General features: G+C 51.4%; 32 protein-coding genes across 32 annotated transcripts; 9 read left to right on the forward strand and 23 right to left on the reverse strand.

Annotated features, from left to right (window-relative positions):
* Nucleotides 1–2,794: 2,794 nt before the first annotated feature.
* On the reverse strand, nucleotides 2,795–6,012 carry J7T55_001674 (uncharacterized protein; the record flags this gene model as incomplete). The annotated part of the gene is made up of 6 exons (XM_053135676.1): nucleotides 2,795–3,321; nucleotides 3,376–3,486; nucleotides 3,648–3,703; nucleotides 4,280–4,529; nucleotides 4,635–4,836; nucleotides 4,918–6,012. The coding sequence occupies 6 exons, from the start codon at nucleotides 6,010–6,012 to the stop codon at nucleotides 2,795–2,797; spliced, it is 2,241 nt and encodes a 746-aa protein (XP_052986611.1).
* A 579-nt stretch (nucleotides 6,013–6,591) lies between these two features.
* Nucleotides 6,592–15,477, reverse strand: J7T55_001675 (bacterial alpha-l-rhamnosidase domain protein; the record flags this gene model as incomplete). The annotated part of the gene is made up of 10 exons (XM_053135677.1): nucleotides 6,592–6,693; nucleotides 6,776–6,960; nucleotides 7,073–7,863; nucleotides 7,954–8,717; nucleotides 8,780–9,067; nucleotides 10,216–10,919; nucleotides 10,974–11,957; nucleotides 12,481–13,800; nucleotides 14,337–14,653; nucleotides 14,714–15,477. 10 exons carry the CDS (start codon nucleotides 15,475–15,477, stop codon nucleotides 6,592–6,594), a joined length of 6,219 nt encoding a protein of 2,072 aa, XP_052986612.1.
* Nucleotides 15,478–18,161: 2,684 nt separating this feature from the next.
* Nucleotides 18,162–20,098, forward strand: J7T55_001676 (uncharacterized protein; the record flags this gene model as incomplete). The annotated part of the gene is made up of 2 exons (XM_053135678.1): nucleotides 18,162–18,556; nucleotides 18,616–20,098. 2 exons carry the CDS (start codon nucleotides 18,162–18,164, stop codon nucleotides 20,096–20,098), a joined length of 1,878 nt encoding a protein of 625 aa, XP_052986613.1.
* A 927-nt stretch (nucleotides 20,099–21,025) lies between these two features.
* J7T55_001677 (uncharacterized protein) lies at nucleotides 21,026–25,197 on the reverse strand (the record flags this gene model as incomplete). The annotated part of the gene is made up of 8 exons (XM_053135679.1): nucleotides 21,026–21,266; nucleotides 21,319–21,434; nucleotides 21,484–21,670; nucleotides 21,762–22,646; nucleotides 22,725–22,971; nucleotides 23,103–23,139; nucleotides 24,114–24,817; nucleotides 24,876–25,197. 8 exons carry the CDS (start codon nucleotides 25,195–25,197, stop codon nucleotides 21,026–21,028), a joined length of 2,739 nt encoding a protein of 912 aa, XP_052986614.1.
* Nucleotides 25,198–26,368: 1,171 nt separating this feature from the next.
* J7T55_001678 (uncharacterized protein) lies at nucleotides 26,369–28,181 on the forward strand (the record flags this gene model as incomplete). The annotated part of the gene is made up of 3 exons (XM_053135680.1): nucleotides 26,369–26,520; nucleotides 27,106–27,254; nucleotides 27,316–28,181. The coding sequence occupies 3 exons, from the start codon at nucleotides 26,369–26,371 to the stop codon at nucleotides 28,179–28,181; spliced, it is 1,167 nt and encodes a 388-aa protein (XP_052986615.1).
* Nucleotides 28,182–30,504: 2,323 nt separating this feature from the next.
* J7T55_001679 (FAD-linked oxidoreductase) lies at nucleotides 30,505–32,205 on the forward strand (the record flags this gene model as incomplete). The annotated part of the gene is made up of 5 exons (XM_053135681.1): nucleotides 30,505–30,525; nucleotides 30,589–30,662; nucleotides 30,735–31,039; nucleotides 31,144–31,340; nucleotides 31,405–32,205. The coding sequence occupies 5 exons, from the start codon at nucleotides 30,505–30,507 to the stop codon at nucleotides 32,203–32,205; spliced, it is 1,398 nt and encodes a 465-aa protein (XP_052986616.1).
* Nucleotides 32,206–33,197: 992 nt separating this feature from the next.
* On the forward strand, nucleotides 33,198–36,551 carry J7T55_001680 (uncharacterized protein; the record flags this gene model as incomplete). Its single annotated transcript, XM_053135682.1, has 1 exon — nucleotides 33,198–36,551. One exon carries the CDS (start codon nucleotides 33,198–33,200, stop codon nucleotides 36,549–36,551), a length of 3,354 nt encoding a protein of 1,117 aa, XP_052986617.1.
* A 1,033-nt stretch (nucleotides 36,552–37,584) lies between these two features.
* On the reverse strand, nucleotides 37,585–39,282 carry J7T55_001681 (proline permease; the record flags this gene model as incomplete). The annotated part of the gene is made up of 1 exon (XM_053135683.1): nucleotides 37,585–39,282. The coding sequence occupies one exon, from the start codon at nucleotides 39,280–39,282 to the stop codon at nucleotides 37,585–37,587; it is 1,698 nt and encodes a 565-aa protein (XP_052986618.1).
* Nucleotides 39,283–40,147: 865 nt separating this feature from the next.
* On the reverse strand, nucleotides 40,148–43,912 carry J7T55_001682 (uncharacterized protein; the record flags this gene model as incomplete). Its single annotated transcript, XM_053135684.1, has 6 exons — nucleotides 40,148–40,989; nucleotides 41,194–41,407; nucleotides 41,948–41,975; nucleotides 42,106–42,194; nucleotides 42,282–42,548; nucleotides 42,620–43,912. 6 exons carry the CDS (start codon nucleotides 43,910–43,912, stop codon nucleotides 40,148–40,150), a joined length of 2,733 nt encoding a protein of 910 aa, XP_052986619.1.
* Nucleotides 43,913–45,113: 1,201 nt separating this feature from the next.
* Nucleotides 45,114–47,270, reverse strand: J7T55_001683 (uncharacterized protein; the record flags this gene model as incomplete). The annotated part of the gene is made up of 8 exons (XM_053135685.1): nucleotides 45,114–45,627; nucleotides 45,768–45,911; nucleotides 45,999–46,039; nucleotides 46,169–46,209; nucleotides 46,315–46,373; nucleotides 46,424–46,494; nucleotides 46,641–46,879; nucleotides 47,249–47,270. 8 exons carry the CDS (start codon nucleotides 47,268–47,270, stop codon nucleotides 45,114–45,116), a joined length of 1,131 nt encoding a protein of 376 aa, XP_052986620.1.
* Nucleotides 47,271–48,452: 1,182 nt separating this feature from the next.
* Nucleotides 48,453–49,681, reverse strand: J7T55_001684 (uncharacterized protein; the record flags this gene model as incomplete). The annotated part of the gene is made up of 3 exons (XM_053135687.1): nucleotides 48,453–48,950; nucleotides 49,054–49,265; nucleotides 49,339–49,681. 3 exons carry the CDS (start codon nucleotides 49,679–49,681, stop codon nucleotides 48,453–48,455), a joined length of 1,053 nt encoding a protein of 350 aa, XP_052986621.1.
* Nucleotides 49,682–53,645: 3,964 nt separating this feature from the next.
* Nucleotides 53,646–56,175, forward strand: J7T55_001685 (phosphatidylinositol-specific phospholipase C; the record flags this gene model as incomplete). The annotated part of the gene is made up of 4 exons (XM_053135688.1): nucleotides 53,646–54,131; nucleotides 54,247–55,724; nucleotides 55,802–56,013; nucleotides 56,075–56,175. The coding sequence occupies 4 exons, from the start codon at nucleotides 53,646–53,648 to the stop codon at nucleotides 56,173–56,175; spliced, it is 2,277 nt and encodes a 758-aa protein (XP_052986622.1).
* A 460-nt stretch (nucleotides 56,176–56,635) lies between these two features.
* Nucleotides 56,636–58,623, reverse strand: J7T55_001686 (uncharacterized protein; the record flags this gene model as incomplete). The annotated part of the gene is made up of 2 exons (XM_053135689.1): nucleotides 56,636–57,924; nucleotides 57,981–58,623. The coding sequence occupies 2 exons, from the start codon at nucleotides 58,621–58,623 to the stop codon at nucleotides 56,636–56,638; spliced, it is 1,932 nt and encodes a 643-aa protein (XP_052986623.1).
* Nucleotides 58,624–63,220: 4,597 nt separating this feature from the next.
* J7T55_001687 (uncharacterized protein) lies at nucleotides 63,221–64,776 on the forward strand (the record flags this gene model as incomplete). Its single annotated transcript, XM_053135690.1, has 5 exons — nucleotides 63,221–63,334; nucleotides 63,406–63,958; nucleotides 64,019–64,141; nucleotides 64,230–64,260; nucleotides 64,350–64,776. 5 exons carry the CDS (start codon nucleotides 63,221–63,223, stop codon nucleotides 64,774–64,776), a joined length of 1,248 nt encoding a protein of 415 aa, XP_052986624.1.
* A 3,823-nt stretch (nucleotides 64,777–68,599) lies between these two features.
* Nucleotides 68,600–70,609, reverse strand: J7T55_001688 (uncharacterized protein; the record flags this gene model as incomplete). Its single annotated transcript, XM_053135691.1, has 2 exons — nucleotides 68,600–69,876; nucleotides 70,000–70,609. The coding sequence occupies 2 exons, from the start codon at nucleotides 70,607–70,609 to the stop codon at nucleotides 68,600–68,602; spliced, it is 1,887 nt and encodes a 628-aa protein (XP_052986625.1).
* Nucleotides 70,610–83,489: 12,880 nt separating this feature from the next.
* J7T55_001689 (uncharacterized protein) lies at nucleotides 83,490–84,004 on the reverse strand (the record flags this gene model as incomplete). The annotated part of the gene is made up of 2 exons (XM_053135692.1): nucleotides 83,490–83,806; nucleotides 83,917–84,004. The coding sequence occupies 2 exons, from the start codon at nucleotides 84,002–84,004 to the stop codon at nucleotides 83,490–83,492; spliced, it is 405 nt and encodes a 134-aa protein (XP_052986626.1).
* Nucleotides 84,005–86,868: 2,864 nt separating this feature from the next.
* On the reverse strand, nucleotides 86,869–88,217 carry J7T55_001690 (uncharacterized protein; the record flags this gene model as incomplete). Its single annotated transcript, XM_053135693.1, has 4 exons — nucleotides 86,869–87,200; nucleotides 87,261–87,479; nucleotides 87,560–88,097; nucleotides 88,164–88,217. 4 exons carry the CDS (start codon nucleotides 88,215–88,217, stop codon nucleotides 86,869–86,871), a joined length of 1,143 nt encoding a protein of 380 aa, XP_052986627.1.
* A 1,469-nt stretch (nucleotides 88,218–89,686) lies between these two features.
* On the forward strand, nucleotides 89,687–91,819 carry J7T55_001691 (uncharacterized protein; the record flags this gene model as incomplete). The annotated part of the gene is made up of 3 exons (XM_053135694.1): nucleotides 89,687–89,789; nucleotides 89,857–91,119; nucleotides 91,539–91,819. 3 exons carry the CDS (start codon nucleotides 89,687–89,689, stop codon nucleotides 91,817–91,819), a joined length of 1,647 nt encoding a protein of 548 aa, XP_052986628.1.
* A 357-nt stretch (nucleotides 91,820–92,176) lies between these two features.
* Nucleotides 92,177–93,796, reverse strand: J7T55_001692 (CFEM domain-containing protein; the record flags this gene model as incomplete). The annotated part of the gene is made up of 6 exons (XM_053135695.1): nucleotides 92,177–92,577; nucleotides 92,648–92,715; nucleotides 92,773–93,260; nucleotides 93,331–93,512; nucleotides 93,567–93,702; nucleotides 93,767–93,796. 6 exons carry the CDS (start codon nucleotides 93,794–93,796, stop codon nucleotides 92,177–92,179), a joined length of 1,305 nt encoding a protein of 434 aa, XP_052986629.1.
* Nucleotides 93,797–95,412: 1,616 nt separating this feature from the next.
* J7T55_001693 (high affinity glucose transporter) lies at nucleotides 95,413–97,173 on the reverse strand (the record flags this gene model as incomplete). The annotated part of the gene is made up of 3 exons (XM_053135696.1): nucleotides 95,413–96,185; nucleotides 96,247–96,797; nucleotides 96,881–97,173. The coding sequence occupies 3 exons, from the start codon at nucleotides 97,171–97,173 to the stop codon at nucleotides 95,413–95,415; spliced, it is 1,617 nt and encodes a 538-aa protein (XP_052986630.1).
* A 3,679-nt stretch (nucleotides 97,174–100,852) lies between these two features.
* On the reverse strand, nucleotides 100,853–104,934 carry J7T55_001694 (uncharacterized protein; the record flags this gene model as incomplete). Its single annotated transcript, XM_053135698.1, has 9 exons — nucleotides 100,853–100,861; nucleotides 100,923–101,002; nucleotides 101,139–101,693; nucleotides 102,298–102,767; nucleotides 102,876–103,267; nucleotides 103,340–103,447; nucleotides 103,523–103,816; nucleotides 104,326–104,508; nucleotides 104,797–104,934. 9 exons carry the CDS (start codon nucleotides 104,932–104,934, stop codon nucleotides 100,853–100,855), a joined length of 2,229 nt encoding a protein of 742 aa, XP_052986631.1.
* Nucleotides 104,935–108,059: 3,125 nt separating this feature from the next.
* Nucleotides 108,060–109,174, forward strand: J7T55_001695 (cytochrome c1 heme lyase; the record flags this gene model as incomplete). Its single annotated transcript, XM_053135699.1, has 2 exons — nucleotides 108,060–108,769; nucleotides 108,892–109,174. 2 exons carry the CDS (start codon nucleotides 108,060–108,062, stop codon nucleotides 109,172–109,174), a joined length of 993 nt encoding a protein of 330 aa, XP_052986632.1.
* Nucleotides 109,175–110,079: 905 nt separating this feature from the next.
* Nucleotides 110,080–111,494, reverse strand: J7T55_001696 (uncharacterized protein; the record flags this gene model as incomplete). The annotated part of the gene is made up of 2 exons (XM_053135700.1): nucleotides 110,080–111,327; nucleotides 111,414–111,494. 2 exons carry the CDS (start codon nucleotides 111,492–111,494, stop codon nucleotides 110,080–110,082), a joined length of 1,329 nt encoding a protein of 442 aa, XP_052986633.1.
* Nucleotides 111,495–112,468: 974 nt separating this feature from the next.
* J7T55_001697 (diphosphomevalonate decarboxylase) lies at nucleotides 112,469–113,782 on the reverse strand (the record flags this gene model as incomplete). Its single annotated transcript, XM_053135701.1, has 2 exons — nucleotides 112,469–113,588; nucleotides 113,721–113,782. The coding sequence occupies 2 exons, from the start codon at nucleotides 113,780–113,782 to the stop codon at nucleotides 112,469–112,471; spliced, it is 1,182 nt and encodes a 393-aa protein (XP_052986634.1).
* Nucleotides 113,783–114,572: 790 nt separating this feature from the next.
* Nucleotides 114,573–118,224, reverse strand: J7T55_001698 (uncharacterized protein; the record flags this gene model as incomplete). The annotated part of the gene is made up of 3 exons (XM_053135702.1): nucleotides 114,573–115,892; nucleotides 115,960–116,827; nucleotides 116,882–118,224. The coding sequence occupies 3 exons, from the start codon at nucleotides 118,222–118,224 to the stop codon at nucleotides 114,573–114,575; spliced, it is 3,531 nt and encodes a 1,176-aa protein (XP_052986635.1).
* Nucleotides 118,225–119,645: 1,421 nt separating this feature from the next.
* Nucleotides 119,646–121,751, reverse strand: J7T55_001699 (glycoside hydrolase family 5; the record flags this gene model as incomplete). Its single annotated transcript, XM_053135703.1, has 1 exon — nucleotides 119,646–121,751. The coding sequence occupies one exon, from the start codon at nucleotides 121,749–121,751 to the stop codon at nucleotides 119,646–119,648; it is 2,106 nt and encodes a 701-aa protein (XP_052986636.1).
* Nucleotides 121,752–122,626: 875 nt separating this feature from the next.
* J7T55_001700 (uncharacterized protein) lies at nucleotides 122,627–124,418 on the reverse strand (the record flags this gene model as incomplete). The annotated part of the gene is made up of 3 exons (XM_053135704.1): nucleotides 122,627–122,924; nucleotides 122,988–124,207; nucleotides 124,269–124,418. The coding sequence occupies 3 exons, from the start codon at nucleotides 124,416–124,418 to the stop codon at nucleotides 122,627–122,629; spliced, it is 1,668 nt and encodes a 555-aa protein (XP_052986637.1).
* A 3,699-nt stretch (nucleotides 124,419–128,117) lies between these two features.
* On the reverse strand, nucleotides 128,118–129,585 carry J7T55_001701 (uncharacterized protein; the record flags this gene model as incomplete). Its single annotated transcript, XM_053135705.1, has 5 exons — nucleotides 128,118–128,696; nucleotides 128,758–129,117; nucleotides 129,180–129,253; nucleotides 129,316–129,448; nucleotides 129,505–129,585. 5 exons carry the CDS (start codon nucleotides 129,583–129,585, stop codon nucleotides 128,118–128,120), a joined length of 1,227 nt encoding a protein of 408 aa, XP_052986638.1.
* Nucleotides 129,586–132,178: 2,593 nt separating this feature from the next.
* Nucleotides 132,179–132,887, reverse strand: J7T55_001702 (uncharacterized protein; the record flags this gene model as incomplete). The annotated part of the gene is made up of 3 exons (XM_053135706.1): nucleotides 132,179–132,390; nucleotides 132,598–132,616; nucleotides 132,828–132,887. 3 exons carry the CDS (start codon nucleotides 132,885–132,887, stop codon nucleotides 132,179–132,181), a joined length of 291 nt encoding a protein of 96 aa, XP_052986639.1.
* A 226-nt stretch (nucleotides 132,888–133,113) lies between these two features.
* On the forward strand, nucleotides 133,114–133,539 carry J7T55_001703 (uncharacterized protein; the record flags this gene model as incomplete). The annotated part of the gene is made up of 1 exon (XM_053135707.1): nucleotides 133,114–133,539. The coding sequence occupies one exon, from the start codon at nucleotides 133,114–133,116 to the stop codon at nucleotides 133,537–133,539; it is 426 nt and encodes a 141-aa protein (XP_052986640.1).
* A 279-nt stretch (nucleotides 133,540–133,818) lies between these two features.
* On the reverse strand, nucleotides 133,819–135,719 carry J7T55_001704 (glycerol kinase; the record flags this gene model as incomplete). The annotated part of the gene is made up of 4 exons (XM_053135709.1): nucleotides 133,819–134,049; nucleotides 134,116–134,626; nucleotides 134,793–135,440; nucleotides 135,499–135,719. 4 exons carry the CDS (start codon nucleotides 135,717–135,719, stop codon nucleotides 133,819–133,821), a joined length of 1,611 nt encoding a protein of 536 aa, XP_052986641.1.
* A 962-nt stretch (nucleotides 135,720–136,681) lies between these two features.
* Nucleotides 136,682–136,912, reverse strand: J7T55_001705 (uncharacterized protein; the record flags this gene model as incomplete). Its single annotated transcript, XM_053135710.1, has 1 exon — nucleotides 136,682–136,912. One exon carries the CDS (start codon nucleotides 136,910–136,912, stop codon nucleotides 136,682–136,684), a length of 231 nt encoding a protein of 76 aa, XP_052986642.1.
* Nucleotides 136,913–137,178: the final 266 nt, after the last annotated feature.

Genomic DNA, 137,178 nt, shown 5'->3' on the forward strand with positions numbered 1-137,178 from the left:
CTATAACTCTATACTCTAGTACTATAGGGCTAGCGTTATAGTTTCCCTCTGTTAGTCTCCTAAACTGCTAGAATAGGTACCTTAGCACTATCCTTTCTGTTAGTTCATAATACTTTAATACTATTTTTATTAAAAATAAGTATAATTATTAAGCTTTAAAACATTACTTAAGCCTATTTATAATTTAAAATAATATTAAAATATATACTTTTTATAAGCCTATTATTAAAAATTTAAAATAAATACTTAGTAAATATTATTATAAAAATTATTAAGCTACTTTATAGTATTACTAAAGCAAATATTTACTAATAAGCAATATACTATTACTACTACTATAATAAGTTAAATATAAAAATATCTATTTATAACCTATACCTTTTAATTTCTATCTATAATTAAAACTACTTTAGCATTATAACTATACAAATAAATAACACCCTTTTAATAATTACTCTTACCTTTTTAATATTAAAAAAAAAGAAAATTTAGAAAAAATAAATCTACTATAAACTAAAAACTAAACTTATAATTAACAACCCTTTTAACTTTAATAGCATAAAAATTACTATAAATCCTAATAAATCTATTAACCTTATTTAAAAGGGTTAAAATGCAAAAATTAATCTAATTAATATCAAATTTTTAAACTATACTTAAAAATACCTTAAACAATATACTTATAAAGCATATTTAGCATTTATATATTAATTAAAAGCAGCTTTTAACCTATTTATAGCTACTTAAATCTAAAATCCAAACAATACTATATATATCAAACTTAACCATTAGCTTTAATAGCAAGTACAAAACCTTAACTATAAACTACAATATATTTCTATTAACTTTACTTTAGCTAAACTTATAATTTTTATAAATAATTCCTTTATAAATAACTAAAACCTTAGCTCTCAAATTAACTTTATAATTACCTTAATTAATAAAAAAAAAAGCATTAACTCCATAAAATAAAAAATAACTAACAATATTTTATACTAATCTTCAACTAAGTATAAAAAAATTATACAAAATATACTTATTTTAAAAATTTACAGTATAATCAATAGCTTTAATATAAAAATTATACTTACTACAACTCTTTAGCAAATTACAGCTTACCTTAATACTCTTATAATACCACTAATAATCTATACAAACTCATACTTTCTCTATAAATATCTTATTAAATTAAAAACTATTAAAAAAAAGCAACTAATAATAAATATAATAGTACTTTAATAGTTATATAAGCAGTAAAAAATTTATAAACTGCGCTAAATCAATAATAATAATAACCTAGTAAATATATTTACCAAAATTAATTTAAATAAAGTATTTAAACAGCTTATAACTATTAACAAATTAACTATTAAAATTAAAGGCTATATAAACTAAAACTAATTAACTTAGTAAAAAAAAAAACTATTAAAAATAAAATTAATTTGCAATAATAAAGTATACTAAACTTAAATAGTAAAACTTTAGATTAGTTTTATTACCCTTAAACTAGCTTATATTAATTAACAATTTACACTTTTAAGCTATATTTCCTTAAATTTATCCTAAAAGTATACCTTATAACAAATTTTTATAATATAGCCTATACACTAAAAGTTTAAATAATAAAAATTACTACTATCCTATAAGCTAAATACTACCCAATATTTAATAAGCATTTCTAATTAAATTTTATAGTACTAACATTTATATATTAAAAATTAATTAGTTAATTAATTAATTTTATATTTTTATTACCTACTACTACTTACTAAATTTACTAAATTTATTAAATCTACTAATTATACTTTTTCTTTTTATTTTATTTTATCTTATTATTACTTAATATTTAAAATAAAGTTATATTAATATTATTAATTAAGCTAACTAATACTAGCCTAGCTTAAAGATTTATCCTTATTTATCTATTCTTTAAATAGTAAAATTATAAGTTTACAAACTATTTTAAAATAAAGTTGTTTATAAAGTAAAAGTAATTATTAAATATTAATTTAAAAAGCAATTTTAGTAATAAAAACACTATAGCAACTTTTATTTAAACTTAATAAACTTGCTTATCCTAAAAACCCCTAAATAAACTTAAAAAAATTAAATATTTAAATTATTTAAGCACTTAATTAAAGTATATAAATAATTACTTTAATTATTAAGGTTTTAAATTTAAATTATGCAAAAAATAGTTTTTAAAGGGGTTTTTAATACCTATAAATATATATATACACTTAATAAAAAACTACTAGTATATAAATTATAGCGTTAGCATTTATAGTAAACTAATTAATCCGTTAAGCCTATAACTATAAATAAGCCTTAAAGGAATATAGCTTTTAGCTGCTTCCTATAACTAAGCAAGCAACCCATACTTAAATAAACACTAATATCCCCAAACGCGCATCGTATTCAAATACGTGACCCAGCTAACAAAGATAGTATTCTTTACTATATAGCACACTCTGTTGTAAGAGGGATATTAAATCTCTATGTTCATTTCGAGTTTAACAACAATAAGATGTCGAGGGAAGGATATAAATGCAGAACACTCGTGGGCATTCAAATGGCGTAAGGATTTCATATGCGCCGAATGGGTGCCTGGTACTTGTGTGTGGGGCAGCCAGAACATTATATACAAGGTTAATATAAGCAGTTTAGAAAACAGATGAGAGTAGATTGTTTATTTTTCTTTTCCAAAGAGCGGGGTATACAGAGTATAAAATACTTCCACGTAAAAGGAAGACTATCTCTCCGTATATGTGTGCGCACTATCGCTGCCTCAGTATCAAAGTCTCTGTGAAGCTCTTTGTTGGTATTGTTCCATCAGTTCTGCTAATAATTGAGCGTCTTTCAATATATCAGCATCATCAGGGCGCGAACGTGCATTCACACGGTCCTTTATACCAGCCAATGCCTGAGAAGAGAAGGTGGCAACTTTGGCCGCAATGCGATCGACGTGCTTCGACAACTCAACAGGCTCCAATGCCTGATTGATCCAGCCAAGTCTCTCAGCCGTATCTGCGTCAACATCTTCTCCAGTGACCATATACTGAAGAGCGCGAGCCCGCCCAAGAAGCCGAACCAAATAGTCGATTCCGCCAGCTCCAGGCGCAATCCCTACCGTCACTTCTGGTTGTCCGAGTTTGGTCTTGTGTTTAGCTGCAAATCGCATGTCACAGTGAAGAATGAACTCGCTACCAATTCCTCGGGCGATACCGGCTATCTCGGCAATGAAAATTATAGGGGACTTGGAAATTTTGAAGAGTATGTTGTTGAATAGCTTCTCCTGCTGATCTTTGACTGAAGGGGCTTCTGCAAATTTCTCTCAGCGTGGTGAAAAAAAACAAGAAGCTTCTGGGAGCTTACCTGGACCAGTTGGTCTGAGGTCATAATGAGCAACGAAGTAGTCGGGATTCCCACTGGAAAATATGACAACCTTAACATCTTCGTTCCCTTCTAAAGTGTCAAGAACCTCGGCTAGGTCTTCTGTTAATTTCCAATCCCAAAGATTCAAAGCCCTATGATCAATAATAATTCGTAAAACACCCTTCTCGTTTGATAGAATCTTGATGGTATTGTAATGCGACTTAGAAGTGAGCTAGGAAATTGCGTATCTTGATCTTGATATGGGAACTTACCATTTTGTTGAATCCAGTAAACACTCATACTTCTGCACGGGTTTCGTGGTTTGAACCTGCAAGAGAGATTGTCAGCTTTCGTGGGTCAAGACGACAATAAATATCTCAAATCTGAAGTATAGCCAGCAAGGCGGGTTATATCAGCTGAGGGCCAATGATCTTACCTGCCGAAAAATTCATGGTTGATAATCGTACTCATCGCATTCTATTAATTCCCCGAAACGATCACATAAACTTCTACCCCACATCTCTTTAGCTTCTTTGCTGAACATGGACATGTTCCATGTGAAAGACTCTCGAGACAGATTTTGGGACATTTTGAGGGTGGAGAATATTAAACTCATACAACTGTCTAACATATCAAAGTTGCCGAGCTTGCCGAACATGGCGATCTAGAACTATTTCATCATCAGAATAGGTCAGGTCTACCTCGGTCTCCCAAACTTAAATCGACTAACCTCGGCCCGTTTACAATCTGTACGTTGGAATCAATGTATTAATAAGCTTTGATCGAGGTATTTATCCTTTTTTGTTGTGGTGGATGTGTGTGCCCCCATTCCTTCACTATATAGTTCTGTTTCTAATCAGACACACGTGGTCAATCTTCATTGCGCCGTTTGAAGTTGACACACCATACTCCTATTGCGCCCAATCCATAAACACCCGCCGAGACGAAAAATGGAAGCCCCACCGCATTACCGCCCAGTTCCACTCCGGCAGAGAATGTCAGCCCAAGCAGCGGCGCGGCAGCTAATACCGCAGTGCCTTCAAAGAGCGCCATGGTCGTGTATAACAGAGCGATGTGCCTCTCGGGGACGAGGGATGTCAGAAACGATCGCATTGCTGAGGCGTATCCGGCTCCAAACACATTGATAATCATGACTGCAGCAAGCATTGCACATGGGTTAGAAGTCTTGTTCTGATGAAGCTACATTGAGCAGAGAGCGACCAGAAGTGCAGCCATTTTGGCACGATGTGCTCACTCACATGTAATGAATAAGGGAGCAGTCGGCGCAAATGCCATGCCTAGGCACCCAGATCCCAAAAACAGCACAGATACCCTAGAGAGTTCCAGACTGGCTGCAGAGGCTTGCCAGCTCCTCGCCAGGAGAAAACGGTTTGCACTGGGGAGAAGGACCAGGAACAGCACTATTTGCGTGGCGGCTTGTATTGATATTAAGTAGCTGGTCTGCACTCGAGGGTTTGTTAAACACTATCAAGACTCTGTTTGAGAATTTGAGGTCCGAAGACCCGGGCGGACTCAACCTACCCTGCTGAGTGGCCACCCGAATTTGAATGACATGTACTGCAGAATGAGCTCCAACATCGGTCGACTGAGCTTCTGGACTGGGAGGACGAGGAGGCCGATGAATACAAGCCGGTTGGTGAGGATCGAACCTATGTCGTCACGAATGTAACGCATCAGATTAGCCAGGGGCTGCCGTATCTTGCCCTGTATCTCTGGTTCAGCTTCTTCTCCTCGTGAATCATGATGGCTGTCGTCTCCTTCTTTGGGCTTTTCTCTAATAAAGATCAGGGCAATGAAGCCAAGTGCTTTCACTGGTATGCCGACGAGGAAAGTCAGATGCGGCCCGATCGCATCCAGGAGTAGTACACCTATTGCCGGCGCGACCATCTCAGAGATGAGGATCACAACGTGGACGTAGAAGAAAGCTTGGGTCCTGCGAACAAGAGCATCAGTTTCGTAGATTTCATAGCCGATCTCTTTATCGCGGACGGCTGACCTGAACACCTCTGGGACAGTAGCAGCCACAATCGCCATTATCATCGGCCCGAAGAGCGTCGTCCCACCTCCGAGTAGCACAAAAGCCGGAGCAGCGTAGACGGCCTGTAAAGGGAACACTTCGTGGAAGTAGAGCACAACAAATGTCCAGGCGTCCCTTAGGATGAAGCCAACCAGACACGCACCGGCGACCAGCCTCCGCCCGCTGGCATCGGCGAGTATGCCGTACGGCACCGCAAACAACAGGCCCGGCAGGCCCTCGAGGAGGCCGAGGAACCCCCGCAGGCGGGCGAGCGGGCTCTGAATGTCTCTTAGCTTGCACAGGCGCTCCGGTACACTCCCGCCGGGCCCGATGACGCCCGGGTCCCTGGTCTGATAGTACTCTCGACAGAGACCCATCTCGAGCATCCGGATCCTCGGGCCTTCACCCATGAACATGGGGGCGTCGACTAGGAAGAGAAGCAGCAGGCAGGAGTAGAACGTCCGCCATTGTTGCACGTGCTGTCGGAATGCAGATATGCGACCCCTTCGTAGGGGCCAGCTGCCTCGGTCTGTGCCGGGAGGTGGCACGGAGAGGAGGGCCGACTCCTCTGTAGCTGTCAGCAATTCGTCCTGCTCCATTTGATATGGTGATTAACGAGACGTTTCTTCAGAAACTATCACGAAGCTTGCTTGTCATCAACGAGGGGTAGTAAACGAAACAGCAGTCGACGATGGCGGCGGTTCGTTGCAAGATGCAGGGTTCAATCTGTATTTACGAGCGGATTTCATGTATATACGCTTGGTGTTGCGGAGAAATCCAGCTTACCAGGATGAGCTGAACAATGACGATGGTCTGCAGTTGTGAGTGGTGCACCGAAGTGCCGGCCACTGGTCCCCGTTCTTAAAGGTGGTTAATCCAAAGCTTGTTGGATGCAACACTGAGCATTTTTGTCCAATGCTTAGCCGACAAGCAACTGCAAGGTGATGAAAATGATAAAGCAAGCATACTTAGGTACCTTATCTCCCTGCCTAGCCCGCTTTCTCCAATTTTCTGATGTTTTGAATTCACACAACATTGATCCAACATGGGAATCACTTGAATAACATGACAAAGATATCCCACATTTATAATTAAAGAATACTGATCACCAACTTTCTAACTTGACTATACAAAAGTGCGGCGTCTGGATGTAATCGTTCTTCTTGGCAGTGATGTTGTTACTCGTCCTCATCCTCATCTTCGTTCTCGTCATCATACCCACCGTCCTCATCTTCCGACGTCGTCGTCTCGTCATCTTCGGTATCGGACTGATGCTTTTCCTATGATACAAAAAAGGAAATTAGCAACAACACACATTCGTATTTTTAATACGTAGTTTGCCAGGTTGTGAAGAGTACTTACAATGCGTCGCCGCTTAGCCGGTCGTCGCGAACCGCCATCAGGGTTGTTCTGCAGCTCCGGCAAATCGTAGACTATGTCAGGGATGTGTTGATCCGCTGGACCTGTCACGATGCCGAACTCGTTGCACATGCCATATTGACCACTAGTCCCGTAGAATCCAATGATTTTCTGGTTGGGTCCTGGGACTGGTTCTCATGTGTTGGTTAACCTGGTCGTAAATGTGTGTTTGCACACGGCAGACTGCCGGCGAGAGATAATAGATAGAACCACAATTGTAATGTGCAGAAGTAGACTCACCAAGAGTTTCGACAGTCCCATCATAGCCTTTGTTTAGTGCGCCCATAGCTTTGCCATTGGAGAGCCACATTCTCAACCCTTGTAGACCACAGCTACTATTCTTCGTCACCGCGACTTTGACGACATCCACGCGCTTCGGAATCGCAATCTTCCGCGCCTGGTGACCACCCATTCCCGGATCGTTCCCGTTCTTGCCACGTGGGCCACAAGGGACACGCGTGCCGTCCTTGTAGTAGACCACCGCGCCATCAAGTGCACATCCGACCCTTAGGTCGATCTTGTGTGCGGGCACGAGCTCGTCTTGGCGACCGCGCTTCTTTAGCATTACGGCCCATGGCCAGTCTTCCTTCTGCGGCTCGCCGCTGCTGACGCTTTGCTTCTGCAGGCAGATGCTAGTCCCTGGTACACGAATCGACGACCTGCTGGAGAAGAGCCGAGACAGGTCGGTGGTCTGATGCGCGCCGTTCATGGCCAGCACTTCGACCTGCAGCGGCTTGAGCAGGTCAAAGCGGGACTCCAGCTCATCAAGTGTGTATTGAAGGGACGTCTGAGGAATGGCAAGAGTGGCGCTGGCTTCCATCTTGCCTTCGAGCAACACCTGCGCAATGCCAGCTTCGCAGGTAATGACTACGCGAGTGAATTCCTCATCGTCACGAATCTCGAAGCTAGGAGGCTTGTCGTCCCGTGACGAGTCTGAAGGCTGCCTGAAGTGCGGCAAGTTAACGAACCGAAGCATATCGCGGACATCCCACCGGCAGTCGTTCGCTGTAGACGGCGTGACAGGCTCAATACTGTCTGTCTTGGCGTGTGTGCAGTATGCGGTTTTCGCTAGAAAACATTTAGGCCAATCTTTGGAGTACCCCCTGGCCATTATACCTGACGTATGGGGCGCTGAGAATGCGTGGCCGACCTCGTGCAAGAACGCCCCCTGGCCCACAGCGTTGGCTTCCCACATAGACTCGCATTCGCCGTTGTCGTTGCCTACTCGGTCGCCGGGTGCGCGCTCGTCCAGTAGACAGTCGGGGACCTCCTCCATGAACCGTGGCCACGAATATGTCAAGTGACTGCCGAAAACCCCAAGGGAGAGACCATCAGGATTGTGTGCACCCAAAGCCGCATGAGCGAGAATCAATTTGCTCTCCGCATCGTAGTGCGAGTCTAAGATCAGGCCGGCTACGACCGGCCTTGCCTTGGAGGTAAATGGTCCTCCGTGTGCAAGCAGCGCTTCGCTGAAAATCTTGTGCAGATCGTCTCTGCGTCTTCCACTAGGATTCTGTTGGGCAATCTGCGCATCGCGGAGCTCCGCAACAGTCTTGTCTGCTCGGATCAAATGGACTTTGGCAGTGGATTGCATCGTTACATCGTGTGCGAAGGACTGACTTAAGCTATCGGCGGCCCATTCTTCCTCCAGACGGAAAGATCGTCGACCGAGACCGTTCTTGCGCAACTCTTCGGCTGTCAGGGCCTGCCACATATACGCCGTGACGCGGAACTTTGCTATGGCAGCTTCCAGGCTAGAATGAGCACTTGAGAGGCCGCTGTACTTGCTTGGTGGGCAATCAATCGCTAAGGGCGAGTCTTTGGCTACCATAATAGCCAGATGCAACGGTGGTGTCTGGAGCAGTGGTATATATTGCAAGCGAATCTTGTAGATTGTCAATGTCCCCATGCTTGGTTTGACGAAGGTTTTGGTTCGACCTAGCTTACAGTCTTTTTATGAGAGCCATCCTGCCCAGACGTGATGTCGATGATGTTTTGTCCTGGATTTAAGATGAGCAGCGCCTTGAACCAACCATAGCACATTGGCCATTGCTGCTCGGGAAACAGAACACAGCCTGCATCATCTTTGGTTTCGATGCGCACATAGGCACTGCGTTTCTGAGAGGTGGCTTCACATCGCCCTGTGACGAGAACACAGCGCTGGTAGATGATCTCGCCGTCCTGCAAATTGTCAAGGGCGAACATTGTCTCGGTGTTCAACAGAGTTGGTAAAGTCTGTGATGGGTGGTAATGTTCAGAGGACGATGGATGCTCAGCACTCCACTGCAGAAGTAAATTGAATCTGGCATAAGCAAACCTCGAGCTTTTATGCCGCTGGATCTACGCGTCTTTCTCGTGATTTTCACATTCGACTAGCTAGGCAACGTGGCTGCAGCCTGGGCGATGGTCGCTATCGACGGATAATGTACTAGCGCCTTAGTACCATGTAGGCTAGCTGCCTGCTGCCTGCGCTGATACTCGAGTGATGGCTGCTGAGCTAGCCGTTTTGGGCATGTTCAAATTGCTAACCGCCAGCTCCTGCAATCTCAAGGCAGCTATGGAGTTTCAGCACGTATACAGCAAGATCATGCAGATACACACAGAGCCGTGTTAAATGACCAATCGAATCCCACATCACATAGAGCTGTCAAACAAGAGGCTGTTGGATGTTGCACCGTGCGCAAATACAATCGACATAGGTCGTCTTCGTCCAATTTAAGCTTGTCGCGCTGCTATAGGCCGCTGGGTCATTTGCTTGGCTGCAAATGTTCTAGGCCAGTTGACCCAAACCCTCAGTCGATGCTCAGCATGACAACACAGTTCTGCTTTTGCTCGCTTCATCATGCGGATGCCAGTCTAGCTTCATCCAAATGGACGGGCACCACAGTAATTGTCATACAAGTACTCGTCTGGTTCAGTACCACGATGACGTTCCGAGGTATTTCCCCGTGTCGTAACCCTGTTGCACAGGATCTGCTGGATTTAAGTGTCCGTACCTGGCCTTTCCAAAGGGAACATCCGTGCCTGTCTTCAATCCGCGCTATATCACCAGTTGCATGTGCGCGATGTACTCTAATATGATGCCATTACTGAACATCATATGCCACGTGAGCTTCGAAGACCCAGTCCAAGGCACAGCTGGGGAGCAACGCAACAAATGTTTTGGAGCAGTCCCTCACGCAGCGGAGATAGTGCAATGTGTATTGAAATATAGTGGTTAAAATATTATTTGCCATCATTCAAACACGCTATTGATAATCATTTATATCGCAACCAGTCGCTTCTAGTACAAAACTCCCCACTTTATCAACAAAGGAACCAGCCCAATCTTGGCCATTCAGTCTCATTGTCTTGCATTTCCAGGGAAGAATGATTTCTCCTACCGTTGTCTCGGGTACTGATACGTTGGCAATGTAGTTCCCATCGGCCAGCCTCCAGCTCGCGTGGAATTGCCCAAAGGGGCTCCTAAAACCGCTCTGCGCCTCTTGCACCCCGCCACCCGGCTGCGGCGCGAACGTCCACCTATGCCAGCCAGAAAGCCCCAGGTCTGTGAGCTTCGTGGTAAGCGCGATCAGGGGCCCAGTAGACCAGCTGTGGCTCATGCTGGTGTACGCCGCGTCGTAGTTGTACCCGGACGCGCCTCGATAGTACAGACTGCCGTTGGCCGCCAGGCCCTCGGCGAGTGTGCTGCCCGTCATTTCCGGTGAGTCGAGCAAATGGCCCCAGAGGCGTCCTGCAAGCTCCAGGGCGCGGTCTGGTTCTCCCGCCGCAAAATGGCCCAGAAGTTCCACGCCCGAGATGAACGGGGAGATGGTGTCGGGCAGCTCCGGTGTCACTGGGCCAAAGCCGTTCCAGTTGGTTGTAAGGGCTTTGCTCAGTGCCTTGGCCTGCTTCGTGTCCCTTGTAAGATTGAAAAGGAGAGCCATGGCATTTCCGTCCTGAGGGTGGAGAGATGTTGTTGTGTTGTCGTTGTAGAGTGATGCATCAGGGTCCCAGAGATGTTTGTTGAACGCCTCCTTGATCCCTTCTGCAGCAAAGCTCCATGCCTGCGCCTTGTCTAACTTGTTCAAGGACTTGGCGAGTGACGCTACTGAAACAAGCGCATGGTAGTCAAGTGCATTTAGAGCACTGTTAAACCCACCTGTACCCTGTCGGCCCCAGTCGTTTGCCCCAACCTGCTTGTGTAGACCGATATCGCCGCTGATGCCGTTGAGGATGTATCCCACGGCGTTCGTGATGTTGTACCAATGCCTCTCCACCCACGATTCATCGGCGGTAAAGATGGCATATTGGTAGATAGCAACAAGGTTCCAGGCGTGGTAAGTGTCGCTCTCCTTGCCCGAGTTGAAGGACCGCGTCGATGGCCCCGCGTAAGGGAACCTGCCGGTTTCATTTTGGTAATAGAACATGGTCTCAAGCGAGTTGTTGAACGCTTCAAGACCGATGTCGCCGAGAGCCAGGAAGGCTGTTTGACCCGAGATGCCGTGGTCACCAGGCCACACCGCGCGATCTCGCTTTGCTCCGTCCATCAGGACGGGTCCGGCGACCCCAGTGCTGGAGTTATATGCCCAACCTGGCTGTATCTGCGGCAGAAATCGGCCCGTATCTACGGGCCCTATGTTAGTCTGCACTGTATAGGCCGCAGCATACCAGATCCTCGAGAGAAGGTCATGGCCGGGGGCGAAGAAGTAGCCAGAGTAGTCTCGCAGGTTGGCCTGTGACGGCGAGAAGCCAACTGCGCAGGTAATGTTTGATATAGTGACTGGTGCCTTTGCAACGATGGTCATGAATCGAAAACCCCCTCGAAACCTCTCCTGAGGCATCGTGTACAGCACCGCATCTCCGACGTCAACAGTCACGTTGAGTTCCCTGTCCCAGTCTTGTGAAGCTATAGAACCCGTCGCGTCGTCTGATATTGGCCCAACATGTGCAGGGGACTCTGCAAATGCAAGAGACAGCTGAGGGCCGCTGGACCCGTCCGTCAGCGTCTTGATATTTAAAGTTACAAGCCCACCAACTTCGACGCCGTAGTCCAGGGTGGCCTGCGCCCCCGTGTCAAGAAACAACACGTATCCTTCAGCATCGGACAATACCTCATGATACCCGAGCTGGACCGAAACGTTGACTGGGCGCACCGTACGCGAAGAGGGGCTCAGGATATAGGGCTCCCATGGTGTCGCCTGGGCCCAAGCATGTGATGTTACTAGAAGGCCACAAAGTGCTAACTCGAGTATAGAGAGGGCGGAATATAACATGATGAACGGTGTGATAATTCAGTCGCTAAAGCTTTACGGTTTCCTTTATCTTATAGGCAAGTAGATCATTTTATAACGTTGTTGTTTGTGTTGTATTTAGTTCGGGTACTATTATCCCGAGTTTATCTCCGCTCAGGCGGCCGAACTCGTTTTTAATATTTGTTAGATCTACAGGAAGTCTAATAATCTCCGAACTAGTGATCGAATGCATATTTATCATGATTCTGAAAAAGAAAAACAGAATGATTAGTCTTATTGTTTTAACTTTTTTCAATGAATTTCACCTAGTGTTTTAATTTTTGATTTTTATTCTTGTTGGATTCATTCAATACGATCATCTAACGACCTGTCCTGTAGCAAGTAGTTTGCTGATTCCTGGGAGGGGCAGCGTACAGCTTGGCGGCCGTTGCCACGCCACAAACCCCGTGCCGCGCCGGACCATCTCCTGCCTCATCTGCGTCGCCCTCCTCAGCATCGCCCCGTAGAATGGCACCTCGGGCAGTTCGGGCATCGGCGGCCAGTCGAACGCGCCGGGGGCCTGGTCCCAACGCATCTCCACCTGCTCCTTGTCCCCGAACCCCACAGCGGACCGACGCGTCATCCAATCGTCAAGGTGCCGTCTGTACTCGGCCACGGGGGCGTCGAGAACAACGTCCTCGTGTTTCTGCCACGCCGGCGCGGCACCGTCCTCGGGCGTATCGAGGACCATGGCGATGTTTAGTTCGTGAGGATAATTCTCGTCGCGCAGATGAGTGTCCCGGGTGATGATCTCGTAGAGGGTGAAGGCGGCAAACTTGACGTCGTTGCGCGCCGGGTCATAGCTCTGTCTTCTGTGGTCCTCGGTCTCCCAGCCCAGCCTGCTGGCGAGGTTGAAGTCAAATATGAGCAGGTCGTCCGTGAGGGGGTCAATGAGGAGGTTGTAGGGTGTAATATCACCATGGGCGATGCCAAGGGTAAGGTTGAGGTGGTCAACGGTCGAGGTGAGCTGCTCGAGATGCTTAAGCTTGAAGGGCCTCGAGACGTTGTCCAGAATGGTACCGCCTGGTACAAAGGGAGTTGTAAAGCCGACTACTTTGTCCTGGCCTTCAACTTGGTCGACAACGAGGCTGTCGAAGGGGATGATATTAGGGTGCTTCGGTATACGAAGAAGGCAGTTCGCCTCATCCCATATGATTCCCATGTTACCCTCGTTAATATAGTATTTGAAAGCGACTTGTTTCGGTGCCGTGCCAGCTGCGGGTATGTACTCGCACAGGTCCACCTGGACACCCATCCGATTGAGCTCTACAAGCCGCTCGCGCTTGATTTGCCGCACATGGGCCGGATAGTCTGACGGGGAGGGATAAAAAGGGATCATGGTGGGGTCCTCGTCCAGATCAGCTGCAGAGCTCAGCAGCTCGCCCTGCTCGCCTACCACGATCTGCATGACATTTGAAGGGATCTCGTCAATGTGCTCGGCAAGGGCATCGAAAAAGAACTCCTCATCCTCCTCCTGCCACGCCGTCGCGACAGCAATGTAACGTCGTTGGTCCCAGTCAATAATGATTTTCTCGGTGCCGACTCCATTATACAACCCATCGTAACCCGTCTTACTGAAGCGCTGATCTGGTGTGCAGTCGTCGAAATGGCCCATTGCGAATGCCGATTGAAGAACCCGCTCGGGGGTAAGATGTTCGGGAACGAGAACGATTCTGATGATGAGCAGTATTAAGGCTGCGGTGGTGATGATATTCTTGTAATTAAGGTAGAAGAGAAGACACGCAGATCAATAGAGTTGACAGAGTTCAAATATTTTTAGTGCTTCAATGCTCAAGTGCTGTATCGGGCGGTTAGGGGTGGGTCACAACAGATAACATGTCACCAGTCATCAGATCACGTGGCACTCGGTAATGGTGTAAGACGACCATGGTTTACATCAGGCAACCTCTTGAATCCTCACGTTACCTCCAATATAGAGACTGACATAGGATGTTTACAGAAGTTTACTAAAGTGGATGCGCATATCATTCATAAGTTTATATAAAGCCATTGTAATCCATAAATCGACTTTATCCTTGTAGCTTAGTCCAGCTTGATGATTCTACTCAGTGCTAAGAACAGCAAACAAACACTACGATATTCCAGATGTACATAGACGTGTTCAGAGAAATGGTTGTAAACGCCGAGCTGGTTTTAGCTCGTCTTTAATGGGTCACTTTCCTCCCCCTCACAAAGGGCGTCTCTCACAACCCTCAGTCTGTCCTGCGAACGAGCCTCTAAATTCATTTTAAAGTTCTTCGGCCTGACATTGAACTTGCTAGCATAATCATTCATGGCGGCGTTATCCCCTGGTGTCTTCGATATGCTACAAGCCCAGGTTACTCGGGCCACAAAGATGTTCAGGGATCGTTCGGCGATGTGCTGGCCTGGACAAATACGGCGACCGAAGCCATAAACGGACCAATTATGCATGTTTGGGTAAGTAGTCAGAGGTTCACGGTATGTGGTTGGAAATTCGGGGCTCAGCCAACGCTCAGGCCGGAAGGATTCCGGGTCTGGGTACATTTCTGGATCTCGATGTATAGCCCTACCACGTAAACGTATCGGTCAGCATGGCAACATTCTTGGCGGGAGCGTTTGGACCTACCATTGATTGGCGTGGACAACTGTACCAGCAGGGATAAAGACACCTTTGTATACATCATCTTTGACCAGCTGATGGGCTATACCGGCACCTACGGGCGGTCGCAATCGCAGGGTCTCCTTAATGAACGCTCGAACAGTAGGTAGTCTCGGCATATCATGGAATTCTGGGAGCCTGTTTTCTCCGACCACCCGGTCGACCTCGTCTTGAACAGCCTTGAGCCACTCCGGATAGACCACCAAGGCCCGCATGAGCCAAAGTAAAGCATCTGTGCTTGGGCCACTGCCAGCTTCAAACACGTTCCCCACGATGTACGCCCCTTGGTCCAAGGTCAAGCCAAATTCGTCATGCTTCTCGATGACGGTGCGCTCCCAGCATTGCGGCGCGTTACCCTTGTCCATCTGATGCTTGATGTCGTCGAGGAGCTCACGGAAGAGAGTCAACTCTGCTACATGAAATCGCTCGAGTTCCCGCTTGAAAGGGGCTAGAAACTTGGGAATCCACATCATCCAAGGGAAGATGTCCACGAGATAATTTCCTGTAGTCGCGACGCGCTGAAAGATGTGGACGGTAGTTGACACCCGATCCAGGTAAGTGTTTTCGCCATTTACGGACAGGGTCTTGGCGAAACCGAGCCGGAATAAGAGACCTGACGAGTATCTCTCAATCCACACCTCGTGCTCAGCCGGGGAGCGAATGAGGTCGCACAGCATTCGTGCGGACTCGAGGCACTGCACTGGTTCGTAGCTTGCTGCCGCAGATGGCATAGTCATGTGATGTATAAGTCGACGAGACTTGCGCCATGAATCTGATCACCCCTTTAGTTTGGTAAACCAAGTCCAAAGGCTGCGATGCTCACCACTGTACGGCATCATAACGGGCCGCATGTCTTTACTCAAAAGGAACACTGCCGGGGCTTGCAGCCGACTCGAATATAGGTTTCCCCTGTCTCGGAGAAGATCATTGGCGATCTTGTCGGTCGAGATGAACAAGTTTTCCTGCCCTGCCAGATCCACCCTAAATATAGGACCATAGATTCGTGCCCATTCTGTACACTTCAACCAGAAACAAAACTTAGGAAAACCCAGTAAGTTTCCCACAAGCGGCTTGCCTATTGGGCCTCTGATTCAGATCGACTGTTCTCTGGAAACACGACTCGAGGAGATATGAACATAACACATCCATTCCACGTCTGATAACATACCTGGGGGCCCTGGTGGTAATCTGATACCTTTGGGGGGCTTTGGCTTTCTGCTCAGGCGGCTTAGGAGTGATATGAGCAGGAAAAGCGCGGCAATGGGTAATACAAGTGAGGGCATGGTTTTTGTTTACACCAGTGCCTTGTCAATGATTTAAAGAAACAAAATATCATGAACTTGCAATGGATTCTAGCGACATTTATATATTCTCTTTTCTCTCCGGATAGCTGTTCGGAATCTCAAGTCATATGTGAATACACAATCCATCCAACGCCGATGAACACTCCCCGATGAACACTCCCCGATGAACGCTCGCCGGATACTTGCCGGACTCTCGCCGATGAACACGATACGTTGACAACTGTCATGAGAAGTTCTCTGAAGTGAAAGGTGTTTCCTGTTCAGGAGCATTCTGCGAGTTGAGAGCTTTCTGATTTAGGAAAGTTCTTTTCGGTCAACGGTCTGAGAGGAGATAAGTAAGAGAGACATTACCTATTCCGTCACCTCCACGGACTTGGAATCAGCGCTATGACCCTCAATCTTGTTTCGATCGCACGATTGGCTGAATTCTTGGCGACATCCTCTTAAAAACCGCCCTCACAGTCTTACTTATTCAGGAATGTTCTGCGAATCAGACGCTCTTACTCAATCAGGAAAGTTCTGCGAGTTGAAAGATCTTTCTCATCCAGGTAGATTATTTCAATTGAAATCCAGAATAGGGAGCTTTCGGCGCTGAGAATATGCTCGGCGCATGAAGTTCGGAAAGAAATTGCGTTACTTCATGTTGGTTCAGAGGATATAGACCGTACCCTGTCTAGAGCTAAGGAGTCCTGATCTTTGGCGCCGGTCTCCGATATCGTGTTGATCCGCCACAAGCCTCGAATAAAGACAGGATTTCGGTAACCGAGGGTCTGGCTTGAGTGCTGGTAGACTATGGCTACTGGTGGCCGATACACAGCGAGTCGGAATCGCGAGATGGGTTCTGTTGCCCTATTGGAGACCTGTATACAATACGAACAGGCTGGACAGTGATGCTTTTTAGATCCGTTTCCGCATTCTCCCTTGTCTTATTCTCACGTCATTCTCAAGCAGAGTTACTGTTCCGTTGCTTTTGTCTCGGCGCACTCCGCTCCTTTTTCTATCTATTGGAAATGACCATCACTACACTTCTCTCGTTAAAAAGAAGAGAGATAAAACACGCGTTCTAAGGTATGTGTGTAAAAAGATCCGTTCATTACTAATAGATGTTTTGCCTTGCACGAACGAATAGAAATAGGGGTTAAACCCTTTTGTACATTTTAAGTATTGTCAAATTCATAGAAAGCTAACCAATTTCTGATTAGAATTCTAGTCTCGAAGTCGCGTTCAAGTGAAATGCGCTAGACATTCGTTGTGAACATAAATCCGTCCTTGAGTAATATTACAAGGCCCGACCAAGTTACCTGGCGGAGCTAAATGGAAAAGGCAATGTTCCGCATGATTTACGGCTCTGGACGCAGACGTGATTCCAAGGCTGCTCTTGCAGACCATAGGAACTGTCATGATGAGCGCCTACACGCCCGATGAGAGTGTCATATGCTCAGGAGAGATAAACACTATGGGAAACTGCTAGAGTCGGCACGGAAGGGTGCTCATGCCAGATCTATATGCGTTAAGCTTGTTTGGGCGTCTGTCATCAGGCTTGGCTGTACATTCAACTAGGGCGCTGGTGTAAAGGGCGTCGGAGTACGGCGCGAGAGAAGCCGGGCTGCATCGATGACCCTGAGTGCATGTTCTGTCGAACGCTCTCTCTATTGCTCTAACAGGAGCAGAAGCGCATGCGGGGGCATGGTGCATATACGGGAGGTTTCGAGTGCGATAGGCCGGGCATGTATGCGGACATTTTAGATGTTGTTAAGAGCCTGTGATTCGAGTAAGGAGACGGGTGGGAACTTGGCAGTATTCTCGAATTAGGAGACGGCTGCAGGAAAGCCCAGTGACAGAGGCAGCGGACCAACCATTGAAAAATACGATTAGTACGGGCTTACGCGCCACGCGTCAGATTTCGCACACATCCTTAATCCAGTCTTAGTTAGCGCTTGGACTGCGCCTCTCGCAGCTGATGATGTGAATCCTCCCGCGCGATCAACTTCGGCTCCCTCAAACTCGCCCTCGCCCAAGTCCATACATCTAGCGTCACATTCCTGGCCTTTGGATGTCCGGGAAACTAGCGAGACTGATTTTCCTCCCTCATAGGAGTTAGGGTTATTACGATGACTACCTTCTCAGCTGCGGTACATGCGGCACAATGTCAAGCTATCCAACATCGTGCACTCTCGGCAACCTTGAAAATCGCTGAGAATGTGTCCCAGTGGAATGGCAGCGACTCCCCGTTCACTGAAGTCTCCATGAAGCTAAAGGAGCTAAGTGAAGCGGCATTCGAGCTGGGCAACAAGCTAGGCGAAGCTGGGCAGATTTCTGAGAGGCTCCACAACACACTCACCGATCGACTTGAGAAGTGTGCCTACGCCGAGACGATTGTGGAGAAAGAAACTGGTGCATTTGCGGCTCAACAGTTTCCAGTTGACGAAGTTTTGCTATCAAAGTATGAGCACTGGGCCGGCCTAGAGACCTCGGTAATGAAAGCTTTGGTAGAAGCTATCCAGATGTAAGAAGTGCACACAGAGAGAATGCTCTACTTTATTTTTCATCTCTAACGGGATACAGAAACACCGCAGATGGTCAAGACAAGCTTCTGTGTGGCCGTGGATATCGCGGACTGCTGGAGATGGCAGATGCTGCCTTCCGGGCAGTTATTTCAAGCGACACAGACCCTTTTGGATTGAATGATGAAGAGCCACCGGCTTATGATGAAAATCCACACGAACATGTTTCGGATGTCAAAGGACCAGAACCGCCTGCATCATCCACTGCAAGCCCTTCACCATCAAAGAATACCCGAGAGAGCAAGCTCTCGGAAGTATTCAGAGCTGTGACTGCTCCATTCCGTTATAAGCCCGAGCCTCTTGTCATGGCTCTCTGTGAAGCGTCCTCTAGAGGTGATATTGACACGGTCACGTCACTTATCTCATCTGGGGCGAACATCAACGGACGCAATGATGAGGGCAAGACACCGCTTGTTCAAGCCATCGAGAACCAACAGCCCAACGTGGTCACCAAGTTACTACAGCTCGGAGCGTCGAAAGATGTGAGCGACTCGGCAAAAAAGTTGCCCCCTCTTTTCTGGGCAGCCTCAGCTGGCGACATCCCTATGGCCAAGCTTTTGCTACAGTACGGATGCAGCCCGAACCATAAGAATATTTATGGATGGGCCTATTTCTTGGATATCGTCGATAAGGGTGACTTGGGTATGGTAAAGCTTCTGCTGGATCACGGGGCAGAGGTTAACGCGACTGATCAATATGGTCGGGTCGCATTTCAACACGCCTACTCGAGAAATAACCTCGCGATGCTCAAGCTGCTGCAATCCCGCGGTGGTTCTGTCAACGCGACAGACATAACCGGATGTCCCATTGTCATCCTTGCTTTGCAAGAAAACAAGGATGACATCTTTCATTTCCTACTTGAGCACGGTGCGAACGTCAACTCGACATCCAGCACTGGTACACCCTTGGTTATCGAAGCGTTCACAAGGCAACGTACCAATATCGTAAAGAAATTGCTCGAGCGAGGCGCCGATCCGAACGCAAAAGACCTCGTGGGAACCAGCATGCTTATGAACACCATCAAAGCTCAGACTTTCACCGCGAATGGTCGAGAGGAGTTGATTAAGCTTCTCCTTACCTATGGTGCTACTCCTAACGACTCCGATATGTGGGGCAAGTCAGCCGTTAGTCTCCTTATAGAAAGACAGCACACCAGTCTCCTACCTCTTCTCCTCGAAAAAGGCCTCGACCCGAATAAAGAGCTCGGGAACGGAGAGACCCTGCTCATACACGCAATTGATTGTGGCAACGCGGAGCTAATCAAGAAGCTCCTCCGCCACGGTGCATCCCCAAACGGCTCGAACAAAAAGGGATGCACGCCCTTGGTGCAAGCCGTACAAGCGAGAGACTTTGAAACGGTTAAGCTGCTTGTAGCATCCGGTGCAGACGTGAACGCGATGGGAGTTATCTCACCTCTAGACTTGGCACGCTTACTTAAAGTTAAAGAGACTGAGGACCTGCTGGTAAAGAGTGGTGCAAGATAGAATATCTACGCAATACTAAGTCGTGGCACAAGGGAACCATAAGTAGCGTTTACTATATCTTGATTTCTTTCATCTGCAGACATATTGCGAGCGGATACCTGCGCCTGCTGGAGCCATGAGGATCTACGGTTCCTACTCTCGCTGTGAAGGAAAGCGATTGCCAATCTTAATAGACTAGCATACCCTATACAGCTCCACACTCGCCTCGCCCAACATCGAAGCAGTGATTTCGGATAGACGTTTCTTTAAAAAAGAATTAAACAAAAGACAAAGACATACCAAACGTTTTTGATACGTCCAATCCTTCATTTCTACAAGGACAGAAATGCCCTTACATGCGGCCATTCAATATTATTCTGAATGTTTAGTCAAAGAAAATATCATTCACAAACAAAAGCAACAGTGTCATGATTGCTCCTCCCTTTCCGAATGCCTGGACTGTGTAACAAACTATAAAATCCCCTATCCTTGGGCTCTGATAGGCTTAAAAAGCAACTGCAGTAGTGGAAATTGATATTTGTAAGTATTTACGTGAGACTACTATCTGCACCAGCTCTTCGCAAGGTGCTTTCTCTTTAACTACTAAACACAGTCATGGAGCTCCTCAAATGCACCACTCTTCGCATCGAAGAATTCTTCGGTCCATCAGCCCGCAAACCCCTACGCCAACCTATGTCATCGTTGGGAAGCAGACGAATGTTCTTGCCAAGAAGTTATTAAGCCCCAAGCGATAGCCCAAAAAGCTGGAAGGGCTAAGATCCACTGGGCTTGCCGGGTTGCCCTCTCAAATTTCCAAGAAAGATACTACCACTATCTACACATGGACGATTAGCTATTCGAGAGACGATAAGTGAGACGCTATATTCTTTAGCGGAGCAGTGGAGTATGACTGTCAATGACCAGCCGTGCGAGAGACATGCTGCCAGTTCACGCAGTCTGTTTGATCCCTGCCTTCTCCTCCTCTGTGTTGGATGATATAGCGTAGGCATCCACATGAGTTATGGCGAAGTGTCGGGCAGGAACTTTATTCGAGAAGAGAAGATCCAATTCTTCATATGTACGGCCTTTTACCTCCGGGAGCCTGAAGTAGGACCAAACAAAAACACAGAATGCAGTAGATCCCCAGAAGAAGCCGGTTCGGCCTCGGAGGTTCCATTCGGTTGGGTTCCTAGATCATCGTCAACAAGCGGTTGCATTTGTAATGGCACTCAAATGCCTACATCATGTACGCCTGTAAGACTTGCGAGACGATGTTGGTCAGCTGGTATGCATTGCGCGCCAAAACCACCGATAGGGGACGAAGCCGGACGGAGGAAGTCTCGGAGATGATACTGTACTGTCGGCTCGTCAGCATCTGCAAAGGTTGCTACAGAACTGCCACCTACAGCAATAGGCCCAATTGTTAGGGAGTACACAAAGAGCCAGAAGACACATAAGCCCCCTGATGGCCAGAGACTTTTCTCGCCAGCTGATACATCAAGAATTCCGATGATGATGAGAACTGCACAAAGGACACCCATTCCTACGACGTAAATCGGTCGGCGTCCCCAGTGCGAGATAAGCCACCAAGATCTGCCGAACAAGAAGCCTCAGAATTAGTACAGCCCAGCTGAGTCCTCAAAGTTTTGTCGGAAAGAGATCGGCGTTGCTCTGGACGACTCACAGAACGGTTCCAATAAATGCCATCCCTTTCGCACCCAAGCTTAACTCAAACGCCTTGGCGGTATCCATGCCAGCTGTTGTGAAGAAGTAGGTAGGTGTATAGGCAAAGCTACTCCCGGACAGGATCTGACCCATGAATGCAACCATGACAACTTCGCTGCGGCGCAGGTCGATACCTTTGAAACAATCCACATAACTTGCGCCCTTCGTGACCTCGGACTCGATCTTGGTAGTATGCAGCATCATGGCCAGTTGCGCAGAGATTTGCTCCTCTGTTTTCTGTCCGCTTAGTCGACGGATCGACTTTCGCGCCTCATCTAAGCGGTCCTTTCGGACAAGAAACCATGGAGACTCAGGAGCCAGGTAAGCAACCAGCATCAATGGAGTAGGCCAAAGCCACTGGATCGCGAAGGGAATACGGTACGCCATCTCGCCTTCGATGTTGAGACACCCTCGCAGGACTCCTGCAGCGATGAGCTGGCCGATCACCCAGCAGAGATTGACGTACGTGGTCATGTAGCCACGCAAATTTGTAGGGCAGACCTCTGAGGCGTACGCTGGACTCAGTGTGGCAAACACACCCCATGAGAGACCGCACATGATCTGTCCGACGAGCAACACCTGCGGCCCAGTGGCAAAAAAGGTCAAGAAGATGAAGCAGTTAAGGAAGGCCATAGCGATGATCAATACCCATCGGTATCCGAACTTAGAAGCGAAATAGCCGTTGAGGAGACCTCCGAATATTCCGCCGACGGTGCTGCCCATGTTTAGCCCAGTTTGCCATGGGCCAGACACTTGCCAGCCGATATCACCGCCGTACCAATCCCCAAACTTTTTCTGGAACTCTGGGTACGCGAAGAAATTTCCCATGAGGATGGTGTCGTACCTTCGGCGGTAAATTGTCAGCGAGGAGTGCCCACCCGATATCCTGCCACGTGAGATCACGATATCGTGAGAGACTCACCCTTCCATAACGATCGACAAAGATATCAAGACCGACCAGAGCACTGCTGGGCGGTTTTGGCTGAAGGCCTGACTCAGAGTCTGCGCGTGTTCGTCATTTGTAGCTTGTTTGGCTTCGAAGACAGCGGTATTGCCGAGCTTTTCCTCCAACTCATGGTCGGCCGCCTTCTGTGTGCCGCTTACATACACGTTGCCTGTCATTCTGGCCTGCCACGTTATATCGAATGCTTTATTGCCGATTATGGATGCTAAATCGGGTGACGTCGAGACGGGAATACTCATATCAAACCTGATTGCGGGCATCACCCTGGGGCACCTAACTTCCGCGTCAGCAAGCTGGGGGAATATATATGTTTACATGCACTTTATATTTAGTCACGCCCAGTGTCCTCGCCCGTGTCCCGTCGGGTGTTAGACTAAACAAGAGGGGCACGAGAGGCACATATGATCATTCTTGATCAATCATTCTTTCTCAGTGTTGGGGAAGACCTGGGTAACGAGCGCTCCCCGCACTTCACTGTCTTGGTACCAGTCGTAACTGTCTTGGCCAGGAATCCTTTAGCCGGGGCTGAGACAATTTATCCGCCATTCAAAGATCTTTCTCTGGAGAACAAAAAATTCTACATTCCTGTTGGTAATTACCAATTCAGCATTTTTAACATGATGTGGTATCATGAAAATTTATACATCTCTAATTGCCCTATTGGAAAAGGTGCCACAGGACTTACGAAGAAGAGAAGCAATGTGAAGACCCACATCCTTGCTACATTCCCGCGAGATCAAAGTCTCTCAAACTTCAGAATTGATCCATAAGCTTCGTGGGTGGCTTATATAGATTAGCATGCGAGAATCCGCACCTGGGCACCAGAGCATTTCTGTTAATTTCAATGAACCTCGATTTCCCACGAACATTGTCTCAACTACGCTGCATCTCCATGCCTAATCTCGCAGTAGTCAATGCCCACATGCTGCCGTTATTCCACGAAAATGGTCAATTGCTCATCTGCCCGGCAGAAAACAAAGTTTCAATAAAAACAAGTGCTGTCATGAACATCTTCGAACTACTACCCAACTACACACATCAGGTGGCGTGTCATGAGGAGAGATTTTGTGATAACCACATTGAGCACATCGCCATTTGGGTGACTTGCTGAAGTAATAGGATCGATGGATTTGCACCAGGTGTTGAGTTTTAAATGTCAAAATTGGATCCTAAATTCGGACACGCCGGAAATGAGGCCGCGGTAATTGATTGCAAGAGATGTGGGAGAGAGTTCCCACATATTATGCATAGGGGCAACTCTTTGTGTAGTATGACAGGCACGCTCCAAACTGTGATTTGCTACTTAGACCTAATTTGAGTTTTCTGCCCTAACAAATGCTTATTAACCGGCGTCAACGGGTCCTTGCCCAAAATGGCGTGCATGACATTCCTTATCGCAAGTTCTTCGAAGCCGGCTCGGGTCTCGACGGCACCTCCAGCTGTATGACAAGTCAGACTGACATCTCTCATAGCTAGTAGGCGTGGATTGACGTAGGGCTCGTTGTTGTGCACATCCAAGCCTGCCGCAGTAAGATGACCTGATCCCAATGCATCTGCCAACGCCTCCTCATCCACCAAGTTACCACGGCCGACATTCACCAAACGTGAACCATCTTTCATCCTTGCGAGGCGCGCTGAATCTATGAGAGCTTTGCCACCCTCTGCACCCCCCGGGGCGGATATCACCACGCAGTCCGATACGGCCAGCAGCGCATCAAGATTATGATATCGCTTGGCGCCTACAGCTGCTTCCTGTTCCGCTGGCTTGGGGACAGGGTCGACATATGCAATTTTCATGTCAAAAGCCGCATACGCCTTCTGGGCTATTCGATACCCAATGTTACCGAACCCAACGATACCAAGCAAGTGTCCTTTTGGATTATGTGCCGTTTCGCTATTGTTTCTGTGTGCGTTCATGAACATCTCCGGGTCGCCGCTGCAACCCCCGATGTTCGACCACTGCATTTTGCGAAAAACCGAGATAATATGGTACAGAGCCATGTCAGCAACTGCCTCGGACGATGCTGTTGCTCCATTGCAATAGACAATGCCTGTAATATCATGTCAGGAATTCCGACGGACAATGTAAACCTCGATGTCGCTTCTTACCGGCTTCTGCCAGAACATCAACATCTACCCAATCATATCCAGCACCTGCTGATGCAAACAGTCTCACGGAGGCCGGTAGAAGAGGAATCAACTCGCTATCCCAACGATCCATTTCGCCGCCAGAATTCCAGAAGGGGCGAAGAATGGCTGAGAAATCGCCCCATCTTTTCTCTTTCAAAGCCTGCAGAAATGCCTCCCTTTGCCTCTCTTCAGTTGCCGGCCTGATGACTGTTGCTATCTGCTCCAACTCCTTGTATAAATCTGGGTTGTACCGGATGGGGTCTCCGAGATGGAGAACGATTGGCCGTACGCTGCTCGGCATCTTGAGCTCGGAAACGGCGGGTTGTTGTGTGTTCCCAAGCTGACTGGCTTTCGATTTTTGGCCCGTTCAAGCTGCAATAATGAACATCTTCTGGGTTATCTAGAAAGTCACCGAGCCAGGCGGTATAGCACTAAAATAATTATCGTCGGGACCAGCGACACCGGATCTACCAGAGTGGGGTGGACGTTGTTCGGCCTACCTACCTACGGGCTTGGTGTCATCGGAGACTTGTCCGATCCCCTCATTTTGATGTACACGACCAGGGTTTACCCGACGAGCAGAACGATTGTGCATCTCAGACGGACGAGCATTCAAGGTTGTTCCAATCCCGATCGGATGCAGAAATCCAGTTCTGTGACTGATCATCCCATAACGTGCGGCCGCGACGGGTGAAAGCTACTCCATTAAGCCAGGCTGGCATTCCTGGCAACTCTGGAAACCGAGACTTGTGGTATTGTTGCATGTGTGCTTGACAGGCCAACTCGTCGAAAACGTAACATTTTCCAATTTGTTTGTACCACGTATTGGAAGATGAGAGGAAGATCTCAGCATCCTTGACGTTCTATGCATTGGGTTCTGTCCGGTCCCATTCTCCAAAAGTACGACCCAATCAATATGAAATATAATGGTTTATTTACCTATAGACGGTTTACAGAGAGACCATTTGTATACAGGCCGTAGCTAACTATCCTATATAATACTGGTTAGCACTTATGGCGTATATATCGCTTCTTGCTGATGACTACTGTACAAGGAAGAAAGAGACTTGGTGAGCATCTCAAGGCGCAACTATGTGCCATCCAGGGCTGCCAGGACGACACTATTGTTCATTGCTGACCTTTAAGAACCAGGATGGGCGAACCGATCGGCTCGCCTGTTGCTTCTGATGAACCACGCACGCCACGCTCCAGGGACGACATAATCCCTGCTCGAATTACCCCGGACCCACAACCGCCACGACTCTCTCCGCATATTCGGCTGCGGGGGAGGGACGGAGCTGTGAAGGTCAACATTCTGTTGGGGCACTCAAGTCGGAAGGCACACCGAGGGGACTGGAGCTTGGTATAATATTTAGATCCAGTGCACACGTCCACGTCAACTTCGTCGGGTCAAATTGACGTAGTGCTTATCTCCTGCTTTCATGAGGCTGTTCTGGCTTTCTCTCACAAGAATGCCTGCATCTAGAGGAAACGATGCCCAGGCAAAGGACCTCCATGTCGAGATGCTTGAAGACCCAATCAAATCGAGTCAATCCGACTATGCCGATATCGAGGACCGAGGGTTGAAGGAGCGCCGATTAGTACGCAATATCGATATTCGAATGTCAGTTATAAATATTATATATGACAAAGTGCAAGTCCAACTGCTAACATTGAGATAGGATGCCCTTAATGATGATTCTCTATAAGTCTCGCCAGACTTTAACCTTGTGGATTTTCGCAGGTACTGACAATTTTGAGCACATGTTCTGAACTACTTGGACCGTAACAATGTGTGTGGCACTTCCCTTGATGTTCTCGAAGGGTTAGGAGCACTACTTACCATTGCCATCTTTTATTCAGATCGCAACAGCCAGATTAGGCAGTTTCGAAAAAGATCTTGGCTTGATCGGCACACAATATAACACGATAATTAGTGTGTTCTTCGTCGGCTACATTCTCACCCAAGTTCCGACAAACATGATCTTAAACAAGATGCGCCCAAGCATTTTTCTTCCAGCTGTCATGTGTTGTTGGGCTGTAGTTAGTGCCTCAACCGGCGCTGTTCAAAACTACACTGGCGCGGTCATCCTTCGATTTCTTCTTGGATTTGTTGAAGCCCCATTCTTCCGTAAGACATATTCATCATGAGACAACCGACACATATACATATTAACAGATGACCAGCTGGAGCGCTTTACCTCTTCAGTTCATGGTATACTAAGAAAGAACTGGCTGTGCGTATCTCAGTTCTATACGCCGCAGGCCAAATGGCTGGTGCATTTGGAGGGTTACTAGGCAGCGCTATAATGGGCGGCATGGACGGCAAGCTCGGCTTACGAGACTGGAGATGGCTCTGTGAGTTTCACTGTAAGGACAATTTGTTTCCGAAAGGTCAATAGTAACACAAATATTACAGTTATCATTGAAGGCGTCATCCCTATCCCGGTCGCCTTCTTCACATACCTCGTTCTTCCCGACTATCCCGCGACCACCAAGTGGCTCTGTGATGAAGAGAGGGAGCTCGCTACTCTGCGAATCACCGAAGAGGCAGTCGATGAAGATAACCGAAGCGAAGCAACAGCATGGCAGGGCCTCAAGATGACCTTCACTGATCCAGCGCTGTACATGATATGGCTCATGCAACTTGGCCTCAACACGGCGGCATCCTTCACCAACTTCTTCCCCACCATTGTTGCAACGCTTGGTTACAACCAGCACAACACTCTTCTCCTATCGGCTCCGCCGTATGTCTTTGCCGCCATCCTCGGCATCATCAACTCCTGGCATAGCGATAAACACCGTGAACGATGGCTCCATATTGTTTGGCCGCAAGTGTTTTGTAGTGTTGGTTTCATCATTTCCGCTACGACGCTCAACGTCGCTGCTCGTTACACAGCAACTTTCATGATGATGAGCGTTTATGGATCATTTGGCTGCATTCTTTCTTGGGTCTCAACAAGTCTTCCTCGACCGGCGACCAAGCGAGCCATATCATACGCTGTAATCAATGCTGGCTCCAACTTTGCTTCGATTTACGCCAGCTACTTTTACCCAAAATCCCACGGCCCGCAGTATTGGCAAGCCAACATTCTCAATGTGGCCTTCTCAGCCATGTGTATCCTTCTTGCCACAACTCTTCACTTCTATCTAAGGTGGCGCAACAGTCAGCTTCGCAAGGAAGGAGACGCGGACCTGCTGGCAGAAGCTACACGCGAGGGATCACGGACAAAGGCATTGGGCGAGCGATGGCAATGTCACCCTGCGTATCAATACACTCTTTAGAGTGTTTTACTTGCTGACGCTCGGAAGTATTGGATCTCTTGGTATGCCGCGACTGAAAAGGTTATGGCCCACATAAAAATAAGAGTTTATTGGTCTCCTTCCCAGGGCTCTCTTCTGTGAAATCCTTGGAAGTTGGCACTCGGCAATATATTACATTCTTCTAGAACCAAGCTAATCTTTTCATTATCAGTGACACCCATCAAGTGATCCGGAACCTCCCGCAGAATACTCCAAGTCATTCTTAATATACGTGCAATGAAGATTTTGATGTGTTAGGGAGGGTGTGCACTCGTGTGCCGTGTCAGGGAATGCAGAGTCTTGTCGTAACCCTTAGGAGAACATCCTGGTGACAGCTAGTCATTTACATTTCGCAAAAGTTCGAGAAGCTAAGCCTGATGCAGGGTATTTCTAAAGAAAACAAAGGCAAAGGAAAAAAACAGCCAGGCCATTAGCTTCTGCATTCGAGTGCTATTCCAGTTCTTGTACAACCTAGTAAAGTTGAGGGCGGTAGAATGTAACCATCTTTGCGAACAGCTGACTTCATCTTTTTTCTGCCATGACCAACTGCGTTCCAGTTTCCAGGATAAGACTTCCTGTATTACTCAAGTAGCCGAAATTAGACCCTCGCCATTGCGGTATCTCGTTCTTCATTGCAGAAGATCGAACACCAGCATGGATCACTGCCAAGAACGATAAAGGTAATGACAAGAGTAGAGGTATGATCAGGGGTATCTGGAAAACATTGATAGCTGTGCAAAATAGTAGGGGTCATACTTTTCTCTGCTTTTCGCTTTCCTAGCTTGCGCCAATCCTCTGGAAACTCCGAAAGCTTCTGGCTGAGGCCGAGTCGGCTTTCCGGGAATTCTTATTTTGTCGACGTGGAGCTTCAACAGCACCAGTGTGTATCTTGCAATGTTCATATATATCACACCTAATACCCATTTTGAGAAGCACTGGTTTTAAGAAAGAAACCGTCTAAAATGTCTATGAAACGACCTTCAATCCTGAATTACCAACTATCTAGTTCGGATACTAACAGTGTAGCCAAGAAGTCCTCGAGTACAGCGGAAGTCAGGCAGGGACGAGGCGGAGCATTCTTTGCCAAGTAGTTCGATTGCTTTGTTTCTTTGCCGCTTATTTTCAGGCAGAGACCCCCTAGACCCTCTAGTCTGCAGCACGATGCCTCCTTACTCATCACTGTGGTGTAAACTGCTATCGCAACGTCGACAATGTTTTTCCGTAGGTACGTACAGGTACATACTTGTACGTACCCTTTCAAGCAGCTGACCAGTCCACGCACGAGGATTTAGAACCGACCAATCCCCATATGGAGACTTGAGAATGCGGTAGGAGTAGTAGATTTGAGATCTGGAGACAGACTTGCCTCGCTTAATGGACATGTTGTGGCTTGTGATGATAGTCGCGGTTTTACTTGCTTGCCACATGCCTCTTGAAGTCGAGCCTCGGCTGGAGAGTGTGTTTGCCTCCCGTCACCGGATCGACCCTGCTACTAGTTAATCGGCGTCCGATGGCACGGGAGCTACTAAGGAGCAAGCTAGTAAGAGGAAGCATTAGTCCTGACATAGGAACCAATACACTGTGTGCTGCAGCCGCTTAATTCTCTTAATAGCAGTAATATAGACCCCGGCTCTGCAAGAGTACCTAGAATGTTAGGCCTGATCTCAGTTGTACAGAAAATATTCAAGTCTTGAAAATTAGGCAATAACAGTTTTAACAAGAAAACTACTCAGTTGAAAATTCGAGATATTTAATTAAAGATAATAAAGACAACTTATTCTATATTAATTTTTATATTCAACTGCAACTGATAAATGGTTAAATGTTGAACTATATCCCGCCTCAATCATAGTCTCGCGCGGACAATGCAGAGCACTCACCAGACGGAAGGAGAGAAAAGTAAGGTTTCCTCACTTGTATCCATTTTCGCCCAAGTTGTTGCGACCTTCCGGTTCCACCTGCATGCGTCCGGATAGGTATCTTAGATTCCGCTGAGGGTGGGGCAGTATTTGTCAACCTTGACTCGCAACCACTTGCGATCACCTAATGCAGGCTCCTCGCTGGCGAAAGTGCAGCAGGTTTTCGGGAATACTCGCTGCGCTATACGCAATGATCCCTGCTCAAGAGCAGGGGATAGTGTATCCTTCCAAAATGGGTAATCAAGTCGCGGAGATATTTCCCATGACATGCCAATGTGGGCTCATGAGCCGGAGGCTTGCCCTTGATAATTAAGACAGCAGAGTTCTCGTCGGCAGCGTGCCGAGGAAGAGACTTGATCTCGTCGTCTTCGCTTGCGCTTCTCATCATGTTCGAAAGGCTCTCCTTTGTGGGTGCTCTGCTGGCACTTTGGTCAAACAATGTGCTAGCTGATTCATTAACCTGTAGTCAGATACAATCTACTACCAATATCCTGTCACTCGTGAGTCCGCAGCTAGAGTACACTGAGGCACAAAATAACTACTGGTAAGACATTCGACCTGTGCTAGCCCAGCCTTTTCTCATTGAAAGAATAGCACATGTCCTGACAATCGATAGGTCTACAAGTTGCGGTGCTTTGAAGCCAGCATGCATCCTGGTTCCTTCCTCGATCGATGAGCTGTCGACCGTCGTCAAGGTCTTGAACAGCAATAATGAGACTTTTGCGATCAAATCTGGCGGCCATAATCCCAACAATGACTTCGCCAGCGTCGAAGGTGGGCCGCTCATCTTGATGAGTGGCTTCAAAGAAGTCACGTACGACCAGGCCAGCAACACTGTCAGAATCGGACCGGGACAGAGATGGGAGGACGTGATGGGCGCCCTCGATGGCACAGGTGTCACTGTTGTTGGTGGCCGTATTGGTGAGGTTGGTGTGGGTGGATTACTGCTAGGAGGTAATGGAGTTCGCCCCCACAGTTATGGCCCATCGTCATTTCTAGTTGTCAGCGCTAACGCAAAGTCTTAGGAGGTCTCAGCTTTCTCAGCACACAATACGGATGGGCGGTGAACAACATTCTTGAAGTGAACCTGGTGCTCCCAAATGGAACAATCACCACCGCCTCTAATACTTCGAACCCAGAAATCCTCGCCGCATTGAAAGGTGGAGGCAGCAATTTTGGTATCGTGGCGTCTTATGTTCTACAAGCGTATCCCATTGGACAGGTCAGCATATCCCTCTCTTATGATCTTATCCATGCTCCTGGATACTGACTGATCAAGCATGTAGGTATGGGGCGGGAATCTTATCTTCTCTGATGGTCAACACACGGATCACATATTGTCGGCGGTCCGTAACTTCACAGAGAACTACGACGATCCCAAGGCCGGAATCATTGTCACTTCTGAATTGACCCTGTCCAACCTGGCCAACATATGGGTTCTCTTCCTCTTTTACGATGGACCAGAGCCCCCGGCAGGCGTGTTCGACGAATTCCTCAATCTCAACGCGTCGATCAACTCATGCAAGACCAGGACATACGCCGACTTCCTGAGCGCCAATAATTGGGCTGTGCTACACGGCAGTGTGTATACGATCGCCACCGAGACGACGCCTCTGCCGCCTGCAGGCAGAGAGGATATGATGAAAACCTACTACGACCACTGGTACAACACATCTGCAGCCGCATCGAGCGTGACAGGCCTGATTGCTTCGATAGCCTTCCAGCCGATGCCCAAGTCGCTCACAGCCATTGCCAAGAATAAAGGTGGCGACCTCATGGCGTTGGACGATGCCGCTGATAGAATTATTTTCGAATTCGATTACTCATACTGGCTCCCTCTAGACAACGCCAAAGTCGACCAGACTATGGTGTCGTTATATTCGGGTATGAAGGACATCGTAGACGGATTCGTGGCGGATGGTTCCCTTCCTGATGTCTACCGGCCGCTGTTCATGAATGATGCCTATTTCAGGCAAGACTATTGGGGACGGCTGAACCCCTCGACGAAGGAATTTGCCGAGCGCATAAGGTCAAGTGTGGATCCTAACGGTCTGTTTCAGACCAGAACAGGAGGATTCAAAATGTAATGAATTATGGCCTGCCAAGAAACAATGAGCTCGAGAAAATGAACACTGTCCTCGAACCCAGCTTGATATCGTGCATGTTTCGAACTACATCAAATGAGCCCCCTTGCTCGCTCCTACGAACCCCTAAAAAAGTCTGAGACCACTTCAAGGCTGAATCTGACTGTTCTCATGGCAGCGTAAGAAGCTTCTGTCTACACGCACTATAACGCATCTTTGGGCTTCAGATATCCAGCAGACCAGGTCCCCTGGTCCTGTTGAAGCAGGCGCAACACCGAGTTCCTAAATGGGCAGCCCAGATCTAGATCACTGCTCTGAAAGCCGTGATGAAAAGAATGAAGAGGGCGATGGATGGTCAGGAATGATTTGCCATTTGCGGAGAAAAGTCTCACATTGATGCAATGCTGCCTGAGGTTGATAAAGGAGTGCACCACCTTGGACGGCGCACCAAAAATTGTGTGCGCCTCGCCCAGGGTTCATTAGTTCACAAAACCGCCAGGATAACTGACGGATGTGTTGTCCGCTGTGCTAATTAGATTCCCAATTTACAGTATGCGAATCCAAACTGCCAAAACGGCTACGGAGGTGCCGTCGATTAGGAGAATATGATTACTTGCACGTCACAACCTTTTTGGAAAGTTGACAATCCTGTAATATGTATCAAACAATGTTCTACTCCTAGTAACACAATTATGACACCACATGATAACCTCTAATACGTCTTCCGCTTAGTTTTAGTTCACCGCTCTTGGCTTGAATATGGAGAATCAACTTCGGAAAATCACCACGAAACACATCTCGATTCCAAATGTACAGCGATCCCGCACATGGTCCTCTGCATCTCAATGACCCCGCCTCTTCACATGTGCCGTATTCCAATTGGACGATTTTTGGGTAACTGGTCAGCATGGCGGGCTGTGCATGTTGTGGAACGTTCTCCGTTGAATATTCTGCGAGTTCAAGAGGATCATAGCCCCTAGAGTCACTCTCTCAACATGTTCCTAGACGATACCTCTTTTGGGCCCCCGTTCATGTTCTTAGAGATGGCGGGTCTCAACTTATCGGCGCTGACTGCTCGGAACGAAAATTCACTGGCAAATCTGAACTTCGACTTCTCCCTAGTAAAGCTAGAAGCTCCAACAGAGTTTCGAGGCCTGGGAAATTCGTTATCGCTTTGGCGCCGCACAGTCGCCGAAACCGGTGAAGCCCATCGAACAGCACGCAAACTGGGGGCATTATTTGAGCAGATCGCGACTATCCCCGACAGCCTCTATGCGGCATATGGACTTCGGGTTTCCGAGATTTCGGCTTCGGAAACCATCAATCCGCAGAACAGACACCGGTATGGTCTCTTTGAAGGCCATGTTGGAGCAGATGCTACGACGATCTGGGCGGCGGCTACTGCAGGCAAGTCAGCTATGGCTATCAACCTTTTGGCTTGCATGTTGGCGCGTTTATGGAGTGCATCCCAAGCAACTTCAATCTGGTCTGAGCTAGTGGAAAACCGGAAGAAACAAATCAACGCCGAATGTGACGGCAGCGAGTCCACCCATATTGCTCAGCTTCTCGCAGCTCAGCAAGAAGTCACGCGGAAAGAGTTGGCTGAATGGGACTCAAGTTCTCGAGCTTGGATCTCTCTTGCAGACAGAGTCAAGAAGACTGAGCATCAGGATTTAGAAGATATTCTTCAGAGCCTGAGCCTCCCTGTGGATACGAGTGTCGACACATATACTAGCGTCATACGGGCTTGGAACATCGCGATGTCAACTATAGACAGCTTGATTCGAGGCATGCCACATTCCGTAAACGGAGCAGTACTTGTCGCTATTTCTGCATGGCACATTTATCCTGACATCGACTTATTCGGCAATCACAACAAGTCATTTACCTTCAATGATTGTCTAGTCCAGCGAGGTGGTTGTTTGACTATTGGTCTCGAGGACCGATCACCTGCGAATACTTGCGGTGTTTACTGGTCCCTTTCTTTGGCTCGCCTGAGATATTATGGCGCCCCGATGGCCCTGACCGCCCGCTCCGTGGACGAGTCCAAGGTGATGTTTGAGGAATTCGCCTTGGTAATTTTTGGCACTCTTCTTAGGTCTTGGGCTGGTGATAGCTTCAACCCCAACTTCGAGATCCGCGAGGCAGCACAGCTCATTGTGATTATATGGGAAATGTTGGAAAACGCAGCACCAATTAGTGAAACGTGCCGGGAATTGATGCTTTTGCGGGGCAACTGGATGCACATATTGGTATCTGCAGCACGGACTTTAGCCGATGCGGACAGTAAAAGTTGGCAAAGAGCAAAGAGGTTGGTATTTTTGGGTATCCGAAGAGGCGTCAGCGCTCTTCCAGCAACCCAAGAAATGCCACCTTTCTTTGGGATGCTGGACCCTTCGACCTTAACATCAATGCTCAAGGAGTCGGATTCCGTGAGAATCAGATTCTTGAGAGGCTTGGCAAAGAGTAGGAAATTGAAAGGGGATGAAACAGTCATTGGCTACAGGAGCAGAGACACTGGGTTATTGGAATTTGCAACGGCTGTGGCCAGTGACAGACAAAGCATGAAGCGGAGTAATGACGGCAGCCACTCAATCTCAAGTGGTCATACTCGATGGATCAGAGGTCTGGAAACTTTGGAAAGAAGCGATGTTGTTTGCGACTGTGAATCTGAGTTCGAGGTTGAGGTCGAAACAACCGATAGAGATTCTGACGGTGAGCCTGTGGTGGATGATGACACTGGGAAGTCAAAAAAGAAACGGCTGAAAAAACGAGAAAAGAGAAAGGCGACGGAGCACAAAGATTGTGCCACGACCTGTCCGGTCTCAGTGCAGTACAAAAAGATTGCGCAGCAAATTGAACGGAGAAAGTCAATCGAGTCCAACGGCGAAGTGTGCTTGGAGTACGATCCGAAGGACATTCATTTGAAAGATCAGCTGCTATCCTGGTTCAATCCTCCGGCCGGTATCGATGGCGGTGGACTAATGGCGAACGACTACAACTCAACGAGCGGAAATTCTCCAGAGGTTGACAGGCACGCAACCCCAGAGCCATCTCAAGGATTAGATCGCAGCGTTGGTCAAGTCGACCTAGACTGGGAGCACACAATACTGGAGCTCGACCGGTGGACAGACCATAGAACTCGGCAATTTCGCTGCTTAGTCGGCAGAGTCGAAGAGGCTGCTCTGCTGGTTCGCCAGGAAGACTGTAATTATGACGATGTTACAGTGAAATGCGCGCAACTTCCTTTGCCTGAGGTCCAGAGCGTGGTACTCACAGGTGCCCTCGATGCTGATAAAGTGCTCAATCGCTTGCTCCAGCTTCTATCGAAACGTGGGCATGAGCAAAAAGAAAATCAGGCTGGACTTTCAAACTTCCTTCGGGCTTTCAAAATCCTTGGATCCGCCTCGCAGGTTTACAAGCTACTGCCCGGAGCACAGGTTGCGTTGCGGCTTCTGGAACGCGATCTTCCGAAAATGGGCTGGACGCGGAACCTGCCGTTCTTCGACGAGAAGACTGTAGCTGGTGTCTTTTCTTCATTCAAGTTCAATAGATCCCAAGCTCTTGCCTGCATAGCGACTTTCGAGACCGGCTCCTTGGATATCGAGGAAATGGAGTTACGAAATGTTTTCGCCGTTTCAGTCGGGAACTCCATCTACGCCCCATCCGCACTCTTCAACGACCCCTACGATGTCTGTGAAGACTTTGAGCTTATGAGAATTGTTGGAAACGTGGGAAAACCCGGTTTGACTATGATGATACCGCCATCCGACCCGCGAATATTGCAGCCGGAATATGAGAAATGGCAAGTCATCAATCATGAGCCATTTGACGCAACCTGTCAAGACCACTTCGGCAAGACGAGCTTGCACCTTTCATTCTCGGGATATCAGCAGCCTGTGGCAAGCACCGTAAAACACGGGGCGCAAGATATTGAAGCCCAATACCTTGAGACTCTGGTGTCGGTCTACGACGGCAAACGATGGGTAGCTGACCTTGACATCCTCGCTGCCTTAGACAACTCCCAGGTCGAGCGTTTCGGATTGCCCAATGTTTGCCACCACGATAAGGGGATCGCCATAAATCCAAAATGGATTTCCGTGGATTGCTGGGACGAACTCATCGACATGGTTCAGGAGGTCAACATCGTGAGGGCTCACGGGAACTTTTTGGCAAGGCTTGCTGCGGTCACTGTCGTCATCCAGATAGGGCACGCAAGATGCTTAGTGCTTCCCACTCACGCGGAATGCTACGAATGCGTCGAATCTATCCTCAACAGCGAGAACATACAATTGGGCGAGGAGGTGTCGTGCCCGGAAGGGAAAGACATCAAAATTCTAATCTGCTGATCGCTTACCAGTGCTCGTCAAAAGCAATTGCTCCTGAGACAGCGTCAACTACACAGACGGGTGTGAAACACAAGGGGCTCCACGCGCTGGCTGGACATCTGGCCAGAAGTGAATTTTCAAAGCCGCTTGGCTGAATTGTGATATGGAAACGAACAATCTGGTGAAGCTGAAATAATCCGAGTCAAGTGACGAGGTATTCACGTTCATTGATACTTACTTGCTTGCTGATATATTTCGTCCCTTTCAATATACTACACATGCATATGTGAACAACTCATGTAGGCAAAGGCTGGCTCGGAGTTTTAGATATCGAATATATTACTGTTTACTATCACAGTATAATTTGTTTCAGGCTGGATTGTTTCCACAAATATTAAGTAACTGACCTGAGCATTACAAAATGTATTTCATCTTCACCATCCTCGTTTGGTAATCTTCGTCGTCGGCAATCATACTGTAGGTGGTCTACATATAGCAAAAGCACGTTGGCCACACCCTAGCCTTGCTTTCCTATAGCATCAGTCTCTGTGCCTTGTAAGAGAGCTGAAAAGGGGAAACGGAAGTGGAAGGTTACCCCGGGAAGGTGAGACAGGGAAGACACCACAGCGGGGAAGGCCTTCCTATCCGATTCCTCTGCCCTTTGCTAGCGTACCTCGGTAATTTGATCTCTACTTAGAGGAATCCGGGGTCTGGGGATGCGGGGAAGGCTGCCACTTATTCAAAAGCGAACAGTTTCGCGTCTCAGGCGTAAGCTCAAGCAAGCCATAGACTACAATGTCATCATGCAGAATGCTTCTAGGTGACCAAAAATCATCATGAACGTGATTATAACGCGTTCTAGGAATTAGACAGAGTTGCTGCTTGAATGTGATCATCTGCAGCAAGGTTTGAACTCATGCCTGGATGCGTATCAAATCGAATGCGGTATTGCTCTTGATGCTCTGTGCGCAGGACAGTCGTAGAGTTCTATTCCATAAGAAAATGAAGATGCTTCATGTCGTATTCTTCTTATACACATACAAAAACAGATGCACTATCCCCATAGAACGGACAATTTCCGAACCCATCTTTTGCCATCCGTTGTGTTGTCCTGGTCTAGCTTCATCTCTTCCATCCTCGTCCACTCTGCACTATCACCCTCGACTTCCGCTACACCACTTCTCAAATCGATCGAATGAGCATCGTAGATCCAAGGTTCATTCCTTGCTGCAATCATCTTGTGGCCGAACCAGAGGATAAGGAAGATTGGGATGCCAAGGTATGTCGTCAAGAATCCGCTCGCGGTGAACTGCCCCGGGTAAAAGACCGTAAAGCCGTTGCAAAGGAGGAGGACAATGAAAATGGGTAGACAGATGTAAGCAGCATATGGCTGGAATCGTGAGCGGTACGGGACAGTGACTCCTTGAGTGAGACATCCTTTGCGAAACCGCAGAAAGATAACACAGCAGACAGCCCAAGAAGTAAAGCCGGCAGTGTTTGTAAGACTGATAAACCAGTTGAAGACCTCGCCAGCTTGGGAACTGCAGTTGAGATAGGCTAGGAATGCAAACAGACTGCTGGCAAGAACAGCATATATGGGCAATCCATTTTGCAGGCATCGAGTGAAAATCTTCGGTGCGTTCCCAGAGACTGCGAGGGAGTATAAAGAACGACTTGACATGTAAAGATAGGAATTGCCTGCAGACCAGGCACTGATGAGGATGCCCCCATTGATAATGGATGGTAAGGCCGTGATGCCAGCGTTTCTGATGGCGATAACCCATGGTGACGCATTCGCATCGCCAGTGCCGGATGTCAGAGTCGGGTCTTCCGAGTTGCATATGGCTCCAATAGCCAAAGCTCCCAAGGCATAGAAGACGACAAGTCGGTAGAAAAATCTTCGAGCTGCAGTTGGGAGGTTTTTGCGTGGATTGATCATTTCGCCGGAGGTATAAACAATCAACTCAGGTCCAAAGTAAAAGGAGAAGCCAGAGAAGACCCAGACGTAAAGAAAGGCTGTAAACTGTCCACCAGTACCCTCGACAATATAAGCCTTGACTGCACCGGGATCGTTCCAGTACTGGAAACCGAGACGATGGTGATCAGGCCCTCCGCCGACCATGAGGATAAATGCAAGAATAAGCAAGCCGATTATCATGATGACCTTGACTCCTGCGAACCAGAATTCTGTCTCGGCAAAGACACCGACAGGACAGAGATTGAGGGCGATGATGACAAACAGCATAACTGTGATCCAAACTGCTATGTGTATCGTGCTTGGCCAGAAGTTGATGACGATACTGGCAGCGGTGATCTCATAGGCGACTAGGATACCAAAGGAATAGAAGTACAGCCAGCCCAAGGCGAAACCGAGAGACGAAGAGACATATCGGTTGCAATAGTATGCCATTGAGGCTCCTGAGAGTGGTAGATAGGTCGCGACTTCCACGACCGCTGTGACGACGCCGTACACAAGTAGCGATGTGAGACAGTAACAAACGAATAGGAACGCAGGTCCACCGATTGCGAGAGCTTGTCCTGAGCCGACAAAGAGACCTGTCCCGATAGTGCCTCCAATAGCGATCATTTGAGCATGTCGAGATTTGATTTTTCGTCTTGTGCCGGCATGTTCATGCACAATAAACTGCTGACCAACGCCGCATGTCTCGACTTTGGTCAAGTCAGGTTCTTGTGCCTTGTTGTCGGCAGATTTCTCCTCATCTAGAACCATGTTTGAGTTGAAGGCAGCCATGTCGCGGCAAATGTGACAAAATGTTGCGACAAAATGGAATCTCTGAGCTGCAAAAATAAAAAGCAAAAGAGGAGTGATCAAAGTTTGTGAGAAACTTAGCTACATCAGTCAGGACATCAGACCACCACTTAAGTAAATCTACATCGGTGGTCACGGTATCAGGGGCCAATTTCGGAAGGACAGAGGACCACATTATCCCGAACGATTGGGAAGATTGTCACTGATCATTGGCACGGTCTTAAAGACAACGAGGGATGTAGTGTCCGAGAACCCAGGCCCAAGGTTGGCATTGATAAGACGGCAGCAAGCCCGATAGCCAAGCCGCCCCAATGTCACAAAGTTCAAGTAGACCCACCCCTACCGATAGCATTTAGCTGATCCTTAGCCAGAGTTTTAGGAAAGTGTTACCGATCTCCCCTGCACGGCCGGCGTGATGATGCAGGTGTATCTTATCAATTGCTAGATATACACTCCTAGACCTCTGAGGTCACACACTTTGAGCGTCCCACGTCTTTTGTATATCTCCCTCCCTTTTAGCGAGAAGCTGCTTGCGTGTACTATGCTCCACAATTCTACCATTATGAAAAACAAAAACAATATCAACGTGCCTGATAGTCGACAGTCGGTGGACCACGGCGATCGTCATTCCATTCTTTGAGAAGCGGCTTGATTGAGGGCCTCTTCGACAATTCTCTCGGGTTGAGTATCCAATGCGCTCGTAGCCTCATCAAAAAGGAGCCGCGGCCTGCTGATCAACGCCCAGCGATCGCGATCCGCTGGCGCTAGCTGCCAGAAAGCTGGGCTCCGTTGGTAGTTGTTCGGTCCACCAGGCAATCAAAGAAATTGAATAATACCCGATGCCTATTCATGGGTAGAGATATGGATCCCTTGGCCTTGCAGCATCTTTCTCAACGTCCTCTCTGGGAGTGCCCTGCCAACTGGGGAGATGTGATATTGTCCTCGTCATCACGCTCATACCCGATACCTTCGAATACTCCCGGTATATCTTTCCGGGACTGCTGCCCTCATCTACCTCTCCTCTGTAAACAATGGTTCCATGACTTCCGTTCTGTGCGGGAGTGACGACTCGGTACAGCGGCTGCGTCTCTACGACGTCGTTACTTGGCGGCGCATCCGTGTTGAGACGTCGTTTCCAGAAAGAGTAGAAGGCCTCAACGGCCTTGGTTATGTCCACTACTGTGAAAGCCATGAGGATGAATAGCACCGAGATGGCCAGGCCCCCACCGAAGATCCAAGTTGCCACATAGGCATCAGGCAGACTGTCGCCAAAACTGTCCATGCTTATACCGAAGTACGAGGCGATGAAGGACATGGGCATGAATATGATAGTCACGATGGTGAACACCATGACGGTTTGGCCCTCCTTTGCAGCAGTAAGAGCCTGCTCGCTGGAAAATCGGGCTTCTAGGGCGTTGGAGTGTTTCTGTTTCAGATCGAGGAGATCTGTTAGACTCTTGTAGAGTCTTTCGGACTGCTCATCCATGGCGTCAATGTCACGCTTATGAACTTTGAGCCGCCGCTCTTGGTCCAGCGTCCGCTTGCGAATGTCCGTGACAAAGCTCATGACCCTTTTATTAGAGCCGTAACGGTCATTGCTGAGCTCGTCAATCAGGCAGTTTCTGAAATCTCCAAGTGTAAATAGCTGCGAGTTCATGACCATAGTCAGGATGTTTAGCTCATCGCGGACTGCAATACTCGGAGTTAGTTATCAGAAGAGTCTAGAAACAAGCCAACATAGAGCATGAGAGCGTCGGGCCCACTCCTCATCCGTGCTCCGTTCGAGGTGTATTCCCATGAATGAAAAGGAAGCTCCAATCTGTGGAGAAGCAAACGACAATTTCGGAGTTGATGGGGTTTTGAGGTGGTGGTCATCTTTTCGATGCTACTTACTGTCCCTGACCTCCGTAAGTAGTGAGGTTTCTGCCCTGATGTCCAACAATGGATCGAAAGATTCATCTCCTTCCTTTGAGCGCTTGAGAATTTGATGCCGTCGCTTCGGACGCAGCCATTGACGAGATTGCGTGGATGCTTCTTCGAAATGGTGGAACAGCTGTGTCAGCTCCTCGGTCACGCGACCTACGGAACTCTCAAACATATCGAGAAACTGATAATTTTGATCATCAGATCGGTGTCGCGAAAACACTGCAACGATGCAAGTCGGTTAGTATTACAGTTCTACAGACACCTCAAAGGCAGCCAATAAACACAGCAAATGCTGCTTATTCAGGAATCACGGTGCGAGATATTCAAAAGGTGAAAAGTTCGAATACTTGCTTCCAGAACAGCGAGATGAAATCAAAATGGCCAGGTCATAGGCTGAGCGAATTGCTGGGCGGGTCTTAGCATTCATCTCTTCCATGATACCATCTAACACGTTCAGAGGGTCTCTTTGCTGATGCTCCCAACGTCCAGGGAAGCAGGTTACGACGAGATCTGGGAGCGTAAGTCTGTGTCCTATCAAGTTATGGGAGCATACAAACCTTTTCCTAATATGAACAACCAAAGTTGGTCGACCATAAAGATTTTCCGTTGTTGTCCTGCAAGACGTTAGGGTCCTTAGGTTCCTTGGTGCTAGGAGAGATGGATCACGGAAAAGTGTGAAGATGGCTATGACACGCAGCACTCTGCAAATAGATTTACTCACCTTGATTTTCACAATATCGATAAACCACCTGGTCCCTGTCTCTAGCGCTTGTATCCAAACCATGGTAGAAGAATTGGTCTAATGTTCTTCGCGGATGAATCTTTGTTTTGCCGCGTAAGTAAGCCTGAAGTAGCAACATATTGGGCGAGGAAGAGGACGATGATGCTTCATCGGCGACCCCAACAAGCTTCAATGCGTCAGTCATTTTCTGCCTCCCTTCATCGGTCTCGTAGTGAAGATATGGCATCTACGCATAGATTGGATTAGTAGTAGATTGGTATGGGAAACTCAAGGTACTTGCAAACAAAACTATCTTTCCATCTCCCCCGGGAACTCTTTGGGTGATGGTCATTTGCGATAAGTTGCTCTCACTGCGGCGGACTGGAGATGGGCGAATATCGAGCAGGTCAGGTTCAAGGCTGGGCTCTTCGCTAGGGTTCAAGGACGAGATGCGTTGGCAGTAAGGCCTCATGAAATTCGCATGTGGTAGAGGCCCACGGTGTTCTTGCTCGAAACATTTCGTTAAGGCCTTGTAACCTTCGAGATCCCGACAACCGGACTCTGTAAACCATTTGATCAAGAGTGTCTCGACCCACGCTATCTGTAGACCATGAATCAGTTTTCCAGTTGACAGAGTACTCGTTGGTTGAGACAGGAGGCACGGTATCGTACATTATTTGTAGGAAGGTGTATCCATTTAAAGTCGTTCTGGGCACCAGCGGTGCCCGTCCAAGTTGGAACTTTAGGTCTGCCGTTCTTTTGGTTCCATCCGTACAGAACGTCATAAACTGAATGCTTGAACTTCCGTTGTTTCTCGCCGAACTCCTTGAACTCGACCACGGTCGCTGTAAATGCTTTGCAAGCATCTTGGACGACACGAGGGAGCCTGTGGCTATTTCTTGACGGCGACAATAGCTCGATGAGCTCGTAGTGCCCTTGCTCGGCAGCACAAAGCCAAGGTGCTCGACCAAATCCATCCTTGATGCCTAGGTCAGCCTCCTCTTTGGATATCAGGACGTTTACCACGTCCTCGAATCCATTGAAGGCCGCCCAGTGCAGGGCCGTCATACCATTGGATAGCCTGGCATTGATAGAAGCTCCAGCGTCCAGTAATCGCTCAACCACACAGGTCAGTCCTTTCTGAGCGGCATTGTGGAGTGGTGTCCAGCCTCCGTCACTGACTGCGCACGCATTGGCCTGATACTGAAGCAGAAGACTCATGATATCTTCTATGTGCGTGGTGTTGGTACTGTCGACGGCTAGGTGAAGTGCTGTGCGGCCGCGATTGTTGGCCGCGGAGACATCTGCGCCAGTTTCGAGAAGCGTCCTGACCAGATCGTAATGGCCATTTGTGGCCGCCCATAGAAGAGGTGTTCGCCCAATTTTGTCCTTAAAATTCACATTAGAGCCATGACTTACGAGCAGCCGGACAACCTCGCTGGAGCCGGCAGCCCACGTGGAGGCGCTCGATTTGACGGCGGCTAACGCCAGCAAAGGAGTGCGTTCGTCTTTGTCCTGCGCATCCACAGCGGCGCCTCTGGTGAGGAGCAACTGAACAATATCTCCGTAACCCCTGACGCTTGCAACAAACAAGGACGTCTGCCCGTTACGATCGCGTGCTTCCAAATCCGGGCCCTGCGATAGGAGCTCGACGAGGACCGCTGTCTGGCCACTTTGCGCTGCGCGAAACAGCGCAGGAAACTCATCCTCGCTCTGCGCGTCGACTTCGGCACCTTTCCTCAGCAGAAGATCAATGATGTTGAGATTGTCGCGCGCCGAGGCTTTTTGGAGGGCTTTTCGCAGAGCAGCTTGGTCTTTGGACGAATTCCATGGCGTGCCCTCCTTCAAAACAGAACGAACTCTTTCTTCATTGCCCCTCGCTGAAGCAGCAAGGAGATCGCGGTGGAACTGTGACGTCTGCGTGCTGACAGTGCTGGCACTGCTGACTTGACTTGATTTGGTCATCGCGGTTGCGGCCGTCGGGTTTGGGTTGAGTATATTGAATAAACTTTAAACCAAGACGGACGAGAAAGTTAATTACTGCATTTTTGCTTGGGCGTATCCACCCCAGGAAGGACCCAAAAGAAAGGACAAAAAAACAATGGTCAATCCTCGCTGCATAAATGAGCAATGTGCAATCGTCTGGTAGCCCCACCAGGGTAGGGATTCAGGAGTAACTGTGGGTATGTTTCGAGCCGGGGTTGTGCACCACAAAATGGCAAGAAGCTTGCTCTTTGGCGATCACCAGCGGGCGCAGTTGGGCGAAGAGTGCAGTCTAGATCATACCCAGTATGTATTTCTTCCGTCTGGTCCATACATTCATGTTTCTTCAAATCCATCTCGACCGTCAAGATCCCCAGGAAATTTTGCAGCGACTCGCAACTTGACCTATCATTCAAGGATCCCAGTTAAGTAATCGAATGCTTCGCCAGATATCCAACCATTCCCAAGCAGCCCCCTTTTCATCCCTGACCCTGTCGCCGTAGATGCTTTCTCAATACCACCCAACATGTGATTTTCGACGTCCTCGCAGTAGACCGGCCCAAAAAATTAGCAAATTCCTACGCTTCCCAGCAAAAGTGAGTGACTTGCATGACTGAACAATTTGTTGATCTTTTGTCCAATTTTTTCCTTCCTTTAGGACCCCCTTGCTCTTCCAGTCCAAAAGACAAGGAGTTTGACTGAGTCTGGTTTTGCTCAGTCCAGGCTGTGGCGACAATAGATCCACAGCAACCACAATTGGTACTACAGCAAGGTCGAATGTGATACCTTGGGGCATGGGAGAAACAATCTTCTTTCGGGCACCTCGACATACTGCTTATTCATCGGGACCAGTCGTGATATGGGCAAAGCTAAGGAAGACCTCTTAAGTGGCAAATTGATTGACCACAAAGAAGGCTGCATGACCACCCTCAATACTCTATTGAACCAGTATAACGATTGCTCAACGGTGAAGAAAGCTCTTTGACGTCAGGTTTTGACTGTTTGATAATGTTGGATAGGATACTGCCCCCAGCGAGGACAAATCGTTGCTGCTGCCTGTCGCGAGTCTCGAGTCAGGCCCTTGCCACGCCCAATCCCCTCATCTAGCAGGTCAATCCGCACAGTCCGGTATGCATTCTGTATATCATTGCGGCCGATCAGTCCCTTTCTTTTCATCCCCCCACTATGATTCGACCCGATGAAATACGAGTTCAGAATCTAGAGTCTTGATGCTCATGAGCCGTTCGTTGACAATTTCGAAGATAAATCCATCACCAGCCCCAAGCAACCCAACTCCCATCCAGGCAAATGAATGGTCAAATAAGTTGCCGCCATCGCCTCCTTCTACGGCAGCACAGGGAGGGAGCGGGAGCTCACTAAAAACCATGCGATGTGCAGTCAGACTCGTTCCGTTAAACTTGTATAGGGATGCCAAGGATGTTGTGCCGGAATAAAGGCCAGTCGGGTGAAGACGCGCCCCCATGGAGTTCCCCAGAGCATCCTCGCCACTAGTATAGAATGACTTGATCCCAAGACCAGGTTGATCTTCATCCACGGTAAGGGTGATATTCGTCCCTTCTGATGAGTTGCTGACGAATGTACCCAAGAGATTGTCTTGAGCATTCTTTACCGCGGCGTACTCTGCAGCTCGCACAAATGTCTCGCCGAGTACATCACGCAACGGCCAACGGGCATCACTAGCAGTAAAACCGGCCACCAAGATTGAGCAGCCTAGCCCATGGTCAGGTGACAGAGCAATGACACTCGTATAGTCGACATTTCCGCCTGATTTGATATAGAGATCACACACGCGGGTGCGATTCGAGGCTGGATTGACGGGTTCATAAGGCGAGGGATCTCCCAAGGCGCACCGACAAGCTCCACAAGGATCCAGTTCCGCTGTGAGGCTTCATCCACTCTCGAGTGGTAATCGGAGACAGGAGCTCGGAATCGAGGATAGACAGCCCGGGGGCTCGGAGGTCTGCTAGACTAGTGTATACACCGCCGGTTCTGAAGGTATTTCGGACTGAGATGCAAGTCAATCAACAAGCGTTGAGATAGAACTTACCCTGCGTACAGTGGGATGTCGTAAGCCCACGAGCTGTTTGCCTGACTGGAACGATTGATCACGTTGGCGTCTCATTCGACCGGTGCCATCGTCGACGTGTGTCGCAGCCCCGAGGGATCAAACAAGATGTTTCGCAGAGCGTCTTCATAACTAGTTCCAGACAGGCGAACGAGTACTTGGCCCAAGACGACGAATCCGCCATCCGAGTATACTGCATTCCAAGAGGGTGAAATTACTGGGCGCTGCTGATCCCTCATATACTCCAGAAAGGCTGGAATGGACTGTTATTAACCAACGTCTAAGGAGTCGCAATTACCTTGTGGTGTCTGCTTGTCCTCGTCACCGCCTGTGTACTCAAAGAAGCCTAAAACATAACTGAGCGTGCGAAATTATGGGAAGTTTTGAACCTATCAAGTCAAGCATACCTCCTGTTCACCCGGAGCCGGCTTGTTGAGATATCAGTGTCCCAACCGAGATGGTCTTTCCAATTGATATTCTGTAGAGAATCATGGGACGAATTGCTTGCGAGCTCAGGCAAGTATCTCGTCACGGGGTGACTGAAAACCTCTATGCCTGCCCTGGCGATGATAGCGTACGCGGTGAAGAGTTTGGATACACTTCCGTTTCGCGAAACAGTCTGACGTCCAGCGTCCCTTCTGTCAGGGCATATTCCTGAACTTCGCCGACATGGTAGTAATTGTAGATAGATTCATTATTTGAGGCGGAGAAAACGTCGACCGCAAAAATCAGGTCTGTCCGGTTGAGGTCGCCGGACGAGAATAGGTCTTCAATGAGATCCGGGAACTTGAATTTCGCCTCATTAATATCCCCAACTTGGAACTGTTGAAATTTGAAATGAAGGATGGGCCAAGAAGAGGAACCTGATCCGAGGCAATAATGCGAAATGCCGAGCCACAAGTGAGACCCAGCAAGGGCCAGAATAGCATGAAATGTTGTATTGTGATAAAATTTGATTGTTTCTCTTGCTCCCACTGCTAGTAAGCTTCTTTGTAATCGTTAAAATAATCAGTGGGATTTCTCTATCTCTTATATGTCGGAAGTTGACTGCATTGCCACAAACGAACAGCGTTCCTTCAGAAGTTTGAAGATGTCATGTTTTCTTGTGTAAGCTTATAGTTCAGTGCCCATCATGGCTCATTCACTTGGCAAATCGACCATGGGAAATGCGATAGACAAAGAAATTCTCCAAGAGAGCATGATCTACATAGCAGCCGCTGCCAAGGTCATACGGCTGAACTTGATGGTGTACATTACGTAAGCGTGGCTGGCTGTGGGACAATGACTGACTCCACTTGATAATCATCTATCCTTATTACTGCCCATGGTCTTGAGACTATTATACGATTTCAACGTCAAAGCTTTTGTTTTTCTTCGCAGGGTATGGAACTTCAAAGGGGGCGGTCAGAATGTGCCCTCCACGTCCGAAATTCTCTGCCGCGCACTGAATGCGGCTGTGACTTGAAGGTTGTGTCCCTATCATTTTGTCACTGCAGAGACGTATGAAATCGCCTTTAATGACAGATACGGTAGGTTTCAAAGAATACTAAAGGGAAGCTCTCTCCATTTCCTCTTGCGTGAGTATTCAAAATGCCACAATATATCATCGCGGGGCAAGGACCGACGCTCTAGAACGAGCTGGCCCGAAAGGTCAATTTCATTGAGCCCTATACCACCCATGATCAGGGAAGCGCACTTTTCAGTAATACCGATTCTCATATTGTATTTCAGATCCTGAGTGAACCTGAAGCCTTCTGGACCCATAAATCATGGCTGAGCACGTGGGTGCATGCAGCCCCCAATCTGCCACGCAAGTGATCCAAGTACCGGGCTGCTTTCAAGCAGTGTTTTATGCCGATGATACCAGCAGCTAAGCGTTCGAGAGTGCCAAGACGCTCGATGACATGAAAGCAGCCGCGGCGGTGCACAACACTTCGGAATTTGTCGGTGGCCGGTGCCAGTTGACGACAGGACGGAACCCCTGGAGATAAGCGGTCACGTCGCCTCTTTTCTCCGCTTTCAGAAATCGAATCCCTGTTCCCTGGAAAGCTCTTCGGTAGAGGAATGCATCTTCACACTCGATTGTGGAAGGAACCTATTCGGTTTATTGCTGTTTTCGGCATGTTTTATAAGTGTCCTCGAATTTGACTACACTTCCCGGGTTTAGATCGTTTGCATGGCTCGGAGGGAAATCAAACCTAGATATTGCCAGACTAAATCTCCTCCTCTGTATATTGCGGTAGCACGATAAAACTTATGCGCTTAATCGAAATAGGCAAGAAAGCCACGTGTGAAACACAGACGGGACAGCAGTTTAAACGAGGATCCGTAGAAGGACTCATTCAAAATGCAACCCTAAACGCTCCGCTCTTTTCGACAATCTGCTTCCTACGCAACGTGACCTCTGTCTATGTCAACTCTCTCCTTGCTACTCCATTACTGAGGAGAATCCTGTCCCGGATTTGCTCTCTCGTAATGCAACAACTTGATAGCCTTGTACAGTCCGAACGCAGCCAGTGACCCGATACCTGGACCAACCCAATAGATCCAATGCTCGCTGGGAAATTCCGCTGCAACGACACATGGGCCCAGGCTTCGGGCAGGGTTCAAGCTCCCGCCAGTATAGTAAGCACCGCTCATCTCGGCAATAAACAGGGCCAGACCGATGCCCACTGGCGCCACAAATGTGGCACGGTGTTTCTCGGCAGCTAACATAAAGATAGTGAAAACCAGCTCGAATGTCAGGACTGCTTCAATGAAGACTCCTTGTGCAAGGGAAACTCCGTCCGTTAGGGAGGTGCTAACGTCGAGTGGAGTTGGAAATAGGAGCTCGCCCAGTCCCGCCGCCGCGATCCCGCCCAGCAGTTGGGCTATGAGGACGAATATACCGCGCACAGGCGAGATGGCCTGTATGAGTACGAGTGCAAGAGTGACCTACATAGGACAGACCAGATCGAGATGTCAGTTCTTGTCATTGGATGCATTTTCTCGCAACAGAAAGTAGATGCAGAACGGCGTCATTTAGAAAGATACTCACAGCAGGATTGAACAGGCCACCCGAGATGCGGTAGAAGACCCACACGTTGACCATAAGGGAGAATCCGAAACACAGAGCAATGTAAGTCTGGACTGAAATATTGAAGCCCGAAGAGCCATCACCTGCTGGTATTTTTGCAACTGCTGTTCCAGTGAACGCGAAGAATAGGAACATGGTAGTACCGACAAATTCGCCCAGCGCGGCAACCATGTCTATTCAGAAACATGTCAACCGTTAGCCAAATAATCACAGTGTAACAAAAGTAGTCATAGAGGGTCGACTGACGATTTTTCCAGTTCTTGGAGGCCTGTCCTCCTCTCTTAAAGAGGCCTCTGAAGCCAGAATCCTTCTCACCGCCATCCGCAGCTCTAAACTGCTGGGTGAAGGTGCGATGAAGCACGTTACTGATCGAGTGACCTATCCCGTGACCGTGAGACCCATTTTCAGGATTCAATGGCTTGTCAGAGGCTCCTGACCCAGGGATGTCGTCAGAACCTCGGGTGAAAGAAGGGGAAAGATTTCCAGGCTCGGGTCCTCGCTCAAGGTCAAAGAGACCGGGGCTCGGAAGACTGTAGGACAGTTTCTTTTTAATTCCGTACGACTGTTGCTGGGTCTCTTGGGAAGCCATTTCAATGTGATATCTGGATAGAAATATGGCCTTGCTTAATAGATTCGAGTATGTTTTTCTGGGAGTTTGAATTGATCGAATCTGGATGTGCTCCCAAGCGAAACACACGGCGCTTTTATATGAGGAGCTGGTCACCGACCTCGTGTCTTCAGATACTTGATTACCAGCAGCGGTGAGTGGAATTCACAAATTACGTCGTGGTCGCAGATCATAAGTTTCGTTTCGAAGGAGGATGTCATCAAGCATAACTACCATATACCCCTCGATCTTGATATAGTGACCTGCACTCATGCCCAATCGAGGAGACCGGGCTGGTAAATGCTTCTTGTACGCCAATTCAGATTGATTACTTCACATCAGCTCAACCAAACAAAGATAGAAGTGTATTCGATTCGTGTGGTCATGCATGTGAGCACTTGAGAGTGTTCGTGCTAGCCTAGTGGGGAGACGACCGCCCGGCTGCAAGCACTTCCATGCCACAAGCGCTGCCTTGGCGCAGAGATCGGAGTATCTTTCTTTGTCTCGTTCTTGGTGCTGGTCTCACGGCCCAACGCCCTCCACTTTTAGAGTTTCGCTCTTCGCGATCCGCCTGCATCTCATGGCTTCCAGGGCAAACACCGCTGGGCTGAACGGTGCCGAGCAATGGTCTATAATACAACGCTGCCTTTTTGGAATTAGCATTGATATCGCCGGCGTCACGACATGATGTAATTAGAACCGACGGTGGATAGTGCGAAGTCTCCTTTGCAGGATATTAATCCAATGTATGATGGTCACCGCGTGGCCACAACCGCACGAGTACGCGTACGTTCGGAAATAGGCTCTACTTTGCGTATGATCGACTTCAAAACAAATACTAGTCACCATGCTCAGAAGGACGCCCACCTCGCAATGTGATGCTTTTTTTCAGGATGCTCAACACTAGTCTATGTCAAAGATGAGAGTTGATCACACATGAGTTTCTCGTACAGAATGGCCTAATGCGGTGTGCCCAAATTGCCGTGACCCTGGCATCCTTGGAAAAGGCAATCCGCCTGCGCCTGACCATGAAATTCGGTGGCTTATCTAAACACCAATTGAGATGGGTGCCATCTACGTTTATAAAAGAGAAGCATCGTATAAGCGGCAAAGCTTGCTACCCAGGCACGCTCGAAGCTTGCTACAAAGTCCCTGTTTCTTAGAAATGTCGTGGGAATAGGGTTTGACAGCGGTGGCCGAGCGCGATGTCAATATAATTCTGGATGACGTTCGGCCAAGGCATAGTTATACGACCCTGGCTGGGTACACATCCGCAATAAGCAAGATACAGATCGTATACAGTAGGGTGGCTATACATCGGATCTTTGACAAGCGGAAGCTAGAGAGCAAATCATGCATCACATCCTTGCGAGGGGCCCGAGTACCTAGGTCAGTGTTTCACAACAAATCGCAACCCAATCTTCCTCACCATCTGCGAGCTCTACGCTGACATGGATGGCTGTTTGCGCCTAATCATCCCCCTTCGACCGATCCTTCTGCACATCGTCCATTGCCAATGAGTATCAACCAAAGATTCGGGATGTTAATCTCGATCTTGACGGCGGATCATGGCAAGTCCGCTCAGGGTAACATTAGCTGCACCTTGGCATCTCAAGTCGGGGAGGGCAGGCTGATTGAATTCATCCATATTTCAAGCCCTTCATGAAGTCCTCCTACAACAGCGGAATACTCGTCGAAGGTCGTCGGGAGAAAACGTGGTCGGGATTATCCGTCTGACGTCGACACGTCTTTTTTTGATCTGCCGCAAATCCCGCCCGCCATGCGTGTGTCAGAAACACGCCGCGCTTTGTGTAAGGCTGTCTCGGCTACCAGGTTTGCCAAAACCTTATTTGTAGGCCCAGCGCCCAAGGCTTCAAGACTCGCGGGTGACCTCGTTACGGAAAGCCGGTCTCGAAAGTTAGGCATTATCCAGCCATTGACGAGTATAGCCGAGAATTTGTGACGTGACAGGTAAACTAGTCACGATACCAACATCCAGCATAAGCATGGCCGGATCTCCCGAAAGTCGGCACATGCTCCACTCGGTATCGCTCCTGTTTGCTACACCATTCTCCGCTATTGAAGCACCTGAGATGCGAGTGAAAATGTTATTCCCTTTAGATCTTTGAAAATTCTGATGATGCCTTGGTGCAGAATACGCGTTCCCGAGCCCAATAGCCGGGGCCAGGCATGGTTTTGCAGTCGACCAGCAATCCCTAACATTCAGAAGCCCACAAGACGCCTTCGGACCGGCTTATGCGTGTTGGTTGTCAGGCTTCTCTAGATCGAGAGCCAAACGAGTAGCAGTCCAACCCACTGTCTGCGTTCCTCCCGGTGCTTGAGCTTGGCGGCAGATCATGGATGGGCTTCGCTGTTGTCCTTTGAGCAATCGACTTCAATCTCAACTCGGTAATTCGGAATGAAATGTGTAGCGAAAATTCGGTCAGAACCAGAAGCCCTTTTTGAAAAGTCGACGTTCACCGTGCAAGAGAATTCCATACAGTTCATCTCAAATTAATTTCCTAGTATGGAGGGGATCTCGATGTTCATTTTGCAGGTCATAGAAGCTTCTCCTTGCCCCTACAATTGTGTGCAACTTTTGAGGCTTCCCAGGGCAACGGTGTGAACTCGACAGGAGCCGCTCCATCGTCTCCTCAGCCCTATCTCCAAGCGACAAATGCACGGTTCGTTTTCGATAAAGAGCTGGGGTTTGTCACTTTCACAACACTCTTTTTTAAAATTAAATTTCCTGATTGCGTGGGTGATATGTTGTGCGAGAGAGTGGAGGTGCTACTGAACAGATGTGCATTCCTGGATATTTCAGTAATTACCGAACACGTACGCTCAACTTAATTCGCGTGTCGTGGCACTGGTCGACGATTCATTCACTTCCGTTTTCGCTCTACGCTGTGAAGACTACTATCACAAATACTTTCCAGTACATAATTCAATGGGTGGATATTGCTATAAAGTCTTATGTTGACAAAGCTTTGTTCCTACTTCGAATCCCGGAAGCAATTCGCGGACCTGGCACACTCTGAAAGAAACGCAAGTGGGAAATTGGAACCTTGGTAACAACTAGGGTTAGGGTCAAAAAAAAATCCGGTAGCAATACAGGCACTTCATTGCCCAGCCAGCCTATATACACAAACGTTGTGCTCCAATCGCCAGTTGGAGGCTAGTGATGCGGGTTCGAACGACAGAACGACAGTGAGACAGTCGAAGCATCATTATGGTGATGACAAATGCAGGGCCGATCCTACGCTGGATCATTCGAATGCATGTGTTGGTTCCAAGCCCCATCCTGCGCTCTGCAAGTGTGCGGCGTAGCACATAGTCTAAACTACTAATTGGCCCGCGGCCCCCACGCCCAACCATGAAATTGTTCTAGGCTGCCAGGACAAACTTCAGCTGTGGCGCCGCCAAGTCCCGCCGATGGATGCATTCTCACTAACAACTAGACCAACTGCCTCAAGCCTGCTAGCTCTCTGGCATCCCTCCCCCTTAGAACATTGAATATCACGCTTATCTCCCTCCTCGGCAATGTTCCTCCCCGCATCCTCATTCATGACTTATTGCTCGTAGACGGTGAGGCGATAATACTGCTTTGGGATTCATCAGCGGGCTGTCCTCCACAAAATCTCACCAACGTGTCCTGAGGATCTGCGGTGCAACCGACCGATGAGGCTCAGCTGAAAATCCCCCCCTGTCCAAGCCTCAACACCTGGGGTTGTTAGCGCTTACTTGACGTGCAGCCTGCCGACATGACCAATTTGTTTCTGTGACGTCGAGTCTGCTGCTTCGAAGAAGTCTGCCTTCATTTATTCTTCTCTCCTACCTCAATCTGCTTCATGCATCTTTTGCGCGACATTCTGAGACGCATCGCTGCCTCCCGAGGTCAGAATAGAGGGACAAAAGGCCAACAACCCCTCCGCGAGCAAAGACAATGGGGATAATGCCTCCACCATCGGGCGTCGCCACGCCAGCCTGTACTGAGGGCAAACGCCATCACCGTGGACGCTCTTATGGAAGACATCTCAGCCGTCCAGATGCGGCGGATCGCAGATCCACGTCGTCTCGTGGCAGCAGTAGAAGTAATACGTCCGCCCCAGGCGCAACCAAGCCTCCTTCCCTGGAGCCCAGTATTCGAAGAGCGCTCAGCAGACTCTATGACCACTTGAAGGGAACGGAGAAGACTCTTTCTGCAGCAGATCTTGAGTTCTTCCTGCGAGAGATGCAAAACGACCGCGACAAACCCTATTTAAAGAACGTACGTTCTGGGACCACGTATTCCTTCCCGGAATTCTGCGACTTCTGGTATGAACACGCCAGCCACTCGAAAGGCCCCATCGAGAAATTGGACCTCGATAAACCCATGTCGAATTACTACATCAACAGCAGCCATAATACTTACATTGGCGACGGGGATCAGGTCAGCGGGCCGGTATCAACGGAACAATATCGAAAGGCGAGTTGCACTCTCACGAAGATTCTGCAAAGCTGGGGTTCATATGGGATGAGCTTAGCTAACGCATGGGGAAACACAGGTCATCAAGCGAGGATGCAGATGCGTAGAGATTGACGTCTGGAACTCTCCGCACCTCAACGAGACTCCTCGTAGCCCCCGGGCCCTTCGACAACAAAGAGGCCCAATTGGACAACATTGGTCGTTGGATTCACTGCTGTCGTGGATGAAAATGCGATTCCAGAACGGAGCTGGGGCTGACAGAAGGCAGTCCTTCAAGAAGCCGTTGGTGAGAGTCCGGGCGCTTTCGGATGCGGATTGGGACGAGAAGCTCGAGCACGAACCACGGGTGTGCCACTGTCTCCCGACTCCCATAGCGGGAGATCTCAGTGCGCGCACTGGTTTACCTTTCAGACTCGTGTGCAGGGCGATCAAGGCTGTGGCATTCGAACAGACCGACCTGCCACTCATCATCAGCTTGGAAAATCACACGACTGGTTCACAACAAGAGGAAATGGTGAAGATCATGAAGGATGAATGGCAAGGGCTCCTCCTGGAAGACTCTCTCCCAGGTTGCGATCCTGAGACGCAACAACCTAATGTCAGGGACCTGAGAGGGAAAATACTCATCAAAGGGAGGAAGAAAGCGCAGAAGAACGTCACCGCCAAGTCCAACCTGAAGTGTGAGGTCAAGTCAATACGAAGCGAGGCGTACAGCTCTATATCCTCAAAATTCAGCACAACGAAGGCGCACGAATACTACCACACGACATCACAGACTACCTCACCTCCGAAGAAGCAGAAGGTAAAGGGTGAAAAGATCCTCGACGCGCTTGACAAGCTGGCCATATACACGTTCAGCCCGGGTCCCTTCAAGTCTTTCAACTCAAGAGACGCCGATAAGCCAGCCCACATCTTCAGCTTCGGCGAGGAAAAGTTGAAGGCACTCCATAGGACCAAACACAAGGACATCTTCCAGCACAACAAGAAATACCTAGCAAGAACGTTCCCAGAGAGCCTCTCGGCTTTTCTCTCGACCAATCCCAACCTCCCAACTTTGTTCTGGCGAAAAGGTGTCCAGATGGTCGCGCTCAACTGGCAGTACTGGGACACAGCGATGCATCTCAACGACGCCATGTTCGAAGATAGTAATGGCTGGGTCCTCAAGCCCCGAGAATATCAGTCCGACTCTGCAGCAACTTGCCAGGCCCAAGTCAAAGAAAAGAAGAAGATTTCCTTGTGCATCACCATCCTGGGAGGACAGCACATCCCGACCCCTCGAGTTCTCGACGCCGAGGAGTCAAATGAGAAAGCTAGCACCGATGACTCTGATGTGAGGGCGATCCCTGTGGTGGACGACAACGATTTCCGGCCCAAAGTCAAATGCTACCTACACGTTGAGAGTCACAGGGAGAGAAACCCCATGAAGAAGATGAGCGAGGAAGAAATCTGCAAGGAGACCAAGTCCGCCGAGACCAGAAATCCCACATGGCCGGAACATGAATCGAAGTTGGAATTCCCGACAGTGAGCCACGTAGTCGAGAAGTTGAGCTTCGTAAGGTACGTGGACATCCCTAGCAGCGCACCTCTTGACCAACCCCCCGCCCAAGGCAGCAGATACTAATCCTCGACTGTAGGTTCCGGGTCGAACACTGTGGCCTCATCAGAGATCAGCGCACCGCATGGGCATGCATCCGCCTCGACAGGCTGCAAGAGGGGTACAGGCTCATCAATCTCAAGGATCCCGGTGGTGGCTCAACCGACGGTATGCTTCTGGTGAATGTCCAGAAGACCATTCATCATGAGCCCCCCAGACCGCTGTCGTTCAGGGCTAAGACCTGGAATGCCTGTAAGAAAGGGGGTGAGGAGGTAACGCGTTTGGGCTCGCGATGGCCGTGCTTTGGTAACAGTGGGATGTGATTGGAAGATTAGTGCATCCTCAGGCACGATACCCCGAATCTCAGAATTTTCACGGCGTGAAACGGTGGATGTGTCGACAGACAGGGCATGATTTAAATAGCGAGCGTTTGTCAAATGATACATTGTGGTTTCTGGCGCACCAGACTTGGCTACAGAGGAAAATGGTTGCAACCACACCTCTGCGCGTGGATTTGATGCTTATAGCCAGAGATATCAACTACCACTTCCAAGAACGCTTTGTGTGGAATGGGGACCAACGGAGCAAAAGCCGCCGTGCCCTACGACTTTCTCGCATTGGTGGACAGGTCCAGCTACTAAGCTTCGTAAATCTCACTCTTCAGATATCAACCTCTTGATTTTGCTTTTGTATTGGTCTGTCGTGAACGCAGTATTAAGGTTTGATACACCCCTTATGAAACATGGAAGGTCTAACTCTATATGATATTAAGTTTTTCAGTTTCTATGATTCTATTCTATGTGTCTTGGCGCTCCGCAAAGCATCCAACATATCATACAGTGAAAAGTTCAACGTCCCACTTTGGTTCAAGTAATCACTTGCCCCCAGCCATGGCTTCAGCCATCCTAGTTGCCTCCTGCGCGAACCTAGTCTTGCTCCTGATGATATGTCCCCATTTGTAGAAGCACAAGAGACAAGGGACGAAAACAACTGACATGAACCCCGGAACTGACGAGGCCCAGTGGATGCCTAGTGAGTTGTACATGCTACTCGTAAACAAGGGGAACACCGCAGCTGCCACGGATCTGCAGACGGTTGATGCAGCCAACGCGCTAGCCGCATATCCCAAGTAGGTATCGACGATGTAGTTGGTCAAGGACATGTAAAGAAGGACCATTCCGAAGCCTGTGAAAACACCCGCGCTGACTGAGATGAGCCAGAATGTGGAGGGATCATTCGTCCAGGCAAACCAGAACAGGCCGATGGGCAGTGCAATGGAGCCCAGCATCGCTGGTGGAAGACGATCCTCAGGAGATGCTCTTCCGTTGTTCCTAGCGAGGATCTTGGCGTAACGTTGCTGGTCGAACAGGGCGGCGTAGAAGAGCGCAATGACAATGCCCAGCGCGACAGCCAAGAATGGCAGAGAAGCGACACCCTGGCGCCATCCGCGAACTTGTTGGAACACGATGGGGTAGGCCGCGAACAAAAGAAACATGGTTGCTTGGACCACGGAGAGAAATATGCTGAGCAGCATGACGATGGGTTCGAAAATAAGAAGGAGCCAAGGCCGGAGAGCGCCAACCTTGAGCTGGGTCATGACGGTCTTCTGCTCGCCGACACCGTCGACTAGATGCGGCTTATCAAGAATGGCCTCCATTTTTGCAGCCCGAAGACGAAGCAGAGTGGGGGCATATGTTTCGGGGAAGGTGAATGTCATGGCGATCCATGTGGGTGCGGCAAGAGCAGCGATAAATATGGCCAACGAGCGCCAGCCGAAAGCGGCGTCGAGGAAACCGCAGAAGATGGGGCCGAGCATTTGGCCCATGAGACCGGCTAATGTGAAGAGGGCGAGGACAAATCCACGCTCGTCTGCTCGGAACATGTCGGCAATGACGGCAGGGGCAACCGCCTGGGTGAAGGACCCAGCGATACCTCCGAGGAATCGAGCGCCGATGAGCAGTGGGGCTGAGTTTAGCAGTCCAATGACGCCCGAGAGGACAACAAAGGCAGCATACGTCCAGATATAAAGTCCCTTTCGACCGTAAACCTCGCTCATAGGGGAGAGGGCGAGGGCACCGATAGCGAAGCCGAGAACAAAGGCTGATGTGAGCAAGAGGGCGACGGTATCATTGACGTCAAAGTCGGTCTTGATATCCCGGGTTCCTGTGAGTGTTGGTCAGCTCCATGCCGATATGGGCAGACAAACCACGAATACTAACCTTGGGAAAACCCAGACGAGGCAATCGAGACAGTCCACACAGCGATAGCCAGGATCATAGCGTTAAGCCACTTCTTGCCCTTGGAAAAGTTCAACGGGTTGGCTGGATCATTTTCTGTCCATGAGACCAGATAAGGCTCATCGACCGTTCCCTCACCAGGGAAGTCGTACATCAACACCTCCTTTGTGACGAGCCCACCTGCTTTGTCGGCCTGTTGGAGTTGCTCATCGGTGAGGGGCTCTCTCGGTATCTTGTAGGCAAACTTTTCGGGGTCGATCGATTCGTGGTACCAGCTCCTATCACTTCCCCCCGAAGCACGGCTGACGAACGACTTTCTCTTCTCCACAGCAAAGTTCCCTTCCCAAATCGGTGCGGAATCCTCCTCGTAGTCCCTCAGCACGCTTTGCATCCATGTTGCCCGGTTGCCGTATCTGGACTTTCGGTTCTGTAATTGCCCTGTCCACTGGTCGGGAGCCCGTTGGCTCTGAGGAAGGAGGCCATCGCCAACATAAAGACTCATCCGTGAGGCCAATGCCTCGGCATCAAAGGTACTGGTCCACCGTTGAGTATTTCGAAATTGCCCGGGCCAGGCGGCTTCATCTTGGTGCTGCTGCTGCGGCTGTTGGAATGGAGACGGCCACATTGTGACTCTGTTGGCACGCCTTTCCGGCATACGAGATTGTCTGCGAGCATCTCGGGCCGCGGAGGCGGGATGGAGAGACATGCTGGTGGTTTATCTTCCTTGCAGTCTTCGAGTATGACGAATGGATTGTGTTGAAGGGTAAAGGAAGGGGCTCCGGCTGATACCAGGCGTAGGGGTAGGCAAGAACGAGCCGGGTATCTACGTCCAGACACGCATGTGTGAGAGAAAGGCGTGCAGATGCAGTATGGAAAAGTCAATAAAGTTCAATACTGATGAACGGCTATGCCAGCATAAAGAGAAGAAGTTTAGAAAACGCGACGAGTCAACGCCAAAGAATCATACAGAAGAAAGAAGCATACAACATGCAAGACTCAGGTCAATGAGACGTGACGAAGTTTTGCAGACGCCAGCCTCATCATCATTACATTGCCACAGAGATTCGTGGCTCTTAAGGGGGGGCCATCGGATGCGCAGTACGGGTCTGGCCGCGCGGGTGGGTTTCCTGGCCAGTGACGCGCATCAGAGATATTACTGTGATGGAGACCAAATCCACAAGCAGTGGGGCTCTCGGCCAAGAGCACTGTTTCTAAATTCCTCCCAGTCATCTGAAGGAGGCCTGTCAGGCGTCCCGGCGTCCTGCCACTCGGGACTTGTGTGCAGGGTGCTCCACTTCTGGAGCCGTTGATATACCGGGCGAGGACTAGCATCATTCCCGCCTTCTGCCCAGGCCGTCCGAAGGGGACAACCGCGATGTTAGTGGAGATGCAGAGGGTCCCGTGTGGGTACTGTAGATCACCGCAGCACGAGAGATGTGTTGTGATTGGCTGTGTCTCCGGTAAACCTGCCATGAATACGTAGACATTTGAGACAGCCGGACCCGCTTAGCTAACATGAGGCTCAGTCAAGCAAGGTTTAGTCAAGGTTCTGTCACTGCACAGCACAGATCACCGGTTGGGATTTAGGTATAAAGGGGGGATCGGCAGCATGGTCCGGGGAGATTCAGCGGCTGACTCGAAACCAGGATCGCTCTATTCGGGGCTGATAATGCCTGTCGTCCGACATTTGGTTCTATACTGGATGTCCCAAAGGCGAATATACCGCCGGTGCAGCTGGCGTCATCAGATAAAGGACGAACGGTGAGGTGGCAAGTTCGTCTCTTGACGATGCTTTGACATTCTCGAAAGCCTATTAGTGCATGCTGCGGAAACGGACGGTTCGAACCTTAAAGCTCGCCGACAGACTATTCCCCTATTAGCAGAAACTTTCGAACCTCAAGATGAGGCTCTTCATGATCAGCCCTATGCTAATTTCTAGATCGGTCGCCTAAAAGCCCACGAGGATTTCTAGCCCCGGCGATGTGGGTAGAAAATTTAATTGACACAAGCATGGATCGACGAAACGCCCAGCTCTGGCAACAGGGGACCAAAAGCATAAAAATTGGAAATAGCCGACACAGCGGTTCTCGGGCTGTCATTCGTCAACCCGTATCGTGTGTGGGCCGCGGGCTGAGTGCTTGCGTACGCGCATGCAATCGTGGCAGCAGCTCGTCAGCACAACAGCACACCCCGGTGGATCTACTTCAGGATGGCCCCTGATATTGAGTGGGGCTGGGGGCAGTGGCTGTTCCGAACAGCAGGGCGCGAACATGATAAAGAGGGCTTCACCCCTAATCTATAAATTTCCTTGGCTTTCACTTGTCCGATGTTTGTTCAATTGTTTCTTGCACCTGCTGGCCCCAAAATTCGGCCTCGCAAAGCAACAAATTTCGAAACACGAGCATGGTCAGAAGAGGGCCACTGGGAGAAATTTGTTCCTGGACGCGTGTGCGGCGGTTGCTGGCGCCCCTTCCGCTCGAACCCCCTTTTAGCGACTGAAACATCGGTAGCCAAGCTCTCAGGCGTTCTAGTTCGTGGCCAGGCCGATGTTGTCCACACAAGCGGCAACATCACCAGGTATCCAATCAGAGGCAAGTGGAGATGCCGAAGGTGTTAGAGATTCAGTCTCTGCTATCGAGAAACTTGTTAGCCCAGAACCAGGAAAAGAAACAACAAATTATGCCAAGTCTGTGATCACTATGGGCAAGACTCCAACACCATTTCTCAGGCGGCCAGCCGATCTTGATCATTATGGATTGTTTGAATTAAATGAACATCGAGACATCAGATTCTGCGTGCTCGCTTCAAATTCTACGGCTGGTTGGGAATCCTGATCAACGATCCCATGTGATTCGCGTGTCCGAGGCCCTAACAGCTCCGCCAGCTCGCGAACCTGTTTTCTGAGTCACCATGTCATGCCTAAAGACAAGCAACGATTGGGGTGATTCTTTGATCATAGCTCATAGACATTACTGACAAGTCCGCCGAGTATTTGGTCCTATCCAGCTCCTACACGCGGTCGTATGCTACTGGTTTTGGCATCAGAAAGCATTTGGTTACGCATCCGTTGTGGCTTACGTTTCCAATTATACCATGCCGCGATGTGAACCAAAAATACCAACAATTCACTGTTGATGAGAATGCATTTGCTTTGCCTATCCGCCTTGTCCTTCTGGAAAAGGCCGTATCGCTGGAGGACGGTCTGGTGACAGAAGGCAGCACTCTCTGCTCCAGACCCTATTCAACACCCTAATAAATGAAGTCGCTTTCGGATAATCGATTGTCATATGACATGCATGCTAGGTCAAGATAGACTTTGGTGCCAACGACCGCGGAAAGGAATTAGTGTATCGTTTCCCGCCTGTGTCATCTCCTAGCATGTTTTTTCCCGTCCCAAAAGTCTACCCGTCTCTACAAAAGTGAGCACAAAACCAGCGACCTTTTACCCCACGGAAATATCTTGAGTAATATTCCCTGTTCTGAAAGCCATCTAACGTCTCTTGGAGTTTCCACATGTGCATCTCCACGCCTCGCCTCGGCTTGATGGTGAATGCTGCGATCTCATCTAGGTGAGGTAGAACCCTGCCTTAAAATAGCAATGCAGGACATTGTAAAGTTCCCTAGTGGTGTCCTACAAATGCAACATGGAAACGAATTGACGAGATGCAGCGCTGGAGCTAGCTTCTTCTCAGGTCATCTGACGTAGTTCTTTGTAGAGGAGACTTCGCGAGACACAGCCGCTATTGGTTTGACCCATCCCACATAGGGATAGACCACCTGGACACGTATAGTATGACAAGCCCTCCGCCGTTGCATGTTCTGCACTTTGCTAAAGCAGGAATGCAAAGCGCTTGCTCCCGTGCGCGAGCCGCTGCTCCGCTCCCGAGGCCAGCGCCATTAGGGCAGAAAACGTGGCCTGTCGTCGCACCATGGAACGGCTTCCGCAGACCATGTTCATTTAGAGTCATTCAGGTTGGCTAGAATTGTCAGACTTCATTTATTTCACTCTTCTCATTGGCCTTTGGATCATCTAGATGTGCTCTGTGGTCTGCTCGGTCTGAGTAACGCGGCTACACCTTGACTTCGACTAAACACCTCGCGGGTGATACTGCCAAACCAAAGTTTTCATGTGACCAGAGCTGTGTGACCAGGCTTTCGGGAGGGTGTTGATTGATTCCTGCTCCAGAAATTATTCTGTGTCACTCCTGAGGTTGAAGTCGCCTATAGAGAACGCTCACTCGATTACCGCCCCGTCTTCATTATTCACGTGTCTTTCGGCATTTCAGTACCGAGAGAGGTAGACGCAGACCAATTGGGAAGGCTCTGCGGTCTTTCGTTAACACGCTGAGCCCAGTTAGGAATGGATCGGCTGCGGCATAAGTGCCTTCTGTCAATCATTCACTCGTTTCACGCTGTCTTTTTTGAATACCTCTTGGTTCCATCGCAATATCTCATGCAACCTCCACAAAGTTTCCGACATTGATCCAGACAGCTGGCTGCGTTTGTCCATATGCAGAAGCCGTTCAGGGAACTTTTGAGTCAAAAATGGTGCCTAGTCATAGTAGGTAGTGTCTAGGATTTCTCATTTGCGCCGGATATTCCACTCCCGTAAATCATAACGATGACTTGGGCTACGTTTGACAAGTTTTACTTGGTCGATACCATCGAAATTTGAGTGTTTGACGAGATTTAATCTCCGATCGATTCATGTCTCAGCAAAATGGTAGTAGCTTTCTCGGACAAATGTTTTCTATGTACGAGTACGCGTTTAGTTTCACTGTCGACACTTCCCACTGAGGTTCTGAAACTTGTGGTTCAAAATGGGATCGTAAACGAGGGTCACTTCCAAAGACTAGCTCACTACGCAAGATGTGATGAAGAGGATACCTTGATTGTCGAAGACTACTCAAATCTCAATAGGCAAAGCTACGGAGCACTTGAGTTAGTATACCTCTCAGCGTTCCGCGTCCTACCTCAGAAACTGCTTCTTCACTTTGCTTTGCCTTGCCTCGACATCCACAACGTTCATCTACACAAGATTTCAGTCGACACTTGTTTTGCCCTTCCATATGGCGTCTCTTGTAAAGTCTGTGTGAATGACTACGGCGCTCTCTTACCTCATCCTTGTCGCACCCTCTTCATGACAATCTCAGGGCCCTGATTGGGGTAGAACTTTCAACAACATGGACGTTGCGAAAGATTCTGACCTAAGTCTCATCACAATGCTATCTTGTCTCGTCGGATCTTCGCTCGGGTTTCTCTTGATACGAGTCCCCTGTCAGGTGCTGAAGCGACACGACTTGTGGTGGAATGATCTTATTCTAGTCGCATCGTGGGTTGGTCTTGACCTATTGCTTCTCAGAATCTAGGGGAGAGCAAAGGCCATTTCTAATACTCACGTGGACAGGTTCTACTCCTAGCCAATTTCATATCGGTCAAGTTGGCCCTTGACATTATTTCCGGTGCCGCCGAGATCGACTTTCCCGATCAGACCCGGCTTGAATTTCTCGGAGGCTTAGCGAGGCTGTGCGCCGAGGTCGCCACCGCCCTCTCTAAAACATCTTACGGCCTGGCGCTTTTGCGCCTGATGAGTGTCCAAAAAGATGTGTCTCCACATCGCAAGCTCCGGTGGCTCATTTGGTTCCTTCTGGTCAGTGTGAACATCATATTATGGCCTGCAGCCCTGGTTCCGTTCATTAGATGCCGCCTTGGGCTATTATCTACCACGCCGGAAAGATGCTGGGGTTCAGAGTTAGATGTCGCCTTCGGTGTTGGCGGAAGTGGATACTCTGGTGCGTCTGACGTGGTGCTGGCTCTTCTACCACTTGAGACCATCTTGGGCAAATTACGGGGTCTGAAGAGGTTCGGCGTGCTATTCGCTATGAGTCTGGGGTTTGTTGCTGCAGCGGCGGCGTTTACCCAGTGCAGTCAGATCCCGAACATCGACGACACATTGCCTTGTGAGCTTTCTTTCTCTGCTTCCATCCTGAAGTGATAAGATTCTGACGTAACAGAACTAGTTACCGGGCCTGTCTCTGTCCTTTCCAACTTCGTGGAGTCGACATCGACCATCATAATGGCGGCGTCATTGCCGATACTGAGAGCGTATCCTCGCATTGGCGACGGAACAAGGATCAGCCATAGTAGGCAAACATCAAGAAGAGCGTCAACGCCTTTCTGGCATGACCGAGGGAGGCCGGAAGATATGATGACGAGACAGGAAGTTCCCAGGCGAGGACCCGCCACCGCGAATGATTTGGCTGTAAGACCAATGGCATCAACCACTCACTGTCATGGACATACATCGCCACATGAGCTGTCAGCCATGTCTCATGATGATCATAATGACAGTATTGCGGAAAAGTCCTTGGGTTCTGAGGGATTACCGCGCTCGCAAACGAGAGATTCGAAAATGAGTCCATTTGGCCGCACCTGGAGCACTATATCATCCGCACTGCGCGATCTCGAGCCGATCTGGGCCCGTAGACAGAAAGAGGCCGCAACACTACAGTGGTCCCGACCTTATACGCCGAGTGTTTACAGTACTCAAACAGTGGATAATGGTAGCACCACCAGCTTAGCCATGGGATGGGACAGCAACCATATTGTCAGCCGCCTGAGTGATATTGTGGAGGAGTCATGGAAGGGCAGGAGTATACTCAAAACACCAGAACCAGCGGTCGTAATTCAACCCACACCGAGCAATGTTGCCCCTTACAGGGCCCCTTACAGGGGAGACAAAAGTGACTGGGATATCGAGAAAGGCTCCATGATTTAAAGAGTCGTAATTAGGTTCACTACACTGACGTACATACTAAAACTATTCATCTACATATATATGCATGGGCGGTCTAAATGGAAAAGTTGGGTATACCATGTAAACTGTCGTTTGAAAGGGAATTCTCTTTTTCAACAAGTGAATCCGCGGGGTACACGCCGCAGAAGGCTTCCAATATATACGTCTCTCCGCAGCCACTGTGGCTCAAATAATGAAGCCCCCGCCCCCCTTTCCGGTGGCCTAACTTACAATACTGAGCAGCGCCCCACAAACGCAAAGCGAGACATAGCCTTGGTTTCCATGTACCAGAATCCAATTACTAGGGAATCCAGACGTTTCACGGTTACTTAAGTATATATGGACAAAGACAGATAAGACCTGAGCAAATACGACATCGGGTATTCAGGAGGTTATCAAGTCAAATGCTTGTCTCAAAATAGAATTTTCCGCAGGGAATATATCTATGTATGGGATAACAACGAGTTGTGACAAGATCGCCTAGAACATGATAGAGAAGAAGAAGAAACAAAGAGAGGGGGGGGGGGACAGTACCCGAGGGCAGTAGGTCCGAGACGTAGACAAACCATTAACGCCTGGCAAGGAGACCCGAGCAGAATCAAGATGGCCATGGAGGCAGTCCAGAGACGACTGCATCGGGCATGTGATGCGAAGTCCCAGATCTTGACAGTGCCGATCGATAGATGCAATAACCCACAAACAACACGCAACACTTGTGATTGGCACCGGAATATGGCGGGTTCAACCTACAGTTGGACGACATGCCGCCATTCCTCTGGTGCATGGCCTCATGTGAAGGACTCGTCAGGCGGCGATGTCGTGTCAGACTCAATGGCAATGCACCCCAGCGTTGAAGCACGCTTCTTCACCAACAAGCACAGTGCCCGGTCCGTTCGACCTGGGACAGTCCGAACCATCAGCCAAAGCGCCGCCGCCGCGTCTTGTCTCTCTGGCTTCTCCGCTCCCGGTACAAGCTGCCGGCGCCCGTGGCGTCCAGAACAACGGCACCGTGCATTCCGGCCTTACCAACACACACCCTCACCCGTGGTCTGCTACGTGGGATTGTCCGCCTCGGACTGCTCCTTTCCCAGACGGTGTGCGCGTGTGCGGTGCCAGAGTGCGGTTCCCTGTCTGTTCCACTCGTCCCTTCGGGCTTGCACAGAAACCACAACCCAGCGGCAAGACGCAGCGACGATCAGGCTTCGGGGGAGACGTTTACCATTAAGCGAGACACATGCTGGTCCCACCGTGGAGCAGGGCGAACCACCGGAACGACGTCCGGGGGAAGACAGATACGCACACATGGGCGCCGCCACCCGGCTCTACGGCGAGTTGGTCTATTTTTGAAGTCTTGATAAGATTCTCCATGATCGTGAGTGCGGGGTTTCGCAGGCGAAAGTGTAGTGGAAGAAGAGGGAGGGGGTGGGAGTCGAGGATTGGGACTACGGTGAGACCGCCACAGCGGCCGGCTGCAGGACAGCCTCGTCACCGCCATTACCAGCCTGGGAAATTCGGATTGGGCACTCGACCACTGACTGACTTATGTTGCAGTCTCGTGGGTTGCAACCAGCTAGAAATATTGAGTGGGGGCATGGCCGCAGTGGTGTAGGCGTTGGGTTGTTTCCAGTGATGTGCGCCATGGCAGATGCCACATTATCCCAATCCATGAATGACGGTATCTAGGTATTGCTGCGGTTTCCTGTGTCAGATGATAGGACACAGTGGAACGTCGAGGATGTACCTACCATCTTTTCCAGTCCGTCAGACATGTCCAAGGGTGACCAGAAGACAGCTACCACGACTCCAGGAAACATACCGCGGACGACCATGAAAGTGCAGCACATACACAGCACAAAACATGCCGTCACACTTCAGACTTCGATCATCATATGCTGTTTCTCCCGGATTTGAAACTGACATATTGTACACTTTCACTCACAAGCCCACTGCCCTAGGGACGACACATGCAGAGTAAACACTGCCCCCATTTAAACGTGCAAAATGCAGCCAAAGGCCAGCTCGGGCACGTCTGCGCCCACTGCACCACCCACCATCTGAGACAAGAGGCTAGTTCAATCAGACCAGCACTATATGGTAGCCAGTCCTTGTCTGCCGGCACCCGGCGACCACCACCGCCGCCGCTGCCACCACCCAATGTAGATCTATCAATCTTGCTGGAAAAAGTCATACATGGGGCCGTCGAGCCCTGGAAGGCCGCAGCAAGCAGGCGGTGCCGAACGCCCAAAACGCCACACCCCCCACGCCCCAGAGGGCCCCCAGAAGACCACGTCCAGCGCACGCCACGTGTTTCAACAACAGACATGGCACCGCGTTCGGGTCGGTCCTCTGCATCTATCTTCCTTTTTATGCCTTGCTGCCAGTCGCCCGCCACAGTAGAGAGAGAGGAGCTTGTTCCACTTGGTCTCGTCTCTTCCTGCCTCCGTCCGCTTCTACCAAGCCCCTTCACTCCATTATTGGGTGATTTTGATTTAATTGGCTGATTGGTTGACTGACTGACCGCCTGCCTAGTCAATGTAGCGCTTCTCAGTCTACAATGGTAGGAGACCAGAATGACCGGCGGCGGTGACCACCGCCAAAGCTCTCCAGTGCCATGGGCGGAAAGCCACAGCCATGGCTTCTGCCCACGAGGACATGCGCACTCACATGCTTGTTGGTTGGTGAATTTGATTCGATCTTCAATCTCAGGTTTCACGCCTACTCAAGGACGTCCTGAACAGCCAGCACTCGTGATAAATGTCTCTTACTGGATCATAGATACATTATGATATGTACATGGCAAGCACTTCTGTGTGGTCGCCTCCACGAGCGCCTTGGGTCAGCATCGTCACCCGTCCTCGGGTATGCTCCACCGCCTCAGGAACTCTTTTCCCAACCCCTTCTTCCAACTCGCTGCCACTCATTACATGCTCTCCCCTTGTGTAACTTTTTTTGTGTGTGCCCGCCACATTGTCTATCCCTAGGACCAACTTGTACTCCGCGCCAAAAATCAAGGAATTGGTACGCACATGCGATGTACAACGCGGGAATCTGCCTTTGTCCCGTGCTCCGTGACCCTCAGTATATAGAGATCGGGAGACGCTCACGCGATCCCGATATGGTTTGACATGCTTGAAAAGGGAAAGAAAAAAAAAGGAAATGTCGTGGGAACGAATGTCTCTTTTTGCTGCCTCTGCCCAGCGCCACAAGGCGCCAGGTTCTGTTGTCAGCTCAGGCCCGGCCCGAGTCCGTCTGTATCTGTTGAAACCAGACCGCCACTTGTTCAAGCCCCTTGGGCACACCCCAGAAATTGCTGGACAATAGCTTGTCCCCCTTCGCGCTGGGCCATCTGTGTGCGGGTGCTTTGGCGAAGGCTTCCCTTAATGACCCATGCCAGGAATAGAACCATTTCACATTAGTGGAACGGCCATGTTGGTGGAAAGTTCTACCCAAGAGCAGGAAGAACCTCTCCATATTGAACAATAAATATTGAAATTCTAGAAAATAAACATTCATGGATTAGGCGCGAGTACGAGCCTGGTCAGATCGCTTGGCCAGCGTTTAGGAGTGCGTGAGCCGAGAAGAGCCCGGTAGATGTGAGGCCGATCTGAGACGCAGGCAGGCGAGGAGTTTGTAAATCCGACGTGATGTCGATAGATCAGGCGCGGTAGTCGACACGAGATACGGTGATGAAAGTAGAAAGTCGGATGTAGAAACCGAGGTTGCGCTGTGATGATGCTAGGTCGTGTCGGTCATAAAAAGTCGTCAAAGCGGCCCTGAGCCGTCAAGCAGGGCAGGGAGGGAAGTTTCACTTCCTCAGTCCGACCTTGCCTGCGAGGTTCTTCCAGAACTTCCTCGCGCCATTCTCTGCCTCTGAGCCCGGATCACGCACCATGACAGCGTCCCGCACCATAGGACCAACAATGTCCTCGTCTCCCAGATCAGGGAACTTGCCTTCGGCATCCAGCATCTTTGGGATGGCCGTAGGAGTGTCGTCCTGTAGGCGGTCCCACCGCAGTTGGGCTTCGAAGCCGGGGTTTAGGGCGGCGACACGATCAAGCAGGGCGTCGTGCGCCTGCTTCCATTCCCGCTCAGTCTCCGCCCACTTCGCTTCGGTGAGAGCGTAGGCCTTGGAAGTTGTGCCGTAATGTTCGCCAGTGCGCACAATGTGCTTGGTGTAGTTAATTCTGGCCAGGTCCCAGTCGGCGCGTAGGGTGCGTAGAGTGTCAAAGTCGGCGGCTTGGGGATTGTAGGGCCTGGGCAGGATGGTGTAGTTGGCATGCCCAAGGCGGTCGGACCAGGCGTCGTGTTGTTCCAATAGGTGCGGGATCGTGCAAACCACGTCACTCGTGGCAACAACTGGTGAGGACAGACTGGTCAAGAGGGGAGGTCGAAAAGAAGAGAAGGATGGCTTTGTGCTCAGCGGTGGAGTCGCATAAACGACTGGCGAGTTCAGCTCCGAGCCTAACTGAGGAGCGATGGTGGGCGACTGGAGAGGAGATGGCGCCTGAGATTGTGTCTGAGACGAGATAATTGAGGGGACCTCAGTCATCAGGGGCGGCAACAGAGGAGTGGTCGCAAGCGCCCGCTCTCTCTCTATGCTCTGTCGCACAGCACTCGCCCTCTCGATGTCGATGCTGGCAACTCTAGGGATTGGTATGCTCTCAGTGCTTTCGAATTCGTAGAAGGACAGGGCAGGCGTGGGCGGCAAAGGGGGCTCGTTAGACCGGTCGTTAAATCTCCGGCTGGGTGCCGACAGGGAGGACGACCGGCTCGTCGAGGTGGCGCGGGACAAGGCAGGAGGCAGGTCGAGAGACGGCTCGGATGCAGCCGTGAAAGCCCTGTGCCTTCGCTTTGTCGATCTCCAGCGATTCAGGGTCGGGAAGCGCGTACCCAGTCGCATTGTGAGACCGGCAAGGGGCGAGTCGGCGCCATTGCGCTTTGTGGGGTGGAGCGTGGGATCTTGGTCGCCGTCGCTCAAGAATCCCATATCATATTCGAAACAGCCCAGATCATTGTCGACGGGGCGAGTCCAGTCGGCGCTGTGGACCATGTCGGAGTTTTGGTGGATGCATGGCGAGTCACCTGTGTGAAATCGAAGGTCAGCCAAAAGAGCATGCAGTTGAAGGGGGTTTGGGGGAGATGGGAGGCCCTTCGAATCCTCTCGTCTCCCTCCCCCCATAAAAAGAGTGGTAGGGCCAGACGTACACAAACAGTCGTAGAGACTGCTCATCTGGTCGTCGGTCAACATGGTCATTGCAGAGTGGCGGTCCTCGTCCAGGTCGCCGTCGCTGTCGCCGTCGCGCTCGAGCGGCTCTTCTTGCACGTCTGGCAGCAGTCTCTTGTTGGCACTAGCGCTTGTGTTGTTGTTGTTGTTGTTGTTGTTGTTGGCATTGTGTGGGGGCTGGGCCGGTGACACTGGGCTGTCGGAGCAGGTCGAGGAAGTAGCTGCTTGAAGGTCGAGGGACGAGGTGGAGCTGGCGTATCGCAGGTGGCTACCACCGTGGTGGGAAAAGGTAGGAGTGAGGGGGGAGGTGAGGTCGGAAGCTGACGAGTTGGAGTTTGGATTGTAGTAAACGAAGGACTGGTCGCGAGTCTCGCTGGGCAGAGCAATTGGGTGTTGGTGTGGTTGCAAAGAAGAAGGCAATGTGTGCTGCTGCTGATCATTGTGCTGATCACTTTGTTCGGACTGGCCAGGGGGGTTGTTGTTGTTATTCCCGTGGAGCTGCTGATCGGTATCCTGGTATGATTGCTTCAGCCAGGCCCCTCCATCGGCCGGCAGCGACAGGTCTGCTGGTCGTGATCTTGCAGTAGACATTATGTTATGGGGTGGGTTTTCGCTGTGTCCGTAGGATAAAAGTTTGTTGCTGTCCTTGGTATGGTCTGGTGTCGGTCGGTAGTCGTGTTGTTTCTCTTGACGAGTTCGATTGGCGTCCCCAGCCTTTTGCTTCCTCCTCTGGCGCGGCAAACAAACACAGCTGTGTCTCTCTCTTTTCCTCTCTCGCTCGCTTGTGCGCGCGCGCACTCCAACTAGAAAGATGTTTTCAGAAGACACACACTCTCTCTCAAACACACACGCTCTCTCGCTCTCTCTGGACACTCAAATGCTGCAGACGGGTTGGATCATCAGGAGAACTGTAGGTGGGAGAAAGAATGGGGTGAAAGCTCTAGACAATGATAGGGTTATGTCGCGTGGTATTTCTTGTCCTGCCGGGGGGTGGTGGGTGGTGGGGGGGGCGAGCTCGAAAGTTCTGGGGTGTGATTTTTTGGGTTGGCGGGAAAAGGTGGTCGAGCTCAGGGATCGGGGATCACAGAGTTTCTTGGGTACGTACCGGCCCAATGACCGTTGGCTGGTGGGGTCAGTGCGGTGGATGAGAAAGAAGAACGAACTGTGTGTAAGACGGAAGAGCGAGGGCCTGGACAGGGCCTGCAGGCTTTGCAGGCTTGCCACAGAACAGGCCTGGCCTGGGTGGTGGTGGTGGTGCTGGGTACATAGTGGTGCCGGGTGTGTGGTGGAAACAGGAAACGGCCCAACCTTGGAAAAGCTTTACGGTATTAGTGCTAGGGTGGCAGTGGCTGCATACGGTACGTAGAGGACTGCTGTTCCCAGGTACTCGCCGTATGTACATAACCACCCTTCCCTAAACGGTAGCAGCTAGGCCCGAAAGGGCGCAGGAGGCCGATGCACGGATGGTGCTGCGGAAGAGACCTCCCAGGTGCCAGGGTCTATGAAAGGAACAACCTGGACCACTCCACTGGTCTCTGCTGCTTGCTGCTGCTACTGCTGCTGCTACTGCTACTGCCACTGCTGGGTGTTTGTGAGGTGGCTGTGTATGACTCTGTTGTGAGCTGCGAGATTCCATTCAACTCAGCTTACTTCGTGCAGCTCACAGTACACAGTTCGGAACAGCCTTTTTTTTTCTCTATAAATCTGCGAGGAAAAGGAGCATGAGTGATGATCATCATCATCATCATCATCCTGCTGCTGTGGCCCTGGACGGACTGGCGATACTGACATGACAGGACAGGATGGACAGAAAGCGCGAGAGGGCAGGGGAAGCAAGTCTCCGGTTCCAATTTTGGGTGAGCAAAGTACATACATGCATGCATACTGTACATACATACATAGACCTGACTACCGAGGGCGTGCATATACCACAGTACCTATGTAGCGCTGATCACTCGCCTACTCCTTCCGTCATTCTTTCTCTCAACGCCGGCATATGCTGTGTGCAGTGAAGTGGTTGGTTTACGGGCTACAATCTAGTCTAATCTACCTGGGTGCGCAGGAAAATAGCACAAAAATAAAATAGCTGACAGCGTGCTGCGTTGGAGAAACCAAGGTCAAGGCCCAGCTTTGGGCTTGCTGGAGGGGGAGAGAGGGATTGGGGGGGGGGGGGTTTGGTTGGTTGTGCATGTGCAGGAGAAAACACCCAGGCGCGATGCTATGCGATGCGATGCTGCAAGGGATCGTGACGCCGGCAGACAGTCGATTGGAGACTCGGATGTCACACGGAGTGCCGCCTAAACGCTGTCTCCCTCGCCGTCACCCACGGTCCAATCGACCTGACGTCGCAGCCCTGCTTCCCTTCTTGTCCATGGGAGTCCACAGGAGCACCGCTAAAGCAGTGGGGCGCGCGCAGGACATCTTTTTGCGAGTTCCCGATTTGTGTTGTGGATGCCAACTACTGTATTGTATGTACCTGCTGTACCTAGGTACCATACCCTGGATCGTCCATCGCAGTCTTCGCCCAACCTGCCCGAGAAAAGCCTCCGTGCATTGCCCAGGCGTGCTGAGAGCCAGGCTGGCCAGGCTGGCTGGCTTGGACCAAGGAAGTGGCCAGCAATGGCACAGGACGCCATCAACGTGGCCTCATAGTTGCCTGATAGACGGACTGATGACTGACTGGACTGGCTGGTCTGTCATGCGTGCCCACTGGCTTCGGTACAAAGCTGGGAATTTATTTGGTCGATATTTTGTGTGCATGCTTCTATCCCACCATGGCTACATGTGCGGGGCCAATGGACAAACTGCAACCATCCCATCCCCAGCAATAATTGTCAATTCTGCACAGCTTCATGCGCTTTCACGGCTGTGTTGGGGAAGAATTGATGTCGGAGGTGAGTGCCGTCATGTGGTGATGCCTCTCAAGTACACGGGTCCGTAGCACTGACGGCAGGCAGCTTTGGAAAGCACGACAATGCAGCGATGCGCTGGACCAAGAGTGCCCAACGCGAAATGGGGATCGCGTTGCCAATCAATCTTGCGAAGCTTATATCCCCTCCCCTTGTTCCTGCCACGTGAAGCGTCTGGATCGACGTGTGACTGTGGGTAGGCATAACTTTAGGCAGAGGTATCATACGTGTAATCAGACTCTACTAGATATTGCAGGACGGCCCAGTGCATATAATCTCTACTTGTGTGCTTTTTCTTTGAAGTTATTTATGGTGTCTCGCACCGCTTTTGCTCCAGATCAAGGGATGGATAGTAGTAGGCAGAGGCCGAGAGCGTCCCTCCAGCGCACCAAAGACGTTGAATCGAGCACATAGGATGATGAGCACAGGATGGGGCGGGCAACAGGATCAGAGGTGGCTGGGACTGCTGACGGGGTGGGTGTTGGGGAAGCAACTGCATGCGTGCAAATGTAACGAGTGGGGTGGTGCCGGCGCGGTGCGGTGCGGTGCGGCAGGATTGAGCCCGACGACGTGGTGCGGGCGGGAGGACGAACTGGATGGGTTCCATCTGGCCGTGTTGGTTGGGTGGCTTGCCTTTGGGTCTGGCCTGGCAGCCCTGGCTGGCGTCTGGCCGGTCAGAGAGGCTAGCCAACCTTGACAGCGACATCGTCGGACCGCCAAGCAGCCAAGCCATGTCTTGCCCCGAAAGAGTGACGCTGATGCGGCTTACAAACCTGGCTGCGGGCCAGGGGATTCGCCCAAGAGGCAGACAGGTCGGGCGAGCGAACTCTACACGTACCATACAGTACAGTAGAGCTGTGATGGTGTGGTGTGCAGCTGGGGCTGGTCTCTCCCTCTGGCTCTTTTCCTTTTTCTTTTTTATTTCTCTTTCTTTCTTCCTTCACTCCCGCAGTAGAGTTTGCAGTAGTCGGTCCGGAGGTGGCTAACATCAAGCCTCTCTCAGACTGAAGCGAACCAATGGCAAGATGGGAATCGGACTGAGCCCAGGCAGGAAGGAAGGAAAAAGAAAAGCCGCCTGCGCGCTGATATGACGGCGCCTCTGCCATCGTCATTGCTGCGCTCTGGTCCAGTGGATCGTCGTCGAGGAAAATGCCGCTACCGCTGCAACACCCTCAACCGCTACCGCTACCGCTACCGCTACCGCTACCCGCAGCGTTGCGCGAACGAGCGAGGGCCGAGGCGTCTCGCCGCTGGGCGGGCCGCGGGGCCCAGGCCGGCGGCCCACGTTGTTTCCGCGCGCTTTGAACGTTGGGGGAGAGAGCTAAAGAGACTTCCGGGTGTGCAGCTGTTCTTTCATGAAACGGCCGTTCCCCTCGTAGATGCAGATCGAAGTCTTGCGGCTCGTTATAGTGCCTGATTGCGTGCTAGCTAGAGCGCTGCCATCCCCAGTATTTTGGTCTGTTGGGGCTTTTCCAAGCGATCTTAATAGCCGACGGCTGGAACAAGCCAACCTGGCCGGCAAAGGCAACGAAGAGATTCGTGCAAACTTGCTCGTTGCTTCTTCCTTCTTCGCAAGCACCTCGCTTGGGCTAGTGTGTAGACAGGCTGACAGGCAGAGCGATGACGAAGGATGATATCTGGAGAGTGGGCCGAGCCATGATCCTGTCCTGGCTGACAGGCTTCAAGGCGCAGTGAGCAGGGAGCAGGGGGGAGAGGGCTGGGCAAGCCTTGCAAGCGAGCAAGCCTGGCGTCCTGGCGATTTGGTGGTGGCATGGGTCAATGGGCTCGGTGGGCCGGTGGGAACCTCTTCCTCGTCGTCTTCAGCCCTGGACCTGGGGGCCTGGGCCTGGACCTTCTCCCCTTTCTTGCTCCCTGGCACGCCTGGCTGGCCCTGGAAACCCTGCAGATTGCCACGAGAGACAGAATTGGCTTTCTCGAAACCTCTGCAGCGAATTGACTCGGGCTGCCGGAATGTCAATGGGCCTGCACACATGTGGGGCTCAAAGTGGGTTGTGTGCGGTGCAAAAAGCGAGCCTGCGCCGCCGCACTGCCCGTCGGCCTCGGGTCTGGCAGTCTGCCAACAAGCCGTTGCGTTGAGCAAGAACAGAACCTGATTAGGCCATGTCAGGTCAGGCTTGGTCAGTTTGACAGCGCGGGGTGAGGGATTAACACAACGTCGGCGTTCCACAGAGGCACCAAATGCCCACAGTAAGTAAAGCGCAGTGCTGTGCGCAGTGGGGCGGCGTCCGGTCAGCCAGTGTGAAGGTTCGTGTGAACCCGCTCCGATTGAGTTTCTAATGCCAGTCGGATGGCGCAGGTACTGCATTGTTTCCCCCCATGTTGCTTACACACTGCACGATGATAGCCTTTTCTGACATCCAGGTACGTGTACAGCAGAGCTGGTAGACCAGATGCTGCAAGGTGCACGGGAACAGCCACAGGGCACAGGAGCCAGAGAGGTGATGCTTCCTGGGTGGTGCTTGTTCTAACTGGATGGCCGGACAAAGCAACACGAGCCCCGTCAACGAGAACGAGGATGACTGCTGCAGCCCCACAGACCAAAGACCAGAGTGCCTCCTCCCCATGGAGTATCTGAGTCTTCGGCCTCGGGCGCTCAGTCGTCGGGGAGATTAGAAATTGCTCGTCAGGGTGTTCAGGGTGCCCAGGGTTTCGACAAAAAGTGAAAAAGTCATCAGCGTCGTCATAGCAGACCCAACAGGTGTGGGTGACAGGCCATCTCAGAGGAGGAGAAATGTGAAGACTTTTTCTCGGTTTCTTTTCTCGTGTTTCAACCAGAAAAGGAAAAGAAGAAGTTGGTGGGTGGTGGGGGGGAGGAAGGCAGAAGGAGAGGAGACATGACGAGAATGACATCAACGAGCGAGATGCCGGCTGTTCTGGAATTGTCTGGTCTGGTCTGATCTGATCTGCTCCGATCTGATCTGTCTGATCTGTGTGCCTCTTTTTTTCGCCTCTCTATTCATCCAAGGAGCAGTGCTGTGCTGTGCTGTGCTGTGGGTGTCCGGGAAAAAGAAGAAGCACAGTAAGAACTGTAGCTACTGTACGTATCCTCGAGCTAACTGTTAGCCAGATTCGGAAGGCTCACCCCCCGTGTGAGCTTGGGCCGTGCTGGTCTTGGTGCCTGGGCCCACGGTGGTGCGTGCAGGTGGTGCAGATGGTGCAGGTGCAAGGTGCAGAGTGCAGGCAGGGTATTGTGATCCGTTTGATCCTGTTGGTCTGCACCCATGAACCCGCTGCCCCACCTTCACACATTTTGGGACAGGATTTTGGGAAAGAACATCTGGAAAGGGCAAGCATCCAGAACGGGTTAGGCCCCCTGCAAACTGCAAGAGGAAGAAGCTCAAGCTCAAGCTCGAGGACGTGCATACTGTGCTGTGCTGTGCTGTGCTGTGCTGTGCTTCCCTGTGCTCTGCTCTGCTCTTCTCTTCTGGCTGTGTAAACATGTACCTTTTCGCACCTCGGTAGGGGTCCACTTGTGGTAGTCTATGTGGTTTGTGGTGGACTTCGTGGGATGTGGTACAGCATCGTTAGTCACGGTCCTGCGAACCTACTGCCGTCGCACAGCGCTCGTACGTCGTCATCTTTACATGTACTTGGCCGGTCCGTCTGTTTCTGCGACAGCACCAAAGTCTTGGTCTGGCAGGTCTGAACGTGGCCCCTGTTCATCCGAGCCCGTGGCTTCACCGAGCAGATGGTCGGTCCATCAAAGTTGGTGTTGGTAGGGTGGGTACATGTACATGACTTCTTGTCCACCACACACGGCAACACTTTTGAGTCTGATGTGCGCACGCACGGATGTGAGAAGAACAGAAACACTGTTTGTACGTGTACATCACAGCACCTCGGTAGGGTGTTTTGTTTCGTTTCGCCTCCACGCACTGACTGAGTGACTGACTGACTGAGGACTGACTGATCCATCCTCTCATTAGCCCCGGCCTCCATCGCAGCTCACCAAAGCCTACATTTCTAGACTGGACTTAAGTCAAAAAGTCCGTCTCCGTCCGTGTAGTGACGACGTCGCAGAGCTGGCACGTACTGATCCCACAATCCCACCCCCCAAGGACGGCACATGAAACAGACGGTTCGCCCAGCCTTCACAGCCTATGCTGTCTAGAGTCTGACTGTCTGACTGTCTGACTGTGTATAGTCCATTCCCCTGGTCACACAGCAGCTGCTGCAAGCTGCAGCAGTAGCTGCTGTAGCTGCTGTAGCTCGGCCAGCTTTCACTCGAGAGCTGCACTTCCCACTTCCCACTCCCCACTCCCCACTCCCAATGATTCCAATGATTAGACTCGGCGGACATTGGGCGGGGCTGGGCTGGGCTGGACTTGACAATCGGGATGTGGTGACAGCATGCGAACGCAACACATGAGAGCACACATTTTGATATGTCTTTGGCGAGGGACAGGGGCGCCGGGGAAGCATTGTGTTTGTGCCTCAACACCTCCATTGCGACCAGTCACCAAAATCTTACTGTACCCGCCACGCCCAGCATGCCTGTCTCCAATCTTGACTTCTCACCAATCAATCTGGCTGTTCTTCGATATTGGACCACAACCTCAACACCATACCATCCCCTCGTCATCCCCGTCCCGCTCCCGCTCCCGCCCCTGCTGCTCCGGCCCGCCTGTCGTATTCCATCTGCTCGGTTTTCCCCTCGCTTCTAGGGGTCCAGGTCGGGCACACACGACCACACAGGCGAGGCGACATGCAGATACACGGCAGCCAGGGCGGAAAGAACAGGGCAGATAGGTAGAGTCCGAGCTGCCGCCACACGACCCGGAACGATCACGACACCCCCTACAGATTACGTGTCTTGAATCGTTACCACTTTGGATCAATGTCTTGAACCGAGTCCCTGCTGACACATGTCACCACGCCGCCAATCCCAGCCATTTGTTACTTCGGGCGAATCCACCCTTGCGAGAAGAAGCCCATCCCGCCAACCAGCCGTGTCCAAGTTGCGGCTGCACGTCCTCGGTCTGTTTAGCCGGAATCCACGAGCCCAGACGCCCCTCGGTCTCATGTGGCAGCATCGTCGTTCGTGCCTCTCGACGGCCTGCGGACACGCGCAGACTTCTCAGCCTCCCCCTTCGCAACACGGACGTCCAAGCCCACAGTGGCATTCTGCGTACGTGCAACAGTTCTTCCGTGGCTCGAGTCTTTTCAGTGACTGAGCCGTCATGGCGGACTGCATAGAGTTCCCGACCTCCGAGCCATTGGCTTTGTGCGCCTTAAAACCTTGATCTGAACCAAATTCTCCCCAGCGACTAGACTGACTCGACTGCGTGGATTCAGAGAGGCAGAGGTGATCCGAACGAGAGGTCGGTCATTCTGCTGCGGTACACTGCATTAGAAGGCGCCTGGACTCCACAGGAAAACAATCGCTATTGACGAACAAGCGTTCGCCTTGCAGCAAACTCTGGCCACTCACACCTACCTAGGTCCCTACACGTACATGCTGAGTGAAGCTCGGGCAGTCAAAGCTTCCTCCAAGGTGGCGAAAGGCATTCGAGCATCTCCATCTGCCTGCTCTCGATTTCCAGCAGGAGATGCCAACGCCTATCCCACGCATATCCCACGCAAAAGGCTGCTGCGCCGCAAGCTTCCGCCCGTGGGGAACACCAGTGCCATTCCTAGATCCAACGTCATAAGATCGCCTCGATATCATACACATCATCACGTCAGCTCTCCCTTTCTCATCTTCATCAAGGGTGAGGCTTACTCTTCTCACGGAATGCTACCCTCCAAATTCATGCGTCTTACTGTGTATGTTGACGCCCTCTGTAAGCAGCGCTCGCCCACCTATGGGCGTTCATTGCAAAGGACGTGTCGCCCCTTGCATTAGCCCCCTTTGGTTATTCTTGGCCTTGCGTTATGGAGGGTCGTCAAGACCGACTATTTGATGCCGACGACATCGGGCATATACTTGGATGGCACATACCGGGGTTGTGAACATGACACGGGTTTCCCAGCCGAGGCCAACACAGCCTGCAACAAGTGTGTGCACCCCGTCTTGCCTGTGCTCCCTGCCCTCGATCTATCCTGTACCTTTGGGTCTTGCCAATGGCGGCACCTGCGTTGCACTCAACCTTTTCTTTCACTCGATGACACCGGAAGTTGCATCGTCAACGTGGATCGATCGGTCCAGTGGCTGGCAAGAACACAGTGACGCGGGCGAGTAAACTGTCGACTCGCAGGATGGATTCCAAATGTGGTGATTTCCTCGTTCTACGCACCGATATGCGCGTCGGACTGCTGACCCAACACGCCAGTCGCCAAAGTAACTGTCGCCCAATGCTCGTCACTCGAGCATCTTGCCCAAGATGGAGGTCACGTGCAACGTCGTGGCTACTCTCTTCCAGGACTGGACTTCACACTGTGTCAACTGGTTCCCGGCAACAACGGCAGAGATAGGCTGCTACCTGGACCTTTGCCTTCATTGCCGTGCATTATTGCTGCCTCTTACCTTGACTACTGACCTAGCGGCAGTGGTGCAAGGTTCATCAGCAGGATTTTTTGTGGCCCAAGACAAGATCTCAACGGTCGATGGAGAAGAGGCCTTGCATGCAGCATCCATGACAGGTCGCAGTAGTTCCGGTTTACTAATGGAATCATGGACTCAATACGGCAAGTCCTGGGCATCAGGTTGCGCCGTTGAGGCTTATTGCCATCCCTGTGATCGTCCACTTACTACTGGCTCAAACTCCACTTTTATTATTATTATCATCGTCGCCACTTTTCTCTAGTGGACCAAGAGAAAACATTCTTAGAGCTCATGCAGCATGCAAAAGAGCTGCAGCAGCAGTTACACTGAAGGATGGATGTCCGAAGGGGGGAATCCTCTTGACGCAAGCCTCGTGCTGTGTGACATGTCATCAACCCAATTTCCGATCTGATGCGTTCCTCCAGCTGATGTTCCGCGCGCGCATCAGGACTTCCAAGTCTCGATATTGATGCCACGCGAGACTTCAGCTGTAGCTCATTTCTGTTGGGGGGGTTCTTGACGTGCGAGTTGCACATGTTGGGGTCCTGCTTGGGTTTGCCGGACTTTGCCAAAGTTTTCCCTCTGTCATGAACACCATTTTTCAGGCTGCTTGCATGTGAAGAATGAAGTACATCCGTTTTGGGAAGTAGAAGGTCTGATAGCCATCAAGGGCACGCTCCTGGATGGTTAGCAAGTCGATAGCGCTTCATCTTGCCCCGTAGCATTCTCGCCGGGCGACTAACTTGGAAGTGGCCAATGCACTGGCGACGTTCGTCGATGTGCATGTGAAGTGGGCTGCTCTGGTTAGCCAGACTTGCATGAATTCGTATTGTTGGAGGCCAGGGAGAGGGCGTGCCAGGTTGTCTGTCTTATGGACTGCTGGACAAGGGGGAAAACAAGAATGGGCAGTTCTCGTATCCAGCGGTTAAGGAATGGCCTGCTGGAAGTCCCAGAGGACCAAATTCCCATTGTAGAGGCTCACACTGTCTGAAACTTGATTCGAAAGGATAGCACTGCTAATATTTTTTGGTTTTATGGCGTCACAGATCAGTATAAGATCATGAACTATACGCAGTCATCATACGTGATTTGAATCTTATGTGACGGTAAAGTGATTGTTACGGAGGTGGTAAAGCTATTAGTTCAATCCAAGAAGTATGATCTCAGCCGACATTGCGCCATTGCGGACTTTGATACTCAAATTCTCATAGGGTGCGAATTTCAGCCATCCAGTACTGCTGAGCCTCGAGGGTGGAAAATCCTCAGGAGACTTTGCTTCAGCTCGATCGAAAGTGGGATACTTGCTGAGAGGCATCAAGAACTGATATCAGTCGCTTACAGCTGAACGGAACTGACTGTGTACGTCTCGCCAATGTTGTTGACTGCTTCAATTTGGCCACTGGTGCTAAAAGTGACCGAAGAAGCAGGCCTGGCCTCTCGTGATGCCGAAAAGCACAAGGGTTCTCCGTGATCTTCGAGTTAGCCACAACATATATTTGCCGTTATCCAAATTTGAACCGGGCCCATTTATCATGTGAAGTCGGTCCGACAAATTTGGTGTGAAATTCATCTACTCTATCATTTGCTGAACCGTTTAATAACGGCGGCAATACCTTTAAGCTGCAAAACACAGCCTTCGAGGAAGCCGCCTGTGAAGCTCGCGAAGACCTCCCCATTGCCCACCGCTTATTTCAGTTGTCAGGCCGCAACCTTCCGGACACTCTTAGATCTCGCGAGGGTTTGCCAACGAATATCCACTATACTCACGGTGAGCAAAACCTCACGGCCATATGTTGACCGAGGCAAACATTTACGCTGTAGGCAGGAATGTAAGTAAAAGGTTCGATTAAAGGGGAGACTGATCCTGAGAATCTGTTCTCACTCAGGTTGGGGAAAATTCACGACCTCGTATCGTGTATGTTACAGCACAGTCATGTTGCTAACCATGGCGTCGTTGCAATAATTCAGACGACTACTTAAGCTTTATGGTGGTCGATCAAGTCTCGCGCCTTATAGTCCCCTGATCATCTTCAATTCCTATACCATACGCATTGGCGTGATCGCAAAATCCCGCCCCCATCCCCATTCCCCTTTGTCATTTGGTACTGCCTGCTTGGGACTCCAATGGAAAGGTCGAACAGATGAACTATTGTCCGCGTGCTCGTTGTGTTGTGTATGTGGAGTTCAGGTTGTCGAAATCAAAAGTGTCTCATGTCTAATAACAATCTGGACAAGGACTGGGGCGTGAATGTGATCCTGACAGTGTTCGCGTTTTCGGGATTACAAGCAATACACGCGTGCTCTGGTCAAGAATTATTTGGCACTCGTGTTCATCACAACCACTTTCCAGTGCTAAAGGATAGGAGATGAGAAATTCAAAGGGCTGGAAAATAAGAGACAAGTATATGGGCCAGCGAGGCTCCTCAACTGACATGAGGCCTCTGACGGTATCTACCTCATCTCCTGCAGTCGGACTGCTCAGTTTCAGTACCTGTCTTGCAGGGGCCGTATTATCTCGTCGGGATCTGTCAGAGATGGGCTTTGCGGAAATGCGAGAAATCTCAAAACTGAATTTACAGGCCATCCATGAGTCAGTTGACACGGAGAAATGTGTTTTAACGGAAGGCTTCTTTCCAGCGGCCCTGCGGAACAAGCTTCTTCAACATTCAGCCTCTTTACTTGTCCTCGTGCCACTGTCTCCGCCGGCCACAGCACCGGCAGGGCGAGTTCCATCATGCCGTCTTCAGTCTTTTGGTCTGGACGGAGTTTCAGAAGCTGCACGTACCTAGTCTACTCCCCACGCCTGGGTCATAGCCGCCACCTTGCGAAGTCTCGGCGACCGAAGGAGAATCCATTCCCGAGCGGAAGAACTCACGCTGCCTCCAACATCCTGTTCATGCGCCCAGCGACTATATTCTTATGTGGTAGGCTGTATCGACGTCCAGCGAGGCGAAACCCAACGTCATAGACGTTCGTGATTTCAGCTGTCGCTTTTCTTTACAGTGCAGTGTCTCAGATTGACTGTAGCAAGCCAAAATCGCCCTGGTTGGGGCACACAGGTGACGGCCCACGTTGACCGGACTCAGAAACGACATTCACAAATTCGCCTTTCATAGTAGAAGACCCCTCTAGCCATCGGGTGTGATCATGACTGCTAGAGTGAAAGAGTAAACGGTCCAGCCTCAGCCATGTGCCCTGTAATGAATCGTTCTTGCTGTCTGTTTAATCGAAGCTGCCTGATATTGCAGAAAATGTCTGAGCATACCAATTGGCATGTACATACACACTGCCGGTTTGCGTTTAGATTTCATGTGGAGATAAAATCACTTCTCAATCAAAGGTTCTGTTCCTCTCAGGCCAACCTATTAATGTACACATCCGGATTCAATGGACTAAACATGACGAGTGCGAGGGGAGGGTGAGTGTTGATCGGACAAGTCGTCCTGGAAGCCACCTGCAAATCACGAGGACAGAGGCAACCGGGAGACTGGTGGGAGAGCCGGAAGACCTGGCCCATACCCTTGCAGAACGTAGAATGGCCACAGTACAAGAAATCACGTCAAGAACAGATGGAATGTAAATGTATAACCCCGAGTAAGCGGGGAGCAGCATGATATTCAGGCCTCGATCCTCGCAGTGGCGCAGCTAGCTATCCTTACAAACCGCGATCCTGTTTTCTCGACAATTTGTAGAGGGCTACAGAATGGGGCGCCAAATGAGCAAAGCCGGACCCTCAACGCCATGTGAAGAGACCCCAGAACATGGAGTCGAGCAATGCCCCTCCAGGGCCAAGCCACCGGGGCGGTGGGCCTTTCGACGCGACCACTGCAAGCCCAAGGCGACGGGAGTTGCCTCGTGGCCTCCTAGCACTGTTTGACCTGGCTTCCCCATCTGTCCACGGAGGTACGGACAAGTCTTGTCGGATCCATTTCCAGGCCGACGCCGCGTCCTCGTACACACCGCCAACACCTTCACTGCGTAGGGATAGTCATGCTGCTTTCCAAAGGGCCCGTACTTGTGACTCCAACAACCTCACAACTGCCGTCACGGCCATGTCTCAAGCGAATGCGGAGGCGCCGCCGCTCTCGATGGCCTCAATCTCCTCGGCGCTCCAGGAGGTCCTGTGGAAGCGGGAGGGGAGCTCGTCGCGGTCGAAGAAGAAGCCCTGAGGGGGGTTGATGGAGGGCAGTGCTGAGCCGGAGGCGCCCCCGATGCCGCCCTCGCTGGTGCGAGCCCAGGTCTTCTGGAGCGGGCCGTACTGCTGGGAGCGCTGGCGGTACTCGGAGAAGGAGTGGTGGGAGCTGGCTGAGAAGTCGGAGGGGAGGGACTGGCTGGGGCTGGCTGGGTGAGGCCTTGGGCTGTGGTCAACAGCAGCTGTGGAGGAGCGAGGTCAGATCAGTTTCGAGGTCTGAAAAAATGGATTCCGAGGAAGCTCGTGGCGTCCGGACCGAAGGGAAGAGGGTGGGCATGAGAGAGCGACGTACAGGGAATGGAGCGCTTTCCAATGAACTTGATGGAGGGGACACGCTCAGCGTGGGCAGCCGCCTGTCGGAGAGCTCGGGTCGCAAACATGTTGATTGTGTTTGTGTGTTTGTTTGGTATGTAAATGAAAAGTTGGCCTGTAAGGTAGTGGTTCTGTGCTGTTGAACCTGGCTGAGAGACGTTTGCGAAGGAGGTGGGCGGCTTAACTGTCTTGTCAAGATTGCGGTCGCGTCGGAGAATTATAAATCACACAAAGTGTTTTTGCAAGACCAATGTGAATGGGAGTTTTCGGTATTGCTGCAGAAGGAAGTGACGGACGGAGAAAGACCAAGAGGCTGGCTGCTGGATGGAATAGGGCGACGAGAGTGAAGTAGGGTGGGAGGTGGGAATGGGAGGAAGAAAAATGTCGAGATGGAGCGAGGTCTTGTTTGAAGGAGGTCGGCGGGCGCCAGGCGGGGGCTACAAGCGCGGGCATACGGGCACGGACATACAAGCACAAGCACAAGCACAAGCAGCCAGTACCAAGTAGGCAGGAACCGGCGGGCGATTTTCGGATTTTGGAATTTGGGGAAACAACGGACGAATTTGATTGAGCGAGAGAGCGATTGCGATTTCGGTGGGGCGACTGGACACCTGGGCAGCCAAGCAGTGCAGTGAGTGGGCTGGCAGCAGTGGGAGTGGGCAGGTGGGCTAGGGTGTTTATCTGCAGGTGGGTTAGTTAGCAGCACTGCCTGTGACTTTCCAAGGTTGGCTGTTTCTTTCACAAGCTTAGGCCAAGCCCTGACCATGAGCATGAGCATGAGCATGAGCCTGCAGCTTAACTTTTTTTTTTCTTTCTCACTGTGGAATTTGCCCACATGCCCACCCGGGCCACTGGGAGCAGGCACCGAGCGATGAACGGACCTTCCCTGCCACCCGCACACGCACACGCACACACACACTGCCTTCCTCCTTCCTCCACTGCCTTACTGCCGCATGCGGCTGCTGCATTGGGTCACACACACTAAACACAAACACACACATGTGCACCTGCCCCCAAAGTCAAAGTCCGAATCTCGGGGAAAGAGCCCCTGCAGTCCCTGCCTGTCCCTGCCAGTCCCAGGCAAAACCACGCCATTCCCTCCACACATCGTCCCATCCTTTTTCCCATACTTTCCCCATCCCGTCCAGGCCCCGTCCAAACCGAGGTAGATCAGTACGTACTCGTAGACACATTCAGATTACTTTACATTACTCTGCACCCAAAGACAGCACAGACACAGATGAAGAAATCGGGGGAAATCTAGGCTACTGTAACCCAAGCTGCAGTACAGTACCCAACCCAGTGGGCAGATCTGGAATGCCCCGCGCTTATCCCCGCCTCTCTGTGGGCCCACTGCAACCTGCTCCAGCCCGATAACGAACCCTTCCCTTAGCCTTTTAGACCTTTGTATTACTGTACTGTTTGCGCTCGACGTATCACATCATCGCAATATGTGTGTCTCTGTCTCTCTTCCTCCCCGACCAAGCCCGACAGCCCCCAACATCTAAGAAACTCCGGCGTGTCCTCCAAATAATCAGATCTCACCACTGTCGGACATTCATTCCTGTCCTCTCTCAACCGTGCCCCGAGTCCGGACTCCTGTCGACCATCCACCACGTATACGACGTACACCATCAACATCACCGCCACCACCACCACCTCCTCCTCAAGTGACACAACTTTTTGCCGTCCCAATGCACATGAGAACTGCTTACCATCATCTCGAACCTTACCATGCCAAGTCTCCCCACAATGGGTCGACGCGACTGCTTTTGCCCTTAGGGACGAGTCGCACAAACTTTACGCCTCCCCACCTTTTTGCAGTCCACGACAAATTACTCCAGTATACGGTTAACCTAGCTGCCTGTCACATGCTGACCTCCGCTTCTCCAGTACTTCCGGACTATCGTATCGGGTAAGCAGCAGCCGCAGCAGCAGCCGCAGCCTCTTGCTTGCTCGCCTTGTGTGAATTGTCTACAGTATCCATCTTGAGATCATCAACTTCAATGACATCGACCACTGCCAAATTCGAAAGTAATGTGCCCTACCTATGTGACACACGACACGTCCCAACGCGCCCTTGCCGGCTCCTCGGTCTTCTTTCGGCCTCGGCATCCATGCATGCTGCTGCTGCGACCCCAGACTTTCAATCCATGCACATGTGTAAAGGGCACATTCACGTGTACAATGACCCGAATTCGATACCGAAACTTTCCCAGCATCCGCCCGATTGGATGGCTCCCCCATGTCTGCTGCCCTACAGCCGCGCCTTACAGAACGCCCGAAGCTCATCTCAGCCGAGGGTACTCGAGGTGCAGGCACAGAATCTGTTACCACTCAACCTTTCTCTTCTTCACTTACCAATCCATCCGTTGAGTCAATTATCAACACAATAACCAAACAATTATCAGGGGATGACTCAAACGAGTGCAATCCCTACATTTCAACGGTGTATGTACTAAATTCAAGATTGCAGTAGATTTGGGGCGTGCATCCTCATCTAGATCTGGTGAGGTATTGGCAACTATGCAGACTTGCCGAAACTGGGGACAGCCTAATGAACCATTTGATCTACATATTGCTCAGATTATGTGGTCGACCGTACTTGATAAAACACTGTGTAAAAGGCATAGAAATACTGATGGAGAATTCAATAAGCAAATGGACATATTACAGAGCATGTACTGGTAAGGTGCCCTTTTGCTTGTATATATAGTCGAGACCTTTTGTGTTGTTGCATCGGCACTTCCTTTGGTGACGTATAATTTGCCTGGATGTAGGCGCCTCATTCTCTGTCAGCATTGAGTTCCTCAAGCATCAAAGTTTGAAATCTAATTCTATCTTCTTCCCTCAACCGTACCAGGGCCCCTTCCCCTCTTCCCAAATAAATGACTAATGTCCGACGAAGAATTTTGGCTTCGATGAACGAAGGTCAGGCCTGGAATTCATTGCTCAATTCTTTCGAGACCCTCTGGCTGGAAGACACCCCGGTGTCTCTCGAAAAATCAACACTCAATCTTCCCGAAGGCGGCTTGGGCAACCGGAATGTGCGCAAGAGAGACAGGCTTGAGTCGTCCCAGTGGCCCTCCCAGGTGCGGCATGTGTCCAGGATCGAGTCGTGGAGCCTGCGCATCCTCTCCATCAGGCCTTGTCTCCTGCGCTCTTCCGACTCTTGCCGCTTGCGCCCTGCATCTCTTGCCTCAGACTGCTGCTCATTGTGAACGAAGAGTGTTCGGAACGAGACGATGCAGGCGATGATGTAGGCTACGTAGTGTCAGCAACCATGACTTGATCGACCTTTTCCGGTAAAAGTCCTCAACTTACCAACAGTGAACTCGACGAGGAACCAGAAAGTTATCCAAGTGATGTTCACTTGGTTCTCCCCACTTTCGTTAATAGATTTATAGACGCCACCGAAAATACTGCCACGAACGATTGTAACGGCGATTGTAAACCCAACCATACCGAATACTGCTGAAAGAAGGAGTTTCTTCCGTAAAGTGATCTTGACTTTCCAGAGAATGTAGATGGGGAAAGCGAGAACTGAATTGCAGCATCGATGGGTCAGCACATGTATTCTGCTCAACGAGATTATACGAGTTGGCAACCTAGGAACGACTCACTGGTGACATCGGACACAATGTCAAGAACCGCGGTCATGACGACACGAACGTACGTCTCTCGAATGACAGAGAATGTAGAGCACTGCACGAAGACGGTCTCGAGACTGCCGAACATGCACGGGTATTGGAATAGCCCCAAGCAACCTGCACCACAGCCAATACTGAAGATAAAGACAATCCACCACACGACCCGGTATACGGCAATCTGGTTGCCAAGTCGATAAAAGAACAAGAGAAAGTTGAGTTTGATGAGCCAAATTCCAATCACACTCAGTACCGATAGGACTCCGAATGCCTTGAGGGCATGCAATCCGCTCGTAAAGAAGTTGGGCCCAATTGGCGCGCCATGCTCAGCAGCAGTCACCTCATATATGTTGGCTAAGAACAGTTGGCCCATGATAGCTAAGCCCAAATGGCATGCTAGGGCCAAGAGCATAAGCCAGTCCTCAACGAGGAGACGGTGGAAACAAACGTAACGAACATACGTACGGCCCGCGAAAGCAAGTAGACAGAGGGCAAAGAACAACCACTGGATGACCTACGATGAAGAACATTTAGCTATATACGACCCTCCGATAATTTGAAGTTCAGCGAATTGACTTACATGATATGCTTTCAGGGACACAAAATCAGACCCCGTATCGGTCATGGCAATCATGGCGGCAGGATGTAAGATCTGAAATGGAATTTGGAAAAGTGTATGGCCTCCCTAAAATTGCTTGCCGGTCACTGAATGCTTGTATTCTTGGGGGCTTGGTCGCTACTTCAAGATCTGGCCAGGACATTGGTTTTATGTTCGGCTTCAGCTCGTGGACAACCTATTCGTTGAAAATCTTGCAGCGATTTTGGGGCAACAATAGTAACAGTGAATCCACACTTCCGCTGCGATAGCCCCACGATATGGCTGGCGCAAGTTGCTCAGTACTCATTGGTGATGATGAACCAACAGACCTGACCACTAGCCAAATGGATCCTCCCAACCGTCCACCTTGAAGTGGACATGAGATAAAAATATCTCAAATGGCCATCATTGTGGAGTCCCAGTACAAAATACTGGAGAAACACTGATCAGGCTGCAGTTCCCTGCCCAAGGACTCGGAATCAGCTGGATAGTCTGGATGCATATTCTTTTACCTTCCCAGCTTCTGCCCAGCCTCACTAGCTCTATGTTTCCATGTTTCCCTGGTCTTCTGCCAGTTGACTGGTCCCGCAGGACCTCTCCATAGTAACACAGCCCAGGATAGCTTCTTCCTGGTTCTAGTACCACCATGGCATCGACACTCGTCCGAGTATCGGTCATCATTCTGGTGAACTATGCTTTCCTCTGTGCACTCCTACACCTCACTCAAAATGCGAGCGAACCTCTGCCGTGTTGACCTCGATGCCATTCATAGGGCCAGCTGTTGGGATGGCAAGACACAAGTCTCGGTTCCACTCTCGCCTGAGGGACAAGCTTGGCCTCCCGATCTACAACCCCCGCCTTCCAGGGGCCCGGATGTATGTTTCGAAGGTCCTGCTTCCAATCGCGAGTAGAAAGAAAGCCTGGGCGAGACTACGTAGGCGACAGCGCAAATGAGGCCAAAAAAGTAAAAGAAAAAGGAGGGAAACAATCAGAGCTTAATTCTACGAAGCCTCGTTTTGGGCACACTGGCTGGCTCTTGTCTAGACTTGAGACAGCCTTGAGAACGCTACCAGCGCTGGACTTGTCTGTCATGCGTCACTTTCGTCCAAAAAAAAAATATGCGCTGAGAGACGCAAATCAAGGAGCAAAGAAACAAGTAATTGTGCATGTTTGTATGGTAAATTCTTGCTGGTGCTTGCTTTGATTTAAACAAGCCATTACATTGCAGGCCAGCCCCTTCTGTTCGGCCCCCCCCCCCGCCCGACCCACCTCAGCCCAGGGTTAGGTTTCCACTGATGCTGAACGCGTCTGACGCGCTTGTTAAACTGTAGGTAATTAGTGCGAAGCCTAGGGACATCGACTTGGCCCTTCCGACATTCAATGCTCCTTGTCCATTGATGTACCTAAGGCGAAAATGCTTCATCCACGTCAACCTTGTCAACAGAAGATTGTCTAATAGCATTGGCCACGGTCAACTCTCCTTAGCTTCGTGGGACGTCTGCACAATGTCCTCCTCCAAGCGACAACGTCCTACCGCGGCCGACGATGACAACGATCCCTCCATCTCACCACCCCCTGTCAAGCGCAAGGTCCAGAGCACTGTCACCAGTAGGCACACCAGGCCTCTAGAGGCATGCTGCTGGCCATCAAACTTCTGACTGACATCACGAGCCAGACGGTGCCGTTGCGAACTTCTTCAAGCCCACATCCCAGAAGAAAGACCAGCCCCGAGTCGCCTGGTCAGAGCGCGCCCCAGACGATGATTCGCCTGCTACACTGCTTGTCGGACGGTACGAGGGCGGTGGCATCGCAGACGAGCCATCGAACAACAAGAGGAGAAAAGTCGCTGCGTTCGACCTCGACTCCACACTGATCACTTCGGCTTCTGGCAAGAAGTTTGGCAGCGACCCTTCGGACTGGAAGTGGTGGGACAGCACAGTCCCAGCCAAGCTGCGGAGTATCTACCAGGATGGATACCGCGTCGTCATTTTCTCTAACCAGAATGGCCTCTCCTTGCACCGAGAGCCTGGTGCAAAAGGCCCCGACAACACGAAACGAGTCGCCCCGTTCAAGCAGAAGATCAGCGCAGTCCTAGCCCAGCTCGACATCCCCACCTCTATATACGCCGCGACGGGCAGGGACATCTATCGCAAGCCCAGGATAGGCATGTGGAAGGAGCTCTGCGAGGACTATCACTTGGAAGATATCGACAAGGACGAAAGCATCTTTGTCGGCGACGCTGGCGGACGCGTCGCTGTGCCGGCCTCCGGAGGAAAGAAGGCCATATCAAAGGACTTCAGCTGTTCCGACCGCAACTTCGCCCACAATGCGGGTATCAAGTACCAAACACCCGAGGAATTCTTCCTCAATGAGCAGCCTCGGGAGTTTTCGAGAGATTTCGACGTCTCATCGTACACATTCCCGAGCCATGACGACCAAGTAGAAGATGTAGTTTTCGAGAAAAAGAACGACAAGGACATCGTGCTGTTCTGCGGACCACCAGGAGCGGGCAAGAGCACCTTCTACTGGAGGTACTTGAAGCCTCTGGGATACGAAAGGGTCAACCAGGACATCCTGAAGAGCAAAGACAAGTGCTTCAAGGCTGCCAAGGAGCAACTTGAGAAGGGAGAGTCGATCACGGTCGACAATACGAACCCAGACCCCGAGGTACGAAGTCAATGGATCGATCTCGCCAGACAGGCAGGTGTACCAATCCGATGTGTATGGTTCAAGACACCGCTGAGCCTGGCTGAGCACAATGATGCCGTCAGGGCCTTGAATAAGGACATGAACCCAGAAGCGAGGACTGCTCTACCTAAGCTCGCATTCAACGGATTCGCCAGTCGATTTAAAAAGCCGAGCATCAAGGAGGGCTTCCAGGACGTTGTCGAGGTCGACTTCAAGTTCCGCGGAACCAAGGAGGAGTTTGCGATTTGGGGTAGGTACTGGCATTAGGCTGTGCTGTCGCGTATTCTTTTGAACAAGTATGTCTGCCCTTTGGAAGACCTCGTAGCGTCATGGTCAGTCAGACGCAGTTGCACTGTCATAGCCATACCAAGCGCTGTCTGCCAAGACATTCGCGCCAGAGACGGGAGCTGGCTCTAACGAGATGGCACTCGGCAATCAACTCGGAACCTGGCCACAAAAGGTGATTGAGTAAGAACTCACAGTGAGCAAGACCGAGGTGGCCACAATGTCTAACGTGTCACTGCCACGTATGATCGATCCATTTGAACGGTGAAAGCGTTGACTGTTGCCCTACCTTCTCTTATTTAGCTTCGACTTGAACTCGACCTCATCTGGCGGAGAATCGGTAAAACCCCTGATCTGCAGCATTATTGAGTGCCTGCTTGATAGCAAGCGTCCTGAGACGTTCACAATACCTGCCACCATGTGCTATCGACCTTACGACCGCTACCTTTGCGGCCACCGAGTTTACCGGCCCTGGGCCATACGCTGCCGCGACAGGCCCTGTCCCAACAGTGACAGCTGGCCGAAGCGTCAAGACTGGTATTTACAGATACTCTGCAAAGAGTGTGGCCGGCGGAGACTTCATAAAGCAGCTAGACAGGCTCAATAAAGATGACCATCTTGATACTCAAACCCAACGTGCCAAGAAACGCAGATCAACTTGGTGACAATCAGCTGTGCATGTGTGTTCGCTCTTGTTTCTATGATTCTTCTTTTCCTTCCCGAAGAAAGGTCGGAGGGGTGGAGAAGGGAGTGGCTCAGGCAACGCTCAAGTATGGGTGTTCTGACTTGAGATCCAGATTTGCTTCGGCCGTAATTGGAACCCGACTGGAGATATGCAGACCGGGTCCACGTGTGGAGTTTATGGGGGCTTCCAAGGGTGCAGAGTACAGAGGTGCGTCTTGACTTATTTCAATAGCCACTACTTTCATGTACCAAGCCTTTTTAATCGTCAACACCTAAGCTCCTTGACCGGAGTAGACTACGACCAAGCAATTACCCGTCAAACTTCATCCCACGCTAAGCTATTGCGGATGGTCCTCGTCATCCCTTTTCCGATCGCCCTCCAATGTCATGATGATCAACTCCAGTTGAGAGTCCTGGTCTTCTCCTGTAGATTCCGACGAGGATGGCAGACGAGCGCAGTTGGGCGGCAGCTTAACCGAGCATCGCTGGCCACCATCTAAACTCATGCCCGGGCCACTTCCCGATTTGGCCCGGAGAGGCTCAATGCCGTCGTTCTCGCCGCTCTGGCTGAGGCGAATGCAGTTGCCTGACCGGCTGAGGCTTTTGCTGGCCTTGGAATTTGTTGTGTGGAGGACGCTGACATATCTGGCCACGAAGAGGCGAGCCCCTGGCAGGCATGCTACCATGACGCCGACAGTTATCTCTATGTATGACCATGTGACGGTCGCGAAGAATCCTCCTGTGCTCGGGAATCAGCTTATCGACCAGCAATAATATTGATTGCAATTTATAGATAGGGTCATTCTTACTCGTGGGATTCTTTGTATTTGCGAAGCTGACCAAGGTTTGTATGCGTATGATGCTCGTCAATGTCAAGCTGAGCCAAAAGTCAGTCGACTCACGTCAAGAGTGTTCACGTATGGATCGTACTCACAAGATTCCAATTCCAAACATCAAAATTACCCCCAGCTTCTTCTTCAGCTTCATTTGTAGAGACCATATCTGAGTCGCAGGCAGGTAAAGCATCCAGAAATCCAAGGCGATGTTCAGTGCCGAATGGGCCCACGCGAGGGCGTTAATGTTGAAGCAGTGGCCGCTGTGCTCGCCGTCCCACGACTCCCAGAAGTAGCTTATAGGCTGGCACTGGAAAAAGTCTGCCATGATGAAGCTTCCGACCATAAGAAAGTTGAAGGCTTGCGTAGCCCACACGATGCGGCGGAACTTCGGCTCCGGGAAGAGCCGTAGGTACAGGAACAAGATCGACGTCTTGATCAGTCCGAGGGTCAGGGTGTAAAGCACCTCAAAGACAAAGAAGACCTTGAGGAATTCCGAGATCCGCCAGGGCTCAAGGGTCCAAAGGTCCCTGCCCAGGCCGTAGCGTTCTTCGAGGATGCTTCCGGCCAGCCAGCCGGCAGCAAGGAGCTACGAATGAGTGTGATTGTCAGAGCTTGTCTTCACTGCGTTTACTTGGTAGATCACTGAGTATACGAACCCCCGATATCACAATTGTCGTATCGTCGTGGCCCCAAGGAGCTAACCGCATGGCCCTAGATGCTAACCTCATAGCGAAGAAGAACAGTCCTAGGAGAAACAGCACATATCGTAGAACATTGATAGTGACGGTTTGATTTCGGACAGGGAGGCCGCAGGTGGTCGCAGTGATGTTTTTGATAGCTGAGATAAACTGTCAGTCAGTCTAGGATGCCTTTACCATCAGCGTGTACTCACTTAGTGACTCTCTGATGGTGCAGTTGCCTGCCACACAAGACTCTACGACATTATTGAATCCTTTGTCCAGGCAAAGGCACGTCTCGTTGGTCGACGAGCAGGCTGACTGTGAGAGGGAGGCGACGAGGCATTCAAGCTATGGGACTACTGGTCAGCACGCGAAATAATGCCTTAAATCGTTGACGACACGACGAACTTACACCACAGCTCGGCATGCTAGTGTAATCCATCTACACTGATCTAGTGCCCGAGTGGCACTCGCGTGGTCCGGATACAGAGTTTGTTCGCGGTCCAAGTTCTCAGCTTTCCCACGTGGGAAGTCCTGGTGCGGACAAGCTGTGATATGGTCTTTGGTCATTCGGAATAGAAAGTTCATAGTAGAAGATCGACCCGAAAGCCTGGGACCTGGCTAGGGAAAATATGACATATTAGTGGATTCTGGGCATCGCAAAAGCCGTACGGTCGTGACTGTGAACAAGGCATCTAATCAAAGCACATTGATTCTGTTAGTATGTGATATCAGGGAGAAACCTTGGATTGAATAAAGTTCCCTGGATAGGACGTGCGCCTCAAGAAAGCCACGAACATCACGCCCCACAATCCTGTAGATCTTGCCTAAGCTCATCAATTAGAGTTCCCGCTTAGACACTGGACTCTCGACAATGTGATATAACGCAAGGCTTTACAAACAACATAGTGGAGGGAGCGGGGTCAGTTTGCAGGAAAGACCGGTTTCCACAGCCGGCAGTGTAACAGATTGTAATCCGATGCCTCGTGCGCACAGAGTCAGACCCCTCTGCCCCCAAAATTGAGCCTGCCCACAGCGGAGGAAAGCTCCACAAAATAGATAAATATCTACGTTTAAGGTTCACAAGCCAGATCAGCCGTCGCGTTCCCCGTGGCCCGGGCACACGGCTAGTCGTACGGATGAACTTTCTCGCATGACAACGCTGACGAGCCTCTGTGTGCCTTCGCTGATTTCTGCTCAAATATGCCTGTGCCATCCGTCCATTCCGTCTCACGATTCCATCTCGACTATTGTCCAAATACCGAGCGATTTACATACGTAAATATCATTGAGGTCATTCAAGCTTAATTGCCATCGGTGAATGTTGGAAATTCGCCATTGATGTTCGTATTCGAGATTCAGAACGCGGATGTATAAGGAGAAGTATTGAGATAATCCTGATGAATTCGCGCTCTACTTCAAATTCTGGATCACACGATTTTCAAGACATCCTCATTTCATGCTATCCACGCTTCAGCTTTCCGCGTGCTTCCACATATATTGTATGAAAGCTGGTACAATCTAGACACCCCGTGTCTGAAACATTTGAACAGTAGCACGTACTTTTGTTACCCTGTGTGATGCCGTTCAAAAAAGCTCTGGGCAGCTCAACGAAGGAGATTTATAATCAGAAATGGTAGGTATTTGGGTATAAGCTAAGTCAAGTATGGAGTAGTGGTCGTAACATACCCACTGTCGTTCGTTGCGTCTTTCTCTATCCTCCCTCTCCCATCTCCCAACCTCCTTCCTCATACCTCATAGCACATAGCACTACTTGTATCCAAGAGGACAGGCAGGCGTATCCAACATCATTATCCAATCGTAATGCTGACCCAGTCAGACCATTGTCCACTCACTCTCTTATCCAAGTTCCTCCCTCCAAGGTCTAGTAGCGTCGACCTTCAACTCTTCGGCATCAAGATCAACGTCCTCCCATTCATCACTCGTGCCCCCCTCCTCTTCCATGCCAGAGTGGCCAAGGAGATCGTCTCCGATGGGACTCACGGTCAGGGGCACATCAACAAACTTGTCGCTCCATACGCCCCATGAATTAGACCTCTAGTCCTTGTGCTCAACAACATCTCTCTGCGCCTCGTCGTCATGCACTGCCATTGACCTGATCTTCTCCTCGTCTCCTAACTCATTCCTCTCCTTCAGGACAGTCTCGTGGCGCACATTGTGAGTCTTCCATGCCGGCGTGCCGATGTAGCGGATGGCACCGGGCTTGGTGTCATCAAAGATGTCGTCGACCTCCTCGAGCGCCTTGTTGGCCGTCTCGGGGAAGAAGAAGAAGACATGCCAGAACATGGCGAAACAGAACACTGCGAACAGCACATATGTCCTCCATGTGATGTTCTTGAACGAAGGCGGCACAAAGTACGCCAGCGCAAAGTTGAACGCCCAGTTGCCGCTGGTCGTCAGAGCCACGGCCTTACCTCGCAGGCGGAGCGGGAACAACTCCGGAGGGTACGTCCACGACACAGGGCCCCACGTGGGAGCGTACGACGCGACGAACAGGTACGTGCTCGCGATAACGGCCTTGGCTGCTGGACCTGAGATGGCCATTGACTCGGCGTCGGATGGGAACTCGCCTGGGCGCGCAGGCCGCGAGTACACGGCAAAGAGACCAGCATTGACACACAGCCAGAGGCACATGAAGAAAGCTCCGATGAGCAGGGGCTTGCGTCGGCCCCAGTGGTCGAGCCAGATGAGCGCCGGGATGGTCATGCAGACGTTGATCACATAGTTGATTCCCGACGACAACAGGTTGCCGTTTCCGATGCCAGCCATGGCGAAGATATACGTAATGTAATACATCATCACGTTCATTCCTGTGTTAACGGGCCCGTTAATATCTTGTACAGGCATGTGGATGACTTCAAGACAACTTACCAGTGAGTTGTGACCAGATCTGCATGAACAGGCCAATGATTGTCCGGTTAAGCATCTTGGGCTTGAACAGCTCGATGTAACTCACGTCACTGTTGGCACGCTCGAATTCGACCACCTCCCGGATCTCCGCCAGCTCGCGTGACACGAAGGGGCTGTTGGGGTCACCGTGGCCATGCACAAGCGTCAACACCTCGTGAGTCTCCTCCCAGCGGTCCTTCTTGGCAAGCCAACGTGGGGACTCGGGCAGGAAGAACAGCGCAATGCCCAGGAGGATAGCCGGAATCATCTGCAGGCCCCAGGGAAGCCGGAAAGAAGCGTCGCCCTTGATGTAGGAACAGCCATAGCAGATGAAATACATAATCAGGATGCCCCATGTGATGGCCCATTGTTGCAGCGAGACGACACGACCACGCTTGGATGGTGGCGCGATCTCGGAGATGTAGACGGGTACCTGAGCAGAACAGATTCCGACACAGAAACCGTTGACAATACGACCGACGATCAACATGGGAATGTTGACAGCGGCGCAGCTGAGGATAGAGCCAATTACCCTAAATTGGTCAAGGTGTCAGTTGGTGGTCAGGAAACAGTGGCAATCAAATTCCAAGGGTCAGTTGCATTTGGGCTCTCTTACCAGATAGCGCAACCAATCTGGATCGAGGTCTTTCGTCCAAGACTGTCCGAGAGGAAACCAGAAAAAAGAGCACCCAGCCAGGAGCCACCGGGCATAGCAGCCGTGATGCCTCCTTGCACGTCAGATGAAGGGCCTCGGCATTTGCCGTCCTCGTCAAAGCCGAGGGTGTTGAACTTGCAAAGGTAGGGGTCGGTAGAGATAATGGCGCTCATGGATGAAATGTCGAAACCGAAGAGACCACCGCCCACGACGGCGGTGGCCGCAATGAAGTAGATGTTGCCGACCTTGTACATGTTGTCCTATGCCGGTGTCGCACAGGGGCGACGAGATAGTTTCGGTGTGGTCTTCTTTATGTGGATTTTTGGACCGCTGAGCGGTGCAGTGTCTCGGAGGGAATGTTTGGTATTCCTCTCGAGAGTAGGTAAGTGTTGACGACCGCTTGCAATGCTGCAACAGGGTCGAAGGCCTGAATCAGGGATAAGGGAAGCAATGGACATCCGCTGGGATGGTCAGAGGAGGGTGAACTGGGTGGTTCTTGCCTTTTATACCCACGTGCACTGTACCGAAGACAGCCTCGTGTCGATCTGCATGCACATTACATGGGAAGGAAACCTTGACCGGACCAACCCAGGCACAACCCATGCTCCTTCATACATGCGAGGTGGGCTTGAGCCGCGCCGTTGTAGCTCCGCACAGTCTGATAATGTTACAGGGGGGGCAATGAATTGGGTAGGATTACCAAGGGCGCGGGCGAAACGCAGATGGGGGGTGACGTTGTATCCAGGCGAAGGAACGAGGTCACCACATGTCGAGTGTCCCCATCGCTGAGCCAGTAAAGATGGGAAGACAGACAGGTGGATAATCCATGTCATGTACGTGCAGAAACATGGAGAAAGCGGGTTGGCTGAAGCCCTGGAAGGGCCGACTGGGCTGTCTGAGGAAGAGACAGTGACCACAGAGGCATGGAAGAATGTTGTTTCTTGTCAGGGAACCAAGGCAAAAGAAGTCTGTTCGGCCGAGGTCAAGCGGGTGGATCGATGTGCCAGGGTTCCCGGTTGCCGGCTGCTCATCATGTCGAGCCCCCTGTGTAACGTGCCGCGGTACATCACTGGTGATGTTTCCTTCGGACACCGTAGGAAGTGCCTGGAAAATTGGTTGGAGCTGAAAAGAGCTGCCCCCGTGGCTCCTCGCTCCTCCTGTCTGTATAGCCGGCCTTGTTGGAGCTGGGTTTTTGCCCCAGCAGCCCATTGGACAGGCGACAATACGAAGACAGCCCATGTCGTACGCCCAAGAACAACGTTCGATGCCTAGAAAGCTTCACCGCACCCACACCTGACGGAAACCCGTGGGCCAAGCCGGGCTGGCGTTGCTTGACAGGCTTGGGGGCCGGGCGACATGCGACATGCGACATGCGACAGCAGAAGCACCAATCTAGCGTGCCGGGGGTGTCGGGCACTGTCTTTTGAGGAGCGCGAGGAAGAGAATCCTTCCGTCTAAACCCCCAGCGACTCAACAGCTGGGCCTTGCTAGTCGAGCCACACCGTTGGTCATCATGGACCAATGGGCAGGGGAAGGAGTGGGCGCTTTGATTGCCATCTGTCCCACGGGGCCTTCAGAACTTGCAGGAACCTAAAAGGTGTACCAGATACACAAGAGAAAGGAATAAACAAGACCTGTTTAGATACCATCTGAGCTACAATGTACAGATTATCCCACAAGATGCAGGAACATCCACAGGAGGTGAAATGGGAGTCATCCCATACAAGGCTATCCCGCTGGAGGGTACCCTACGGGAGGTTATCCCACAGGAGGATATTCCATAGGAGGTTATCCCATAGGAGGTTATCCCATAGGCATGCGTAAACAGTACTGATTTCGTCACGCATGAACTCCGGGTTGCGAGCGAGCTGTACGGCATGGTAGGCCGCGCCGCGACGGACCAGGGCGACAGCTACCGCACGGCGGCATCCATCGGGACCGAGCCATCCGCTAGACGTGGTCGACAGTTGTTTGTTCCTTTGAGGCGAAGCTTATGGCCGTGCCCTGTCACAAGATGCGCCTGGACGCAGAAGATAGCACGGGTAGGGACATGAATAACGTGTCGTTGAAGCCATGCACATGCCTGACACGTTCCCCATGGAGAGAGAAAACTGGAATCCGGAGATGGTGGGTTGTGGTATGACTGTAAGCATGCGTGTCTGGGGTCCTGGAGTCTCTCGAAATGAATGGACACTCGAGACTGGAGCATGTGGGTAGTCTCATCTCCATAAAACCGCCAGAATGCGGCCGATTGGGCAGCACTCGGGATGCTACCGACGATCATGACCGATTCTGGCTTCCAGTGGTAGGTGATCTTGGGGAGAAAAACGGAGAGACCAGATTCCTGGAGACCTGGAGCAAACTCCATCTCGTCAAGTCTACCTTGAGATTCTCGAACTTTTAGGACAGAGCTGCAGCACTCCTCGACCTTCGACCTGGTCGCCAGGCCGGCATCTCGAGGACATGAGTACCCAGTTACATGCATAGACATCGTCAGTGGCGTGACGGGAGCCATGGGCCTCCTCGGGAATTAGTGCCAAGCCGGCCAGTACCCTGGACGCTACTCACAAGTTCAACGATCGATGAAAAAGGCTACCCGCGGATCACAGGCGCTGGGCCAGGGGATGCTATCCGTTTGATTTTTGGAGCCCGGCCCGAATCCACTGTCAAACCTTGTTTGCCTGGTATAGAATAGAGGCGCACTGAAGACCGTGCAGCCCCATACTGTACCTTAACAACGCGGACACGGCTTTATTCCAGCAATGAGAGGCTTCCTCTTCAATCCTGGTTTGCCTCGGTTGGTGTTGTCCCGGGCGGCCGGATCTATCTTCACGAACAGCTTCACACCTCGTCTTGCCGTACCTTGATATGGCTCGTGCTCAGCACAACAATCACCCCAGGGCTCGCGAGCCAGCCTGCTGTCGGACGGAGCCGGTACTTCTCTAATGACCGGCTTGCCGCGCTACCGAGGAAATGGTGTCGCCGTACAGTTCGTTCCTGTGCCTGATTATGCATTGACCACGCGCAGACCCGGACAGCCAGAAAGAGTATTGTCAACTCACGCTTCTGGATGCAATATCTGATGCCACAGACGATTCCTGGCTGGCCTATTCCTACGGCTATCAATGACATCCTCACACCACCCACTGGCCTAGATTGTATACAATATGGAGACTAGTTAGTCATGTCATTTCAGCATCAAGCCAGCTGACGATCCAACACACCAATCAATCCTACGGGCCGATAAAGTCACAACGATCTCTTGACCTGCTACAGCTCACCACGCCAACATGTTCCCGTGATACACCACCCAACCAGTCAGAATCTCAATTTTACTTGCCGGGCTTATGTCCAAAGGACCAACAGCCACAAAGTCTGTCAGCATGCAGCAACGTTCAGCCCAGCCTAGAACAGGTTTTTGACGAGGTCTGAGACGTCTGGTTCGGACCACGGTGGGCTTTGGCCGTGCCCGTGTTATCCAGGTTGGTGTTCCTTCAGGGCTGCGAGGATACCCCTTTCCGGCAGCCAGAAGGCTCGCTTCCCATTCGCACTCACTCTGCAGCATCCATGCCAACATGCATGGCACGAATAAGAGAAAACCTTACCCTGACCTGCAGCCCAACGATCCTGGGGCCCCGCGATCGTCTCCCGACTCCCCGCAAACTTCCATGCCGTTATCCGCGCTGGTTGCTATTTCGGTCAGTGTCGTTGGTGACATCGGCAGAGAGGTGCTTCGCGGACCGACAGGCGATTCAAACTGCACAGTAAGCACTACTTACCCGCGCAGATTAGCTCCGCAAATATTCGGCATGCATGAGACCGGGTCTGGTAGATCGTAGACGAAGGGAAGATTGTCCAGGGCCAGTTGATCGCTTTCTCAAGATATTTTTCTATGCTTACCTACTAGTAGAGCATACAAGTCGTGAAGATGTTTCAGCTGTTCTATGAAGTCGTAAGCATCCCAGGTCAAACAAGAGCTATCAGATCTCGATCTCTTCCTTACGATATTGCTAGCTACGTAAGGCGTCTCAGCGCATGCCTCGCCAATGTTACGTGACTTCTCGCTCCTGCTAGGCAATGAAGCTGCCGGTGTAATCATAGCAACGTCCGTCATACGAATCTTACTTCTCACGTGTCTTGAAGCAAACAAGTAGCAAAAATTGATTAGATCCATGGAGCCCGTTCACGTGATTTGCACGGCCTAGCACACATCTAGGACCACAACAGCTGGTGATATGCACGTTGATTATAGCCTGTACTTCTAGCCTCATGGTATTAGTTAGCGTGGCCAGCGCGGCCTTGGAGGCACTGTAGATGCTCTGAAACGGGAAGTGGAAAGTCACTGTCCCCGAGGTGTGGTTGGCGACTATAGCCCCATTCGTGGACGCCAACAGCAGTGGCATAAATGCCTGCGCGACAGCAAGTGGTGCCCAGAAGTTCAGATCGAAAATTTGCTTGCCGGTCGTGATGTCGGCATCGACGGCGGGCATCATGTAGTTGGCGCCCGCGTTATAAATCAGGATGTCGAGCGAGTCCACCGGGAGCTGCGAGACGCACGCGGCGATGGACGGCGCCGACACTACATCGAGGGGGAGAGTGGTGACGCCCTTGTGGGCGAGCTGTGCCATCTTGGCTGGGTCGTGACTGGTTGCAAACATGCGTAGTCCGGCTTCATGGAAGGCTACGGTACCGCGAGGGCTGCGCCCATGCTGTCGTCCGACCAGCCGGTGATGAGCACGGATTTCTGGGGTGGCGTAGACATTTTCGAGTTCCACTGTGATGCTGTCCTACGATCGGAGATTTCAAGAGAATGGCTAGGCGCCCTGTGTCGTGGGGATTGCTCGCTTACGTGTGCTTTTTATTGCACAAGTCGCATACTTCCAACAGGTTGGGGGCCGGCTGCATGACAGGCATCCATGGTGACCCAAGTGGAAAGGTTGAACACCAACACGAGTTGGTCACTGCCTAAGCGAATGACAAGCCTGGGCACGTTCCTAACCCAAAATATAAGCTCGGGTCTGGACTCGTTAGGGCTTGCCACAGGTCATTCCAGCACGATCCTGGCTGAGCTATGGAAGTCGAAAGGAGCAAGTAAAGACAAGGTGGAAACTCGTACGAAATACCTACACTGCGCTTGTTTGGCCAAAAAGTCACAACTATTATATTCACTTTGAATAGCTCTTCCGAGGCACGCACGAATTCAAGTATTCACTCTACTGAGGGTTGAGGCTGCAAAGCACGACAGATCTATGCTAGTACAACTCTCATAAACCTCTCTGGCCCATCACAAAATTCATAAACAGAGGTTGTCTGCACTATACCCAACCCCCAAACTACCTTCTTCCAACAAATTCAATGTTTCACACGTAAAAGCTAACCCATCCGTTCGCTGGCAACATCTACCCTCATGTCCCTCTTGATAGAATTTTGCGGGATGTTGCCGTTCAAATCATGACCTGGGTACCGATCCGCCTCAGCATGTGACGTGACAGACAAGAGGTCAAACGTGTCGTTTTCAGTTATCTCCCACGCACCACGAGGTTTCTTATGTGCAGCGCTACGCCAGGGTCTCTCGGTCCTGTCACTGCCGCCCACCAACTCTTGAGTCTTGCGTCTGCTCCCGTTGGAGCCCAGGACCCCGATTCTACTGAGGAAACTTCGTATACCTGAATCATCCGCGAATAAAGTGCGTAACAACTTGGGGATTGGGGGTATACCGATGATCAGGAACCCGGCCGTGATCTCCCCTAGGGCGAAGCAACCCATAATGGGAACATAGTATGTGGCATCATCTGATTTCAGGATCTTGGTACACCAGATCATTCGACAGAGTCCCATGACAATGGCGCTACAGTGAGGTCAGCTTAACTTGGACATTCGTTCGTAGACCGCATATCTCTTGGCAAAATCGACCTTCACCACGAGGCACCTAGAAACCAAGGGAGGGGCAACTCACCCAATTCCAACCAGGAACAATATTGCCACGCTAGCTTTCTTAGCCCTCGTCATATTCAGCCTCCAGATGATTAATTGCGGAACGGCCAGTACAGCGAGGTCGGAGACAAGATTGAGCACAGATGAAACTACATTCAAAATCTTTACGTCGATGGGGCAGTAACCCCCTTGATAGAAGACGTCCCAAATTTTCCGTTGAGGCGTGCAGCGAAATGCCCACAGGAAGGTCGCACAAACGCAATAGATCACGTTTGCAGCCACTAGGATATGAATTGTCCAGAACATAGCGTCGCGGTTCCTCAAAGGATTGAAGAGGTGTAGCCAGTCGATCAGGATAGCCACCTTTAGCAGCACAAGGATAAGGCCATATAAGATCGAGTTCGTATTGACACGCTACCGAGTTCAGTAAGCAAGTGTTGTTTTGGAGCACCACGCAGGAGTTGGACTATAATATAAGCCGCTGACCCAATTGAAGTTGTTCATATCCCTTAGTCTTATGTTCCATTGATGAGCAAAGGTACCAGGGAACATTGCCACCTCATAGCACAAATAGACAAATCCACAGAAGGTTCCCTAGAAGACGGTATATCAGCTTCTGATATAGACATTATAGTTATCCATATAGTATGGAAGGAAGTGTTTACTGACCAGTGCACAAATGAGCAATGCTTCTTCAATACCAAACGATCGAGGCTTCATCATCAGACGTGACCAGACTCTCAACGAGGTCGAAAGTAACACAAGAGTACTGCAAATAATAATAGCGGCATATCCCATGGCGTGCTGGCCTCCATAGTTGTCAAAATTAGGAACTACCCCAGGAGGGGGCACCATTGCTGGGTAATCACCATGGGGGTCCATGACAAATTCCGAAAGCGGGAGTGAAACAGAATGCGAAATGCATATGGGCGCCTTGATGGCGGTGGTGGAGGAACGCAACACCTGCTGACGCAATGAAGAAAGACAAGATGGGATGGGGCGATGGAATGAATAACACAACGATCGGCGCCTGGAAGCAAAGAGTTACATCATCCATAAACATGGGGGATCAGCCCATCACCCCTCATCAGCCGTTGCACAACAAATGCTAATTCAAGACGTGCGTCCAGGTGAACTTCAGGCAATATTAATTGTAAGGACGAAAAAGACCGAGAGAGCCTCTCATGTGTGTCTGATTTACCCGCAGCCCTCAAAGCGCCCCGGAGGACTTCGCAAGCGTGCTGCCGCTGTCTGCCAAGTGTAGCACGTGCTTACGCCCCCATTGATGCACCTGGGACGAGGCAACGTCGGCCTACGCAGCTCTTTCTGTACAGTACTCCGCAGTCCAACGGGGGGTGCTGATCCTCGCCTGCCGTGTGACGGCTCCTGCCACCATGACAGCTTCTTCGGCCCCCGTGTTCGAACGACATTATTTGCAAATCTGCAGGCTGTGCCCTCAGGTTGCAGCGTACGTTGCCGTGCATCGGGAAGCACTGGAATGGCTTGAGACTATGAGGCGGCCCGCATCTCGACCTGCATCCATGAGTCCGGCTCTCATCGGACGTGGAGCTTTCATTTGGGCCAGGACCCTTCGGCCTCTGCGCACTTCCATTCTGCCCGGCGATGGGCATGTTGTACTCGCTATCTGCTGCAGCCTTATCCCACCACAGGCTTTAGCCAAGCTGTATTTTCAATTAAGGGTGTGCGAGCCGGTGACCTGGGCGTGCTCCAGGGCATGATTACTGGCTGATTCCACGAGTCTGGAAAAGCCGTCAGTACCTAGGCGTGGTCGCTGTACGCACCGCCGCAGGCAACATCTTGGTGCCTATTCAGAGCGCTACTAGTACCTTCATCCACTATCATATGTTGCTCTGAGTTGTCTGGGTCCTCACTATGGCTCCGTGGTGTCTAGTATGGGCTACTACGTCCCCCCGGAAACGTACGCTTATGAGTTCTTGCTGTGTGTTGGGGTCAGACTTGTCTATCTGCATTGGTACACGGATATCCAGGCAAGCACGCGTTACGGATGTGGGCAGCAGAGGTCCCGAGGTCTGGCAGTGAGCACGCTGGTGGTACTCCATCTTGTGGGCGGGCTGACAGAACTGTCTATCAGTTGCACCCCCTTTGCATCCGTACCCCAAAAGCCATAACGGCGCCGTTCCCGTCGGTGGAACCAATGGCCGTCGTGGGTGTGAAAGCCAGACGGTCGGGCTAATTCCTACTGGTGACTTCAACTGGGCGAGGTTGATGCGTATCAGAGGGCGTTCTGAGCTAGAACTTCAAATTGAGACTAGTAGAACTGTCCGGAAGAAGAAGGTCTAACTTAACCTAAATGAACTTTTTGCTAATATCAAGGCTATTCGGAGCCCTCATGACCAATTCGCAGAAGGATTAGATATGCTTATTACAAATTTTTATACCAAGGAGATCCGAGCAACCTGGTGAATACCGACTGGCTTTCACGAGTCCATGTCGTGGGGTTTACATCCTGTGTTGAAAACGGACCAGGATCGAAAGCTGCAATTTGAGTCTAGAGCAATACCAAGCTGCTCGGTCGCAAATATGTACAGCTTTAAGAGACCTCAAAGCTAGGTAGCTACTCAGTGCCTAAGTGTCATAGGATTTAAACGGGATGGGCGTGCCGAGCAGGAGACATGGACGAGCACAAGTGTCTTGATAAAAGATACAAAGACTCGTCCTGTGGGTTTGTTCCGCTGAAGAGTTTGCCGATTGAATTACAAAAGAATGCATGGAATTTTTGGGCGCGGTTTTAGGAAGTAGTCAGGTGTGATGCGCAAAATCCGAAGTACCTACCAGACAAATACAAGGACTGATTCTTGGGACTGCCTGGCATGGTTACAATTTTTGGACAACCTCTCACTGCATTCTCCGTTTCGTTGTTCATACCCTTTTGCGCAAACTAATGAGAATTCCGCAGAACAAGGGATACTATGCCATGTTCCGAGTTCGTCTCACATGATTTCGTGCAGATAGTATGTCTGAAGTTGTGGGTATCTGAGACATACTCAAGCCTGCAAGGCAATTGCTACACCAGCTTAGCATGAGTTACGTTCTGATTCCGATAGTTGAAGCAGAAGTTTAGAGTAAATCTCAAAGCGAAGAGTCAAAGCTTCACGGCATAGTGAGTGTTAGTCGAGTTTCTCCTGCGAACGAGGTGACTCATTGTGCGTACCTCAAGGCTCTTTACTGTGATGCTCAACCTTTTGGGTGGCCAATTGCACATCTGTTGGGTCACATGGTGACCCAACAGCATCGGCTTGCTTGGTGCTTCAAAGTAGTGAAATGATGCTTGACAGCAATTTGCATAGGCATACATCGGTGGAAGCACCTCCTACATTCGTCGCACCGCGTTAACGCAGCCCAAGGGTGACGAATCGTATGTACCGAATGTCATTCAATCAAACATGAATTCTTCCGAAAATTTGATGCAGGCCTCCAGCAACGTTCATAGGCTGGCTGCTCAGCTATATTGGACAACTCTGTAGGGTATTAATAGACAGAGATGTAGATCGTCCTGATACTTGAAACTAGTTGCGCAACGCCCATCATGGAGTTCTTCGCGCCTTTACAGCTTGCTTGCTCCCGAAATACCGCAATCACGTTCCTTGGGTTTGAATTGACTGGTTTCCTAGGATATATTGGGGGTTCGACATGATGCTCTCTGGCGTGTAAGTCGTGAGCCATCAGCTCCAAAGAAAGCTGTCTTGGCTGCAGGTCGAGGACGCCATCATGATAGTGCGAATAATGTCCTTGAATGAAGACATGCGTACACTTTCGCCCTCCAATCTTGAGCGCGACACGCATGGGTGAGTTTTCGGTGAGTATGATGTGAAAGCATGTGGGGTTATATGAATGCGTCGTCTGAGAGCTGTGATGCAGTCGATGAGGATCTCAGACATGAGAAGTGACCAATACCTTTTCACGACACTTGGGCATGGGTGACGTCGCAGCTCGCACACAGGAGCATAGGATGCACCTGCATGTAGACACTACGCCGTGATACCAGGGCACCGGTGGTCAGGACGTCGACAGTGTGTTTGATTAACGCAGCGTGAATAACTTTAGACCACCTGCACATCACTGCAGATGTGGTGGTCCAACTTCTCCGTGGGCAACTCGGTGTAGCTGGCCCAACGGAAAGAGACAAATTGAAAAGAAGCTTAATGTGCTGTGTTGCTCCCAACACTTCAAACCTACATATATCAACCTCCCACTTCCCGATTCACAGTTGTCACGTACTCGATTTAGACAAAACGTCCAGGTGCCTCAGCTGCGTGCACATGAATGGCCATCCGAGCCGCGAGTCACGAATCACAAGTCACCTTGCATGCAGGAGCGTGTGTTCTCATCTCGGTGGGCGATCAGGACTCTGCTGGGCATGACTGCCCCTGCAGTGGTCTGTATGTCAGAGCGTACGTGGCCGAGTAAAAAAACAACACAAGGTCTCGGGGATGCGAGGGTATGCGAGAAGATGTGTACGGTCTATGACGGGCTCGGCTGGTGCAACTCAATGCTTGTCTTGTTCGGGCCTGTTGAGTGGCTGACGGTCAGCATCTCGATGTGGCATTGTGGGACAACCCAAAAACCATGAGCAGAAGCTGGCAGCAGGAAGAAGAGGAGAGAAGGGAATATCAATGGCATGTCACCCAGTCTTGGGCCGTCCATAACACAAAACATATTGATCCTCGCTTGAGCAACCAACCAAGAGAGAAAACAGCTCAAGCCACACTCTCGTCCGTCCAGAAAGTCGACACTGCAGACAGGGCAGATCATCTACGAAACAAACACATAAACACCCAAGGAACTCGACTGTTTCAGTATGCTTCCAACCCCTCGGGCCGCACCTAAATTTAGCGGGCGAGGCAGGCCACCAGCTGCCTCGCGCTCATCCAGTCTGCCCACTGCCGCAGCGGGCCCAGGCGACCGGGTCTGGTGGCTGCTGGCCCAAGCTCAAGATTTTCAGGTCCCGCTAGCCAGCAACGCCCAGGCTCAGACCCAGACTGTGACCCGCCCGGCCGGCAGCAAAATCAGGCCCAAGACAGCTGATCTTGTCTCGCCTTCGTCTGGAAGCAAATAATCCTAGGCTCGATTTAGCCTGATAATTATTACAACTTTCCCTCCCTCACTCCCTCTCTCTCTCTCTCCTGACTGAACAGACCACCATGGCACCGACATCGACTTCATAATGCTGCAGCAAGATCTCCTAGACACCCTGTTCTTGAATCGAAAGGCTCTGGCGGACGTTGGAGGGACGGAGACTGGGGCAGCAACGAGCGCCACAGAGGGAGGCAACAACGCGGCGGTGGTGACGGCGACGACAGCTCTCACGATGAACAAGGACATTGGCGGCCCAGACGCCACCGGCGGGGAAAAGTGCCCCGTCGACCACCGGAGTAGAGAGGCTTGGATGGCACAGGCGAAAGCTGCACAGAAGGCACAGGAGATCCAGGACACACAGACACAACCTCAGACATCACCGACCTCGAAACCTACGAGTTCGACATGGCAGTGGCCACGGATACCATTCCTCTCCTCTAAGACATCATCAACAGACCAACAACTACCATCATCACCACAACAACCACATCAGCAACAGCCACAACGGCCAGGCGGCCCCCTCGGCACCGACCGCGTCGTCTCCACGATCCCGCGCTCCCACTCGGCCGGCGCCACAAGCAGCGCGTGCCCCGTGAACCACGAGACGGAGACGGGCGCCGACGCCAAGACGGGCAACTGGGTGTACCCGAGCGAGAAGATGTTCTTCGACGCCATGAAGCGCAAGGGCCACGACACGCGCGCCCAGGACATGAAGACGGTCGTGCCCATCCACAACGCCGTCAACGAGCGGGCCTGGAAGGAGATCCGCGAGTGGGAGCGGCCCTATGCGTCCTCCACGTACGTTTTTCTTTTTCTTTTTCTTCTTCTTTTCCCTCGCCCTGCTGTCTGTAGGATCAGCTACAAAGCAAGATGTGATTGTGTGTGTGTGTGTGCTGACTCTTCATGTTGAAAAATCTTAGTTGCCCCCAAGGACCCATGCTCTACTCCTTCACCGGCCTCAGCACGACAATGTCCCCCAAGGCCCGCCTCAACACCCTCCTCGGCTACACCGCCCCCTTCGACAGGCACGACTGGGTCGTCGACCGCTGCGGCACAAAGGTCGAGTACGTCATCGACTTCTACGCCGGCCGGCCTGATGCCGCGAGGGCCGGGGGCAAGCCGAGTTTCTACCTGGACGTGAGGCCGAAACTCAATACCTGGGAGGGCATCAAGATGAGGGCCAGTAGGGCCGTTGGGTTGTAGTGAAGGGTTTGAGACCCTAGAGCCCGAGGAGGGTGTTTGGTGAGACGGGCGGTGCAAGCAGAGTGCTGCGCTGGGCTTGAAGGGCGCTACTTTGTCTGCTCTGTCGAAATGCGCACGTCTTCTGCAGCATCGCAGGCAAGGCCTTATGTACGACTTGGCTATACGAGAACCACGACCAATATTGGACGGCGTCCGAGGTTTCAGCGGCTGCGATTGACCAAGACTGACATGGCACTTGGAGTGTATAATGAACAGACACTGGGGTATCAACGGTTTGTTTCGTGTATTCTCAAATCATCGTGTAGGTCCGAAGATGTCAGGCATCATGTACCTCTTCAACTAAATCTGTAAGGGGGAAAATCATATCTCCGCTTTGCTATAAGCAAACATCTAACAAGGCTATGCTTCTGCCATTGCTCGATCCCTAAGTCCCTTACCATTTTCTATGTCCTGCCGCCAACGCCTTGCAAGTTTGACACCACCCAAAAAGTCATGACGACAGTCAAGACATCAGCCAACTAGGCCAGAAAAGATACATCAGTCGTGTTTCGCCTGCCGTGAAGGTGGTCGGTGGATGAGCGGGCCATGATCCTTTTCGCTCGATATTGGTGGCACTGTGTTCATCGCACATCAGCAAGCTGCTCCTGACTGGTTAGGTGAGGTTCCGTGCAAGGGGAGAAGGGAAATGCGATTGCGAAACCCCGATTGCGAATGGCTTTATGCCTTGTGTTGCCTTTTGGCATCCACGTTCTGTTTGGCCGCACTTGTCGCCTAGAAACTTCCATGTCCCTGACCGTTGGGCAAACCAAATCCGCCTGCCGGCTTCCTGGCACAGTAGTCGAATGAGGCAAAATGAGGAGAAAGGGGAGCCGAAACACGAAAGCCAAAGGAAAGTCGAACGTATCCTACGTGCCCTTGAGACTCTTCTCGCTGCCACCGACCCTGACCCGTACGGGCGTCTTGGTCTCGACTGCCGCATTCTCCACCTCCCAGCCCTTGTCCCTCAGCGCGTTGAGCAACGCCAGCTTGGTCTCACGGTCCACTACACCCGAGCCGACCAGGTGGTCGTCAGGAACCTCATTCTCGTAATGGCCCATGCCGCCGAGCCCGTCCTTGAAGATGGCTGTGTCAAAGTAGTAGGCGTGCGCAACAGCGTCGAACCATGCCAACAGCGGGTCGTTGTCCGATCTCTTCCCTTCTTTGATGGCAATCCGGATGGTGAAGCTCGGCCCCCACTGCCAGATGCCCATGAAGTAGTCCTCGGTGTCGAAGACATATCTGTGATATCCCCACGGCCTGAAGTTCATGACATCTCCGTACCCGCCAAAGTCAGCCGTTCCCTTGTACTCAGCCGCCCTAGAGGTAATGTTGCCGTGGCTATTGAAGATGATGGACTCGCGCTTCGCAACCTCGGTGGGAGACAGCACGGTCTTCGTCTCGAGAAACTCGCGGAAGACGATGGTGGCGCGCTGACGGTTCAGGGTGCGCATCTTGACGCAGCGCACACCGCAGTAGTTGGTGATGAGGTGAATGCCCACCAGTACCACCATCCAACACCACACGGCTGTCTTGTCCTCGACCAGCTTGACGAGTAGAGTGCCCGCCAACATCCCCATAAGGCTGACGACGGTTTCCTGGCTCTGCTCCTTCGCATTGAGTTCGGCGAGGTTCCCATTTGTTGCGAAATGGGCGCTGAGGGTGGCTTTGGATGCGCCAGCAGCGACACCACACAATGATCGCAAAACGGAGGCGGTGACCATGACGGAGACCTTGGGCAGGAGAGGCAAGGCCGGTAGCAGGAGGTCGAGGAACTGACTGCAGTCGTTGAAGATATCAGCGAGAAAGCGGTAGTATTTGCACTCGGGCTCGATGGCCTGGCCCATGCGATGGGCAAACAGAATGGTGGCGAGACGGGAGAAGGTATCCTGGATGATCTGCAGGAGGAGGGCGGTGGTGGGCGTCTGGCTTGAGCTTCCCACGCCCAGGCCCTCGAGGATGGCGCGGTTGGCGAGGAGGTTCGTTATGGAGGAGGAGAAGGCTTGCAGTGAATCGAATGTTTGGTAGGCAAGGTAGTCATCGGTTACGGTATGGGGGAAGCCGGCGGGAAGGAAGGCATAGAGGATAGCCTTGGGGAGAGGAGTATGCGTTTTCTCCTACGTCCAGTCAGCCAGCGGTCAATATGCTGCAGAGATAGAGTGATGTAGAGCATGGCGACAGCTTTGAGACAGCTGTAACGTACCACCTTGAGGCCATCTTTCTCGTTGCCAGTATATGTCGCGAGGACATCGCCCGACTCGTCGATGTCGCAGATCTTGCTCATCTTGGCCAGCACATGGAGGATGGAAGGGGAGACGAGACAAGACACAGGAGGCTGACGGGAGGCTGACAGGAGCCAAGTTGCTCTTTGCTCGCCGAGGGAAAAGTTTTCTGGAGGGAAAGGACAGACTGGAGGTAGGATGGGTGGGCGGAAGGATGGACGCAGTCGGAAGAGGTTTACCCAAATGAAGGAGAGTCAGGGTACAGTAATTAATGGAGATTGGGGATCCAAGGACGAATTAAGCTTTCGTCATCCTCTTGAACAGATCGATAGTACGGGAGACTCGGAGCTTCAGAGCAAAGAGACACAGGTGCCAACCACGACAGCTGTAGACTGTGAGATACAAGGAGGACCTTGGGACTATTTGCATTCCAGGAATTGGACAGTCAGAATGATCACAGGTGGTTGCGACCAGCAACTGTTTACTTGCTGCGGGTGCATGAAGGGACCAGCAGTGACGTCGGCACAACAGGGTGAGAGCTGCGATAAGGTGCTGAGAAACGGCTGATAAGCCCCAATCCCCGGGCTGGAGAGATCAGCTTAAGGGATCAACAGCGCTACTCAGGTACCCAGGTACTGTAGCTTGTGGGGGAGCTTGGGCCCTCCAGGCCATGAGGACCCTGAACCTAGAGAGCAAGATAGAGAGGGTCTGAGATGATTTGTCACAACGCGAGACCAGACCAGAGCTTGGCAGATGTCCTGGGCAATGGCTTTTACAAGAGGCAGATAGATGCTTCGGAAAGGGACATGTGCCCATCAAGCACGAGAACCAAGGGTTCATGGCTGTTGCTGTAGGTATTAGGTATTTGATCTATCATGACAGATATGGCTTTTCACAAAACTCCAACAGTCCAAATTTTGAATAATGCGCCAGAAAACCGAAGGCGTCTCCTCCCACTTCCTTTTCTCTCTCTTGCTGTTCTGGTTATTTGGTCCAGGACGTGTCTCGGTCATTCCTCGTCGGCCCTTGCCCTTGCCTATCGCTTGACAGGCTCACCGGTCTCCGAAACCAGGTGCTCGTCCGTCTTGATGGGTCCTTCGCCAACGCCAGTCATGATAACCCTGGACACGCCCGTCTTGATTGCAGCGGCTACAGGCTCCTCGAGGGCCACCCCCGCAGTCTTCAGCCCGGCAGCGCCCTCCTTCCAGCCGCCGACCTCTGGCAGCAGCCCGTGGAAGGTGCTGACGACGGCAGCTTCGTCCTTCTCCAGGTAGTAGACGACGCAGTTGGGACCCGCGTCGAATGTGTAGGCTGCCACGGTGCGCCCGGCGGCCTCGTTGATCTTCTCGACCGCCCTGACAGCGGCACGGGACACGTCGTTCATGTAGAAGATGGGCGGGTACGTGTCGGCGCAGCTCGCGTGGAACGAGTTGCTGTCGCGCATCGTCACCTCGCCAAACAGCTCAAAGTCCCTGTCCTTGATGGCCTTCTCCATGAGATCCATGTTCTTGGGCACGACCGTGGCGATGCGCTGGGCGAAGAGCCCGGAGGTGGCGACCGTCTGCTGCATGCCGGAGCTGGAGCTGACTCCCTTCTTGGCCGCGGACACGACCAGGATCAGGGCGCGCATGTCGGGCCAGTGCGACGCCTCGGCGACCAGGTCGGCCCTGGAGTCGGTGCCGTCCTCCTTGGACCCCATGCGCCACGCGACATAGCCGCCGAACAGGGAGCGGCAGGCGGACCCGGAGCCCTGGCGCGCAATCAGGGACAGCTCGGACGGGCTCTCGGGCAGCTCGTACAGGTTGGCAACGGCCCTGACGAGGGCAGCGAAGCCAGCGGCCGACGAGGCCAGGCCGGCAGCGGTGGGGAAGTTGTTCTCGCTGACAAGCTTCAGGGGCAGCGGGCTGAGCTTGGGCAGCGAGGAGTCGGCATCTTCGAGGGCCTTGCGGCGGGCCCTGAGCTCACGGAAGCATGCCTGGGTTCGGGCGCCCGAGATGTCGGAGGGCTCGCCGTTGAGGAGGAGGGAATCGGGGCCGGATTGGTCGGAGGGGCTGCAGGAGGCGGTGGTCAGGGTGCGCAGGTCGGCCTGCGAGAGGGTGACGGAGAGGGACGAGTTGGTCGGGAGATTGAGCTTGGGGTCACGCTTTCCCCAGTACCTACAGCCCGGACAATTAGACGTGAGGTTAGCAAAAGCTCAGAGCGGGAGGGTAGAGAGCAGAGTGGGGGGAACGGGTGTGAGGTGGAGGGGGGAGGAGGTGAGGAGCAGGAAGATGGAGTCGCAGACTGACTTGACGACGGCGATGTTGACGGGAGCAGTGGTGCTGGCCCGGTAGACCTTGTTGTCGGCCATCTTGATTATGAACACAGTTGTTTGCCTTCCCTTAAGAGCCGTGGGCAGGAGGTGATGGGAGCAGGTAGCGGTCAACGCAGCTATCTATTATATCTCCAGCCGCCCATCGTCTTCCTGGTTGGCCATGGTGGGGCAGCATTGAAATTGGACCCTGCCACGCCTGCCCACGCCTGCCACGCCTGTGCTGCTGCCCCGCATTGCATTGGAAGTTATCTGTGAAGAAAGACTAGGCCTAGTTTGTCTTACTCGGTACCGCCTTCACCTACACGAATATGTACCTCGGGTACCTTTCTCATATACAGCTCCATCCACATCAATTCGCCCAGCCTCAAACCGGTCTCCGACCTCTCTCATTTCATCTAATTAACCAAACCTGTCTCTAGAGAGCATTTCTTTGCGAGAGAAGTCCAGATGAAAGTATCTGTCTCTTTTTACTGAAGACGATGCAGTGCTCACTGATATCCGAGCTCTTGGCAGACCAGGCCATTCTCTACTCAATCCCAGCAGATTATGAATGAAGCAATCCCGAGGAGAGCACGCCCGGACTCCGATGGGCCCAGAGAAGTCCGAGACAGTAAGCTTTCACTCCAACGTATAGGAGCACTTGTAGTGGGACAGCTACAGCTCCAGCAATGAGCTTGAGGGCCAATAACTGGACCAACAGAGGTACCAGTACACACGCACGAATACTCTGTGCAACATGGCATGACAGCTTCGAGAAGTGTCTGCGCTGTGGATGATTGCATTATCACTCATGGTATTGGGTCAGATCTGCCTCCGTATATTCTACCTAAACCTTGAGAGATGTTTCAAACTGCCCCACGGGAACTTCCCAATTCGACCTCGTCACAAGCCACTTCGTGATGGCCTCAATCTCTTCGCCGATCTTTCGCAGCCCATCCAGTTCGAACCCATCGCCACGGACCTGCACAATAACAGTCTGATTCTCGGGGCCTCCCAGCCCACAGTTCAGGCTGAGCCCCAGGTGCGGTCTGACCACCGCACTCAACACCTCGTGGTGGTGATGCGGGTTCGTGCCCCCGATGGCCCCCTGGAGGCCGGGGACCCAGTTGTAGACCTGCGCCCCAATCACCTCCGGCACCAGCTTCTCGCCATTGCTGAGGCCGGCCATGATCTCCCTCAGCGGTGCGGCCGCGTACTTGGTCAGGAGCGTCTGCTCGCCCTGCACCCTCTTGAAGAACTGCAGCACCGTCTCCCCGCTCGATCTGTTGACCTCGATCAGGTTGATGACGTTCTGGTACGTCGGCCCGCTCACGTCCGTCGCCTCGAACAGCTTCGGGCTCAGGTCTTCCATCGCCTTGGGGATGAAGGGGAAGTACGTCCGCGCCGCCTCGTGGTTGGTGAAGAGCGCGTGCGAGTGTCCCGTCCGATAGACGTTCATCAGCGCCACCGCGCTCTTGACTACCGCCTGTGCTGTGATGTCCGGGAACTCTTTACGAAGGGCGTGAATATCGGGAGTATCGAACAAGAACTGGATGCAGTCGTCACCCTCCACCAGTGCGGCATTGTACTTGTCGCGCGGTGTTATGAGGGTGGATGGGAACAGGGCGCCAGCCTCAGCGTGTTGTGGCAGTGAGGATAGACGCCTGAGATGCCACTTTGTCGCAGCACGAGCCTCGACGCCAGATCGCAGGTTGTAGTAAGAGTCTGCCCATGGCTTGTAATCCACGTGAGGGTGGAGCTTTGACAATATGTCCTCGGTCGAAACTGCACCTGAGGCGATGGCTCCGAGCGCCCGGTCCATGTCCTCCGACGTGATTTGGCCCATGGACGCGTCGATGACACAGTGGTGGACAGACGTTACCATTGCAGCAGAGCCAGTTTCCTTGATGTCGAACAGCATGGTGCGGTAGACTGGGCCGGGGAGTGTGGCATAGTCTGGGTGGGGGTGGTGCAACGAGACCTGCCTCAGGTCTTCGAGGGTGTCGAGAGAGCCGCCATCTTCTACAACGAAGTCAAAGAACTTTGGACTTCGCTTCACAATCACGTGGAGGGCGTCATTCGAATTGAGCTTATCAGAGTCCCAAACGAGAAAAGATGCGAGTATCCGGTTATTCATCACGACGGCTTCAAAAGCTCGACGGATTTGCTGGAGGCACTGTCAGTGCCGACTTGCGCATTGGAGATGGATAAGAATCGGGTGTGCATAGACTTACCTCTTTGTTGAGCTTCTGGCTTGGGTTTATAGCGAAGTTGAAATTCCAACTGTCATACAGCTTCGTCTGCGACATAATCGTGCCGAAGTCGTAGGCAGGGATGATGTCCTCGACGTCTTCCCAGCCCAAACCTAAGCTGGAAATCGTCTTGACCACAAGCTCCTTCGTTGGCTCCAGGAGCTCAGGGTCTTCGAGCAGATGGGCCATATCCTCCACCTCTGGTGTGCCCTGGCGAGTTGGTCTCTTGACGGCTACCTCCTGAGCCCCGTTTGCTTGGCCAGCTCCCATACTCTGCAGCAACTTAATCTGGCCCTCGATGGTCCCTGCCTCTGCCATGGCAGACAGCGACAGAGCCTTGCCGGTCGTGCGCTTGATCCTGTCTCTCACGCGCATCACCGTGATACTATCGGCAAATTCGCCAACGGGAGCGTCGAGCCGGATCCTCGAAGGCTCCAGGCCAACGGCTTTCGCCCAGATTAATCTCAGTTCCTCGGTGAGGCTAGCTTCATTCCTTATGGTGCTGTCCACGATTGCCTCGCTCTTGGAAAGGTGTTTCTTGACCAATGCGGCGAGTTTCGCCTTTTGGATTTTGCCAGAGGTCGTTCGTGGATAGTCCTCCAAGTTGAGTGCCTTGACGGAGATGACGTCTTCCGGGACATAGAGGGTTCCCATGTGTTGCACGATCTCGGACTGGATCAGCTCACGAATCTCTGGGTCAGCGGGCCCTTTGATAACGCAGACGGGCACCTCGCCGGCGATCTCGTCCTTTACGCCGACTATCTGCGGGACGAGTGCGCTCAGCCTCGGGTTCTTGCCCAGAATGCCCTCAATGGCTACAGGTGAGATATTCTCACCCCCACGGATGATCCTACCGAAAGTCTGTTAGTATATGCAAAAGTGCTGAAGAATTTCTTTGACCCACATCTCTTTATATCTCCCCGTGATGAATGTCCGGCCCTGTTCATCCATTCGACCAGCATCACCTGTTTTGTACCAGAGTTTTCCGTCCTTCTCATACCAATTCTCCTTGCCTACACCGCCAATATAAGGCCCGTCGATGCTAGGTCCGCAGCCAGCGAGCTCTCCGATAGTGTTTCGCGGAAGTGTCTCGCCCGTCTCAGGGTCGACTATCCGCGCGCCGAAGCCTGGCATTGGCCAACCAACCGACACCTCGTCCCCGTCTACGATCTTGCTGAAGTCGTTCGTACATTTGCTGGATAACAACACGCCTTCGGTGCAACCGAAGATGTTTTCTGCGCCGCCACCGCCAAGTTCTTGCGTGACGAGGCTCAGTGTTTCTGGAGTCAGGGTAGAGCCTCCAAAGCTGACATTCTTCAGGTCAGATAGTGGTCTGTCGGGATACTTTGCTGCCTTGACAGATGTCAATGCGTGTAGCATTGTCGGGACCATTATTACATGCGTGATTCTTTCGTTGTAAAGCGTCTCCAGCATAGTCTCGGGATTAAAGGCGGCCCCAGGGAATACAACTCCGCCGCCCAAGCTTAGTGAGTTGGTGAGGGTGATAAAACCTATGGCGTGGTTATTGGGAAGACTGCAACAGCTGCGTTCGCCCGGTAACATGGCCCCGTCGAGCATGTTCCGGCCCACAAATGCCAAACCCCAGGTCGAATGCGTGCGGAAGATGCCCTTGGGCAGGGATGTCGTGCCGGAGGTGAAGAGAACTGACCCGCCGCCGTCCGGGGTCGAAGGAGTCAGGGCGCCGTCCTCAGCACCCTGGACGGTCTGGTCCATGAAGCTCTGGAAGGTAGTCCAGTCTGCATATCTATTGGCGCCAAAGACGATCTTGTGTGGAGGCTCAGGGAAGAGCTTGGACTCGTCTACTTGGTAAGCCAAGTGTTCGTCTCCCGCGATGACGACCGGCTTCTCCCCGTTGCAGACGCTCAGGGCTGTCTTGACCATGTGTCTGACTTCTTCCTCATTCGTCAGGTTGCGAGGACTGATCGGGATGATAACGCAGCCGAGCTTGATTGCAGCGTAGCATGCCAGCACGTAATCGGCGCTGTTGTGACAAAAGGTCACCAACGGCGTGCCTGGCTTCACGCCTAGTGGCTTCCATGCCCTGACGAGTCGATCAATCCCCCGGCTGAGACTCCTGAAGGACCACCGGAGGTAAGGGTGCTCACGAAATGCATCGTGGTCCAGCGGCAGATTAGGGATGCCGAAGAGTCCTGGTTGTTGATGGACGCAAGCAATAGCAAGGGCGTCAGGAGTCGAGGAGACGAAGGACTGAAAGTCCCTCCACATGCACGGGGGTTCTTCTACTTGTGGCAGGGGAGGCCCATATTCCTCGCTCAGTGCCACCACGCTACCCATGACTGGCAGATCCTAGTATTCTTGTAGATGAGTGCCGCAAGCAAAGGGACAAGATTCAGAACCGGAACACAAGCACGAAGGTGACAAATCAAGTCCAAGCAATGTATGATGTGGAGTGCAAGAGTTTCATAGACTCGAGGTGCATTTTGAATATTCGCCAGACGCCCATCACGTTTATGTATGTTGGCTCGCACGCCAACACCATTTCGGAAGATCGGATCAACCAACACGACCGACGACGTATTGAGGGGTAGGGGTAGGTATATGTCAGCCCAATTCAGATAAGGAGTAGGGGGGTATCCATGAAAATCTGTTCTAAATGCGTGTGTACATGGAAAACCAAAGCATGCGGACACGCCCGCCGCCGTTGAACCCATCTCGAGAACCATAGATCCCACACAATGACCAGTGTGCAGATGAGGGGACCCTAGAGCCTCGATGGAGCAAGCTGCTCTAGATTCATTGGATGGTGTCCACGCGGCCCGCCCCTGTCATTGTAGTCTTGCATATGGAGTCCACCTTCGCGTCTTCGCTCTTTGACTAACGGCGCCGAAATTCATGTCGTGAGATCTGAAGCCAGAGCTTTATACGACTGCGGCAGTCGAACGAGACTCCGAGGGTAAAAGTGGAGGCCAATGAATCTGTCCGACGGAGGTTTGCCCGGACATTGCTGTGGTTCTGTCTGGGAAGCCCGCCAATGCTGTCTGTAACCGGGGTGTCATCGGCCGCGATCGTCGGGAGGTTATCCCAGACTAAACAAGCTTTCTGCCGCCTGCATTAGTCTGTGGGCACGCAAAAGTGGCGCCGGCCGTGGATTGTCACCAGTACCATTTCGGCCTGTCATCCTGTCGTCCCACCACCTGTCGTGAAGAAAGACGTTATTGCCGGGTGTTTTACTTTGTTACAAGTGCTTATGTGATCATTTGGTCTCATATTTTCACAGCGTGATAACCAATGCCAGCCCACGCCACAGCCGTGCGGCCACTCTGGTATACGTCGTAAGGTTTTAATGCTGGATCTCTTGCGGTGTCTCGGAGACTAGAACACCGTTTATTTCCGACGCACATTTCCGACGTGTGGAAGTACACAAAGAACTATCGATCAGAGGAATCCCCATGTCCTCGAATCAACCTTTCATTCAATGCAAAGAAGAAGGTTAGTCGTCTGGTGGATAAGTTGATTGGCGCTGTGTTGCGTCAAGGACAGCCGTGAACGTCACCATTGTACAGCTTCTATTCTAGCGCTGACTGTGTAGCTACTATACAACCTTATTATTCCTCCGGCAATCCGGACACAGCCGACGCCCTGGATGATGCGGAGCTGCCAACCATACTCATCTGACTGACAGTCGGTTATCGATGAACTATGGTGCCAAGTTCCTTCGACGACAAGGGCCCCGATTTCCTCTTCAATTGGAAACTCAGCTTCCCGCCTTGCTCGTGTGTCCAGTGGATCAGCTGGGCCTTGCTGTGCGCGGTCCACATCCCTTGGGGGGCATCCACCTCCACGTCCAATTCATCCTCTTCATCAGAACGTCTATAGTGCAACCAAGGAATGTACATCACAATATCCCCTCCACTGCCAGCATCAATCTCCAGATAGAAATTGCTAGTTTTCAAGTCGAAAGCCATCTTCAGCATCCTGGTCCCAGAGCTGAGAGACTGGACGTACGGTCGACACCAAGCGGCCGCAGCTCTAAAGCCTGATAGGTACTTGTGCCTTGAGAACGAGCCAGTCTCCGCGCAGTAGATGGATAGATCCTCGCCGTTCCATTGGTCACCCCACTCCTGCGTGTTGTTGGCGCTGTACGCCCATAGGGTGTAGTTTAGGAGATGATTATCACATCCACTCATTATTGCGTCCATTGCTGCGACGTGACTAGTATAGTCGCCGTCTTTGTACGCCTTCCCGCCGTCAAGGTTGAATGGGATGCCCGTTTCGCCAATCAGCGTGGGCACAGGATGGCTGTTCTCGTCTTCGGCGCCGCCGTTGACGTCGTTGGCGAGCTCGCCGAGCTGATCCGAGATGACTTTCCGCACCTTGGTGTTGCCAACACGCAAGGCCTTGAGTTTGTTGCTTATGTCTTGTGGGCCGCGGAGAAGAGCTAGAATATCTATGTTCCAGTACTTGTGCCAATGGCCTTTCATGATTGTTAGGGCGTCATAGAAGTGAGGGCTGTATGCCATGTGCATGTAGTCTCCATGGAGTGTAATATCCGACAGCAGGCTGTGTGGTGGAGGATCGAAGACCGACGTCTGGAAGAACATCATCGTATTTGGCGAGTGTTTTCGTATTTCCGCGTTCCATTTCTCGTAGAACGCTCTCCAGTATGTTGCTTTCCAGTCGAATGGCTTACCCACATTCCTGGCATCCTCATACGATCCAGGTGGAGGATGGTCGAAGTACTGCGGTTTCTTTAGCTGGCCGGTTTCGATATCCCAAACCCCGTGCTGTGCCCAGATACACTCTCCCAGCTTCCATTCGTCGGACCTGTCCCACTTCCACCTCAAGTCTTCATGTCGCAACCAACAGCGTCTGCCCGGCGTCACTGTCATTGTGCCGCTCTTGTGTGGCCCAGTCTTTCCTAATTTGAACTTGTCCACGGTCTGCTCAATGCCCATCCCCAACTTCATCGCTTGGATAGGGCTCGGCGTACTGCCTATCGTGGCACTCGCTTCCCTTTCCATCTTGTCCAAATCTCTCCACCCGATAAATCCGGGCTCTGGTTCATTCATACTATCCCACCCAAACTCCAGGCCTTTCAGAGCATCAGCGAGCCTGCCATATGCAGCAAAATAGTGGTTCTGCAGGTAGTCCTGTATATTGACGCCGTCGAGCTTACACCGCGGGGCGAAATCCCTACCCCCAAAGAACAGCGCGAACAAGGTCAGCGCGGCCAGGCGGGTGTGATTACTTGTCCACATCATGTCCGGGATCGCATGCGGGTCTTTGTCCTTCCCGCGGCCGCCGTAGGTCGTGTTGTCGCCGTCTGTCGGCCATTCCGCGTAGCGCACCGCGGCGTGCGTGTCTGCGAAGCAGTCCGGGTCGAGCCCGCAGGCGTGAAGAGTCCACAGGGGAGCGCCACTGCCGCCTGCGAAGCGCGACCACAGGTCTTGGTGGGGGTTGATGACCACGCGGAAGTTGTGATCGTTGCAGAGTCGCACGAGGGAGACTATGTGTGCGATGTACTCGTCATCGTAGACACCTGGCCCGGCGTGCTCGAGGGCCTCCCACACGACCGGTAGGCGTAGGACGTTGAATCCAAGGTACCGCAGGCGAGAGAGCTGTGCCGGTGCATTGTGAAGGCTGAGTGGGCTACCAAGATACGAGATCTTGGCATGCGTGTCGAGTGATGAGAGCTTGTAAGTGGGCTGGCCAGGGGGGTATTTCCCGTCGGCAAGGTTAACACCTCTTAGAACGATGGTCCGGCCTGACTCATCGTGGAAATGAGTTGGCATGGTGTGTAGTGATGCGCGGGACCGCAGTCCTGTGTTGAGTCCAAGGCAAGCTGATGGTTTTGATTTTCTACACCAGTAGGCAAGGATGATGACATTCGGGAGTGCACGGTGCAGAGTGACAAACGGTTTCTGAGGCGATGCTCAAGCTTCACGATAAGTCCAAGAGATGTTCGTCTTATGTTTTGCTCTCTCTAGGACCTCGGTGACGTCAGGGAGCGTTCCTTGACTTTTGCAAGCGAGTCTAACCAAGTTCATCACTGTGGCTGGATTCCTTTGACTACTCAACCCGGAGCTCGGCATACTGGACATAGTCTGATCGCGAGCGTCTAAGAATGGGCCGTTCGAGCATGGGGAAACAGGCCCCTCACATCTCCTGGAGTGTTTTCGCAAGTTCGTACAAAATTACGCAGGTCTCTTGAAATGTCTTTATTTACTTGTCGGGTTAAAAAAGACCCCAATATGCACCGCCACGTCAAGTCTTCCTTCTCCCACGTGGGCTTCAATGAACCAAGTAGTACCCCAGGCGCGAAGACAACGTGAGCGGCGAATACGTGACTATTAGCATGCAACGCTCACTGGTGCAAAATCTCAGAAAATCACTAGTTTTTAATATGCAGACATGCACATCGTCATTCCATTCTATGACTGTCTGGCTAAATAGGAAGTGCTTCTCTATAGTAGAACTCTATTCGTTCGACTAATCTCTGGGGTATTCATAACTCATGCCAAGCAGTCTAGCTCAGCACATCGTAATGCGCATGCAAAGAAATGCGACGCGCATATAAAACAAACAACGAGGGTATCAATACTATGCAAAGTGCACAACCTCAACTCAAAATCTGTCCTCCAATGTGTACCAGAAGAGCATGACGATCTTATGCCATCATAGCGTTCTGGTTGTCAACCGTGAGGTCGCCCTCTTTCTCAGAGTGACGAGGCTTGTTGTTGCCGGAGCTCTCATCGTCAGAGGAGTTGAAGCCATATCCGCGAGCCATTTCGGCAATCTCGGCCTCGCTGAGGTGCGGCAGCTGCTCCGCTGCTTTGACGAACCCGATCTTCTCGTCGTAGCCCTTGGCGAAGATAAGGTCAATTTCCTCAAGGGAGCGGCCAGACGTCTCAGGGTAGAAGAAGTACAAGACGGGAAGGAAGAGGGCGTTGAGAACAGCGAAGAAGCTAAAGGTCTTGTCAGCATGCATTCGGTCAAGAGCTGGTGAGTGGCTGTTGGTGTCGACTTACAGGTAGGTGCCCCAGCCAATCTTTGAGATGAGCACAGGGGTAATCATGACGATGAAGAAGTTCCACAGCCAGTTCTGGGTCGTGGAGAGGGCGTTGGCACGAGCGCGGGTCTTGAGCGGGTTGATCTCAGCCGGGTAGAGCCAAGGCAGCGGCAACCAGGTCGCACCGAAGAAGGCGATGTACGTGAAGAGACCGACACCGGCACCTGTCGCGGCCGTCGGGGTGCCAGGAATGAGGCAGGCGAAGACAAGGACCATGGACAACATCTGGCCGATTGTGCCGATGAAGAAGAGCTTGCGTCGCCCTACACGCTCAACGACCATGAACGAGGTCATGGCGAAGATGGCGTAGACGATCATGTTCACACCGCCAAGTAGCAGAGCCAAATTGGGGGACACATCGAGCGAGTCCTTGAAGAGGATAGGGAAATAGTAGATGACAGCGTTGCAACCAGACAGCTGCTGCATAAACTGACTGCCGGCGCCCAGAAGCATACGGTGGAAGTGCTGCGTCTTGCCGTTGGTGAAAACCTCCCTAATGGGGGTAACTCCACCCATCTGCCCGGTAGCCTTGATGGCCTCGGCGATGAAGGTCATCTGGCCCTGGACATCGTCGTGGTGGCGCGGCTGGTCAGCTAGGGCCGCCAGGACGGTAAGGGCCTCATCGGTTCGTCCGTGGGAGAGAAGCCAGCGGGGCGATTCGGGGAGACGGAGCATCATGACGAGAATGATGATAGCAAAGACACACTGGAAGGCGATGGGGAAGCGCCAGACGAAGGCGTGTGGGCCATATGTGCAACCGTAATCGATCCAGTAGGCAATCATGGATCCAACAGCGACGTTGCCACCCTCGATGCAGATGAGCTTTCCTCGGTTGTGTGCGGGGCAGCACTCAGCCTGATAAGTCGGTACAGTCGAGGTATTGATGCCATTCCCTATGCCAGTGATGAACCGCCCAATGATGAATTGAGCCGTAGCACCATGACTTGGAGGGACAGAGGCAATCTGGATGATGACACCGACAATCATGACGGATGCGCCCATGAAGATACACTTGCGGCGGCCAAGCTTGTCGCCCATCATCAGGATGAAGAAGGCACCGACGAAGCAGCCAACAGCGTAGATGGCAGTCACAAAGCCTTGCCAGTTGCTGTCACCGTCGACCTGGGGGAAATCGTGAACAAACGGATCGGAGTCGATGATACCGGCCATAACACCTTGCTGAAATTCATGTTAGAGACGGTATGAACATTAGTGTTGAGGATGGGCCAGCTGGACATACGTCGAAACCGAACAACAGGAAGTCGGTTGTTGCCAAAGCCGTGATGTACTTCTGCAGGGTGTGCCCGGATTTGCTCCAGTATGTGGGCACGCCATGCTCGTTGTCCTTGTGTCCCGTGTGGGACATACGTCTCACCATCTCTTTGACCATTGTGCCTGATTTGGGTGCGAGAACACTTGCTCAGACAATGTAGATGGGGGTATGAAGGAGGAGGCCGTGGAGGCTTGATGGTCCAGTACTGGAAAGTCCGGGGAGGGAAAGGGGGTTCATTCCTGGGGATTTTGTTTTATATATTCATGCGACGACCGCCATGAGCCTGGCCGTAGCATATACAGTGATTAGTACACTGGTACTGCTGCTGCTGTATATGCGGTATGTCATCATGTGGGAGCAGGATCCATTTCTCCAGAAAAGGATGGAGCCTTTCTCGGACAAACAACAAAAAGATTTCACCCATCAACGTCATGGGTGTCCACTATCCCGCGGAGGTGGGAGTGGGTTTGTACGTGCAAGAACGTGGAGAAGGGGACCCAGTTGTGCCAGTATAGCTGGAGCCGAACTGGAGAGGACGCGGAGTGATAAGATGAGAGGTGAGATGGAAGAGATTGGGTTCGAACCTTGGCTGTTTGCCCAACGGGACGTGCGTCCTCACCGCAGGGTCCGCGCAGGGTCCTTGGTCGTGGGGCTACCGTGTATCTAGGTACTGTACGTATATAGCAGCGGCACGGCGCCAGCAAGGCTGCAGCAGACAAGGCGCCGAGCAATCCGGACGGTGCCCGTGGGCGGGAGTAAGGTGGGTACAGAAAGGCGGGTCGGGTGGGTCCCATGAGTGTAGATCTTCCCGACGTCCAAGGTGAGGGAGCAGGCGAGTGACGGGAAGGGCCTGGTTTGGTGTTGTCAAGATCTTACCACTTGCCCGCCGAGCACTACGTCGCAGCACAACGCCCTGGTGATCAACAGTTAGCCTAGAAGCATGCCAGAATGCGCAGCGCTCGGAGCGGCACTGGGCAACTTTGATCGGCGCAAGAAGCCGGGGTGTGCGTGATGCAGCAAGGTGTCGAATTTAGGATGCTGGCCACCGAGTGTTAGAGGCAGATCGGTTTTGGCCGTGGCCTGCCAAGGACCCAAGCGCCTGTGTTCTGGGAAAGACGCGGAACGCCCTCGGTTGTTGCTCGGTGCTACTAGATATGGGGATACGATGCTGGGACCCCGGTGTTGGACGTTGAATATTGGCGACCCAGACAAAAGTGCAGCAGTATGGCTTGTAAGTGGTCAGAGGCAGAGGAGCAGGTCCGTTTTTTTGCTCCAGCAGGAATCTGTACAGTCAGACAGACAGTACGTGCGAACCGCAGCACGCAACGAAGGCGGTATGTACGATAATGCAGGCCCTTAACTTGATGCAGGGCAGTCCGTCGGTACGTTAGTGTTACAGTAGCAGCTGAGAGATTTCGGACAGTGACGTCGAGGCCCACAGTTTGCAAGGGGGTTTGGCTTTGGATTTTCTGCCAACGCGTGCCAACGTCGTAACTCCTCTAAGATGAGGGTGTCGTGCCTGATTCATGTGAAGATGCGCCGTGGAACTGAAGAGGCAAAGGCAGAGGCGAACTATTCACTAGCAGAGATTTGCCCGCTAATCAATATTCCGTCCAGTCTTGTCCTGGCCGGCCTGCGAGAGTAGATTTACAGTAGGAATACCGAGTTGATTGTCGTTTCCAAGCCGGTAATGGCCAGCAAAAAACTCAGTCAGTTAGCCAGTCAGCCAGCCGTGGTGTCGTTGAAATGTTCGCTTAGTCTGTGTCGATCCCTGCTGTTTGAGAAGTCTGCCAATCCCACGTGAGCGGGAGAGGGAGTCTTGGTATGCGGCTCTCTGCCCTGGGAGTCTGGCGTCTGGGCAGCCTGGCATTAGACCAGGTAATGATGCATTTGCCTGCTTTAGTCATGGTGCGGTTTGGGTTGTGGGAAGAAGGATGTGAGGGAATGTTGTTTTTCCCTCGATGGTAAGCGGCCTGCAGGATTTGATTTGAGGTTCAAGCGTTGGGAGCCGCAGTTGCGTCATTCCCGCTGCTCGGCGCCCAGCCCTGGCTCTGGCACATGCAAGGAGCAGTTTGTCGGCCCAGTTTGTGTGTGTCGGGTTGGTCGGCGTGGTCTATGATGTATCCACTCTGCCGCCTCTGCCCGCCTGTTGCCCAGAACCTGCAGGGTCGGGCAGGGCTTATCCCGGCCTGGGCATTCCTCCCGTTGAATTAAAGTCCACATTCTGCTTGAGGTTCAGCGACCCTGGCTCGCCTGGCCAACTGAGCGAGAGTGCTTGTCAGCCCGGCATACCCTTTTCGTCAAGCCGGCTGCCGGCTGGCTGATAGAGATCTTCACCTTGTCCTTCTTGGCCGGATGCTGGCTAGATAATAACACGGCTGTTGGCAGGCATTCTCTTCTGTCCTTTGTGTCTGTCTCGTCTCTCTACCGGCCTGCCGGCCTAGCTGCTGGGTCACTGGATGTGTCCACGATGGCTGAATGGTTGCTTGGATGAACCCAGAGCGATGGTTGCGTCCCTGTCTGGGATAGACATCCCGACATGATCTGTTGCAACCGCCCCTGTTGATCAAGTCGATGGGTTTTGCCCTCTGGCCCTTCACATGCCGCTTCGACCCAGAATGGCAATTCTGCCTCTAGTCATTCAAACGATTAGTCAGGGCTGATCAGTGGAGTATCTCGGTCTTCCTGATGGGGACCGTTGGAAGTCGTGGAGTAGAAGCACGTGTGCAAGTGAGCTGACTTTGGAGTTCGCTGTTGCGTACACAGTGGGCAAAGGCCAACGCACTTGGCTTGTCTCGTGAGGTCGTCCAGATACCAGGAGCCTCTCCGTGCACCTCAGCAGTGCTTTGGCACCTCCTTATTGGCTATGCTTATCTGCCCGCGAGCTCCTGCTGTCGGGCTTTCTCCGAGAATTTCCCCCCAACCGTGCTCACTTTCTCCAGAGTCCAGGCTCTGGCTCTGGCGGCCCTGGAAAAGGCGGGCGCCGTTTAATCACGGTGAGGAAGTACTGTACAGAATGGACTGGGCTCGGAGCAGGATACTACCACGTGGTTCATCTGTTGCTCCAAGTATCACTGGCGAACTCCTGCAATAGGTTCCGGGCGTACAAGCCATCGCAATTGCTGGGGCAGTGCCATAGCATCCCCGGACATACCTGCGTGGAACACCAGATACCCAACGGCAAGTCGTTGCCGCGCTTACCAACGGGACCAGTTATGGGATCCACACATCGACCCAGGGAAAAGAGCGGCCCTGGAATTGTCTGACGACGGGATGCCTCAGACGGTGGAGTAGACTCCTGCGGTCGCCGTCTTGGCGCGCCGAACGCCCAGCCTGAGGGCAGGATTGACGGCGTGCAGGCTTGACGAGGAACCGGATGATGACCGCTGCCCGCGTGTTTTGGCCGGTTGATGCAGGGGACAAACGCTTTCGCAGGAGGGGATCATGCCGGAAGCACACCATTCTTTACTAAGACCAAGAGACTTACATCTTCTGCGAGTACTGCAAATATACGTAAGTCGGACTACGTAATGTCGGCTTGCAGATCTTATTGAAAGGCGGTGACACATGAAAAACAGGCCGGCCCGGGAAAGAAAGCCGAGATAGAAATATGAGGCCGCGCGCCGCTTCCACAAATCTCGGCAGGACGAGGATGTCGGCGGGCCGGCGATCCGTTCACGTCGAAGCCAGGAAATGCCCAGGACACAGTTATGCAAGAATATTATTGGTCGAGTACAATTTACCAAGTAGCTTAAATCACTTTTAAACTCCTTACCCTCCTCCCACTTTGCGCCTTGCTCCTTTCCTCATCCAAACCTAGGCCCTGATGAATTTTGGCTGATGGCTCAACTGGAAATCAGTCGTGGTCAGCTCTCCAACTCCAACCTCCATCCAAACCTTCTCCTCGAGACTCTGTCTTACCTCGCTCCAATTGGCCATGCTATATGGCATGGCATGACCTGCCTTCCAGTGAGGTGCTAACGGTGGAATATCTGCCGACGACATATCGAAGTCCCCTTCCTCTCCTTCTTCCTGCACGGCACTTGCGTCTTGACAACTGTCAAGCCTCTTCCTCAGGCTCTCAAAATCAGGGAGCTTGGTGAGTCCTCTGCCCACTATCGCATCTTCATGCCTTACAAGCCCATAACCCCAAAGGCCCGACTTGATGTCTGGCGAGTCATAGAACTCGTATGCGATGCCACCGGAGAACACGCGCGTCATTGCAGGTGAGTATATGGCCGAAGTCTCTTGGAAGATGCGTTTGCCGCACGCGCCCAGATTGCATCCGTACTGGGAGAAGAAGACGGGAATATGTGCATCGTCAAAGGTCTTGAGCTCCTGCTTGTAGCCAGAGATGTGAAGTGTTGATTGGCCGCACCAGTTGAAGTTTGCATACTGCCATGGTGTTAGCCACTTCGATATGTTGCGATATCTCAAAAGGAAGGTGAGGACGTACACAGAAGAAGTCAACCGTCTCATCTTCTATCCCAGCCGTAAAGTAATCAAAAGCCGTCCTAAGGATCAGTCTGCTTGTTGAAGCGCTGTATCCAATGGGAAGCTGTCGCTGCCCAGTTATCTCATTGGCTGTGGCCATGTACTTTTTGACATCCCTAATGACCGTCTTGATCATAGGTGCTAAAGCAGTCTGATAAATTGTGCTCATTGCACCATTGGCCACAATGATTCCTAGTGTGTTTGGGTACTGAGACATAGAGTCTATCGTGGCAAAACAGTCTTCGAGCAATTGTGAATTGTAAGGACGGAAAGTTGTCGTCGTCCCTGAGTCATCGCTTGTGCATGATGATGTTGGCAGGCTCTTTGATATTTGGTTAACCTCCTATCTGATTGTTGAGAGCCCCATGGGGCAGGGATACTTACAATTAGCACATATATGCCAGCATCTGCTAGGAGCTGCATGGCGGCATTGTGGTTTCTTGAGCTGTCAATGTGGTCTACGACCCGCATTAGGACTTGCCATACAGTCAACAGGATACGGAGTCCGGAGACTGCTTACATATGAACAGAGTGTTCAGCCCCAATTGCTTGAATAGAGTGATATCTCGGTGAAGGTCTTCCAAACGCTCATCCACGAGTGGGTCAAGAGGTCCCTGGCCGTGAAGGCGGTAGACCACGCCTTTGATGAGGAACTGGAGAACCGGGTTAGAAAATCAACAGGCTGATAATGCCATTGATGGGCACTCACTCGCTGGTCTCCCTTGAAGAAGTATCGCCCCTTGGAGTGGATGGGAGTGATGATATCACTCTGCCCTTGGATGACACCCATGGTTGATGATGTGTTGATGTGTTGATGAGACCAAGATCTAAGGAAGTGTGCTCAGTATTGTGTTATCTCTGATCCACGATAGGAGTCGCTGAAGCTGCCCATTGTGAGAGGAGCACATGGCGCGGCCATTATATATCATTTTGGTTGGCGGTGGCACCAGGGAACCCGCGATGCCGTGTTTGTTTCATCAGAGCGCAGCGCACTTCGACAACATCAGCAATGAAGCACGCCAGATCCAGATCCAGTGCATAACAGACGACGATTTACGTAAATGAGCCTCTTTTTTTGGCCAGTCCGTTGCAAGTTCTGGCAACGTGACGGAGTGAGGTGAAGCATTGACGACAAGGGTGAATTCATGTGACACGGTGAGGTTCTCCAAACGCTCCCGGCTTGGGACAATGGCACAATTCCAATTACGTTATAGCCGTTTGGCCTGGTTTCTCTGGGGTAATATTGGGGTAATTCTGGGGTAATGGATCCAAATGACTCCAATCTTGCGTGTCATTCGTAATTTTGTGCATGCTTTCTACAATGTTCGAGACTCAGGGGCCCTCAGGCCCGATGCAAGCCATCGACAAAGCTTCCACTCCTGTATCGACACGCGGGTGACAGTCTGCCGTATCTCGACCTCAACGTGTGTCGGTACGGCCCGCATTGTACCTTTTCGCGGCCATCTCGTCCGTCCTTGCTCCCCCTTTCAACCCTCATTCCATTTGACGCTATTGCCATCTCCTGCCACCTGGGCAGCCTGCACTCCGCGCCCAGGACTTAAGTACAACTTGGCGCAGTTGCGAGCACCGTCGTGATACGCAGAAGGATAGTAAGCGTCCTGTTGTGAGACTCTGTCACGAGCCCCACGTCAATATGCGCAATCCTTCGACTTGGCCCACAAAACCGGTGTGCTGTTCAGCGCCGCATGTCCCTCTCTAATGACCAACTCGAAGAGCGAGCGTACTTGTACAACAGCTCGTGTGGTTTACGTGGCTCATCAGCTTGATGCTATGCCCCTTAAACTTTGCAATTGACCACATGCCCAAGAGCACTGTTCAGAGGTAAGTCAATCCACAACCCCGTATTTCGTCAAGCCGCATGACTCGGCATTTCGGTATTTGACAAGGGCGGTTGGATACGGCTAACCCCTGAGACACTGCATCTGTGCTGCATAGGACTCCCAACATGTACACTAGGGTGGCGGGTTACCCGAACCACTCTCTTGGGTTGGTACCATGTTCTGCTGCCTTGACTTGCATCTTGCGGGAAAACCTTCCAATATTAGATCAACTTTCCGCCAGCATAGCTTGTAGGCCTGACCGTCTAAGGGCTTACGAAGAAAATGGATTCAATATGACCTCGTCATGCTCCGCCGAGAACAATGCCGGCAGACAAATAAACTCTGTCCTGTGACGCGACAGACCTGCTTGACGAAGTTGCTACAGCACCTGAGATGATCTACTAATTGCGACACCTTCGTCCGCCCGTCGAGAGCCATCCACTTGCAACCAAAGAAGGCAGTTGGATCGAGGAACCCACTGGCCACCTCGAGATTATACAGACATCACAACTTCAGCTGATGATGAGGCGATGTCCGCGTGTAAATAAGCGTCTCATGGGATGGAGACAAATGGTCACAAGTCCTAAGGCAAAATTTTGTCTGCCCTTCCTTCTATGCTTCCTCCTTTCTTCGTCATTCCGAGACAAATTTGCCACGGCCTCCTCCATGATATTCTGGGTTGTTTTTGGTTGAAGTTCAGTTCTAGCTCATGGCTGAGAGCGCCGGTGGTTGGACCAAACTTTGCGCAAAGAACGTCAGTTTTAGTCATGGCTGTCGCATAAATGCTACCTAGGTGCCTAGCTGACCTGGAAGGAATGTCTAGTCTAATTGCTACGTGTGTTTGTGTGCATTCCACAGCATGATGAAATATGCCATGTGGTCGAGGAGTGTGCATTGCTATAGACAAAATTTGTGTGCCTGTGGAGAATGTCTTCCCAAATATGATCACCTTGTCCGTCAAGCGGATGCAAAGTGGGCAAGTCAATCCGACCGTCAACCCGACCTTCGAGATCTAGCTCACCTCTTCATCTGACAGCTCCATATCCAAAGTCTCGAGGTCCTGATCCATACGTTCTCACTTCCGCTTAGTAAAAATGGAAATCACATCCTAGTTGAGATACGACCTAACTAAGATCGCACTCTTGTCCACGCTGTGTCTTGCCGCGGTTTCTGCCAGAGCCTTATCCAGTGGAACCCCTTGGCATGTGTAAGAGCAACCAGGCTGAAGAAGCTCTGGACAGCTTCCTTGCTCCTGAAGCCACGGTGCATAGCCTCCCGCCCGTTGCAGGTATGTGTGGAACTCGATTTGGTTGACGACGGCTTTAATCTCCGACGAGGCAAGGATGGTCTCCGTATGGGGACGGAGGAAAGTCGAGGCCCCTGCGCCTTTAGCCTTGCAAGATCACTGAACTTTCTCCATTTCCTTCCAGCCCATTTGTAAGTCTTCTTCTAGTTTGGCACAGTATGCACTACAGATGATATACCTGATTGCAAGTCGGCGCGCTCTTTTCGGAAACAAGCGTTTGTCTAACAAGTCAACGTCTATAGGCAGTCAAGCTCAAGACTTTTGAGGCTTGTGTTGATTGCACGAGGAATGTGCTCGATTGTATCCAACACCTTCGTCGAGACGCGGAGGCGGTCACGAGACACTTCACTCTCAGATTCATTTCCGTATATTTCAGCACGATCCAGGTGATGGTAGCCAACCGCGATGGCCTTCTTGGCCATGTCGGCGAGCTCAGACTCGAATGGACCTAGGGGTCGTCTTTGAACCATACGTCTCCGGTGCCGAAACGAATCTGAGAGGCACTTTGAGTTAATTGCAGGCGAGATGGAGATTGCGTGAGTGAAAGGAAGGGAGGCAGATGATCATGCTCATTCCTTGTGACACTCGCTGCCATCTTGCAACTTTCTGGTTGGAATGGTCGGGAACATTGTCGGGATATACTCGGAGAGCTCACTTCGATCAAAACGAAAGGTCTGCGATTGTCATATTTGCCAAAAATGATGCAAAGTGTGGACAAATGGTAAGCCCTGACAAACGACACCTCAGGTGAACTGAAACGTACTGCCCGTTGCATTTTAGTAAAATTTAAGCGTGGAGAATCCAGACCGTCCGAGAATCCAGATTATCCGCCTGCATTTTGAGATATTTTTGTCGCGATGTGCTGGACTACATCAGATTACAAACTTGCTGCTCTAGCCTCCACATGTTCGGCACCCAGTTGCTGGGAGCTCCATGGAGAACCATATGGGTTGAGAACCGATATGCACACTACTCACTAGCTAGGCCGAGATCGCAATCGGATCGGGGGAGCAGAGAAACGAGGGGCCGGAAACGGTCATTATGACATCGATTCCTGCATGCTAATCAAGATTAATGAGATTTCTGATTAGCTGTTCGTATATCTATCTGCTTTTTATCAAATGTATCCAGGTCAGTGTACTTGACAACGAAAAGAAAGCATCACAACATCATGAGCACTGCGACGGTTCAACCCGAGAAGCCCATCTTCCTTAACGACGAGGCCTTGAAACGGCCACCATCTTTCTTTGCCGAGTCCGACAAAGGAAACACCACATGGCACACGCTTCTCTCCGCACCTGCGACTCCAAGCACATCTCTCAGCGCCGGAATTGCTATCTGTCCCGCCCAGGGATCGCTGGCCCTGCATAGACACGAACAGGCCGAGATATACTACATTCTATCCGGTACTGGAGAGGTTGAGGTTGATGGCAAGCGACAGCGAGTAGGCAAGGACATGACCGTGTGGATTCCTGGCAATGCTGAACATGGTGTGTTCTGTGGGGACGGCGAAGAGTTGAGGTGGCTTTACGTATTTCCGGAGGGTAGCTTCGAGGACGTGGTGTATCACTTCAGCGGCCCAGCCCAGCAGGACTGAAGGAAGACCATTGAACATCTGTGGAGATGTCTTTGCGTTGATTGATATGGGCTGGGACCACTGCAGGGAAGTAGATAAGCCCAGTCATTTTGATGTCAATATGGCACTGTTTGGATGCGTTTTAAAATCACGCAGTCGCTTGTCAGAGCGATTTGACGATAATTGTTGCCTTGCATGCATAATAAGAAGGATGGTCGAGAATGATATCAAGCAAGAAGAAGAAAGCGCAAGACCTGGCGGATTTGCGAGTGTAAGAGTGTTGCCGGTCTGCTTGACCAATCATAGCCACCCTTTGCTCATCTCCACCGCCCTCTGCCACCGGCTGAACCGTGTGTCACTTTCTTGCTTCTTGAGCTTTGGCTTGAAGATTGTTTTGCCTTCAGTGTTGACCTTGGCAAGGTCGTCAAAGCTCTGCCACACCCCAACAGCAAGCCCGGCTGCTATTGCTGCGCCCAAAGCTGTTGTCTCGCGCATGGCTGGCCTATTGACAGGGATGCCAATGAGATCTGCCTGGGTCTGTGCCTGGTCAGTCCCTTTTTTCATTTCTTATTGTGGTGCGAAAACGTGGCAACACACCTGCATCGTGATATCCGAATCACACATTCCTCCATCGACAGCCAGCTCTGTTAAAGCGTGTCCACTGTCCTTCTCCATGGCTTCCAGGATTGCCTTGGTCTGGAAGCAGGTCGCCTCAAGTGTGGCCCGAGCGATGTGACCCTGTTTCGTGTAGGAAGTAATCCCAAACAACGTCCCACGAGCATCATCATACCAATATGGCGCATACAGCCCGCTGAAAGCGGTGACGAAGGTGCAGCCGCCATTGTCCGGCACCGACTCGGCTAGCTCTGAGATCTTCCTGCTCGTATCGGCAAATTTGAGATTGTCAACCAGAAATTTGACGCTGGAGCCCGCCACGGCGATACTGCCCTCGAGCGCATACATGCGCGAACTCGGACCAAAGTCGAAAGCTACTGTTGTCAGGAGACCGTGGGTGGAGATGACGGGCTCAGATCCAACGTTGTAGAGAAGGAAACAACCAGTTCCATACGTGTTCTTGGCAAGACCTGGAGTGAAGCCTTTCTGCCCCCTACGATCCTTGGAGTCAGTCATCGAAGAATGGTTGCACAAGCTTCATGTAAACAAATGGAACGAAATAGATGATGCCAATGATGATCTCACGGAACTTCGCTGAACAAAAAGACTTTCAAAAGCTTGGTATAGAGAAAAGAAAGGGTTCCGTGAGTGTAACTTACACCAGGGCTGCGGACTGGTCTCCCAAGCTTCCTGTGATAGGTGTTCCCTTGAGTGAGGTCGACGAGAGGGCCCCGTATGCAGATGGGTCGGAAGAGCGCACAATCCTGGGAAGACAGATCTTCTCACGGTCCAGGCCGAAGAAATCGAGCAGACTATCATCGTATTCGAGTGTTCTCAGGTTCATGAACATCGTCCGCGAGGCATTCGTTGCATCCGTCACGAACAAGTTCTTGGCTGTCCCGCCGTTCAGCTTGAACATGAGCCAGGTGTCCACCGTGCCGAATGCGAGGTTCCCAGAATCGTACGCTTCTTTGACTTTTGGGACATGATCCAGCATCCAGAGTAGTTTAGCCACTGATGGATACGTCGACAATGGCAGCCCACAAAGAGCCGTCAGCTCATCAGAGCCCGGACGGCGCTTCAACTCCCTTACAAGCTCAGCGGCGCGAGTGTCAGTCCAAACTATCGCGTTATACAGAGGCTCGCCTGTATGCTTATCCCAGACCACAGTGGTCTCACGCTGGTTGGTAATGCCGACAGCTTTGATGTCTGCAGCTGAGTGGCCAAGGCCCTCAAAGGTCTGCACAGCGCCATTGATGCACTCCTCAACAGAGGTGACTATCTCTTGCGGATCATGCTCATGCCATCTGTGAGCCCATTAGTGAGCTCCTTAAAGGGGTGACGGATGCAGTAGTGAAGACTCACCCAGGCTCAGGGTAGATCTGCGAAAACTCGATTTGTTGCGTCACTACGACCTCGCCACGTTGATTAAATATCAGAAACCGAGAGCTTGTCGTGCCTTGGTCTATGGCCCCAATAAATGCTTTGGTGGCAACCCCATTTATTCCGTTCGTGCCATTTGTGCCATTTATGCCACTCGTACCGTTTGGACCATGGGTGCCGTTGACACCGTTTGCTCCATTCATAGTGATATTCAGAGATGATTGACAAGTCTGTTTCGCAGTGTTGATATGGTGCTTCCAAGGCTTGTTTGTGGGAGGACGTGCGTCAAGCGATGCGGATATTGAAGATGAGTCGCATTTGACAGATGGGAAGCATCCAACTCTGGATAAGCTACTGGTTGCGAGCCGGCCACGGGCCCTTGGAATAAAACTACGCATATAGCGCGCGTCATGGGCGTTAGACGAGTGAAGAAACTCGGCGTTGCCCCGCCTTGTTCGCAGTTGGGATGTTTAGCAAGGGAGGAGGAATTGCGACCTGGCCAAGAATGAAGCGCGATGCCAAACCCATTGACCCCTGGTTCGCATACCCCATGGGGAACGTCGCATTGTCTAGGGTGGAATCTGGGGAACCCTGTAAGATCGGACTAAAACTGCTAGATCGCATGGCAATTGGACTATAGCGTGGTTCGTGTTTGAGAAGAGGGGCCGCCAGGGCGAGGCCATCCCAACTTTCCATCTGACTGCCTCTCCGAATCCCGATCTCTTACCTCACCTGACCTGGACAAGGCCATACAAGATCGTGATATTACTTCAATTCAAGAATCCATGTCCAGACAGAGGCCCCTGATCTTCACGAAGAACTCTGGCGCAACTTCGGCTCTTGGAGAGCTTATACTTTCATTAGTCCTATCGTCTCGCCACCAATGGGTAAACTTTCTAGGATTGGCAGCCTCATCCGGCGCGGCACTGTTACATGATCATTGCATAACTTTCCAGACCGTTGGCTACGCCCGTCCCCTCGATCTACCGGACCTCTCTACAACTTGCCCCTCATTCCTTCTTTGCCCACGCGATACAGGAGCCGCGAATAGAGATACCGAGGTGAAGTGCCAACCAAACTTGCACAGCCCTCGGATCTTGGTAGCGCCTTGGAGGTCTTGGGGCCACTGAGGTTGAAGAACCGCTTTTGCCGTGCAATCCGGATTCTAGACGGTGGAAGACATCTCGAGGTTCTCTGGTGTAGTCAAGATGGGAATCGGACCTTGCCCGGGCATCGACGGTCTCGCTGGGGCAGGAACGATCTGATCATTTTCAACATCATCATCCAACCCGAGTAAGTCCCTAAGGAGGACTGGCCCATTGTAGCGCTTTCTCATGTTCGCAAGGTTGGAGCCGGGTCGTCCGTCAGCTTCGTAGACTCGGCCTAGGTGGCGCATTGACGTCGTGACATCTGGCAAACCGAGCTGACTGCCGTCGCCTCTTCGCGATGGACCTGCCTTGTCCCCTCCATCCTGGCCCATCATCCTACCTCCCTGAGCCTTTAATAGGTTGACCACGCAGCTGCCGCGCAAGTGCATGGGACCAGCCTCTAGAACTTGAAACCTTCTACGGCAATGAACGACATCCTTGGAACCAAGGTGTCCCTAAGAACAGTACAGCGTCGTACCAAGACCTCTGATGCCATCTTTAGTCAAGGCCAACG

The sequence above is a fragment of the Diaporthe amygdali genome (genome assembly GCF_026229845.1).
Source record: "Diaporthe amygdali strain CAA958 chromosome Unknown NODE_58_length_245710_cov_65_198243, whole genome shotgun sequence".
In the NCBI taxonomy this organism is placed as follows: Eukaryota; Fungi; Ascomycota; class Sordariomycetes; order Diaporthales; family Diaporthaceae; genus Diaporthe; species Diaporthe amygdali.